Source organism: Leptodactylus fuscus, chromosome 11 (assembly GCF_031893055.1).
Source record: "Leptodactylus fuscus isolate aLepFus1 chromosome 11, aLepFus1.hap2, whole genome shotgun sequence".
Lineage (NCBI taxonomy): Eukaryota > Metazoa > Chordata > Amphibia > Anura > Leptodactylidae > Leptodactylus > Leptodactylus fuscus.
The window spans coordinates 50445176-50588319 of NC_134275.1; the positions used below are offsets into that span (position 1 = coordinate 50445176).

Below are 143144 nucleotides of genomic sequence, written 5' to 3' on the forward strand. Positions count from 1 at the left end.
TCCAAAAGTTCCTACAGCAGTTTTAAAAAAATAAAATAAATGAAATGGAAGCTCTTCATCCTCTCTGTGTTAGATTCATCACGTGACTGTCGGTCTCACAGTTCATCCAGCGTTGACATGTTCTGTCTGCTGGGAGTTTACGTCACTGGTGGGGTATCAGGAGTTGTCTCCATATGTGCTGTACATACTTGTTTTATGACTTTCCAAGCTGCTTTTATGGGAAAACACTCGAACATGATTTGTTCCCCAGCGAAACTTTTGGAAAAATGCTTTTGAAAAGAGAATCTGTGTCGTTGCTAAACATTAGTCATGGAAATGTCTGCTGCAGGTTTGCCTAGTGATGCAATGCAGAAAAGTGAGGATTATAGGAGTTCAGTCTGCAGGGAGAGGCGAACAGTGGAAGTCATTGTCACTAGTCATGGAGAGTTTCCGTTCCTCTGTTGACTTCACTTATAACCACTCCAGGAAAGAAATAAATCCAATACTTTCCTCCAAGTATTAAAATAAAAGTTGCATAGAAGTTCAAATACATTCTGCAAGAGCAGAGAGCCCCTTTACAAAGCTTGGAGTAGTCGGTTATCTGCATGTGTAGCAGGTTATGACTTCCATTACATGTTCCATTGGTATAGACAACTGCTATAATATTTGGTGCAGAAAACCTGCAATGAACACCACAATACTATAGAAAATTCAACCAATCGGTAAGTATCTTGCTTTTATGTAAAAATACATATCCACTAGGCCAGAGCGGTGTAGTTGGGATGTTCTGCACCTGCATTCTGCTAATGTCACCTTGAATGTATAATCCTGAGAAGTTCAGGGTAAGGTCCATTCCAGTCCATTCTTGCTGACCATCTGCTTTCTTCAGCGCTTCCTCAAACTACCCACCATTGTTCTTCAACATCTGAAGATATACTTGAGTCTTCTAGTGAACCCCTAATGGTAAAAAAAAAATAAATCTATATACATCATTAGTTATATACTTCTAGTGAGATCACGCTGGCCAGTATAGGGATTAAGAAGTCCATCTTCTTACAACCTTGCTCTTTCATGTAGATACTTGGACCAAGGAGTTGGTCCCAAATGCATATTGCCATCTCCATAGGGTGGGGCAGCACATCAAACACAATTAAGGGTTAAATGGGTTTCTGAGGCTTATTAATTGTTGATCTATCCTTTACAATAGGTTGTCAGGAGTTGGGCACCTAGGACCAGGAACCCCATCGATTAGCTGCTCAAAGCATTGGGGTGCCATGGTGCCTTCATTACTTACCTAACCTAGGACTCTACATTGTATAGGAGAAGACTGAACGGTCAGCAGGCCATGTGACTGATGAACGTTACGTCACATAGCCTGTGAGATGGATCTTCAAGCAGCTGATCCATGGAGATCCCAAGTGTTGCACCCTCACTGATCATCAACTGATGGCCTATCCTACCGATCGGTGCTATATAAATGATATATCTGCAGGTGAATCACTTCATAGGATACATTTTTGTTCATATAGAAGTTTAATAAATACTGTATCTTAAAAAAACAACTAACTTCATTTCCACTAGCATTATGGCGGTTTCCACAGATTAGATCACCAGTTCTATCTTTGTACAGAGCAGCAGTCATGTCCGTCATTCACAGTTTTCATTGTTGGTCTCCAGTTGAGAGACTTCCCGCGGGCTCAGTAGATAGGTGTCGATAAAAGTGAAGATCTCATCGGAGGTCGTAGGTTCCACATATCGTTCTCGGTCAACACCAAACTTGTCGATGAGAACCATATTGAAGTATGATCTGGAGATACGCAGGGCCTGTCTGCGGGGAGAAGGTGAAGCAGTTTCAGAAATGAGAAGACGTTCATTCATAGCTCTCCTTTTCATGGAGTGCTTTACACTTTTCTCATGATCTAAAAGCTCGAGAGATGATTTTAGGGATACAATGATCACTTACTTACTTTGGGGTTTGGTATGTGATGAACCCGAGGGTTCTGACCCAGGAATGTATGGTTAGAACCAACACCCGGCCCCCAATTTGCTCCACCATCTCACGCGCTCTTGTGGTTACTGGTAATAGGGGGGCTGGCTGGATCCATCAATATAAATCATTATTATAAGGGGGCAAATGCTAATTCTGATCACATGACCAAGTGTTGAACAGCTTTTAACCCCTTGGTTTGTCGCATAAAAAACTCCAGAGGGAGTAAGTGATCATAGACTTCCTGAGGAACCCCTATAGGGCGCTCATACACATTAGATATGTATTGGCCCAACTTGTAAATTGCAATGATTTCCATCAGTCAAGTAATATTAGAACGGTGGTCAAAATTGGATTTTGGTGCTACCAACTCCCCCTGAAATCCCCGGTTGTTTAATCTGTTCGCTCAAAAACAGACTTCTGCCAACATGTGTGCAACGTGGCACACAGGACCTGTGAGGTGCTGAGCATCCCCTTCCATGGATTGTTTCTCTATTACAATAGAAAGCCAATGCCATGGCAAAGGACCACATTATGGGGGCTCATAAATAGATGGATCGCACGGAGAAGTCTTGAATGACAATCTATATATTATATATTTTCCAGCAATCACATGATCGTATGGAGTTACCTTAATTGTTCGATGAGTTCTGTAGACAGCTCCTGGGCTCGGACACGTCCAATCTCTTTAGGCATTTCTCCCACTAACTCTACCACTATGACGTGACGCTGCTCCAAGCCACAGTAGGCGCTCTATGAAGGAAGGTGTGTGAGATTTCAGAACAGATAATGTCCCAGCATTGGCCACGTCTCTGCAGCCAACCTTAGAGAAGTCGTTATGAGCTAATCAATAAAATTTACTGATTCTATTTTTTTTATTCTAAATTTACATTCTATTAGATTTCTATCCCGATAGAAAAACTCATTACAAACTAGGAAACTAGGCTGCTCTAGATCAGTTTTACATTCAGTGGTCGGTATCATGTTTTTTATAAACTGTTTTTAATGAATTTATATATGTCTATATCATATAACACATATATACACACACACCAAGATCCATCCCTACCGGCCTGCAGTTAACTGCAATATGACTATCTGATCCTGCAGCAGTCTCAGGTGTGTAGGAAAATCAAGAGGATTAAAGCAGACAAGGCCGGAGGACCTGATGGAATAAGCGCAAGAGTTCTTAAAATGTGCGGTGACCAGCTGGGTGGTATCATTACACATATGTACAATATGAGTCTAAAGCTGGGAGTGGTACCTCAACTGTGGAAGACCTGTAGCACTGACATCCCACCTGATGAAGGTCCTAGAGAGACTGGTCCTGACACATCTACGCCCCCTAGGGAGCTCCGCTCTGGACCCCCTCCAGTTTGCCTATCGGCCGGGCATTGGGGTAGATGACCCCATCATCCACCTTCACAGAGCTCTCTCTCACCTGGAGAAACCTGGAAACACTGTGAGAATAATGTTCTGTGATTTCTCCAGTGCGTTCAATATCATTCAGCCAGGACTACTGAGGGAGAAGCTGAACCTTGGTGGTGTGGACCATCACCTGTCCAACTGGATCCTAGACTACCTGACAAACCGCCCTCAGTATGTGAGAGCCCAGGACTGTGTGTGTGACACTGTGATCTGTAGTACGGGGGCTCCACAAGGTACAGTTCTTGCCCCATTTCCCTTCACACTGTACACTGCTGACTTTAGACACAACTCATCTAGCTGTTACTTACAGAAGTACTCCGATGACTCTGCTATAGTAGGCCTTATCACTGATGGCAACGATAGGGAATACAGACTTAAACCGGGATTTTGTTGAATGGTGCCAGCGGAACTAGCTTAGGATTAATGCTGGGAAGACCAAGGAGATGGTGGTGGACTTTAGTAAACGGAGAAGTGCTCCGACCACGGTGGAGATTCAAGGGACATGCATTGATATAGTCAGGATCTATAAGTATCTGGGCGTGCTCCTCAATAATAAACTAGACTGGGCTGATCACCTGGAGGCGCTGCACAGAAAGGGCCACAGCAGGCTCTACCTGCTCAGGAGGCTGAGGGCCTTCGGAGTCCAAGGGACACTTCTTAGGGACTTTTTCAACTCTGTGGTTGCTTCAGGGATCTTTTTCGGTGTGGCCTGCTGGGGGAGCAGTATATCAACCAGGGACAGAAATAGACTTGACAGGCTGATCAGAAGAGCCTGCTCTGACATGGGGAGCCCCATGGACCCAGTACAGGTGGTGGGTGACAGAAGGATACTGTCTGTGGTGACCTCCATGCAGGAGAACAACTCCCACCCCATGTATGAGACCTTGATGGAACTTGGCAGCACTGTAAGTGACCGTCTCCACCCCAAGTGTGAGAAGGAGCTATCGCAAGTCTTTCCTTCCAACCGCGACCAGGCTGTATAATCTACATCAGTCCAAGCGAAGACACTCCGCACAGAGAACTAATGATTATGACTATGAAGTCTTCCTTCTTTCTTCTTCTGTTCCTTAGCTGCTATGGACTCCTAGTATATCTTTTCTTCTCAGCATGTGTGTAACCTAAGGATATCCCTATATACAGAAAAATATATAGCCAGGCCTATGCATATCATTATATTCAGAAGATGCCAAAACGTGTAACTTGTACATATATAGTTATATACCCAGGTTATACCAGCATGGTCCATATCACTATATACAAGATGTATAACTTATACCAGCCGTACATATATAATTATATACCCAGGTTATACCAGCCTGGTCCATAGCACTATGTACAAGAATATAATTATATATATATATATATATATATATATATATATATATATATATATATATATTTTATCTTATACCAGCTGTACATATATATATTATATACAGTATTTACCCAGGTTATACCAGCATGGTCCATATCACTATATACAGGAAGATGTATAATTTATACCAGCTGTACATATATATATTATATACAGTATATACCCAGGTTATACCAGCATGATCCATATCACTATATACAAGTTGTATAACTTATACCAGCTGTACTTGAATGCTATATTTTTCAGTGTAATAACAAAAACCTGTGTAAATATATTTCCCTCCTCCAGAAATAAGTGAACCTCTAACATTCAGACGTGAGATTTCTAAAACCTCGGTGGAGAACATTTATGTACATTGAGATTTCCAAGCACAATATTATGGGTAAGCTAATAAGAAAATCTCTAAACTAAACAGGTAGCTATTAAGAAATCAATCCAGATGATAGAGACATGTAAATGTAGACAATCCTCCGTGAAATCCCCAGTTAATAGCCAATGTCTGACCACTGTGGGAAATGCTCATCTGCATCATCCATCACCTATCCCAGAGCCGCGGCCATCAGGTCAGACTCACCGCATGACATCTCCGTCATTGTTTGCTCGGCTGACACTTATGTTTGTATATCCCATGTAAAGGGCTATTCCCACAATAAAGAGACATTGCAGTCTATTGTATATATAAAATATATGCTAAATATAACCTAAAGTGACAGGAAGGGCCTGTGAACTAAAGTGATCCTAAATCTTAATCTGGGACATAAGTGTATGGAAATATCTTATTGCAGTTAATAGTGGTTTTCTACCACTGCCACCTCTTTATTGTAGTGATTGCCATCGAAAACGGTGTTGAGTCCTCTACCGATCAGACATTCTTAGGATTAGTCTTCAATAAGTGTTTGGTAGGGGTCCGACACATGGGGCCACCACCGATCAGCTGGTTAGAGGTCGAAGTGTTCGGGTTGGTGCTGTAGCCTCTCCATTTAAATTCAAGCATAGCCCTGTACATAAGCCTAGAGGCAGTGCTGGGTATTACAGCTCCACCCAATCGAATGGGACTGAACTGCTGCAGTACCACTTGACCGATTTAATCGGCATCATCAGCACAGGGAAGAGAACACAGAACTTGTGAGAGCTGTAGCTCTTTAAACTGCTGATCATTGTGGTCCTGGGTGTAGGACCCCACCGATCACATAGTGATGACTTATCTTAGGACACATCATAGAAGAATGAGAAGGGGTTAAAGGGATATCCTATTTATAATATATTTATTTTTTGCTAAATCTATTTTGTTAGTTTGTGTTGACTTAGTTACACATTAGAATTGTATGTGAATACTACAGAAAATATCAGGTCTGGCTAGTCAGCACCCACAATGCAACGCCTTGTTTTAGAACAGGGGTCAGCAATCTCCAGCTCTCCAGCTGCTGTAAAACTACAACTCCCATCATGCTCCATTCACTTCCATGGGAGTTCCAAGAATAGCAGAGCAAGTATGCATGCTGGGAGTTGTAGTTTTACAACAGCTGGAGGGCCGGAGGTTGCCTACCCCTGTTTTAGACAGTATTGGTAAATCTGCCCTCCCTGTGCAGAAACAAATACCTGCCACATATTGTCCTCCTGGTTTTAGCCTACACGTCAGTAAATATTTTAGGTAGCCTGTGTAGGAGCACGTACCTGCAGAGCGCTGCTCTGAAGTCTGTAGTACCGGTCGGAGGAGCTAGGGCTGGAAATAATCAGTAGTCTCTGCTTCTCAAAAAACTGGTCTAGGAAGCCGCCCGCAGAATTCACATTGACGTTGATCTTCATGGCTTAAAATAAAACATTCAAGAAGAAATAGCAGAGTTATGTGATATCACCTATGGAGTACAGGGATTACAGATTTATTCCCAAAAATATTCTTAATTACTGGCTTCTTCTTTATACATAGGAGAGTCCAGGGTGGAAAATCCAGTCTGTATGCCAGACCGATATCCAGGCCCAAACCCAGAGTACCTACACCATGGTGATCTATGATACTGGGAGTCCCAGTCTGTTTGTGGCTTCTCTGTCCTGTCCATAGTGGCAGGGACTCCTAGTGTCACAGATCATCATGATGCAGGGACTCCAGATCTCCCGAATGGATTTGGGCTGGGAAATCTGGACGGGATCTTTCAGCCCGATTTTGCTCTGCCTGCATGAGGCTTTAGAGATCTGCAGTGTCCTAGTGTAGACCTGCTGCTCCATAAATAGGAGTAGATTACTCACGTGTACACATGGCTTGGGATCCAGTCCACTGCTGACTGAACTGGCAGACCCGGAGAGCTGGTCCCTGGCGCTCATAGCCCCCCTCGCAGTGATATTCACAGTTCGCTCCATAGTTATTTCCATCAGAGCTACAAGTCATGTAGCCGTGAAGTGGGGGAGACAGAATGGGGCATCGTCTCACTACAAGGCAAACATAAAAGCCGTGAGCGACTACCATGACAGAGTCACCCTGCCAAAGCCTGGAGCTCACAATAGTCTATTTCTTACCCACTACTTTAACTATAAATTTGCAGCTTGCTCGGTTGTTCGCTCTATCGTACGCAGTATATTGGATAATGTGCTCCCCTTCACGGAACTCAGACCCCGGTTCAGGACCTCTCCGAAACACTCTGGAAATATAAGAGTTGAGTTAGATTAACGATAGAGATGCTTTATTTTAATCCAGTCTATACCTCAGGATTAAGACTGGCCCCTGCTAGATCGTCCTATAGGTCAAAGTAATGGGTCCCTTCATATTTAGTAGTGGACAACCCTCACACATCAGCATTTGCTTCTAGGCTTTGGTTTTACATTTATGGTTGTTTCACACACTAAATAGGATTATAAGGGGTGAGGCGGCTGCAGCTACTAATGGGCCCTGAACCCCAAGAGGGCCACATTAAAAATATCATAACTCTAAATGGCACCAGGTAGGCTGGAACCCATAACAGGAACTTTAAGTTATGCCTGTAATTACAGTTGAAGATAACACCTCTATAGATAACACCACTGACCCATCATTACATGCTCTGCTGATAATAGATGATGTCACAACTTATCTTCTCCCCCTCCCTGCACGGAGCATGTCTAGAAAACTCTCCCTCAGACCTCAGGCAGTCGGCTCCAGAGTATTGTCGCCTATGGCCTTGAGACTGCTGTAAAGCAGATCACTAAATGCTCTAAATAGAGTAGAAAGGAAGCTCAACCAAGATGGCCGCCGCCATATTCATGTGCAGAAAATAGAATTATAAAATCTACAATGAGAATACATAAAAACAGATTAGAAAAAGTGATCTAGCTCACTATCTGGTTTTAATAAAGGGAATGTATTACTAATTTATTCATCTATGTCAGGATGCCTGTCCTCTCACCCCAGTCACGAAGGACGTCACCCTCTCACCTTGATATGGCACCGTCGGCCGTATCCTTCACCTGCGGGCTGCCCCAGTATACCACAGCGGTCAGTTTTTCTGGTTCAGCAACTTTCACTCTTGAGGTCGGGCACTGAATCTTGGGTGGATCAATATCTGATAGAAAACAAGATGTCTATACAGTTCTCGCTACATCTAATACATACTAAGCAGCCACTAATATTATACCACTGAAAAGTTGTCATGTCTTTATTTACTTATGGTAAGATTACTGTACATTACTTCACGGTACTTGCACCTGAGGTCTGGCGCATGCGCGCTGAAGCCAATGTAGAAGACAGCACACCTACTTTCATTAAAAGTGGCTTGGCTCTTCAGTGCAGTTGCCCCTCTATGGCCACTATTGCCACCCACAGATCTCCACCAATACTGTTCACAGAGGGGTCACCTCTTACAGGTCGCTACTACTTGTTAAAGCATAAATTCCATCAGTTCATCTGAAAATTTACCTACACAAAATGGTTCTCCCCCACTCCAGTGCCCATCTTCCATGCAGACACGATTGCGATCGCCCTCGATCTGATATCCTATGGAGCAGGTATAGTCACAACGGGAACCCTCGTGTATCCCAGCCGTGCACTGGTATGATCCGTTGGGTATTGCTGGCAAAACATGGCATAGGATCCCTGAAAATACAAAAGTGACGCCATTACTAGGGTTCTCTGCAAGAAAGGGAAATTAGTCTTAGCTAAAATAATCCGGATAATAAAAATAGAACTAAATTTTATAAATATAATACTGTATTAGTTACACGTCTTCCACCACTATGGCCAGCTTACCACAAAATCACTTACGCCTGCAGTGAGCATATCCCGACCAGCGGCGATTCTGTAAACAACGCACAGAGCTCTGACCGATCAGCCGAAATCCCTGATCACATGACAAAGTGCATCTTGTTCCAAGCGTGCTGCGATAGCCACCGCCCCGGGGTGAATAGCACGTAGCCTCGCCATCTTGGATCTTCATGTCAGAACACCAGCGGGGAACTTGAAAAAGAAATAGGTGATGATAAAATACACAAAACGGTAAAATCCCCTTATTTGCTTCCTGATGATCCAGACGCTCCAATTTTAAGGAATTGATTTTTTTTCAGAGAATTTGAAATTGTGCAAGAAATGAAGACGAGCGACCAAATGACTAAGAAATCTGCCCTGGGGAGGCCGCCAGCTTCTCAGTCCTACCTCACTAGGTCTATACCATGGTACGTGTCACAGTCTGCTATCAAAGCGATACCTCAGGAAAGGTTTCCTACTGAGCACAGTGTGAAGAGAGCCGAACAATACTGGGCACTCAATACACCAAACATAAATCACAATCCCCATTCTGCACCTTGCTTGCCACATTGTGTGCACATGGGCAGATGTTACCCGACATACGTATTAGAACTCATCCATCTATAGTAAGTTATAGTAGAGTATAAGCCGAATTTTTCAGCACAGTTTTTGTGCTGAAAAAGCCCCTCTCGGCTTATACTCGAGTCAAGCAAGAAAAAAAAATAAATTTTTTTTTTGGGAAGGGGGGGGGGGGTGTCTATGACCGGCCGCAAATAGTAATGTATAGAATCTCCCATAAAATAGTGGGGGAAAAAAAGAAGCTTTAAAAAAATAAAGTAAATAAAAGTTGTAAATCCCTCCTTTCCCTAGAATACATATAAAAGTAGAAAATGACTGTGAAACACATACACATTAGGTATCCCTGTGTCTACTGAATATAGGGTATCTGCAGTGCTCTTGTTCCGTCAGGAAGGGGTTAATAGGAGCTCTGCAGATACCCTATATTCAGCCAGACTGAATTCCAAGTGGGGGAAGAAAAAACAGTCCTCAGGCTCAGGGAAGGGGCAGACAGACAACCAAAACACCCCCTCCCCTTCCCCTTTCCCAGCACCTACTGCACCCAAAAACTCAGACCATTTTAATTTTTGAAATTTTCCAGTAGCTGCTGCTCCCCCCCCCCCCCTCGACTTATACTCGAGTCAATAAGTTTTCCCAATTTTTTGTAGTAAAATTAGGGGCCTAGGGGCTTATACTCGAGTATATACGGTAATTCTACGTTTATTAGGATCTCCATTGTGGTACATGGGCGGAGGCGTCTTTATAAATGAGTTGTTCCCTCCACCATTTGAGGTCTTTGACGTACCAGTCTTGATCCATCTGCCCCACTGTATACAGATCCTCCAGTACTTCTTACGCTCCAGCGCTGCCTCTGACAGCCACTAGGGGGCACTAGTCATGCTTCTCATGATCCCCAGAATAATTTTGAGCACTTATAAAGGAGTTATAAATTATATGCAATGACAATTTAGGAGTTACACTTAAAAAGGGACGTATACTGAAAACACATACACTAAAGTGCAATATCTCTACATCCCAAAGCAGTGGCACATCTGTTATCAACTCTGTAATCCCCTCCGTGATAATCTATACAAGAGCAGGCGGCGCTCTATCGGGGTCACCTTGGAGGCCATTTATTACTTTAGGGCTTATTGTTTTAGACTTACAATAACACCATGATCAATATATACTAAAAAACCATAAAATACAAGTAACTCCCCAGTGCAGAGAGATCTGTAACATCTCACCGGCCTCTTCCCTTCCGAGCTGTTTTCCTGTGTATTTAGCTTTTCCGTAAATAGTACATGGGTGGTTACATGGTGCACAGAGACGATACCGTAGATATTTTTGGAGCCATCTAGTTGAGGACACTTAGCTAAATCAACAAGTATCGCGACCAACCAACACCACAGACACCCACATAGAGCAGCTGTGCGGACTGACGGTGTAATGTGCGAGTACTGTAGCCACCTCAGTACTTGCCCTATACACCACTATACATTGCAAAGTGCTTGTACTTATCACAGCTCAACCCAGTGGCATAACTAGGAATGGTGGGGCCCCGTGGCGAACCTTTGACATGCCCCCCCCCCCCCCCCCCCAACGACTGACGCCGAAGACCCCGCCCCCTCAACATTCCTGTGCGCACTATTATGCTCCATAGTGGCCCCATCACCCAGTATTATGCCCCATAGTGGCCCCGTCACCCAGTATTATGCCTCATAGTGGCCCCGTCACCCAGTATTATGCCCCATAGTGGCCCCGTCACCCAGTATTATGCCCCATCACCCAGTATTATGCCCCATAGTGGTCCCTGCACCCAGTATTATGCCCCATTGTGGCTCCATCACCCAGTATTATGCCCCATTGTGGCTCCATCACCCAGTATTATGCCCCATCACCCAGTATTATCCCCCATAGTGGCCCCATCACCCAGTATTATCCCCATCACCCAGTATTATGCTCCATTGTGGACACCCATTAACAATTATTATACTCTGGGGTCTTTTCAGACCCCAGAGTATAATAATCGGAGACCGAGAGGGGGATACAAACATAAACACTGTTACTTACCTATCCCTGCACTACCCACTGTCGGCTATCTTCAATGACGTCAGGGATGTCATGTGACCGGGGGCCTGCGTCGCGACGCATAAGGATGCAGGCCCCGGCCATGTGACGTCTGAGACGTCACACAAGTAGGCTCTGAAGCCTTCGCGGAGCGTGAAGAGGTAAGTAACAGGGTTTGTTATGTTTGCTTACTTCTCCCGGGCCTCTGATCATTATACTCGGGGGTCTGCAAAGACCCCTGAGTATAATAATGATGTTTGCGGGGCCCGCGGTGTCACTTACCAATCCCGGCCCCTGCCAAGATCGGTAAGTAAGTAGAGCCTGATACCAGCTGGAGTAAGTCCAGACGGTAACGGCCTATTAAAGAAAAACAAAAATGCAGCGGTAGCGGCTGTGGCCGAGCCCCCTAATGTCCCGGCCAGTGGCAGCTGCCTCCCCAGTAGTTACACCACTGGCTCAACCCATTCACTTGAATGGGACTGAGCTGTGATTACACTATGTGACCGATGAACGTGATGTCACATGGCCTGTGCTGCTTCAAACAGGTGAACAGGGGTCACCCGAGTCCCTAGCCATCTGCAGTTGATGAACAAAACTAAGGAAATGGTGGTCAGCCTATTCATGTAAGTTGTATAGTCAGCCTCGGGCTTGTTTCACATTATATTACAGGTATGACAAATCCATTGTCTACATAACTGATGGATCCCATTAACTCCTTGCTGGGAGAACAGTGTTGGGATCCCTGCGTAAGGGTTTCTAGGGACTCTTCCGCTGTCTTCTAATCCCTGCACATATTTCTTATATTCCGGAAAAAAACAAAACTTTAGAAATTCTCTCTGGCAAGCGTTTTATAAGTACAAAATATAATTTCCAGCACTTCTAACATTGCATAGAAAAAGAAATCCATAGCATGACTCATAAAAGTAAATACAAATCCCCTTCATCCTTAAATAGTATCCACCAGAACCTAAATAATGATGGAGTGCCATGTGCGAGAGGAGAGCAATCACTTCCAGATGGCGGACATGTCTCAGGATCCTCTAAACACAGGCTGTCTTACGTAAGAAGAGAAACTCACAGGAAGACACGAGGATTGAAACAAGCTGTGTAATAAGACAGAACATATGTCAGTGCAGCCCTATATCTATACACATGTAGCACACATACCATGTGACGTGACTAGATAGCGGTGACCTTACTCTATAGAACAGATATAATGGGGGAGAATTTATTAACCCATCTACACCAGTTTTTTGGGGTGCAAATGTGGAAGACACTGGCACAAAGCCCATTCTTGTGCCAAAATATTCTTTCTGCGCTCTGCCCATCCTTCATTTTGAAATTGGGCAGAGCGGGGCAGGGACACCTCAGCACACCAAACTTAATATACTGTATATACTCGAGTATAAGCTGACCCCCCTAATTTTACCACAAAAAAAACTGGGAAAACTTATTGACTCGAGTATAAGCCGAGGGAGGGAAATGCAGCAGCTACTGGAAAATTTCAAAAATTAAAATCTTCAGAGTTTTTGGGTGCAGTAGTTGTTGGGGAAGGGGAGGTGGTGTTTTGGTTGTTTTGGTTTTTGCTTGACTCGAGTATAAGCCGAGGGGGGCTTTTTCAGCACAAAAACTGTGCTTAAAAATTTGGCTTATACTCGAGTATATACGGTAGTTCCTATAAAAAAAGAAGAGGAAGGGGAAGGGAGGGAGAAGGAAGGGAGAAAGGAGGAAGAGGAAGGGAGAAGGAAGAGGAAGGGAGGGAGGAGGAAGAGGAAGAGGAAGAGGAAGGGAGGAAGGAAGGAAGGAGGAAGATGAAGAGGAAGAGGAAGGGAGGGGGAAGAGGAAGAGGAAGGGAGGGAAGAAAGAGGAAGAGGAAGGGAGGGAAGAAAGAGGAAGAGGAAGGGAGGGAAGAAAGAGGAAGAGGAAGGGAGGGAAGAAAGAGGAAGAGGAAGGGAGGGAAGAAAGAGGAAGAGGAAGGGAGGGAAGAAAGAGGAAGAGGAAGGGAGGGAAGAAAGAGGAAGAGGAAGGGAGGGAAGAAAGAGGAAGAGGAAGGGAGGGAAGAAAGAGGAAGAGGAAGGGAGGGAAGAAAGAGGAAGAGGAAGGGAGGGAAGAAAGAGGAAGAGGAAGGGAGGGAAGAAAGAGGAAGAGGAAGGGAGGGAAGAAAGAGGAAGAGGAAGGGAGGGAAGAAAGAGGAAGAGGAAGGGAGGGAAGAAAGAGGAAGAGGAAGGGAGGGAAGAAAGAGGAAGAGGAAGGGAGGGAGGAAAGAGGAAGAGGAAGGGAGGGAGGAGGAAGAGGAAGGGAGGGAAGAAAGAGGAAGAGGAAGGGAGGGAAGAAAGAGGAAGAGGAAGGGAGGGAAGAAAGAGGAAGAGGAAGGGAGGGAAGAAAGAGGAAGAGGAAGGGAGGGAAGAAAGAGGAAGAGGAAGGGAGGGAAGAAAGAGGAAGAGGAAGGGAGGGAAGAAAGAGGAAGAGGAAGGGAGGGAAGAAAGAGGAAGAGGAAGGGAGGGAAGAAAGAGGAAGAGGAAGGGAGGGAAGAAAGAGGAAGAGGAAGGGAGGGGAGGAAGAGGAAGGGAGGGGAGGAAGGGAGGGGAGGAAGAGGAAGGGAGGGAAGAAAGAGGAAGAGGAAGGGAGGGAAGAAAGAGGAAGAGGAAGGGAGGGAGGAGGAAGAGGAAGGAAGGGAGGAGGAAGAGGAAGGGAGGAGGAGGGATAATGAAGTGTAAATGTCCCCATTGAGGAGGGGGGTGTATAACCTTAGGAGAGGACATTTCCTGCACTACTTTCAGTTTGGAAACAGCAGACACTCAGTGGGTCCCATTATAGACAATGGGGCGTGCTGGTCTCTGTGTTGTAGCCGTCAGGCGCTCTACATGTTCCATACCAATGGAGAGTCTCACGCTAGTGTGACCCTACCATAGCCTTAGTCAGTGGCAACAAGAAAGGGAAAAGAAGCCGCAACCCCTGTAATGTGCAGAAGAAATAACTAGTAACCTGCAGTACTGAACATTGCTGCCTATCTGGAGGAGGAGATGTCATACATCTGCCTAAGGTCTCTCAGGGAAAGCACGAACCTTCTGCTTCAAGACCATACTCCATAAATAAGGAATGAATACTTTCACGCCAGCGCTCAGAGTTTCTGTTCAGCCTAATTAAACCCCGAGGGCCATAAGCAAGGATGGGGAGATCCACAAATATTTAGGAGAGTCAACAAGCTGAGTAACTACACAAACATCTTCCAAGAATCCTCCCAAGATGGGGGGCTTGTTTATCACCGTGAGTCATAATGAAGACCAGCGGCTCCAAACATGATTCAGCTCACTATATATGAGAGTGTGGACCGCAACCCGTCTTGTTTCGGATATAATTGGCTTTATTACATTATCTATCAGGATTATAATACTTGTTGATCCCCCTTCATCCGAATAAAAGGAAAAAAGAGCAAACACCATTTCCTTCTCCTCTCCCTAAATCCCTCCCAAACAATCCTTATCCGAATCTCAGTGTATGAGGTCAGATACTGTGCCGAGTCTATAGTATGTGATACGTCTTCTAAGTGCCTATGTAATGTAGCGGCTGAGCCTGGGTATCCAATCCTTTCACATGTCATTCTGTCCCCGAATCTTGGTCTTACCTCTGTAATCTGGTTGCGGTCTAGATGGCTGCTGCTCAACATAAACTTCATTATTGTAGCTTTCATCTGATGGATATCCTGAGCCTATAGGGAGAAATACAAGTGACGGTTTATTCATTATATTACAACCACATTTGACTGTGTTCACATTAGAGTTTACAGGTCACTGCTTTTGAGGCAATAGAAATCTTCTAATATTTGTATAACTTGCATCAAATATTCTGTTATTCCTTTACATTAAAGCTCAAAAATGTAAATGATAGTTGTGTCAAGAACAGACTTTGCACTCTCACGAGTAAAGATTTCTTCCCCAGTCTTACCGTCATGTCCCAGTTTTCTAAAGATGGTTGTATATATAAGAAATGACATTGTCATTGCTTATCTGGAGTGAACCGTGGCTGGTTGGTCGGATGATTAACAAGTGTCCCAAACACAGGAACAACCACGAACCTTCCAATGAGCGATGAAATACCCCTGGAATATGATCAGATAACGTGCGGAAAAAAGGAATGACAGACACTTTGTGGGTCAGGGGACAATCGTACACATCAGGGAGAGTGTGTGCCTACATAGGCAGTACGGAGACTTACAAGTCATTCCTGCTCCGCTAGGGATTCTGGTTAAAAAATATGCAAATCTATTCTCCAGGATGTAATTAGGAGAACAGTGCACTCTGTACGCCACCCTATAGAGGGCAGCATCCTTAACATCATGAACGACTCCGTTATAAAGTCTTTTTAATCATAATGTGGATTTAATTGCCAAATCAGTATTTCTGTCCCAAAAGGAACAGATTCCCAGCTATGGACAGCGCTGTTTCGGCCTATTGGGCCATCCTCAGCATAGCGTAGGGATACTGATTTGGCAGAGTGAGAGACTATAGACCAGGGTCAGGGGATAATCATACACATTAGGGAGAGTGTGTGCCTACATAGGCAGCACGGAGACTTACAAGTCATTCCTGCTCCGCTAGGGATTCTATAGTCTCTCACTCAGTATTTATCACCTTGATAAACTGAAGGCCCGTCACATATTTGAGTGAAGACGTTGGACATATCCATTGACATGCGCCTGACTTATTTGGGGGGAGAATCGCCTGTGATCAGACAGATGAAGGATATTCTGACCTAGAGAGTTCAGTGTCCCAGTGAGGCTTTATAGGGACTCCACAAAGGAAATAACTATATTTTATTTCATTACAGTAATAGGCAGCAGGAGAGCGGTGCGGGGTTGGAGAAAGACATTCCAGTCCTGTGAAATCACATTGCCATTGATTTTTCTCTTTTCCAGAGGAGATCTTTCACTGTGTATTGTATGGCTTCATTTACAGCTCCAGGATCTCCAGTAGCCGCCAGTTGTGCCTCCTCTGTGAAATATGGCTCATCGCTTAAAGGGAATGTATCACCAGGATATTAAAATCCAATTTAAAAACAGATGCTAGAAAAATAACGTTTTGTAATGTATTTCCCAGCTCTAATTCTATTCTTATTTCTGCCATCTTGTTACTCTCATTGGGGTTGTTCCTAGCTCTCCTTGGCCAGTGAGGGGAGCAATGCCTAGTCATTTGATTGACACTTCTGCTTCAGAAATGAAGTGCAGGGCAGAAGAAGACCACAAAAAGGTGCCAAAGAAGGCACAAGTAGCTTAACCCTGAGGCGCACCAGGACATACAGTTATGTCCTGGTGCACATGAAAAAAAACATGATGGCCGCTCAGAAACAAAGCGACCGCACTAGCTGCCGGGTCTGTGCTGTTTCACACAGCAGGGACCCGGCAGCATTGCCTGTGATCAGAGATATGAACACGGCATCTGAGTGGTTACTTTCTGTTTCCTTCTCGGTAAAGGGAAGGGCCCCTTGCGGTGCATTTGTGGGAGCCGTCCCATTACCATGGCAGCCTAGAGCCTTCTTAAAGACGCCCTTTCACTGATTTGGGCACAGGCAGTTTTATATACTGCTGGAAAGCTGACAGTGCGCTGAATTCAGCGCGCACGGGGGGCATTAGGGGTCAGTTGGTCAAGGTCTTCAGTGTCGGTCGGGGGGGGGGGCATGTCAAAAGTTCGCCAGGGGCCCCGCCATTCCTAGTTACGCCACTGATCGTACCTACCTGCAGAATAAAGCTAACATAGCATTTTTACCGCAGAGTGTAAGCTGTAAAAACGGCAGTACTGCATTTTTTTCTCAAATCCACCTCATTCTGATTCCCCCCCTCCCCGGTACCTTGTACTGTACAAAATAATAGATGGCACCAATTTGAAGCGCACCTTGTCACGCAAAACTCAAGCCCGCATGTGTCTACGTGGACAGAAAATTAAAAAAAAAAAAAAAAAAAAAAAAGTTATGGCTTTTGAAATGTAAGGAGTAAAAAACAAAAATTAAAAAAGTCTGCGTCTCCTAAGGGTTAATAAACTGATTTGTATCATCACTTAGGACTGAAGCATTATCCATGACTAAGCAGTATTTCTGTATAACTTCAGCAGATGGCTATGCGGTGTGCTCAGAACTTGTACGGGGGAAACCAAAGCCCGGTTATATTCATAGGGTACAGGATCGAGGAGGAAGACTTCCAGGGAAAATCAGATTACAGTGCACCGAGTAGGCAGAACATACACTTTGTGGTTTGAGCCCGTCTCTTCTGCAAAACCCCAGGACATTTGGAAAACATTACAAGTGGAATGAAGTCACCGTCCACTGCACATCCTCCCCCGCCTAACATGGCGTCCACAACACAAAGGAACAATCACACATAGACTAAGTAGGGGCCGATGTGCTAGGACCACCATATCATACGCTTGTTTGGATGACGCTTATAATGGCGGAGGACTTGCCAGATTGATGATTAAGCCCATGCAGGCCTTGTCATGAATCAGGCGCATTTTTCCCAAACTGATTGCCTTGACAGAATTCTATGCCAGCCTAATTACATCATGGAAGACAGATTTGCATATTCTTCCCATAGTCCCTTGCAAAGTGGAGTGCTAACGGCTTAATAAGTCTCCACACACCTATATGGTGGTCTCTCCCTAAGTAGTGACAATATTCCCTCAGCTCATAATGGTGTAAATGAATTGGGTGCAAATGATGGGCTCGCCCGGGCACCAACCACTTCATATGACAAAGGCAGGATAAAAAGAACACAGATGGCAATTTTTAACAAAATAGTATTGTAGATTCTAAGCGAACCTGCCCCATTGTATAATGGATGTAGATGACCCTTCATACATCACCATAGTCAATGGTAAACCAGATAAGAATACTCACAATGTACAGATGTATTTTAGAAGGAGCGCACTCTTGTAGAGCTCCCAGCAGCACAGAGTATTTCAAGAGAGGAGTGCAGCATGGAAGTAGCAGGATCTACCAGCAGCACAGAGTATTTCTGGAGAAAAACATGTCACTCTTATGACCATGTGCATTTGCCTGATTCACAGTAATCCAGCACAGATGGGACATGGATGAGCCTGGGCTGCAAAAAAAAGTTTCCCCCTGGGGCTTGAAATTCCATCTAGGGGTCCATGATAATACACAAGTGTGTGTATGGGGCCATAGGGGTGAATGGGTTTATATGTGCTAGCTGCACACATGCCCTGGTGGTGTACACAGGGCCTGAGTGTTACATGGCCTCCAGCTGTTCATTGTCATAAATTAGTAAGACAAAAAAAGGGCAAGAGAAAAGTAAAAAAATAAAGAAAATTTGTGCAATTAATTAAAACAAACAAACAAAAACCTCCCTATAAACCACTACAGAATATGTTGGCGTTACAAAAGGAAGATGAATGATTAAATTAAATATAGATTTTTTTTTTTAAGTCAATGGGAGTCTTATTTTTACATGTGTATTTTGCAAAAATACACGCGTGTTTACTCCGTGTGAAGGCTCCCTTACAGCTACAACCCTCCACATGGCCATGAAGCCGTCCTCAGGTCAGTCATAGTCTCATGTTATTGGAATGGAGAAGAAGCTACTAGTGGGAAATAACACAATAAAACCTGCCCTGGGCCCCAGCACTACAGGACACACAGCTGAACTATCCCAATGACTAAGCAGCCGAAACACAATGCTGTAACCCTTTCCTGGCCAGGTCTATGGATTAGCCTGACTTCAGTTCTGCTGTGGATCTACTGAGAAAAAATGCACCAAATAGCGAAAACCTTACACAAAGATGTAAGGTCAATCTAAATGTCCCCAGCAACTTACTATAGTCTGTCCTATGACCAAAGAATACATCCTAGAGAAAGTGGGCGCAGGACTACAAGCACCAGCCAAATACATTAATACAAGACCGTAAATATGTAACAAGTGTAAAGCTGCGGAGCTCACTAAAGGGTTAATTTTACTCCTTATTACATTGCTGGCTGTGGAATCGAATGGCGATGTCTGACACGTGTGACCTAGTCGTGCATAGAGGGCAGCATAACAGAGGCACTGTCTCCCTGTTTAAATCTTGGGACCATGGGAAAGTGGAGTCCCTTGCAAAGTGGAGTGTTAAAGGCTTAATAAGTCTCCACACACCTATATGGTGGTCTCTCCCCAAGGAGTGACAATATCTCCCACATCTTGGGAGACAGATTTGCATATTCTTCCCTAGTCCTGCATGTACAAGGAGCCTTAGAGCCACGCCCCCGGTGAGTCACGTGACCATTCATTCACATCACTCCGAAGATGTAGATGAAAAGACGTGCAGAGTTGGGTTTTGTTGTCACTTTATAAGTCAGAATTTTAGGTATGTCAATAATACATTGTAATTATATTGCAATAAAAAGCAATGCCAAAAAAAATTGTACTGAAAAAAAAAAAAAAAATTAAAACTATATTCCCTGACCGGGAATCGAACCCGGGCCGCGGCGGTGAGAGCGCCGAATCCTAACCACTAGACCACCAGGGAAAGCTGAGAACAGCTGTGGATTCAGTCCATGCTGAGCAATGTGACTATCAGCTGGCCTAGAGATGTTAAAGAGGCTCTATCAGCAAATTCATGATGATAGAGCCCCACATATGCGTGAATAGCCTTTAAAAAGGCTATTCAGGCACCGTAAATGTTATATTAATCTACCCCCCAGTTTTAAAATAATAATCTAAAAAAGAATGTGATCTACTTACGCATCGTGCACGCTGGGCGGGCATTCAGGGTGCGCTGTCTTCTTCATCCACGCCTCTTCTTCCTTCGATGTCCTCGGGTCCCATCCTCCTCCGGCGCTCGTGAACTGGCACTGATAAAAAAAAATGGCCTGGGCGCCTGCGCAGTAGCCGTAGTAGAAGCCGCCTGAATGCCCGCCCATCGTGCAGGATGCGTAAGTAGTTAGCATTCTATTTTAGGGTTTTATTTTGAAACTGGGGGGTCATTTAATATAACATTTACGGTGCCTGAATAGCCTTTTTAAAGGCTATTCACGCATATGTGGGGCTCTAGCAGCATGATTTTGCTGATAGAGCCCCTTTAAAGAAATTTTCTAGCCCCTAATTTGAGTTTTCGTACTGATGACCTGTCCACATTATGTGATCTCTCGGGGTCTGACACCAGGTTGTAGCAGAAGATGCCGCTGCTAGAGTTGAACTTTTTTTCACAAAAACACTTGGACCACTGTATAAGCAATGCTACCTCTGATGCCACCCCTGTTACCTCTTGCGTCTCCCCCTCTATCTAATAGATTGTAAGCCCTTGCATGCAGGTCCCTCCTATTGTGTTGTAATGTCTCACTTGATATGTACTTGAACCCTATTATTAAAGGGATTCTCTCATTAAAATGCAATGTTTTCAGGGTACTATGTCAGAATAGCCTTAAGAAAGACTATTCTTCTCCTACCTTTAGATGTCTTCTCCACGTCGCCGTTCCGCTGAAATACCGATTTTTGTCGGTATGCAAATAAGTTCTTTCGCAGCATTGGGAGAGGTCTCTCCCAATGCTGCGAGAGACCTCTCTCCAGCGCCGCCTCCATCTTCTTCAGCAACGGCATCTTCCGGGGGTTGGCTTCAAACTTCTAGACCTTGGACAGCCGACTGCGCATGCCTGCTGGCCACAAGAAAATGACCGCTTACAATACTGTGTAACCGGCCATTTTCTTGTTGCAGTCGGCTTTGCCCTAGGCCCGAAGACCCAGAAGTTTGAAGCCAGTGCTGGAAGAAAACATGAACAGAGGGTGTTCCTGAAGAAGATGGAGGCGGCGCTGGAGAGTTCTCTCGCAGCATTGGGGACGTTCCTCAGTGTTGTTTGAGCGTTGAGGACCGCCCCCAGTGCTGTTTGAGCGCTGAGGACCACCCCCATTGCTGCAAGAGAACTCATTTGCATATCAACGTAAAACAGGATTTCTACAGAACGGTGATATCTAAAGGTAGGAGAAGAATAGTCTTTCTTAAGGCTATTCCTACGTGGTACGCAGAAAAGAATTGCATTTTAATGATAGAATCCCTATAACAATAATAATAATAATTGATAATAAAGATACTGGCAAGTATTGTGCCCTTTGTTGCACCCAGTGGAAACTTTCTTCCGGCTTACTGGAGTGAGATCCCAAACTGGAGAAGAAGTTTTCCGCCTAGACTTGTAATATCCAGATTACAGACATTTCCAGTGTGAAGTAGGAATGGAAAAGCGAAAAGGAACCCGCTGGAATGAAGTGCGAAAACAACCAACAGGTTCAATGTCGTAAACATACAATTCTTTACAAAAGGTTACATTGGCTCATACCTTCATAATAGAGAGAGGCGACCGCCTTGAGGAGGGCGAGCAGCGGCAGCAGTAGCAGTAGTGGTGCGGACACTTCCATCGCAGGTACGGTATTATAAATGGAGCCAGTCAGCGAAATCTACGGAGGAAATGGATTTTACAGCTGAATCAAATCAAAGAACAATTTGTTCCTTTCACGCAAAGGGAAATGTTTCCTACAGTGTAGAAATGGAATTACAGCAGAATAAAGAATGTGATCCCGACCTGTGACATCGTGGTCTGGTGCGGATTAGACTCCTTGTAATAGATTTGTGTGCGGCATGTGACTTCTGAGGCTGGCTAGTATTTCATAAAACGTATAAAAATCCTAATCTGACAGATGTCTTCCGGTTTTATGTAGTATTAAAGGGAAAGTATGCCCAATTCTCTTTTTTATTTATTAAAAGCTGTAGGAGCTGGGTTCACACTAACGTTGGTGTCCGACCTGAGGAGGCCGCCTCAGGTTCCAATCCAAAAACAGGTAGCCGTGACTGAAAGCTGGTGCAGTACACCGGCATCCAGCCGCGCACTCCGCTCCGGATTAGGCCCAATGAATGGGCCTAGCCCAGAGGAGGGAGTGTCTTCAGGCCGAATTATGAGGCAACTCGGCCTGAAGAATGAGCATCTCTCTTCTTTTTTCAGGAAAAAACTCCTGAGCGGCTCCCATTGATTTCATTGGGAGCCATCTTTGTGGTCAGGATTTTGAGGCGAATACGGCCTCAAAATCCTGACCAAAAAACTCAGTATGAACTTACCCTTAAAGAGGTTGTCCAAGTCAGGAAAGGTGAGAAAAGTAAAATTATCCTCACCTGTTCCCAATGCTCCGGTGTCCTCCCAGCGCGGTCCGATCCTGCTGCTCCGTTGTCTTCTTGAAGTGAAACTACTTGCAGGTTGTGACATCCCAGATCCCTTCCACTGAATGCGCTAATTGGCCTCAATGGCAACGTGACCCCCAGAAAACAACAATGGGACAGGAGGAGCGGCCAACATCGGTAGGCAACAGAGCATTGGGAAAGGCATCATGTACTGTCAGTAGTGATGTAATCATGTGTGAGTGGTGTTATCTACAGACGTGTTATCTTCTCTTGTCATTCTATCTTTAATGTAAATGAAATAACTATTGCAAAGAAAACCCTTATAGAATTCTAATGTCAGTCTACTATTAGTGGCCAAAGTGAAAACTATACAGTATATAGTATGCTTTTTAAAAATACATAGTAACATGGAAAATTAAATCAATCAATCAATCTATCTATCTATCTCCTATCTATCTATCTATCTATCTATCTATCTATCTATCTATCTATCTATATCCTATCTATCTATATCCTATCTATCTATCTATCTATCTATCTCCTATCTATCTATCTATCTATCTATCTATCTATCTATCTATCTATCAATCAATCAATCATCTATCTATCTATCTATCTCCTATCTATCTATCTATCTATCTATCTATCTATCTATCTATCTCATATCTATCTATCTATCTATCTATCTATCTATCATCTATCTATCTATCATTTATCTATCTATCTATCTATCTATCTATCTATCTATCTCATATCTATCTATCTCATATCTATCTATCTATCTATCTATCTCATATCTATCTATCTATCTATCTATCTATCTATCTATCATCTATCTATCTATCTATCTATCTATCTATCATTTATCTATCTATCTATCTATCTATCTATCTATCTATCTATCTCATATCTATCTATCTATCTATCTATCTATCTATCATCTATCTATCTATCATTTATCTATCTATCTATCTATCTATCTATCTATCTATCTATCTATCTATCTATCATCTATCTATCTATCTATCCATCATCTATCTATCTATCTATCTATCTATCTATCTATCTATCTCCTATCTATCTATCTATCTATCTATCTATCTATCTATCTCCTATCTATCTATCTATCTATCTATCTCCTGTCTATCTATCTATCTATCTATCTATCTATCTATCTATCTATCTATCATATACTGTATAAAACACTCACTTTTTGTTCTTATTTCCTCTATCTTATGTGATCCTCGTATTAGCGTCTATATCCAAGTATGACAATATTTAGCTCACTCCATGGTCCTAGGGAATTATTTCTATTTTTAATGTAGATGATTGGCTTAAAAAAAACCTTCCGGCTTCCTGGTCAAATATGTATCTGCTGGCTAAGATGCCATTGTGTGCATGAATCCACTCCAAGTCTGGCACTCTGTTTTCCTGTTTCATTATTTGATGTCTCATTTTATTTGCTCTGTTATTCAAAAAATCCCAAGAATCCCAAAAAAATATTTTCCTAAGGAACAACTTAACAAAGACTCAAATGTGATGGTAAAAGACGACGCAGCACAGATTGTATAACCATCACCCTGGTAGAGCAAAGTTACCTAAGCCAAAAATGTCTTACATGCCTAGAGACCCCCAACCCCAGAAGGATCGGGCATTTTGAGATATAATGTGACGCCGGCAGTGTCTCTGCTCTGCTCAATCCTATGGAAGAGTCTGGAGGAGGAGCCAAAAAGGTCAGCAGCTATTAAAGCTTTATTAGTCCTCCTAGTTTGCAGTGATTTTTGCATAAAATATTTTTGTAATTTTTTTTTTTTTTTAACAAAAATAACAAAAAATTTTGATCAAATACCAAAGGTAATGCATGTTGGCCCCTTGGCTGAATTATGCCCTTTTTATGATGGGGGAACAACTAGGAACAAAACTTTTCTGCCTCACAAAATTGGTATAAGAAATTGTCCCATTTCAGTCCATTACTGGGAACTGGATATCAGGTGCAGATATTTCAGGTCTGCCACATGCAAAAAATCTCCTAAAGTAGTTTTTTTAAAATAAAAATATGCAAATGAAGCTCAAGTGCAATGGGGGCGTGCCAGAACTTCCAAGGACTCTGTAGTCATGCTTGACAACCCGAGGCTCTGGCCTGCCCCCACTGCACTTGAACCTCATTTGCAAGGGCTTACTGGCTAAATGATCAATGGTATAAGGTCTAATTCACACATGCTCCATATAGGACTGAAACTGTGTGCGGAGAATCCCTTTAAGATATCAGCACTCTTGCATTCTTTTTACTCTTATCACTTTGATCACGCATGGGTTTTGAGAAGACAATCCCCCCAAAAATTAGAAAAAGATCCCAAACCATTCATTTCTTGTAAGAATAAAATCCCCCATCCCCTTCTGTTCCAAATCTTAAGAGACTTTAAAATCCATAAAACTTGTGTTCAGATTTTCTATAAACATCATATGTTTTTTTTCTTACCAGTCGCTCTTGAGCCTGTGTCACCTTTATTCCTTCCCCCGGAGGCTCCTGAGTATCGGAGCGCTGATCCCACAGCCCAGATGTGCAGACGTCTGAAATCTGCCAGACGGTCTCTGGTTGTATAGAGTCATAGTGGAGGCGAGGAAAAGTTGGAGGGTGGAGAGAAAAAAAATGCACGCCTGCCAAACAGCAGCTTGGCCGTGTTATTTGGTGATAGAAAAAACATTTCATTGAAGAAAACGCGGAGTGGACTATAAAGCTCTCTTAAAGGGATCCTATCACTCATTTTTTCTAAGTATCACATCGGTACTTAAGAAAGGGTATTCGTCTCCTACCTTTCATCGTCTTCTCCGCGCCGCCGTTCGCCTACAATCCCGGTTCTTATCAGAATGCTAATGAGCTCTCTCGCAGCATTGGGGGCAGGCCCCAGCGCTCAGACAGCACTGGGGGCGGCCCCAATGCTGCAAGAGAACTCTCTCCAGCGCCGCCTCCTCTATTTCAGCAGCATCATCTTCCTCCTATTCTTATGGCGGTGACTTGTAACTTCTAAGGCCTCGGGCCTTGGGCGGAGCAGTCTGCGCATGCCCACAGGCCACGAGAAAATGGTCGCTTCCAATAAAGTGCCAGTGGCCATTTTCGACAAGAACCGGGATTGTAGGCGAACGGCGGCGTTGAGAAGACGACGAACAGTAGGAGACGAATAGCCTTTCGTAAGGCTAGTCCGACATGGTACTTAGAAAAAATCATGTCTGATAGGATCCCTTTAAAGTGTCATTGCCTGTTTATTCCAAAAAGTGCAGAGTGCAAAAAAACTACATTTAGAACTCAAAATCTGGCTCCATGCACACCGCTGCGCGCAGAGAGCCTCTTAGGGCACACATTGAGTACAGCTCCATACTAAGTTTACTGCCTTAACCTATAGAATAAAGTAAAAAGTTTACAAAAGTGGAAGCGACTCTGGAGCACAGGAAGATGCAATTTTTGACTTTGTAGCAATTTGTTTTTAGGTTTTCTTAAAGCTGTACGTCTGCTTCCTTACAGGAGTTCAGGTGGTCTTAGCAGTCCCTTAAGGAAGGGGAATTAGCTCAAATGGTAGAGCGCTCGCTTAGCATGTGAGAGGTAGCGGGATCGATGCCCGCATTCTCCAGATATTTTTTCACATTTCTTTTGAAAACCTATAATAATAAATGGGGGGTAAATATGACAACCAGGACAGCAGGAAAACTGTGAGCGCAACTCTGGATATGAGAACTCAAGATCAGGTAACTAAATGTCTGCACGGTTACTCAGAATACATGGCTTTGGGCTACAGCCTGTTAATAATTCTGCTGTCTGTTGGGAGTTTCTGTGCACTAGAATTGTAATCTATGTGAACCAGAGGCTGATATAGCTTTCAGTTACAACTCACACCCAGTGGTGTAACGATCGCAGTCACATCTGGTGCAACCGTGACTTGGTTTGGAGTAGGGACCTGCAACAAGCTGGAAATGGCGGGAGTCCAAGACCAGCGTAATTCTAGTTGGGGAAAATCTGGTTCCCTGACTGCTATATGTATTGTTAGTGGCGTAACTAGGAATGGCGGGGCCCCATGGCGAACTTTTGACATGGGGCCCCCTCCAAGAGGGGTACCTGGGCGTGCAGGCTGTTTGTGAATAAGAGGGTGACGTGTGGTACAGGGTGTGTATAAGCAAGAGGGTAAATGGGGGTGCAAGCTGTGTGCGAGCAAGAGGGTGATCTGGAGGGGGAACCCCCCATTCCACTAAACTCTTGCTCACCCACAGTCTGCACCCCCATTCCCCCTTCTTTCTCACACACAGCCTACACCACCCATTCCCTCCTCTTGCTCACATAGGGCAGAATGGGAAGTGCAGAATGTGAGTAGGAGGGGTACATAGGTGTGCAGGCTGTATGTGAGAAAGGAAGGAATGGGGGTGCAGACTTTCTCACACACAGCCTGCACCCCCATGTACCCCTCTTCCTCACAGCCTATAACCCATTCTCCCCATTGTACACTGACCTGTACAATCCGGGTAGCTCCGCCCACAAAAGACACTGAGTCTATGTTAGTAGATTAAAGGACCTTTGTTGACATCATGATGACATCATGTGTCAGGTCCTTCAATCTACTAGTATAGATGCCGGCACAGTGCCTGGGGACAGCGGGCAGGAGATAGAAGTTTCTCCTGCCCGCTGTCACTATGCAAGTGCCGGGAGACAGCAGGGGCCCGGACAGCAGGCGGCCCCTGCTTGGGTGCAGTAGTAAAGGCAGCAATTGCTGACTTTACTACTGTTAAAAGATGGACTGTGGAGGAGGCAGCTCCTCTCCATCTTCAGGCAGCCCCCTGCGCTGCAGTAAATAGGGCCCGTTACGTGCTGGAGTTACTCCAGCAGGTAATGGACTATTTAAAAAAATAAGAAATCTGCAGCAGTAGCAGCTGTAACTGGGCCCCCTAGTGTCCCGGGCCCTGTGACAGATCCCTCCGCTGCTACCACGGTAGTTACGCCCCTGGGTATTGTTATGTTCTCCTTTTCAATAGATGCCAACCCAGAGAAGGTGACTAAAAATAACAAATACTTATACTCACCTCTCCTGGACTCATCCTCTCCAGGGCTCTTCCGGCTGGTAAACGCGCCCCAGACATCACTACTGGTAGGGCCAAGTGGGCCCCTGGGCGACAGAGTGTCAGTGGGCCCCTTTGCCAATGCAGCTGCTCCTATTCAAATAATAGGAATGGTGCTGAACTTCCACCACTATGCAGTGGATGGCGCTGTGCCTCTCCTAGTACTTACGCACTCCCTGTCCACTGCTGTAGCTTCCAGGGCCCAGAGGCTGCCAGAATAGGTGGCCATTCACATCATCAATTTAGTTGATCAGTGTTGTGGAGACAAGAAATTGATGTGAATAATGGCTAAAAAAAAGATGGAAACTGATGAGAAGCCGTTTACACAGAGTCCATGTCAGATACAAACAGGTCAGTTACTGTACGACAGAAAAGTAGAAAAGTACGACAAACCAGAGTTTTTTTTTCCCCACAAAAGAACACACAGAAACTGATCTGTTTTAAGTTAGCATTGACGATGTAACGGTTTCCATCCTTTTTCAGATCTGCTAGATTCACATCTGCGTTTAGGTTCCCGTTTGGGGAGTTGCAGGGTGACCAATTCAAGGGATTTTTTCCTTCAGCAAAAAGTTATTGTCAGAAGTGGGATTTGAACCCACGCCTCCATTCGGAGACCAGAACACCCATGTCTAGGTAAGAGCTTCCTCTTGAGTCTGGCGCCTTAGACCGCTCGGCCATCCTGACATACATGTTAGGTCATACATGTCCACATCATTTGCCGGAGATTGCCGATCCATTATGATTGGTTAATTCTAGTGGTTCAACAGACCATGAATGAAGCAGCAGTGCACATGCTCAGTCTACCGATCCATTCAGAGTAAAGGAGCCTTCACACGGAGTATACATTCCGTAAAACTCGTTCAGAATGAGCGCGTAAAAAACAGCTCCCATTGATTTCTATGGGTGCCGGCATACGTGCGCTCCCCATTGAAATCAGTGGGAGGCTTTTTTCCTTATTGCTTTCAATGTGGTAAGCGTGTGAGTGCATCACTCACGTCTCCCCTCCCAGTACCCACCCACACTTTCCTAAGCCACAAGCCCCGCCTTCTCCCAGCATCTGTAACACTAGCCTAGGGAGGCGGGTGCCCGCACGGCGCTCTGAAGACATGTGAATGAGAGAGAAGAGGAGCAAAAAGAACAGGGAGCGGCAGTGGATCTGTGCAGGTAAGTTGAGCGATCGGGATCACATTTCTGTTCCCGATCTTTTTTAAGCAGGATTGGAACCCGATAGCGATTGTGAAATTTACTCGATCGCCGATCGGGATCCGATCTTTTCCAAGCCCAATCGTTCAACCCTATCACTGAGCTCTCTCCAACCCACACTCCTGACCCTGGGGCTGGGGGCTATAGTCACTTATTCATATTCCAGGGCCACCATATACACTTTATACCTTTCTACAGCCTGTAACAGGTCCTCACAGTCATATGACAGGTACAGCACACTGACATTGTGGATTCAGCAGGCACAATGACTTGTTATCTTCTTATCTCATCATGATTCTTCGTAAGACATCACAGATTAGTTCTCAGGGGGTGGCGCCAGATATATAGGAGAGTTGGGTCAGATACCCAGGGGCGAAAGGTCATGGAAGAGCAAGAACAGCAGAAAAGATTGGAGAGGTATGGCCATAGGAAGACATAACAGCCCAAGTGGACAGGTTTAGTTGTATACTTGTGTCTGTGGCCCAAGAGGCCATGTGTATGTAACAGTCAGCCCTGACTATTGGGGACCAGCCGTCACATGGGGTGCAGTGGCATAATGATGTCATTGTGCTCCAAGTGAATGCTGAGGCCCAATCACAGGCCCCAGCAGTGACGTCTGGGGCGTATTTACCTCAGTTGCTGGCATAAGAGGACTGAAGAGCATGCCAAAGACAGCCGGGCAGAGTGTGGATACCCAGGAGAGGTGAGTATAAGTGTTTGTTATTTTTAATCACTTCCCATTATTTTATTTTATTTTTAAACCCTTTTGCAGCTGGACCCCGATGTACAAGTTACTGTAAAACAGCCCTTATGTCTTATTTCAAGCAGTGCCATGTGTATCTCAGCAAATTATTCTTTAGCTGTTTTCTTAAAGTTGTACTGCTACTTCCTTCTGCACAAAAACTTCTAGGAAGGGGAATTAGCTCAAATGGTAGAGCGCTCGCTTAGCATGCGAGAGGTAGCGGGATCGATGCCCGCATTCTCCACATACTTTTTCATTATATAACTATAAAGTACTGATTCCTTTAAAAAACTTGTAATAATAAATTTAACCGCTGAAAATATTCTAAATGTTTGAAGAAATTGTAATATATAAAAAAACATTTTAATTATGAGGGTAAATATGTCCACCAGGACTCCAGCAGAACTGTGAATGCAGCTCTGGATGTTACTTCACCATTGTATTCATCTCACCTGCACCCAGAGGACCCTGATGAGTTGGGACATACCAAGGCAGCCCAGAACAGTGGGGTAGCACTCTAAGGGCCCCTTCACACGCCGTAAGCGCACCGCTCATTTAGACACGTATACACGTGTCTGAGTGTGGCGCTTCAAAACAGAGCCCATTGATTTCAATGGGAAGCGAGCGTTTATGCCGATATACACGCGCTTCCCATTGAAATCAATGGGCTCTGTTTTGAAGCGCCGTGCTCGAACACGTGTATACGTGTCTAAATGAGCGGCGCGCTTACGCCGTGTGAAGGGGCCCTAAATGTAGGACTGACCCACAGTTCAGCGTCCCATTGGCATGACAACCAGGAACCTATTGCAGGCGTCTGTTATATACGTCTATTGTGCTGATGTTTTGCATTGCATTAGTAATTATACATCTTGGGGCTAAAGACTCCCCCCCCCCTTCCCCCCGAGGGGCCTAATAAATGCAAGAAAAAAAGGGGAAAAAAAATAAAAATTCTAATCACCCCCCCTTCCCAGAACACATATAAAAGTTCTTAAATACTGTGACACACTTACATAAGGATCCGATCCACAAAAATATTTTTCCCGTATGGTGAAAGTTGTAGTGAGGAAAAAAATCAAAAGTGCTGAGCTATTGTTTTCTCATTGTTTTGCCTCTGATAAAAATCGATCAAAACAATAGACATTCCCCAAAATAGTAGAGCTAAAAAATACATCTGACACTGGGCATCTCTGCACACAGAAAGATCAAAAAGTTATGGGAATCAGAATGTGACCAATGTTTTTATGAAGATTTTACAGCAGCTGTCTCTGTGGCGCAATCGGTTAGCGCGTTCGGCTGTTAACCGAAAGGTTGGTGGTTCGAGCCCACCCAGGGACGGGGATGATTTTTATTTCTATTAATATTAAGATTGTCCCATAAGACGACATGTTTACGTCTTCTCTGTCACAGATATTACCACCACACTACAACCACAAGCTATGACAGTAATGTCACATTGTACAAATATTACACGTACTATTATTACCAATCTTTGTAGCTTGGAATATATATTATATAAAATGACACTTTTTGGTAAATCATAAATTATTGGCTGAAACTTTCACTCCTTAGCAAGTCATTCTTTAGATTGTCTCTTAAAGCTGTACTCCTGCTAATCTTTGTAAAAAACACACTTTAAGGAAGGGGAATTAGCTCAAATGGTAGAGCGCTCGCTTAGCATGCGAGAGGTAGCGGGATCGATGCCCGCATTCTCCACATACTTTTTCAGTGTTTAATAAAATAATTCCAATGTCATGAAAACTGATAATAATAAATAAAACCAATGAAAATATTCCAAAGATTTGAAGAAATAGTCATATTTAAAACAAAATTGTAAACATTGGGGTAAATATGACAACCAGGACAGCAGCAGAACTGTGAGCGCAGCTCTGGATGTTACTGAAGTATGTGACATGTGAGAACTCAAGATCAGGTAACTAAATGTGTGCACGGTTACTCAGAATACATCGCTTTGGGCTACAGACTGTAAATAATTCTGGTGTGCTTTGGGGGTTTCTCTGCAGTAGAATTGAAAGCAGAGACTGATATAGATTTCAGGTACAATTCGCACCCAGTGGTATAATGATCACAGTCACAGGGGGTGCAACCACGACCAGAGGGGTAGAGACCAGCAGCAAGCTGGAAATGGTGGGGCCCAAGATCAGCATGATTGTGGTGGGGGAAAACCTGGTTCCCCAACTGCTATACATGAACATGGACTGTATATCACATGACCATGGAGCATATATAACATGATTATGGACCGTATATCACATGAGCATGGACTGATTTCCAATAGATACCAGCCCAGAGGAGGTGACTAAAAATAACAAATACTTATACTCACCTCTCCTAGACTTCACATCCTCTCCGGGGCTCTTACAGCCGGTGAATGCTCCCCAGACATCACTACTGGTGGGGCCAACTACAGGGTCAAGTGGGCTCCTGGGCAACAGAGTGTCAGTGGGCTCCTGGGCAACAGAGTGTCAGGGGGCCCCTTTGCTGAAGCTGCTCCTATTCAAGTAATAGGAATGGTGCTGCACTTCCACCACTATGCAGTGTATGGCGCTGTGCCTCTCCTAGTACTTGGATAGGAGCAGCTGCTTGCGCTCCCTGTCCAGCGCCCAGTGGCTGCCAGAATAGATCACCATTTACATGATGATTTGACCATCAGTTTTGTGGAGACAAGAAACTAATGTGAATAACGGCTGAAAAAGGATGGAAACTGATGACCAAGCGTTTACATAGAGTCCATGATAAATAAAAACAGATCAGTTACTTTACAACAGAAAAGTGGGACAAACCATAATTTTTTGTCCCACATAAGAACGCCCAGAAACTGATCTGTTTGTTAGTTAACATTGACTATGTAAATGGTTGGCCAGCAGTATCCATCCTTTTCAGCCATTTTTTGCAAAGCTGACTCGATACGCTAGGTTCATATCTGCCTTTGGGTTTCCGCTTCTGGAGTTGCAGAGAGGCCACTCAAGAGGTTTTTCCTAAAGCAAAAGATTGATGTCAGAAGTGGGATTTGAACCCACGCCCCCATTTGGAGACCAGAACACCCACGTCTAGGTAAGAGCTTCCTCTTGAGTCTGGCGCCTTAGACCGCTCGGCCATCCTGACATAGATGTTAGGTCACACATGTCCACATCATCTGCTGGAGATTGTTGTGCATTATGATTGGCTAATTCTGGCAGTCAGATAGACCAGGGGTATCCAACCGCCAATCCGCGGACCAGTACTGGGCCGCGAGGCATGTTGCACCAGTCCGCGTACTAGTGGCGAGGAGTCAGCTGCTGTGGAGCCGGCGAGTGCTCGGGGTTGAGCAAGGACTCGCCAGACACTGACACTTGGTTGTTGCTAATCGGGATAAGGTGAGCAAAGTGCGGGGTTGAGCCGGGACCCGCTATATGCCCAGGATTCTAGTACTATGCAGAACATACAGCAGGTCTTGGCTCCACCCCGCACTTGCCTACCAAACTTTGGGCAACTACATTACACTGCTTAACCCCGCCCCCAGCCACACCCCTTCCAACCCCCACCGGGCCATAGAAAAATTGTCTTGCTGAAACTGGTCCCTGATGGAAAAAAGGTTGGGGACCACTGCCATAGACCATGAATGAAGCAGCAGTGCACATTCTCAGTCTACCGATCCATTCAGACAGGGACACCCATGATCAGTGGGGATCCTGATGGTCAGTCTCCCACCAATTAGCATGTAATCCTGTGGATAAGGGGATAACATTAAATCTTGGGAATCCCTTTTAGTAGGATCCAAGAAACACCTAATGGTTATGAGGTCAGTTCACACAGGTGCCCAACTTGTTACAAGGTATTATTTTACTGTGACTACATGCGGCACTTGTGTTCTCATCACATCACCATGGACTGTATATCACATGTCAGTTCTCAGGGGGTGGGGCCAGATACCAAGGGGCCAAGGGTCATGGAAGAGCAAGAGCAGCAGAAAAGACATAGCAGCCCATGCGGACAGTTTTAATTGCATACTTGTGTCTGTGTGGCCAAAGAAGCCATGTGTATGTAGCAGTCAGCCCTGACTACTGAAGCTTGTGATTGGGTCCAGGCGGTCACATGGGGCGTCCCAGCGTAATGATGTCATCATGCCCCACGTGAATGCTGAGGCCCAATCACAGGCCCCAGTAGTGACACCTAGGGCGCGTTTATCTCAGTTGCTGGCTGAAGAGGATGCCGAAGACAACTGGGCGGAGCGAGCATGCCCGGGAGAGGTGAGATAAGGTGAATATAAGTGTTTGTTATTTTTAATAACTTCCCATTTTTTTTTAAGCCTTTGTGTATCTGGACCCCGGTGTACAAGTCATTGTAAATCAGCGCTTATGTCTTATTCCAAGCAGTGCCATGTGTATCTCAGCAAATCATTCATAAGCTTGTCTCTTAAAGCCGTACTGCTACTTCCTTCTGCACAAAATCTTCTTCTAAGGAGGGGAATTAGCTCAAATGGTAGAGTGCTCGCCTACATGTGAGAGGTAGTGGAATCCGTGCCTGCGTTCTCCACATACGTTTTGCCAATCTACAAAAATGATTTCCTGTACGGTGAATGCTGTAGTGAGTGACAAAATCAAAAGTGCTGAGCTATTGTTTTTTTTTCACTGTTTTGTCTCTGATAAAAATTTGAACAAAAAGCGATCAAAGCAATAGACATTCCCCAAAATGGTAGAGCTAAAAAATACCGCAAAATACTCCGCAAAAAAACCCAAAACAACACCCTGGGCATCTCTGTACACAGAACTATGAAACCAAAGTTATGGGTGTTAACATGTGGTCACTTTTAAAAAAGTTTTTATGTCAGCTGTCTCTGTGGCGCAATCGGTTAGCGCGTTCGGCTGTTAACCGAAAGGTTGGTGGTTCGAGCCCACCCAGGGACGGGGATGATTTTTATTTCTATTAATATTAGGATTGTCCCATAAGACGATACGTTCACGTCTTCTCTGTCACAGATATTACCATCACAAGCTGTGACAGTAATGTCACATTGTACAAATATTACACGTGTACTATTACTACTAATCTCTGTCCTTATTATTATATGGATACGACCGGCCTACACAGAAGAGGATTAGCTTTGTAGCTTGGAATATACAGATTATATAAAATGACACTTTTTGTTAAATTATAAATTATTGGCTGCGACTTTCACTTCTTAGCAAGTCATTAGATTATCTCTTAAAACTGTACTCCTGCTAATCCTTGCAAAATCACTCTTTAAGGAAGGGGAATTAGCTCAAATGGTAGAGCGCTCGCTTAGCATGTGAGAGGTAGCGGGATCGATGCCCGCATTCTCCACATACTTTTTCAATGTGTAATAAAATAATTCCAATGTCATGAAAACCTAAAATAAGAAATAATTCCAATGAGAATATTCTAAAGGTTTGAAGAGATGGTCATATTTATAATAATATAGCTGGTACCCGCGACTTCGTCTGCGGTGATTGTAGAAGTGTGTAAATACAGTTGCAGGCAAGGTTTTAGTAGTGTGTAAAAGGTCTGGGATATGAAATGTAAGTTTATATGTTGTTCTAAGTTTCAGACTACGTGAGACTTTTTAATGTAACATTTTATTTCACCTGGTATATGTTGGTGGTAGAAACTGTACATAGTGTCTTTGGGACAGAGGTATTTTAAGTTAATATACTTCGATATACCACATTAGTGCCAGTGCTGTTGCAGGCTACATAGCATAGCTTGCAGCAGCCTGGACACAGTCAGCTGAGTGGGAGGCGTGGGAGACCCGGCAGCTGCTATAGCAACCTGATGCCGGCAGCCTAAGTCAGTGTAGGCGGCGGAGCTGACCATGAGGATGCGTACGCGCGGCGGGGGACAGACGGGAGGCGCGGACCAGGTAAGAGGAGGGGTCGGGAGAGCTACTGTGGAGGATGTTTGTGGGCACGAACCGGGGAGCTAACGGGGGTTACGCAGTGTGTGCCACAGTGTGCAAGGGGAGGGCTATGGCGGGTGTCCGGCTCCTGGGCACCTGCCATAGGCAATGCGCCGACATAACTACAGTGTGCAAGGGAAGGGCTATGGCGGGTGTCCGGCTCCCGGGCACCTGCCATAGCCAATGCGCCGACATAACTACAGTGTGCAAGGGAAGGGCTATGGCGGGTGTCCGTCTCCCGGGCACCTGCCGTAGCCAATGCGCCAACATAAGCCATACAACAGCGGCGTATTAAGCCATGGTGCAGAGGGTTTCAAAGAGAAGCGATGGCTGAAATTGCAATAGGAGGTGGCGTATATTGCGGGCGCGCGCCATACCAAACCCGGCGGTATGGGACCTGGTAGTACGGCGTATGTGGGCAAAGTGTGAAGTGAGGTGCAAGTTATTGTGAGGTGTTTTGCGGAGGATAAATAGATGGATAGGGCAGTGAGGGAGATGGGTGTTATTATTGTTATGGGGTGTAAGGTGTTGGTGGTGTGTGGAAAAAGTAGAGCGGAGTGTAGAGGCCAGAAGTCCTGGTAATGCAAGCATGCTAAGGGAACTTACCAGTGTCGGGTAGGTGGAGGGATCGTGCAGACGAAACAGCCGGGAGGTGTGAGTGGCGTCGGGGAGTGTTGCGGGCTGGAGCGAGTCTTTCGGGTGCTGCAGCCTAAGGTAGAGGCGCAAAATGGTGGCGTGCTGGAAACACGTTGTGTATATGGCTGAGATGCGCATGCTCCTGTGAAGACAGTGTAGTGGATGGATGGGCGGTGCCGCGGATCCTCACAGCGGTGGGTGTTGGCAAAGATGGCTGTGCCGGACAGTGAAAGAGATAGCCTCCTGCAGTATTGGTAAGGTGAGGGTGAAAGTCCTAAAGTGTGTATAAATGTGAGTGTGTGAGGTTAGGGGCGAGGCTATAGAGGGCAATATGAAGTTTTGTGGCTTGCTGTGGTCCAAAATGTGTGACATTGCATTGATTCTGCTGTGAGTTTGTGTTTTTGTGAGGGTCCTGTGCGAAACGTATGTGCGTTTTCGGGACGAAAAGTAGCCTATTGCGCAATCGGGTGTATTAACTATGTTTGTGGAAACTTTCAGCCATATCGGTGGAGCGGGTTTTGTGTGATTGAGGAACAAACATCCGAACATCCAAACACACAAACTTTCACATTTATAATATTAATAGGATTGTATTTGTGAGGGTAATGGGGGTGAATACAGCTCTGGATGTTACTGAAGTCTGTGACGTGAGAACTCAAGGTCAGGTAACTAATTGTCTGCACAGTTACTCAGAATACATCGCTTTGGGCTACAGTCTCTTAATAATTCTGCTGTGTCTTGGGAGTTTCTGTGTACTAAAATTAAAATCTATGTGAACCAGGGGCTGGTATAGCTTTCAGTTACAACTCGCACCCAGTGGCATAACAATCGCAGTCACATGTGGTGCATCTGCGACTTGGTTTGAAGGATTAGGCACCTACAGCAAGCTGGAAATGGCAGGAGTCCAAGACCAGCGTAACAGCGGTTGGAGAAAATCTGGATCCCTGACTACTATATGTGTTGGTACGTTCTCCTTTCCAATAGATGCCAACCCAGAGGAGGTGATTGAAAATAATGAATACTTATACTAATGAATACTAATACTAGCCCAACAGAAACCTTCCACCTGGAGTTCTGCAAATATCTGCTCCATGTCCATCGCAACACCTCCAACGTGGCCTGCAGGGCAGAGCTAGGCAGACTCCCCCTATGGCTCACCATACAGAAGAGGGCGCTAGCTTTCCAGGCACACATCCAGGGGAGCAAGCCTGACTCATACCACCACCAAGCATGGCTAAGCCACAGAGACCTGAGCAAACCCGACACCCCCCAACCAACCAAACAACAGCCAACCACCATATATGGGTGACCGCGTGGCCTAATGGATAAGGCGTCTGACTTCGGATCAGAAGATTGAGGGTTCAAGTCCCTTCGTGGTCGACTTCCAGTTTGATTTTTTTGAATAGATTTAGTTACCAAATCCAGCATTCAGGGTGTCCTGACATTTAATGTATTCTGGGATACCTACTTTTATAAGCATTGGTTAAATAAATTAAAAAATTAGATTTCTCAGCGTGTGGATCGTGGAACTCCTTTTATACCGCAATTACAAAATAAGCCAAAAAAAAATGTAATAGATTCTTAGATCATCATAAATTAGGCAGTACAATATATATCCATGTAAGACGACTTTTGCCACAACGCCCATCAGTCTACCAAAGATTTCAGGATTGCCCTGCCACTTCTTCACTGATGTAAGTCAATGGAATCATATTACAACCCCCGAGGGAGCTGCAACTGTGTCTTCTAGTTACAAAAAGATTGAGTAGTGGTGGGATTTTTTTGCGAATAGAACTTGCTGCACCCTCATGGTCACAGTTCTTTCTTTTACAATTATGAAGTAGTTACAGGGTGACCCACTCAAGGGGTTTCTCTTCCAGCAAAAGTTATTGTAAGAAGTGGGATTTGAACCCACGCCTCCATTCGGAGACCAGAACACCCATATCTAGGTAAGAGCTTCCCCTTGAGTCTGGCGCCTTAGACCGCTCGGCCATCCTGACATACATGTTATAGCTAATATGTCCACATCATCTGCTGGAGATTGTTGTGCATTATGATTGGCTAATTCTGGTGGTCCCATAGACTGTGAATGAAGCAGCAGTGCACATGCTCAGTCTACCGATCCAATGTCATGAAAACTGATAATAATAAATAAAACCATGGAAAATATTCTAAACTATTTATAACAATATTGTATTTATGGGGGTGACTACAGCTCTGGATATTATTGGAATATATGACAAGAATTAACTGAAGATCAGCCAACCAAATGGCTCCATAGTTACTCGCAATATGGAACGTTCTGGCGGATTTGTTGAATTTTTGATGGCGACTTATGATTTCTTAGCAAATCACTTTATTATAGGTCTTAAAGCTGTACTCCTCCTTCCTGCAGTGCCAAAAAAATGACTTCAGGCAAGGGGAATTAGCTCAAATGGTAGAGCGCTCGCTTAGCATGCGAGAGGTAGCGGGATCGATGCCCGCATTCTCCAGATGCTTTTTCACTATGTGACAATATAGTACTGATTTCTTTTAAAAACCTGTAATAATAAATGTATCCACTGAAAATATTCTAAATGTTTGACGAAATTGTAATATTTAAAATAACATTTTAATTATGAGGGTAAATATGGAAATCAGGTTTCCAGCAGAACTGTGAATGCAGCTCTGGATGTTACGTCACCATTTTATTCATCTCATCTGCACCCAGAGGACCCTGATGAGTTGGGACATACCAAGGCAGCCCAGAACAGCGGGGTAGCACTCTAAATATAGGAGTGACCCACAGTTTTATCCACAGAATTAGACATTCCCCTAAATGCTAGAACTAAAAGTACACCCGGCCCCGCAAAAAAAGACGCCCTATGCATCCCCGTACAAAGACATATTCAAAAAAATTGTCGGCATGTGGTCAATTTAAGAAAAAATGTTTTTGGAATTTTTTATTTTTTTTTGCATAATCTGTCTCTGTGGCGCAATCGGTTAGCGCGTTCGGCTGTTAACCGAAAGGTTGGTGGTTCGAGCCCACCCAGGGACGCGACCTATTTTTATTTCTATAAATATTAGGATTGTCCCATAAGACGGCATGTTCACATCTTCTTTGTCACAGCTATTACCACCCCATTATGACCAGACGTTATGACAGTAACGTGTGACATTATGCAAATATTACACATATTAGCTACCAATCTCTGTCCTTATTATATGGATACGACCGGCCTACACATAAGAGGATTAGCTTTGTATCTTGGAATATACAGATTATAAAAAAATTTCTCCTTTTGGTAAATTATAAATTATTGGCTGAGACTTTCACTTCTTAGCAAGTCATTAGATTGTCTCTTAAAGCTGTACTCCTGCTAATCCTTGCAAAAAACACTCTTTAAGGAGGGGGAATTAGCTCAAATGGTAGAGCGCTCGCTTAGCATGTGAGAGGTAGCGGGATCGATGCCCGCATTCTCCACATACTTTTTCAATGTCTAATAAAATAAATCCAATGTCAAGAAAATCTATAATAAGAAATAATTCCAATGAGAATATTCTAAAGGTTTGAAGAGATGGTCATTAATATTGTATTTGTGAGGGTAATGGGGGTGAACACAGCTCTGGATGTTACTGAAGTATGTGCTATGTGAGATCTCAAGGTCAGGTAACTAATTGTCTGCAAAGTTACTCAGAATACATCGCTTTGGGCTACAGTCTCTTAATAATTCTGCTGTGTCTTGGGAGTTTCTGTGTACTAGAATTAAAATCTATGTGAACCAGGGGCTGGTATAGCTTTCAGTTACAACTCGCACCCAGTGGCGTAACAATCGCAGTCATATGTGGTGCATCTGCAACTTGGTTTGGAGGATTAGGCACCTACAGCAAGCTGGAAATGGCAGGAGTCCAAGACCAGCGTAACAGCGGTTGGAGAAAATCTGGATCTCCATCTACTATATGTGTTGGTACGTTCTCCTTTCCAATAGATGCCAACCCAGAGGAGATGACTGAAAATAATGAATACTTATACTAATGAATACTAATACTAGCCCAACAGAAACCTTCCACCTGGAGTTCTGCAAATATCTGCTCCATGTCCATCGCAACACCTCCAACATGGCCGGCAGGGCAGAGCTAGGCAGACTCCCCCTATGGCTCACCATGCAGAAGAGGGCGCTAGCTTTCCAGGCACACATCCAGGGGAGCAAGCCTGACCCCTACCACCACCAAGCATGGCTAAGCCACAGAGACCTGAGCAAACCCGACACCCCCCAACCAACCAAACAACAGCCAAACACCATATATGGGTGACCGCGTGGCCTAATGGATAAGGCGTCTGACTTCGGATCAGAAGATTGAGGGTTCGAGTCCCTTCGTGGTCGACTTCCAGTTTGAAATTTTTGAATAGATTTAGTTACCAAATCAAGCACTCAGGGTGTCCTGACATTTAATGTATTCTGGGATACCTACTTTTATAAGTATTGGTTAAATAAATTAAAAAAATTAGATTTCCCAGCGTGTGGATCGTGGAACTGCTTTTATACCGCAATTACAAAATAAGCCAAAAAAAAGGTAATAGATTCTGAGATCATCATAAATTAGGCAGTACAATATATATCCATATAAGACGACTTTTGCCACAATGCCCATCAGTCTACCAAAGATTTCAGGATTGCCCTGCCACTTCTTCACTGATGTAAGTCAATGGATCATATTACAACCCCCGAGGGAGCTGCAACTGTGTCTTCTAGTTACAAAAAGATTGAGCAGTGGTGGGATTTTTTGCAAATAGAAGTTGCTGCACCCTCATGGTCACAGTTCCTTCTTTTACAATTATGAAGGGGTTACAGGGTGACCCACTCAAGGGATTTTTCTTCCACCAAAAAGTTATTGTCAGAAGTGGGATTTGAACCCACGCCTCCATTTGGAGACCAGAACACCCATGTCTAGGTAAGAGCTTCCTCTTGAGTCTGGCGCCTTAGACCGCTCGGCCATCCTGACATACATGTTATAGCTAATATGTCCACATCATCTGCTGGAGATTGTTGTGCATTATGATTGGCTAATTCTGGTGGTCCCATAGACTGTGAATGAAGCAGCAGTGCACATGCTCAGTCTACCAATCCAATGTCATGAAAACTGATAATAATAAATAAAACCATGGAAAATATTCTTAACTATTTATAACAATATTGTATTTATGGGGGTGACTACAGCTCTGGATATTATTGGAATATATGACAAGAATTAACTGAAGATCAGCCAACCAAATGGCTCCATAGTTACTCGCAATATGGAACGTTCTGGCGGATTTGTTGAATTTTTGATGGTGACTTTTGATTTCTTAGCAAATCACTTTATTATAGGTCTTAAAGCTGTACTCCTCCTTCCTGCAGTGCCAAAAAAAATTATTTCAGGCAAGGGGAATTAGCTCAAATGGTAGAGCGCTCGCTTAGCATGCGAGAGGTAGCGGGATCGATGCCCGCATTCTCCAAATACTTTTTCACTATGTAACAATATAGTACTGATTTCTTTTAAAAACCTGTAATAATAAATGTATCCACTGAAAATATTCTAAATGTTTGACGAAATTGTAATATGTAAAATAACATTTTAATTAGGAGGGTAAATATGGAAACCAGGTTTCCAGCAGAACTGTGAATGCAGCTCTGGATGTTACGTCACCATTTTATTCATCTCATCTGCACCCAGAGGACCCTGATGAGTTGGGACATACCAAGGCAGCCCAGACCAGCAGGGGAAGCACTCTAAATGTAGGAGTGACCCACAGTTTGGCATCCCCTTGGCCTGATAGCCAGTAACCTATTGTAGGCTCCCAGCCTTGTCTGTTATATACTTCTATTGTTCCGATATTTTGCATTATATTAGTGATCAGACCCCCAGAGAGGTCTAATAAATGCAACAAAAAAAAAGAAAGAAAAATTTGTCTGCGGCGCTCCCTCCCATGGACAGACCCGCTTCCCCTCCCCCCTTGTTCAATGTATGCAGGTGTGTTCCGGCACCCCCCAACCACTCTCACGCATGTGCCCAGGGTCCCCCTGCAGTACCATGTGTCCCTGGACCCCCTTCCGCGTGCCCCCCACTTACCCACCCCGACCCCCTGCTCCCCATCCCACAGACTCCCCTGCCGTGCAGCCCCCCATCCCGGGCGCCCCTGCCCCCACCTTTCCTTCAAAAAACCCCTCCCGCGGCATAGGTAGCAGAGCTGAAACACCCGGCGTACTCACAAAATGTTGCGCACACGATACTGTGTGCAATTGTAGACAGCGGCTGCATGGTCGCTACATGCTGGACTGTCTCCAGGCTGACCCGTGGTTGCCAACAGCGGCGCAGGCAACCCCTCCCCAGCAGAGGCAGAACTGTTCAGTCCTCCGGAGTGCGCAGACAGCCGGCACAGCGGAGGGATTTCTCGTGCGCCCACAGCACGCTTGCTCTGGACACTCCGGAGCTTGCAGTAGGCAGCATGTTCTCCAGCTTGTACAGCATCCTTAGCACCGCCCACACAATGCCGCGGGCCTATTGGAAAGCGGCTGAAGAACAATGGATGACGTAATCTGAGTTCCGTTAACCTTGCAGCACAACGAATTTGGGGCTAGCGGTCTCAATGTGGGGGCATTTACCGGGAAAATATGTAGCCTATGTTTCATTCCAAGTTCCAAGGTATGCATGTGCCAAATGTCGTTTTTGTGTGATTGAGGAACAAACATCCAAACACACAAACTTTCACATTTATAATATTAGTAGGATTAGTAGGATAGGATTGGCTGAGACTTTTACTTCTTACAAGTCATTCTTTAGATTGTCTCTTAAAGCTGTACTCCTACTAATTCTTGCAAAAACATTTCTTAAAGGGATTCTACCACTAAAACACTTTTTTTTCTAGTTACCACGTCGGAATAGCCTTTAAAAAGGCTATTCGTCTCTTACCTGTGGAAGTGCTCTCCGCCGCGCCGTTCGTTCAAAATACCGGTTTGTACCGGTATGCTAATTAGTTCTCTCGCAGCGATGGGGGCGTCCCCATTGCAGCTCGAAAACAGACCGCAGCGCCGCCTCTCTGGTCTTCGGTGTCCTCCCCTTGCCTCTTCAGCGTCTGTCGGACGCCTGCGCAGTATGCTCTCTGTTCAGCGAAGATTGCCGAACGTACTGCGCATGCGCAAAAGTGCGGTCCCAGCCATAGTGCGGGTAAAAAAGTGTTTTAGTGGTAGAATCTCTTTAAGAAAGGGGAATTAGCTCAAATGGTAGAGCGCTCGCTTAGCATGCGAGAGGTAGCGGGATCGATGCCCGCATTCTCCACATACTTTTTCAATGTTTAATAAAATAGTGTCAATGTCATGAAAACCGATAATAAGAAATAAAACCATGGAAAATATTCTAAAGGTTTGAAGAAATGGTCATATTCATAATAATATTGTATTTGTGAGGGTAATGGGGTGAATGCAGCTCTGGCTGTTACTGGAATATCTGACATATACATCATTAGTAAACCAGAAAAAAGCATCAACCCAGTTGTCTCTGTGGCGCAATCGGTTAGCGCGTTCGGCTGTTAACCGAAAGGTTGGTGGTTCGAGCCCACCCAGGGACGCTTGCATTTTGTGCTGGGAGATGAACAAGTTGATCACTTAAAACCATTTCTAGTATTTTAATTCTCATTGAAGTGAATACGAGGCAGAAAAATTCTGCCTGGTGCTGAATTTGCTGATTCTGCAATGAAATTTGGTCAAGCAGAAAAATTGTGCTTCAGGAATCTGAATTATTCTTAAATTCTGTAACGTGAACATACCCTAAGTAGGAAACAGTTTTAAAATCATTAATCAGAGAAATATTGCAAAAATGTGTATTTGGAAAACTAGATCTGTAAATTTTTGGATTGAGAAAACTCACAGAACAAATGTCAAACAGTTGTCAGGATGGCCGAGCGGTCTAAGGCGCCAGACTCAAGAGGAAACTCTTACCTAGATATGGGTGTTCTGGTCTCCGAATGGAGGCGTGGGTTCAAATCCCACTTCTGACAATATTTTTTTTTCTTTTTCCCCCTTCTCTTCTGTTTCTCAACTAAATGCTAAAATTAGATTTCTTTTTTTTTTTCTTAAGGCATTTAAGGGTATGACTGGTTGCCACATAACTTGGTATTTTTAGGCCTTGAAAATGTTGTCCCATGCAGAACGAAGGAGATGTAATAAACAAAACACCATCATGTTGGATAGTTTTCACACTGCCATTGAAGGCACTATCAGATGCCTTACCCATCAGTCTCAGAAGTTCAAGCCTTCCACTCAAACACTACAGAAACCATAATGGAACCCAATAGACCCCACCCGTCAGACTGGCCAGAACTACTAAGAGGTCAGAGCCTCTAATCCTAGATCAGGGGTGCTCACACTTTTTCAGCATGTGAGTTACTTATAAAATGACTTATAAAAGTCAAAAGATCTACTACCCACTTCTTGTGGGATGGGGCCTGGGCTGCAGCATTGTCAGATTGACATCGGATCCCGGAGAGGTAAGTAACATTGTTTATGTTCTCCTACCTCCCCTGGGGCTCTGATTATTATACTCAGGGGTCTGAAAAGACCCCCGAATATAATAATAGCGGTAGTGGGATCGTGGCCTGGCCCGGGCCTATTCACTACCGCCCGCCGCGGCCTATAGTACAAGGGGAAGCGGGGGTGGCAGTAAACAGGTACAGGGAGGTTGGTAAATAGGCCACTACCTGCTGGGAATACTCCTGCAGGTAGCGGCTTATTATAAAACAAACAAACATAAAATTCTCATACTTACCGACCTCGATGCTGCTGCTGCTCCCGCGGCCGCCTCCTTTTCTCCTGGTAGATGTCTGCATATCAGCGTAGGTGGCGTGACGACGCCGCCTACGCTGAAACGTAGATGTCTGAACCAGCGCAAGGAGACCGGCATCTCTCCTGCGCTGGTTCAAACAAAAAAAAGTTTTTAAAAAAATATATAAATAAAAAATGCCACGCAATCGACCCATACTTCCTTTGTGATCGACCGGTAGATCGCGATCGACGTATTGGGCACCACTGTCCTAGAGCATGGAGGTGTGCCTGATCTTAAATGACGGGCGTAGATTTGTGGTATGACTTAGGGATATATATTTATCTTTAGGGGTACATTTAGGAACATTGGAGTACATATAAAGCTGACACAGCGCTGAATTCAGTGCACCATCAGCCTTGCAGTGGTATAGAATAGGTCACATTGTAGAGGACATGAAAGCTCCACTTTAGGCTAAGGCTCCACGTTACAGCTTTTTTGTTGCAGATTTTGCTGTGGTTTATTGAGCCAAAGATAAGAATGGCTACAAAAAAATGGGAATTATATCGGAAGCGCTTATACTTGTACATTCTGCTTAATCCACACCTGGCTTTGGCTCCGCAACGTGGAACCTCAGCCTTAAAAGGGTTGCACAGGTAAAAATTTACTATTTTAAATAGGTAAAAAAAAATAGGTGTAAAAAAAATAAAAATAAAATCATACTCTCCTTTCTGCGATGCCTCCCAGCATGGTCCGGTCATGCCGGTCCATTGTTATCTTTCAGCAGAAGTCCCCGCTGCACATGAATGCCAAGGCTGATAAGGGGCCTCATTGAAGGGCGCATGATGTCACTTCCTGTGATGTTCCGGGGTCTCTTCCTGATGCCACGTGACCGCTGAAGCCAATCAACGACAGGGATCTAGGATGTCACAGCCGGCGAGGAGTTTTACTTTGAGAAGACAGTCCAGCAGACAGAATGGACCGCATTGGGAGGATACTGGAGCATTGGGGACTGGTGAGTATGATTTTTTTAAAAAAATTTGTAACCTCCTCCGGTCGATTTTAAAAAATATTGTTTTTGCCCTGGATTTGTATATATCTTTGAAACATTCATGAAGCCGGTCATAAATGCTCTAATCTTACAACCCAACATTGAGCAGAGCATTAGTTCTGTAACTGATCGATAAAATCTATTACAATTAGCCAAATCCTTGTTGTTGCATATCTTAAAGTATTAACAATAAAATATGAGAGCAATGTGTGGCGTGCACGACTGATCTTTTTGAAACCGTAAAGCTTCTCACAGCTTGTCAGGATGGCCGAGTGGTCTAAGGCGCCAGACTCAAGAGATTCTCTTCCCTAGACATGGGTGTTCTGGTCTCCGAATGGAGGCGTGGGTTCAAATCCCACTTCTGACAACTCATTTTCTCTCCTCCGATTTTCATGTAATTATTATATAAACAGTCAGGATCTTCCCCGTGCTGAGTCTTCATTATTTATTAGGTTTCCTTGTGTTATAATCTTTGTTAAACATATAATAGACGGCACGCTGGAATGCTCCGAGCAGAGAACAGGCTGCAAAATCACTCTCTATTTCTTCAAACACGTTTGATTGCATTTCAAGTCTCTTCACATTAATAATATGTTGAAATTTGTTTCCTAGCAATGAGACAAACATCAGAGACCACAGGGTTGTTAGTTTCAATGCAAAAACTGCAAAGCAGAAATATGGTAACAGTATGCCCGGATGAAGAGGTACAAAGCCCAAAGCGGGAAGTGAAACCTACAAACTCATCATATAAGGTAATCTTCTGAGCATGTCGTCCTATACACGGGTGCATTCACTGTACTAAGAAGAGTCAAGTAAATATCTGCAAGAAATGAATTAGTAAATATAATTTTACAGACATGAAATTACAGAATTATTCAGATAAAAGCTGTAAAATAAGCCGAACTGAATGTTTCCAGGCCATGTATGGCAGGGGTGAACCTAGCTTTTATGCCGCCTGAGGCGGACGACAGAAAGCCGAGGGGGCGGGGCGGACGGGGCGGCGTTAGCAGGCAGAGAACCTGCTCTCTGCATGAGCGTGAGGGGAGGCCGGTGGAGCAGCACTGCGTCCACAGGGCCTCCCCAATCCACCGCTCGCTTCCTGTGCTGGGCTGCCGAGACGGTGACACTAAGCCAGTCCAGGACTGGTCCAGGATTACTGGGCCATACACTAGTAAAAACCATGACCAGAATTTTTATTTGGCCAGATATTCCTACCAACTAGAGATGAGCGAACACTATTCGGAACAGCTGATCCGAATAGCACAGTCCCATAGAAATGAACAGAAGTGGCCGGCACGCTGACTTTGCTGGTCGCTTAACCCCCCGCGTGCTGGCTACATCCATTCATTTCTATGGGAGAATGCTATTCGAAACGGCTGTTTCGAATAGTGTTCGCTCATCTCTACTATCAACCCATATGTGGAAGATACTCGTCCTGATTTCCAGAGCTGTGGAATCGGACTCCTGCTCCGATTCACAAATGGTCAGTCAGAATCAGTAAAGATCCTCGAATTCATTAAAAACCCCGTAAGGCTAGCTTCACACCCACGCCTGATCTCTGCTTGGGATTCAGTTCCCAATTCTGGCATCTAAACATGGGGGGTCCATTACCCTGTCTTAATGGAGTGGTAGACTGAGCATGTGCACTGCTGCTTTATTCATGGTCTATGGGACTGCTAGAATTAACTAATTGTAACACGCAACAATCTCCAGCAGATGATGTGGACATGTGTGACTTAACATGTATGTCAGGATGGCCGAGCGGTCTAAGGCGCCAGACTCAAGAGGAAGCTCTTACCTAGACATGGGTGTTCTGGTCTCTGAATGGAGGCGTGGGTTCAAATCCCACTTCTGACAACAACTTTTTGCTGGAGGAAAAAACTCTTGAGTGGGTCACCCTGTAACCCCTTCATAATTGTAAAAGAAGGAACTGTGATCATGTGGGTGCAGCGACTTCTATTTGCAAAAAATCCCACCACTGCTCAATCTTTTTTGTAACTAGAAGACACAGTTGCAGCTCCCTCGGGGGTTGTAATATGATCCATTGACTTACATCAGTGAAGGAGTCGCAGGGCAATCCTGAAATCTTTGGTAGACTGATGGGCGTTGTGGCCAAAGTCGTCTTACTATATTGTACTGCCTAATTTATGATGATCTAAGAATCTATTACCTTTTTTTTGGCTTATTTTGTAATTGCGATATAAAAGGAGTTCCACGATCCACAGGCTGAGAAATCTAATTTTTTAATTTATTTAACCAACGTTTATAAAAGTAGGTATCCCAGAATACATTAAATGTCAGGACACCCTGAAAGCTTGATTTGGTAACAAAATGTTTTTGAAACTTTCTGTAATTAAAAAAGAAAACGACCACGAAGGGACTCGAACCCTCAATCTTCTGATCCGAAGTCAGACGCCTTATCCATTAGGCCACGCGGTCACCCATATACCCCTACCTAAAAGCCATGCCCAACAACAATGGCATCACATCAGTTCTACTTCAACTAACAAAAACAGATTTGAGGAGACGTGAAGATCTCAATGTATCTACTGACCTATTGGGACATTACTAAATTGATCATAACAATAGAGCTGGAAAAAATTTTTTAGTTTTTTTTTAACACAAAATGGGGCAAATCACATTAATAGCCGTAGAATAATGAAACATTACTGTGTCTCCTATGTAAAAAAAAAAATAAAAATTAACAGGAAAAATTTCTGTGACGTGTGAACTTGGCCCTAGGGGCAAACATTGCGAAGCATTATCCCTCCAGCCAGAGACTGTACTTGGAAACTAAGAACAGCTGGCAACTATGGAGAAGGATGTAGAGACAGAAACCAACTATGGTCAGAGCTGTGCAGTCAGGGTTTACAGCTTAGATAAGATTACTAAGAAAAATGTTTGCCGCAGCTGCCACCGAGGTCGACCAAACAAACAAACTGTACGTTTTACAGATACAGACCTATAGCTATCAAAGGACCAAAGTGTCTATCAAAGGACCAAAGTGGCTCTTTTAAAACAATCATTAAATTTATGCACAGGCCTTGTTCACACGTGTTTTTTTCTGTATGTGTTCCGTCTGTAATTTTTTGTAAAGCTTTGATTCCAACATAACCATAAGTGCGTAAAAATAAAAACAGTTTTTTATTAAAATCTATGGCCCAGATTTACTATTGTGGTTAGGACAATAAAATTGGCATAAATATGGTGCATCTAGTCTGGGCTACAATTTTTCAACATGCTAGAGATGTGGTTGTCGATTCTAGAAAAACAGGGATATGGCTTATGTATATGGGGGAAGGGGGGAAAGAAGGGGGAGGAAGGGGAGACCAACGACCAGAAGGAGAAGAGGGAGAGAACGCGGGATCCACCTATCAGGATATAGAGTGATGACTCCTGAAACACCACTCACATACTCATACCTCCCAACCGTCCCGATTTCCGCAAATACGGTGTCCTGATCCCGCGGTCCCGATTGGCGGGAGGTATGTCCTGATTTCAACTCATTGGCGTCCTGCCTTACCGCTGCGCTCCGGCTTCGACGTATGTAGGCGCAATGTGATGACGTCACATCGGGCCTACAACTATGTGAGTGGAGTGAGAGAGCGGTGGGGGAGCATTGGAAGGTGAGTATAAGTGTTTGTGTTAAACATTGAGGGGAATGTAATGTAGGCGGCCTATGAAACTTGGGGCATATGAGGGGGGGGGGGAGAACGGCACGACACTGGGGCAGATGAAGGGGGGAGAACGGCATGGCATGGCACTGGGGCAGATGAAGGGGGGTGACGGCATGACACTGGGGCAGATGAAGGGGTGAGACATGAATCTGGGGGCAGAGATGGAGGGACATGAATCTGGGGGCAGAGGTGGGGGGGACATGAAACTGGGGGCAGAGATGGAGGGGGGGACATGAAACTGGGGGCAGATAAAGGGGTTATATGAAACTGGGAGAGATGGAGGGGGGAATATAATTTACAGGTGACTGTAGGAAGATTATACTGTGTGGGGGCACATGAAAAATGAATGAGAATGGGCGGAATCAACATAAAAGTGGGCGGAGCTAAGTTTGCTGCGCACGCACGCTGCATATTTTGTCCCTCTTTCGGCTCTTCAAAAGTTGTGAGGTGTGACATACTGTCAAGCTTGGAGGGATCCGGAGAATCCTCCGCAACCAGGGCTTCCATTCTCTGAATGAGGAGACGCTCCTGTAAAAAACTCAAGCAAGGAAGGCGGTGTAGCACTTCGCCGATGCCTGGGGACGACAGCTCTGGCAGCCGTAAGAAAGTGCCGCAGAAGATCTTTCCTTATCTCAGAGATCCTACCAAGGATGACCGAGAGGAGAGCCTGGGATGTGGCTTAAATGTGTCATGATGCGGCAAAATAAGTGTAAAAAAAATTCTGGCTCAAAGAAAGTCAATTAAAGCTAAGACCCCATGTTGCAGAAAAGCAGCTTTTATTTTGTTGCGGGTCTTGCTGCAATTTTTTTGTTTTGTTTTAGCCAAAGGCAGGAGTGGATAAAGCGGAAGGAAGAAGTATAAGATCTTCCTAGATATTTCCTACTTCTGCCTTTCCACAACGTGGGCTGTACCCTAAAAGATGGTATAAACATAAACTAGATAATCTAAAGATACATCAGATTTATCATCCAACATCAGTCACTGTGATAAATCTGGTGTAGCATCAGACTGCCTGTTTAATTGTAAGCAAATTTTGGCAAATTTATCTATGGAAAATAGACGGTATACAAAAGTCATCTGTTCTGTCTACTCTCAAAATTATGTCACATAAGGACAAAAGAAAATATAAAAATTCAATCAATAAATAAATAAATTAAAAAAAAAGAAAAGAAAAATGAAACCGACCATGAAGGGACTCGAACCCTCAATCTTCTGATCCGAAGTCAGACGCCTTATCCATTAGGCCACACGGTCACATGACTAGCACACAGCTCTGCAGTCTTGCAGCTCTGCTGTCTAATTTAGCACACTGAGGGATTCCTAGTATTGTATATCACTATGATGCAACAAGTAGCAGACGCCTGATACGGAACTCCATCCAATGTATGAGGCACATTTTCCAGTCTGGGATCCTGCAGAAGGCCTAAGTATTACAATAATGATGAATTGGCAAAAGATTTTTGATCTTTACATGTTTGTCTTACTTCACTCGAGTACAAAGGTCCAAATTTCCACAAAAATTCACTTTTGTCAAAAAACATTAATTTTTTTCACCATTTTCTCATAAAATACATTTTACGTGCTACAGACAAGTGATTTTTTTAAAATCAGAATACACAGGAATGGATCCTGTACAGCAGTATACAAAGTCCTTATGGGCTTATCTAAGGGGTCATAGCCTCAAAAAGTGCAGTATGGGCCCATTGCAGCCTAGAGAGATCACAACATAGGCCCATCGCAGCCTAGAGGTCACAGCATGGGCCCATCGCAGCCTAGAGAGGTCACAGCATGGGCCAATCGCAGCCTAGAGAGGTCACAGCATGGGCCAATCGCAGCCTAGAGAGGTCACAGCATGGGCTCATCGCGGCCTAGAGAGATCACAGCATAGGTCCATCGCAGCCTAGAGTTCACAAGGTGGACCCATCACAGTCAAGAGAGGTCACAACACGAGCCAATTGCAGCCTAGAGAGATCATAGCATGGTCCCATCGCAGCCTAGAGGTCATAGCATGGCCCCAACGCAGCCTAGAGAGGTCACAGCATGGCCCCATCGCAGCCTAGAGAGGTCACAGCATAGGCCCATCGCAGCCTAGAGTCCACAACATGGGCCCATCGCAGCCAAGAGAGGTCACAACATGAGCCAATTGCAGCCTAGAGAGATCACAACATGGGCCCATCACAGCCTAGAGAGGTCATAGCATGGGCCCATCGCAGCCTAGAGAGGTCACAGCATAGGACCATCGCAGCCTAGAGTTCACAACATTGGCCCATCGCAGCCTAGAGAGGTCATAGCATGGGCCCATCGCAGCCTAGAGAGGTCACAGCATGGGCCCATCGCAGCCTAGAGTTCACAACATGGGCCCATCGCAGCCAAGAGAGGTCACAACATGAGCCAATTGCAGCCTAGAGAGGTCATAGCATGGGCCCATCGCAGCCTAGAGAGTTCACAGCATGGGCCCATCGCAGCCTAGAGAGGTCACAGCATGGGCCCATCGCAGTCAAGAGAGGTCACAGCATAGGCCCATCGCAGCCTAGAGAGGTCACAGCATAGGCCCATCGCGGAAAAGAGAGGTCACAGCATGGGCCCATCGCAGTCAAGAGAGGTCACAGCATGGGCCCATCGCAGCCTAGAGAGGTCACAGCATAGGCCCATCGCAGCCTAGAGTTCACAACATGGGCCCATCGCAACCTAGAGAGGTCACAGCATAGGCCCATCGCAGCCTAGAGAGGTCACAGCATGGGCCCATCGCAGCCTAGAGAGGTCACAGCATGGGCCCTTTGCAGCCTGTGGGCACTTTATTACAGTCCAATAAGAATACATTAAAGAGCTATGTACATGGGCCCTCAGGGTATGTTTATTCAAAAGATAGGGGCCAGGTTCTAGGCGCCCAAGGGCATATATTGAAAACTGTGGATGACAAGTCATTATAATGGTTTGGAGTACTTATACCGTATATATCAGACCCCCCCCCTTCCCACAAACACTGGTTGTGGGGCCTCCAAGTGAAGAAACCTACTGTACTATAGGAGATGAGGGTTGTCTGCTCAGGTAATCTACCATAAATTTGTTTAGTGCTAGAAGCCTCCAGGACGTCTCCTGTACCGGCAGAACAATATGGAGATCACTGATCAAAGTCAATCCCTGGTAGGAAAACCATTAACAACACAATGGAGGAAAGTCTGACTAATCTCATAGGAAATCTACATTTACACTTTGGAAATAGGACTGTAGGGCGTCCACCCAGACTAACTAAATAAACAACACCCAGTAGTGTCTAAAGTGGGCGACTGTGATCACCCTATACAAAGACATATATTACAGTGGTCATCCCATATAGATATATATTACTGTGATCACCCTATACAAAGATATACACACGTGGACAAAATTTTTGGTCCCCCTTGTTTAATGGAGAAAAACCCCACAATGGTCACAGAAATAACTGGAATCTGACAAAAGTAATAACAAAATTCTATGAAAATGAACAAAGGAAAGTCAGACTTTGCTTTTCGCTACAACAGAATTTAAAAAAAAATAAACCTCCTGACACGGCCTGGACAGAAATGATGGTTCTGGTAACTTAATATTTTGTTGCACAACCTTTTGAGGCAATCGCTGCGATCAGACGATTCCTGTAACTGTCAATGAGACTTCTGCCCCTCTCAGCAGGGACTTTGGCCCCCTCCTCATGAGCAAACTGCTCTAGTTGTCTCGGGTTTGAAGGGGCCTTTTCCAGATGGCATGTTTCAGCTTCTTCCAAAGATGCTCAATAGGATTTAGGCGCGGGCTTATAGAAGCCACTGCAGAATAGTCCAATATTTTCCTCTTAGCCATTCTTGTTTTTTTTTTTAGCTGTGTGTTTTGGGTCAATATCCCGTTACAAGACCCACAACCTGCGACTGAGACCAAGCTTTCTGACACTGGGCAGCACATTTCTCTCTAGAATCCCTTGATAGTGTTGAGATTTCATTGTACCCTGCACAGATTCAAGACACCCTGTGCCAGATGCAGCAAAGCAGACTCAGAACATAACAGAGCCCCTTCCATGTGTCACAGTAGGGACATAACAGAGCCCCCTCCATGTGTCACAGTAGGCACATAACAGAGCCCCCTCCATGTGTCACAGTAGGCACATAACAGAGCCCCCTCCATGTGTCACAGTAGGGACAGTGCTCTTTTCAAGATAGGCTTCATTCTACTGTCTGTGAACATGGAGCTGACGTGCCTTGCAAAAAAGTTAGATTTTTGTCTCATCTGTCCATAGGAGATTCTCCCAGAAGCATTGTGGCTTGTCAACATGTAGTTTGGCAAATTCCAGTTTGTCAGATACAAGTTATTTCTGTGACCATTGTGTGTTTTTCTTTCATTAAACGAGGGCGACCAACAATTTTGTCCACATGTGTACGGTATATCACTGTGGTCACCCTATAGACAGATATACATTACTTTGATCACCCTATATACAGACATATATTACTGTGATTACTCTATATACAGATGCATACCTCTCAACTGTCCCGAATTCTGCGGGACAGCCCTGGATTCCTAGTCGTGTCTCACAGTCCCAGTCAGCGGGAGGTATGTCCCGGATTCAACTCTGGACGCAGATGAATTGAATACAATAGTGAATGAAGCATGAGCAGACAACCCCTGCCTCATCACTGTGCTCTCCCTGCACTCCGGCCCCGGGAGCTGTAGGCGCGATATGATGATGTCACTCACATCATCCCTGCAGCTCCCAGAATTCTCCATGACTGGGACTGGAGACAGAGCTACAGGGGAGCGAAAACAGGTGAGTATCAGTGTTTTATATGTTAAACTTTGGGTGCAATTTGAGGGGGGAACATGAAACTAGGGGTAGATGAAGGGGCATTAAACTGAGGCAGTTGAAGGAGGGGGAAGACATTAAACTGAAGGCAACTTAAGGGGGGGACATTAAACGAGGGTCAGATGAGGGGGGACATTAAACAATGGGGCTCACTGGAGACACTATGCTGGGGGCAACTGGAAAGAGACATTAAACTGGGGGCAACATGTCCGCCTCTTGTTGCCCCCAGTTTAATGTCACCCCCCAGCTATCCCCATGGTTTAATGTCCCCCTCCAGCTGCCTCAGTTTAATGTCCCCCTATTTGCTCCCAGTGTAAACTGGGGCACGAGCAGAGGGACTTCATACTGTGGGGCAATTGGAGGGGGGACATTATAATGTGGGGCATATCATGTTAGGGTGAGTGTAGGATAGGGGCATTATACTGTGTGGGATCACAAAAAAAAAAAAATGGATGAGAATGGGCGGAGTCAATATGGAAGTGGGTGGAGTTAAATTTGCTGCACTTTTTGTACCTCTTTCTGTTCTTTGAAAGTTGGGAGGTATGCAGACATACACTACTGTGGTCAACCTATACATAGACATACACTACTGTGGTCAACCTATACATAGACATACATTACTGTGGTCACCCTATACATAGATATACACTCACCGGCCACTTTATTAGGTACACCATGCTAGTAATGGGTTGGACCCCCTTTTGCCTTCAGAACTGCCTCAATTCTTCGTGGCATAGATTCAACAAGGTGCTGGAAGCATTACTCAGAGATTTTGGTCCATATTGACATGATGGCATCACACAGTTGCCGCAGATTTGTCGGCTGCACATCCATGATGCGAATCTCCCGTTCCACCACATCCCAAAGATGCTCTATTGGATTGAGATCTGGTGACTGTGGAGGCCATTGGAGTACAGTGAACTCATTGTCATGTTCAAGAAACCAGTCTGAGATGATTCCAGCTTTATGACATGGCGCATTATCCTGCTGAAAGTAGCCATCAGATGTTGGGTACATTGTGGTCATAAAGGGATGGACATGGTCAGCAACAATACTCAGGTAGGCTTTGGCGTTGCAACAATGCTCAATTGGTACCAAGGGGCCCAAAGAGTGCCAAGAAAATATTCCCCACACCATGACACCACCACCACCAGCCTGAACCGTTGATACAAGGCAGGATGGATCCATGCCTTCATGTTGTTGACGCCAAATTCTGACCCTACCATCCGAATGTCGCAGCAGAAATCGAGACTCATCAGACCAGGCAACGTTTTTCCAATCTTCAATTGTCCAATTTCGATGAGCTTGTGCAAATTGTAGCCTCAGTTTCCTGTTCTTAGCTGAAAGGAGTGGCACCCGGTGTGGTCTTCTGCTGCTGTAGCCCATATGCCTCAAAGTTCGACGTACTGTGCGTTCAGAGATGCTCTTCCGGCTACCTTGGTTGTAACGGGTGGCTATTTGAGTCACTGTTGCCTTTCTATCAGCTCGAACCAGTCTGGCTATTCTCCTCTGACCTCTGGCATCAACAACGCATTTCCGCCCACAGAACTGCCGCTCACTGGATGTTTTTTCTTTTTCGGACCATTCTCTGTAAACCCTAGAGATGGTTGTGCGTGAAAATCCCAGTAGATCAGCAGTTTCTGAAATACTCAGACCAGCCCTTCTGGCACCAACAACCATGCCACGTTCAAAGGCACTCAAATCACCTTTCTTCCCCATACTGATGCTCGGTTTGAACTGCAGGAGATTGTCTTGACCATGTCTACATGCCTAAATGCACTGAGTTGCCGCCATGTGATTGGCTGATTAGAAATTAAGTGTTAACGAGCAGTTGGACAGGTGTACCTAATAAAGTGGCCGGTGAGTGTACATTACTGTGGTCACCCTATACATAGATATACATTACTGTGGGCAACCTATATATAGACATACGTTACTTTGATCACCCTATACACAGACGTGGCTATCTGAGCTACTCTCCACGTCACTTCTAGCAACTCATGACTTCTACAGCTCATGGATGAACAGATCACTTATTCTCCGGGGCAATGCAAGTGTCTAGTATAAAGAAATCTGAACAACCAGACGTAGCATCCATAAAAATTTTGCTCACAGGAGGCAAATAAAAAAATATAAAAACACAGCTGAGTCTTTGTTCAGATTTGCGTCAGAGTCTATGGAAGAGACTCTGTTGCAGATTCTGCCAAAAATTGGCTGAGAAAAAAGTCCCGCTGGACACCATTATAGTCTACAGTATAGTGTCCACAGATAACCTAATACAGGGAAAAAAGGCAGCAAAGACACTTGTGTATTTCACTGCTTTTCTGCTGCATTTGTTAATTTGTGCCTACCCCCATATATGCTGAGTTTTCGGAATAGGTGGACTAAGCCAACATTCACACGACTGTGGGTGAAATATGCCTTGTACAGTGCAGGTTATGCAGGGAGCCATAAAATAGACAAAAACATGCCCAATATTTTGACAGTCCATTATGTTATTTGAATACCCCCCATTCATGAAATTAACGTGGCCATTTGACAGCCATAGAAAAGACATAAATGACATCTGTTGCAGCCGACTTTCAATGTCGTGTGACTATAGGGTAACGCTGTGTAGTCTAACTGCGCTAACTTTTAATCTAGGGTCCCACATAGCGAATGGTTATGACCCGGCCGATCCCATTATAGTCAGTGGGGTCTAGTGGCCATCCCTATTTTAGCACTCTCTTTGTCCATTGTTCTGCTCTCTTAATGGATCAGAACAATGGACACTGTGGCACAGATGTGAACATGGCGGAATAAATCCCCTCACCGAGTACAATGCACGTTTTTTTTACGGACCGCTAACAGCCTGGGAACCATCACCCACCTACCCCAGGAGTTATGGAAGCTTGGCAAGAGAGCAGCACCATGTATACCTGGATGGTCTCTGACTTCCTTGGGGCAGTAGAACACTGTGGTGAGGAGGAGGAGGACGGCTTGTGATGAAGGACATTTGGGGCATTTTTTGTGGTTAAAAGGACAATAGTGCTGATGCAAGATACCGAACTATCAGCTGTGAGCAGGAGATCTCACCACCTACCAAAGGAACTGCCACATGTTATCATGATATGTCCCCCACCTCTGCAAAAATTTCTGCTTGTTATATCCACATGCTGTGACCCCCCTCCTCGTGTCCTACAACCAAGTCGGCTGTATTATTATAATTATAATTATTATTATTAACATCAATCTGCACAGAGAACTAAATGATCCTGCAGTGTGTCTGTGTTTCTTTCTTTTTTAGTTGCTATGATTCCTAGGATTTCTCTATCTGCCATGAGCTTCTATGTGTCTCTCTCTTGTTATATACTACTGTACCATCTATGAAACTGTATCACTGAAATTTCCCCATTGTGGGACTATTAAAGGAATATCTTATCTTATCCTATTTTTGTCTGTTTTCAAGTCTACGACGGATCCGCGAAAACGTATACTAAAGCGGCCGTAAAAAATGGAGTGTATCACCCGTTTTTTATCCATAGTCTGAATATAGTCTAAGATAAGCGGCGTCTGGCACCGGCTTATCTCCTCTCACTTTAATGCTAAAACATCTGGTCCAGGAGCCTCATAGACTTCACAGGGTGACTGTATACACATCCCCCATACATATGGCTCAGTGTCTTCCACATGAAGGAGTTGCCCTTTATAAACTACACCCCTAGGGCTATCCTCCAAGTGACTCGCCTCCTTATCTTCGGCAATCTCCGGAAATATCACAGCTCCTTGGTGTGACAAATGAATGACTTGAACCTCTCGTCTGTAATATTGTCCCAGTAACTTTCTCGGGTTCCCGGTGTCACTTGTGCCCGGTATTACAAGTAACACGCCCGGCTCTGCCTCCTATCAGCCGCCGGGAGGGGCCGAGCGCCTTCGGGAGTTTCCGTCGCCCTTTCGGCAGTTTCCGGCATCCAGGTCGTAGTTGGCAGAAGTTCGGTGCAGCCATGGCGTCCCCGTCCCGTCGGCTGCAGACAAAGCCCGTTATTACTTGTCTGAAGAGCGTCCTCCTCATCTACACCTTCATCTTCTGGGTAAGGAGTGGGATGTGCAGGACGGGGCTTGTAGTTGGGTCGCTTCTTTGTCTCTCCTGCATTGTTACATTGTATCCCTGCAGTCGGGGGCATATGGCTTGTACACTTCTGGCTTTGGGGTGTTGTTGCTTCTACTTTGTCTTCTTTTGTCCCAGGATGTTCTGGGATTCCAAGACATTCTTCTCTTTGTAGTTCTTCCTTCTTTTGGTATTTCATGTCTGTGCTGAAGTTTCCAGATAATTCAGCACTTTTCAGCCCTTATTTTATAAAATACTTTTTCTGTATGTTTTTTCCATTGTCCGTAGATGTTTTTGGACTCTGCGCTGTATCTCTAGGTGTTACCTACTGACACAGGGTAATGGCTTCATCTATCAGACTGTACCCGCTAACTTCAGGACAGATTTGTCAGTGTTGGTGTCCCCGAGGTTCATTCTGATCGACCTGTCCCACCATTGTTCTTCGTGTTCCCAATAGGACCCCAAATACCATCACACTAGGTGGCTACAAAGCCATGGCTCCGTGCTTGTACAAAATACTGGGATGTTGGTTAGTACTGTCCCATATGTAAGAGCGGATAGCGGGCAGATCCTATTACATCAATGGGATCACTTGGGACCAATAGTTGTCCTTCATCACATGGATCCGTATTAATGTTTAGCCCGGTCTTAGAATGGAAGAACAGACTGAAAAAAAACCCCAGTTGTGATCCCAGCCTAAAGCTCTATCCACACAGTCGTGCTGATTCGTGTCAGTACTAGCGTGCTCTGCGTTTTCTTTCATGGACCAGTTGACTTTCAATGGCTGAGTCAGGTCTGTGGAAACAAAGACAAAGCCAGAACTTTACTTTATAATGGATCACGAACGGCATTCGGCTATAAGGCTCGGTAATAGGAATAGGGTCGTAAGCCAGATTTGGGTAAACTGTTGTGGTAATTGATGCCAGTGTGTGCCACGAGCCTTAGGGCTTGGTGGCCAATTGTGTGTGTGTGTGTGTGTGTGTATATATATATATATATATATATGTGGTGTGACAACAACATCAGGTGGCTTAGCGTTAAAGGGGCTATCCACAGACTAAATGTTACCTGTTTCTGGTCCGGTTCTAATTCAGGGTCCTGTGATCAGAACCAACACCTGCAATCCAAGTCAGTGAGGACTGGCCAAGTATATCCATAGTATATGGGCAAGGAGGCACATCGACTTTGTGCCGATTCCGATTGTGTGACCAAGAGTCGGATCCAACCCAGAAACTCAACAAAACCCACCTAGTAATAGGTCGCCCTTGAATGTTTGCATATTGATCTCGATAAAGACTTATTCAGAAGTAAAATAAGTTTTACGTCCATTGTAAAACTAATTACAGAAGATGAGACCCGTCCGAGAGTCAGACAGAAGTGGTGCAGGTTGTGATTGTCTCTCAATCCTTCATCCAGGCGGCATATAGTTGTATGAATGGGCCCTAAGTATGGCTGCCGTTGTCTACAATGATTCCTACACAAAGAACTTTTTTCTCCGCCGGTTTCAGTATAGAAACAGTGGACACCCATTGGACTCCATTATGGCCTATAGGGTCTACCGGTGCACTGTTTTAGTGCTCTGGTTATCCCCGTCCCAAACAATGGAGAGCCGTGTGCGGATGTGAACCTAGCCTGTAAGGGGTGTGTGTGGGGTTTTGTTTTGGTTTTTTTCCTTGTTTGTCATTTCTTATCTGTTTTTAAGAAAAAATAGGTGTGCCAAGAATGCTGCAAGACCGACCCTGTAGGTGTTATAAACACAACTGCTATACTGCTTGTTCTGTGATCGGTTCAGGTAAATATGTCGCCCCATCCTGCTGTCTGTTTACAGGGCACCATTATGTGAAAGTGCACAACACCTTAAGTTTGCTGAAGCTAAAATCGGACAGGAAAAAGGATTTAAAGGGGATGTGTCACCAAGTATAAAATATTAAACGCAATATTGCATTTGATTCTCGCCGTTCCCCTGCTCGGTTTGGTGTTGTTCTTATCGAAATCCGTCCATCCATTCAAGAGATATGACCCCTGGAATGTTATATCTCTGATCCTCCAAGTGGGCGGGAACCTTATGGTTTTTTTTTATCAGAAAATAAAAGGTTCCCGCCCGCATGGAGAATCAGAGCTAACACACATCGGATCTTCCGAGGGTCGTATCTTGTGAATGGGTGGGCGGATTTTAAAAAGAAAAACACCAAATTGTTCAGGGGATTGATAAAAATCAAATAATACACATTATTTATAGAGATGAGCGAACAGCGTTCGATCAAGTACATGTTCGATCGGATGTTTGAGATTCCAGTCGAACACCAGGTGGCAAACTCACTAAAAATTCGATTCCCCTCCCACCTTCCCCATGCTTCCCCTGCTGTCCCAGTTGCATTCCAGGGTGTTGGCATCATTTCCTGGGGTGTCATAGTGAACTTGGTGACCCTCCTGAGTCAAACACTGGTTTCCCCATTAACGAGTATTTTTTCCTCATAGACTATAATGGGGTTCGATATTCGATCAAACAGTTGAGTATTGAGCGGCTACTCGAATCGAATTGTGAACTTCGAACATTTCACTGTTCGCTCATCTCTAGATATTTAACATTTTCTGTGTGGTGACAGGTTCTTTTAAAGGGAACCTGACATGTTGATTTGGAACACTAAACCAACCACAGGTCCTTATGGACGGGGGTTTAGTGTCCCAAATCGACCTGTTGTAAATCCATCCCTGGCTGCATTAAAAAACAAAAAACAAACCTTTGTACTTTCCTAGAGACAAATCTTATCGGACTCTTCTCTGGTGCTCCCTGTGTCTGTGCAGTTCTTCATTGAGGCTTGGAACATACAGCCAGGTGTCACTGTGTGTGCACCTGATGTCCGGTCATGTGCACTGAAACTAAGGTAGTCCTCTAGCTTTACCGAAAAACTGTGCTGGTGTGGGGAGTACAGCCGCAGGGGGACCGTAAAGCTAGTGTTATTATTAGTGCAGGTGATGGCTTTACCCCAGGGTTATTTGGGACACTAAAACCCCGTCCATAAGGATATGTGAGTGGTTTAGGCCGAGTTCACGTGGGGTTTTTGATCCGGAACCTGAGGCGGGTTTCGGTCCAAAATACCAGTAGCTGCGACTGGGTGCCAGTGCACTGCAGAAACTCTGCAGCAACTTATATAAGACCACAAACTGTCCTAAAGACGTTAGAATCTCTTGTGGAATCGGGATAGACAGAATATTGTTGGATTCGGTAGCCATTCCAGGTTGACTCCACATGGTCTAGTTAGAATAAGTTCTATAGACGTTAGTGTAAAACAACCCCCAAAAATAGTCTACAGTAACTAATGTAACATATGTATAGTAAGGAAGGTGCAAATTGAAGTTTAATAATGAGGTAAATGCTAAAAGGAGCAGCAAAGTGTTACATACCGGAGAGACCTGACATCCCCACAAGACATTCACATGGCCGTGTGGCATCACCCAGCGGAGAGTCTGACTTGCAGAATAGAATAGAATGTAAGAGAACCATAAAGCAAAACTAAAGAAATACAAAAGGGGGCAAATGTATTTTCTATAGCGCTTTATATAGAAATTTGAAATGTGGAAAATTTAGTCTGATCCAACATAAAAGGGTTGTGATTAGAGATGAGCGAGTAGTATTCGATCGAATACTGCGGTATTAGAAATATTTGTACTCGCTCGAATACTATCGCTATTTGCAGTAAATATTTGATTCAGAACCACCGTTGATTGGCCGAATGCTATACAGTGTATAGCATTCTGCAAATCAACGCTGGTTCTGCAGCAGGCTCGTCCTTGCTAGTCGGGAGAGCTGGCAGCTTGCTGTTACGAGGGAGGTTACTTTTTCTCATAGGAATGCATTGGACAGCGTTGATTGGCCAGTGTACAGCATTCGGCCAATCAACGCTGGTTCTGCCGGAAGCTCGTCTGTGAGGAGGCGGAGTCTAAGATCGGTCCACACAGTCTTTCTAAAGGCTATTCCGACGTGGTACCTAGAAAAAATATTGTGTGAATGATAGGATCCCTTTAAGCCAAATTGTCACGTCCTGCCCATATCGGGAATATAGGACAAATGGCTGGAGGCAACTGATCTGTGAACTAAAGTAGTATTAGGCCTTATTCGCATGTTCCTTTTTTGACAGAAAAAAATGGTTCTTTAAAAAAAAAAGAAGCCAAACCTGATGAAGTTCAACCATTTCTGATCGTCCATTAAAAATGGATGCAAAACAGATGACACGGACCAGATGAAATAATAAAGGACCGAGTAATCTCTATTTAGTGGCCTTTATGTCCTTCATTCTCCACAAATCTATATTCTAAAAAAACCAAAAACCTGTTATTTAATATCAAATGGATATTCTAATTGGTTGTTTTTCATGAAATTCTAGATATTTTTAGAACATTCTCAAACTTTATCAGATACAGATGTCTGAAATCCAGCTCATCCTACACTTATGACTACTAGGACCCATCATGGAGTCACAGTTTCCGCTCATACATAGTCTGCAGTTTATTATGTTCAGATTTTGGGGGGTTTATACTTTATTAAAATGTTTTGTTTTTTTTATTGTTTCTTTTACGCACAGTAGTTATCTATGAACCAAGTAAAGTCTTGTAGCTTCAGCAAAAGCCATGCAGTAATGTGTTTTTTTTTTTTCTTCACAAAGAGTTAACCCTCTTCTACAGATAATATCTGCCCTGTAGGCAGCGGTTATGTGATGGAGGGCTTGTGTGTGACAGCTTTCTATGAGTGTGCAGGGCCCCTTATGAGACCTGTACATGTCTTACCCTGATAAGACTTGTCCCTCACACATGGTGGAAGTATGTGGTGGACATCTGTGCGTCCTTGTGGAAAGAGTGAACAGTATTGTACAAGAATATAACTACTATAATACTGCTCCTGTGTACAAGAATATAACTACTATAATACAACCTCCTATGTACAATATAACTACTATAATACTGCTCCTATGTACAAGAATATAACTACTATAATACTCCCTCCTATGTACAAGAATATAACTACTATAATACTGCCTCGTATGTACAATATAACTATTACGGTATATAACTTCATTTCAGGACATTCATATTTCTTGAATAATATGCAGATATTTGCTGGAATTGTTCAGTGATTCTTTCAGTATTTACAGTCCTATGAAAAAGTTTGGGCACCCCTATTAATCTTAATCATTTTTAGTTCTAAATATTTTGGTGTTTGCAACAGCCATTTCAGTTTGATATATCTAATAACTGATGGACACAGTAATATTTCAGGATTGAAATGAGGTTTATTGTACTAACAGAAAATGCGCAATATGCATTAAACCAAAATTTGACCGGTGCAAAAATATGGGCACCTCAACAGAAAGGTGACATTAATATTTAGTAGATCCTCCTTTTGCAAAGATAACAGCCTCTAGTCGCTTCCTGTAGCTTTTAATCAGTTCCTGGATCCTGGATGAAGGTATTTTGGACCATTTCTTTCTACAAAACAATTCAAGTTCAGTTAAGTTTGATGGTCGCCGAACATGGACAGCCCGCTCTCAAATGATCTGAAAACAAAGATTGTTCAATATAGTTGTTCAGGGGAAGGATACAAAACGTTGTCTCAGAGATTTAACCTGTCAGTTTCCACTGTGAGGAACATAGTAAGGAAATGGAAGACCACAGGGACAGTTCTTGTTAAGCCCAGAAGTGGCAGGCCAAGAAAAATATCAGAAAGGCAGAGAAGAAGAATGGTGAGAACAGTCAAGGACAATCCACAGACCACCTCCAAAGAGCTGCAGCATCATCTTGCTGCAGATGGTGTCACTGTGCATCGGTCAACTATACAGCGCACTTTGCACAAGAAGAAGCTGTCAGGGAGAGTGATGAGAAAGAAGCCGTTTCTGCATGTACGCCACAAATAGAGTTGCCTGAGGTATGCAAAAGCACATTTGGACAAGGCAGCTTCATTTTGGAAACAAAAATTGAGTTGTTTGGTTATAAAAAAAGGCGTTATGCATGGCGTCCAAAAAGAAACAGCATTCCAAGAAAAACACATGCTACCCACTGTAAAATTTGGTGGAGGTTCCATCATGCTTTGGGGCTGTGTGGCCAATGCCGGCATCGGGAATCTTGTTAAAGTTGAGAGTCGCATGGATTCCACTCAGTATCAGCAGATTCTTGAGAATAATGTTCAAGAATCAGTGACGAAGTTGAAGTTACGCCGGGGATGGATATTTCAGCAAGACAATGATCCAAAACACCGCTCCAAATCCTCAGGCATTCATGCAGAGGAACAATTACAATGTTCTGGAATGGCCATCCCAGTCCACAGACCTGAATATCATTGAACATCTGTGGGATGATTTGAAGCGGGCTGTCCATGCTCGGCGACCATCAAACTGAACTGAACGCGAATTGTTTGTCCAAAATACCTTTATCCAGGATCCAGGAACTGATTAAAAGCTACAGGAAGCGACTAGAGGCTGTTATCTTTGCAAAAGGAGGATCTACTAAATATTAATGTCACTTTTCTGTTGAGGTGCCCATACTTTTGCACCGGTCAAATTTTGGTTTAATGCATATTGCACATTTTCTGTTAGTACAATAAACCTCATTTCAATCCTGAAATATTACTGTGTCCATCAGTTATTAGATATATCAAACTGAAATGGCTGTTGCAAACACCAAAATATTTAGAACTAAAAATGATTAAGATTAATAGGGGTGCCCAAACTTTTTCATAGGACTGTAAGTATAACTGGTGGATACCTGTTTGGTCCGGTCCCTCTTTCTTCCTTATATATGTGTGCGGTGTTATTTCTTGGGTACATCTGTTCAGTTCATAAACAATTCTTTAGACCTTTGGTGACAGAACATGAATAGTTACTGAGTCATTTCTCAAACATTCCTATAGAATAGTGAACACCTTAGTGTGTCTGGTCATGTCCATGTCTTTGAAGGTGGACTTGTTTAGTGACTTTATGAGCTGTCATGAAACAGCTCTTGGGATCTCTGACACATCAGGGTTATGGGTTTTTCGTCCTTTTTTGTCTTGCGTTTATTTTCTTTTTGTGGTGTTATTTTTCAATAGGAAATCGGAGTGAAATTGAATTAATTTTTACAACTTTTTATAAAGCATTTGCTGACTGTAGTGCAGGCAGGCCAGCCGCCACCACTTTCCCACCCAATTTTTGCAATATTGAGTAAGCTGTGCAAAACGTGTTGCAAATCTCTGCCTTTTTGAATATTTTACACCTGAATTCTGGAGTGCAAGCTTTGATAAATTCACCCCCACCCCCTTCCAATTTGGATTTTGGTCAGCAGGTCATTGTCCAAATTGTGCTCCAGTGTTTACGCTCCGAGAGCCACACTACTCCTGTAATGTAGTGGTGAGTTTAGGTACTGCATTGCTGTCCCATTGAAGTCTATGTAAACCATACTGTGAACGGTACAGCTGATCTGTGGGGGTGCTGGGTATAGGATGGCCATCAATACTAGAAACTGGATAATCCTTTCAACGAAGATGGAACCTTAAATGATTATGTATGACTGCCATGTGTGGCCTTGCCAGTAGTATATTTGCTGATCACATTTTTCCCAGATTTTTTGTGGATGTAAATTTTGAATTTTTTTTTTTTAATAAAAAAAAGTTTTTGTTTTTTTTTAAATTTGTGTAGTCTTTGCTGACATTTTAATTGGGAAATATTGTAAAAAAGTTATATAATCATCAGGTGTGACTATTGCCCCATATGTAGCGTAGCTGACAGTACAGCACATGTGTTTGCTGGGCAGAGATGGCGGCGTGTGTGCAGTTTATAGCTGAACTTTCTCTTGTATAAACTCTGACTTCCCCGTGAATGCTTTGAGTGGCTCCGCTCCAGCTCCGTAAATAGCCGGCTATTCCAGGTCAATGCTAAAACCAGTGTTGCTGCAGGCAAAATGGAAAACTTTTTTTTGTTTTTTCTTGCTAATTTTCATTTTTTACCTTTGCTTGTGTTAACCCCTGTACTCTGGATTAACCGTGCGACCTGTAGCAGTGACTGACAGACAAGATCCATAATTCTAGACCTATGTTACCATGTAGTTTACTTAAACCGTATTCAGACTATGCGTCACACAGGCTTGCATGCTGTGCAGCACTAGACACGGTCTGAGTATCAGTATGTGCAGCACCCTGACAGGAGCCGCATGTGACGACACTTGGCGCTACAGTGCTGTGTCAATTACACCAGACAACACGTCCAGCGTGCCATGACAGACATACCATAAGTTGCTGTCCCCTGGTAACAGTAAAGGGGTCTTCTGGCCCCAAACTGATTATTTTTTTAAAATCATATCCACAGGATAGATCATTATTATGTGATCTTTGGGGGTCTGACACCGGACCCTGCACAGATCAGCTGTTGCAGCAGGCTCCGGGGACCAGATGGTGTTAGTGGATGGGCAGTGTGTGCAGCGCAGCTCCTACTAAAGTCATTACTATTACTGCAACAGGATCAGCGCTGCCTGTCCGTGAGCAACTTCCAGCACCCGGAGACTGCTAGAACAGCTGATCTGTTTGGGGTCCAGGTGTCTGGTCCCCACAGATCACATATGGGTAAGTCTTCGGTATGAAAATTTGAGTTGGTGCTGAAAAATTCCTTTAAAATGTCGATGTTGCAGCCCCTACAAATTTAGGAATATGAAGGTTAGATCTAAGTGAACCCCATTAACACGTTTGGTAATGTCTCTTCTCTTTCTTTGTGCTTGGCCTTGTTTTGGAGCTGCGGGGTAAGTTTTGTTATATGTGTCATGTTTATCTCTGTGTTTTACGTGCTGTGTGATGCCAAGCTATACATGGTAATAACATGTCATTGTAGGAGTGAGGGGGCTCAGCCTAATTTGTTACCTAAGATGTCATTGTCCTTAAAGGGGTCATCCTCATGAAGATAGGCCATCAGTGTTAGATTGCTAACTGATGTTGGACCCTTGTAGATCAGCTCTTTCCTGCTTCATTTATGTGATTTGCTGCTCAGCCCCTGATATTTTAGTAGTGGCGGGTATAACTAGTGGAGCAGTGTCCCGTTCATGCCTATGCAGCCCCCATTCCCCAAAACGCGGTGAGTGAGTTGTGCCTAGCATGAAACAATGGTAGGAGATGCCGGCTGTTCTGTAAGGGTTCCTAGTAAGGCCCCTGCAGATCATTTTAGTACATTGGGAATTGTTTGATGTTGGTTTACAAATATTTACAGACATGTGTAAGTTTCATTATTTAGATGAGGAAGCAGCAGACTCCCCAAACTGGTTTGTCAGTCATGTATAGGGTAGAGCAAGCCCTGCACTGGGGGGTTTATTTTGCCTTTACGTGCCTTGTCCCAGACAAATAACAAGAACCCAGTCTAAAGCGAGGGCTACATGGCGACTTTAGCTGCTGCCAAAGATCCCCCTCCCCCCTCCATGTCATCCTGCAACTCCTGCACCAAAGTAAGTGAATGGAGTCGCATTGTGACCCCGGGGTACTGTGACTTCTAATTGCAAAAAAAGATTGAGTGCTACTGGATTTTTTTGCTACTAGAATTCAGTTGCAGTACCCTTGGGGGTTGTAATGTGACCCCATTCACTTAAATTGGTGGAGAAGTTGCAGGATGGCAGGGTGATCTTTGGTCATGGGACATGAATTTGCTCTAGCCTGAGGCTGCCTTTACTCCGTGTGTCATGGCTGCACAGGTTGGCAGGGCGCAAATGTAGTCTCCACATACAGCAGTAACCGCAGTACAGGTGCTGTCTGGCAATCACTGACCGCTCGTGATCGCCATTAATTGCCGGACTGCGCCTGTACTCGCTGTTACTAGAAATTACCGGAGTGTTCCAGCAATTACAACATTGCAGATTCAGTCTCATGCACTGAGTTCGGGCCCCGCCAGGAGAAATGAGGCAGCAGATAAGTGCAATATAATCAGCTGGTGGATTTACTTGTTCAGTCTTGAAACCAGTAAGTGTCACATTGACCAGTACGTCACATTATCTGTGCCTGGATAGTGATGGGGGCAGAGTACACTGGGAAAGGACGTGGCGGTCATTAATGTTCACACAACTGATAGTCCAATATCCTAGGGGGAGGGGGAAGTGATCAGACCAGGTTAAGTAGTCAAGTACAAGGATTGTGTTTTCTAGTGTAATATAGCCATTACTCATCCAATAAATGTGTTCGTGACCCATCAACGTCGCTTCACTCCCTGCCGGCCTTTTAGCAATGGCGCAATTCCTGCAAGTCCTTCACCCGTGTAACCAGTTCATGCTTGGCTCTATCTTTTTATAGGAATTTGCAGTTGAAGCGCCCTCACGGTCACCATACAATTCTATTCACTTACATTGGTGAAGGAGTTGCAGAAGAACACTGTGATCTTTATACAATACAAGTCATAGCCTTCATGGCTACGTTTGCTGTCCTAGTCCGTCACGGGATAAGACCAAAGGACTGAAAAATTAATAGAAGGATAAATGCAGCTGGAGCAGTCTCTGTCTGCAGTCGTGGGTTCGAATCCAGCCAGAGACAACATTTGCAAGAAGTTTGTCTGTTCTCTTGATGTCTTATGTGCATTTGCTCCAGTTTCCGCTCACACTCCATAAACTTACTATTAGAGAATAGAGATGACACTGTTCGGATCAGCCGATCTGAACAGCACGCTCCCATAGAAATGAATGGAAGCAGACTTTGCCAGTGGCCGGCCACTTAACCCCCCACGTGCCAGCCGCTTCCATTCATTTCTATGGGAGCGTGCTGTTCGGATCGGCTGATCCGAACAGTGTTCGCTCATCTCTATTAGAGAATACAGATGTGAGCCCTGTATGGGACTGACCATGTATATAGCGCTGCAGAATATGACGGCGCTATATAAGCAAGCAAAATATAATGTTCAAGATAAGATTGTAACTTTCTTCTGTCTTGTGCACAACTCTCATATTGTCGGTGTCTGTTTCATAGACGGGGACGTTCTCGCTGGTTTTTTGGTTGATCTTTTCTCCATCTGACTGTCGCCCCTTTCATCTTCAGATAACCGGTGTTATACTACTGACGGTGGGCGTCTGGGGGAAGGTCGGCCTGGATGTGTACTTTTCACTACTTAACGAAAATGCCACCAATGTTCCCTTCGTCCTCATTGGCACTGGAGCGGTCATCATCTTACTGGGCACTTTCGGATGCTTTGCCACGTGCCGGGCGAGCACATGGATGCTGAAATTGGTAAGATAAAGATTGAGCCTACGGGGGTCGTGTTGAATCTCGATGTAGTTTATCGACCTACAGGAATTTTTTTACGTTTCTGTTTTCAGTCCTCAACACAAAAATTATTAAAAAAAAAAAAAATCACATACACACATTATATGGGGGTGTCAAAGTGGCAACATCTAAAAAAGACAACTTGCTGCTCAAAGAATATAAAAAATATAAAAGTTATGGATTTGGATATAAGTCACGGGGGCGGTCATCCAAACTAGTCTCCATCCTTAAAGGGTTACACTATGGCGGTGTGACTGATCAGTGGATGTCTTCTGACTAACCGTTCTGTGGTCGTCTTATTTTTCAGTACGCCATGTTCCTGTCCCTCATCTTTCTGATTGAACTGGTTGCCGCCATTGTAGGTCTGGTCTTCAGACACGAGGTGAGATATTCGATAATGGCCAGATTTCTCAGGGCCGCTTTACTGATGCCTGCCATGTCCTGACTCTCCTCTGACAGTCGTCAGATTTTAAGATGCCCGGGGGGTTTTGTTTTTTTTTTTAAACTAATTTTAATGTTAAACGTATTAATAGGATTTTGTAAAATTTTCTATGTTCCTTATTAGAGATGAGCGAACGGTGAAATATTCGAGATTCGATATTCGTTTCGAGGGGAGCCTCAATATTCGACTACTCGATCGAATATCGAATCCCATTATAGTCTATGGGAAAAAATGCTCGTTTCAGGTGAAACCACTATTTGACTTAAGGAGAGTCACCAAGTCCACGAGTAGCAGGAGGAGAGTGTTTAGGAGGAGCGCTGCGCAGTTATAGTCTATGGGGTCCGTGCGCTTTAACTGCACCGCGCTTGCAGTTGTGCTGATAAAAAAGTAAGCTCCCTCGTAACCGCAAGCTGCCAGCTCTCACAACTAGCAAAGACGAGCCTGCAGCAAATCAACGCTGGTTCTGCAGCAGGCTCGTCCTTGCTAGTCGGGAGAGCTGGCAGCTTGCTGTTACGAGGGAGCTGACTCTCTTTCTCATAGGAATGAATTGACCAGCGTTGATTGGCCAGTGTACAGAATTCAGCCAATCAACGCTGGTCCTGCCGGAGGCTTGTCTGTGAGGAGGCGGAGTCTAAAATTGGACCACAATGGAGACTGCTGTGGCCAGATCTTAGACTCCACCTCCTCACAGACGAGCCTCTGGCAGAACCAGCGTTGATTGGCTGAATGCTGTACACTGGCCAATCAACACTGGTCAATTCATTCCTATGAGAAAAAGTCAGCTGCCTCGTAACAGCAAGCTGCCAGCTCTCCCGACTAGCAAGGACGAGCCTGCGGCAGAACCAGCGTTGATTTGCAGAATGCTATACACTGTATAGCATTCGGCCAATCAACGCTGGTTCTGAATCGGATCTTTACTGCGAATAGCTAGTAGTATTCGATCGAGTACGAATATTTCGAATACCATAGTATTCGATCGAATACCTACTCGATCGAATACAACTCGCTCATAAAAAAAAAAAAAGTACCACATCCTGCAGTTTGCACCCTGACCACTAAGCCTAATCATACTATGACACTTGCCAATTCTGTAAAATCAGGAAAGCTTTTCACATCCATGTAATGGCGTCTCCAGTGGCAATGCTCCCCATGTATACGTTTGATGTGAACAAAGCCTTATGGGATGTAGCTGTGTTGTACGCTACTCTCATGTCTGCTTTGTAGCAGCTAGAAATGAGCAAATCCCTGTACCATTACATATATTGTACACACAGTAGTGTAATATATATGGCCGCCAGTACTAGCCAGGCTGGGAATGCTGAGACGTGGTAGGGGGGATTACATACGTAGTTGTGGATTTATTCTGACATTCTCGTCCTGTATCTCTTCATCTCCTCTCAGATTAAGGACAGCTTTGAACAAGGTTACATGCAAGCCCTGAACCAGTATAATGCTACCGGAGACGCCCGAAGCCAGGCCGTGGACACTATCCAGAGGACGGTGAGGAAATGGAGAGTTGGTGATTTTATTGTCACAGGTTTATCATTTCTGAGGCCAAAGCTCCACACACGGTTATTACTCACAACATTGTCAATAGCAATTGTTGCACAACTTCCATTGTGACTTTTTGCCATGTTGTGCTAAAAATAGAAAGGTTCATGTCCATGAGACTCTGTAATGTTGGTTAGGCCTCAGTCACTAATATAACAGTCCAATGTTATTGAGTTTCTGCAGAGTTTCCCCAAGAAATGCTCATGCAGCTGTTGCTCTACATAAAGAAGACTATGTATACCTGTAGTGTGTGTATGTATATATGTGTGTGTATGTGTATATATATATATATATATATATATATATATATATATATATATATATATAATTATATTCCTGTATGTCAAGTTCCTAGTGCCATGCAGAACTTGAGCAGCAGTGACACCTAGTGGCAGAGTAAGGTAATATCGTGTAAAATAATGTGTATTTTGCCACTTCATTAGAGGGAACCTATCAGGTCGATTTGGGACACTTAAACATCCAGAGCTTCTTATAGACAAGGGGTTTAGTGTCTCAAGTCATCCTGTTTTAAATCTGTCCATGTCTGTATGAAACAAATATATAATGCACCATTATACTTTGGCGCTCCTGGTGAAGCCAAGAACCTATACCCCAGCTTCACTACACAAGTGCTTGTAATAAGGGGCATGTGCCCTGAAACTGAGGTGTACTCCTGGCTTCGGTAAAGAACTGTGCCGGCACGGAGAGTACAGCCGCAGGGGGAGTGTGAAGCTCTTTTATTTATATTGAGGGCACAAATGGCTGTATAACAGGGCAACTTGAGACACTAAACCCTGATCCATAAGGACCTGTGGGTGGTTTAGTGTCTCAAATTGACCTGACGGGTTCCCTATAATAAAGGGTTGCTAAGAATGAAAATGCAAATTGTTCTGCAATGGAACGACTCTTCATTCTCCTCTAGATCACTGTAATAGATGACAATTATTTCTCGTGGCACTGACTGGACACTGTGCGTCATGTTTGCATCAATCCCAGATACAGAACTGTACAGGCATTTTAGTTGGGTGTGGACAAAATGCAGGACAGTAAGAATGCTTCCAGAAATAGAAGGGTTAATCATTTATTTAAAAACTGTCTACAAGTGTACCCAGAAGTAGTGATGGGAGACAGACAGTGTTTGGTAGAACTCAGCAGCGAGTTTGTTCCCGCTGCCATATTGGAGAACTAAGCCCAGATCTTCTGTGGATGTTGGTTGCTCCAATCCATCTGTGTCTTCATGTCATCCCAGACGGACTGGATGATGCTGAGATCAGGGCTATATCTGTGGGGGCCGTATCATCACTTCTAGGACTCCGCCAAAGGGCAAAGGTCACGCCAAATATTGATGGGATTTACATTTCTCTTCATTCACTTTATGTGCAGTGTTTTCTTTGTGCCTGCCATAGATGTTTTGCACACACTTATGTTACGTGTTTCGATGTCTTGCTCGCTCTGTGCTGATTTTTCTGACGTGTCTTCTGTATTATGCAGCTGGAGTGCTGTGGGGTGAAGTCGTACACGGACTGGGGGCAGAGCCCCTACTACAAGACCAATGGAATCCCACAAAGCTGTTGTAAGGTGCCAGGAAACTGTACACAAGAGGTCATGAAGGACTTGGTGAAAGCCAAGAGTGTCGTCTTCCCAGATGTAAGTCGGTGAGGAGTGTGACATGTTATTGGCCTAGATAGGAGGCAGTGAAGGAAAATTCTTCAATCCAAACTTCTATAGAAAGGTGTTTTCTCACCTTTGACCTTTCTCGCCCTGCATCAGGATACGTAATAAATGTTTATACGCAGTGGAGATTGAGTGTTGCGCTCTCTGCTGCTCCATTCACCTTCTGTGGGAGTGACTGAGACAGCAGGGGGCAGCACTGGACGGTTTCTGTTGTGCATGCACGGCCACCGCTCCACTCAAACCCCTTGTCACTGAGGAGACCCCAAGCAAATCAGGCCCCGTCCCCAAATGCACTTGCAGGATGACTTGTTTTATTGGTTTATGGTCACAAAGATAATAATCTGTACAAGATCCTTTTGCAACACTTGTGAAGAGAAGCCATTCTGTATAGTATGTAGTGTAGGGGCCCATCTGTGCCTCATGGGGCAGCATCAGAGCTCCCTCAGCATTGGTGTAGAAGGGACACCTCGTATTTGTATGTCCTGCTGCTCTTTCTGAGGTCGGTTGCAGGGCGGTCAGACAATACTATATCGTTCCTTTATCTGGTTACATTTCAGTATCAGAATTAATATTCAGCATTTCTAATCGTATTATCGTTCTTCTCCCTTCAGGGCTGCATCTCCAAAGTGACCTCCGTGATGGAGTCCCGCATGGGCATTGTAGCTGGAATTTCATTTGGGATAGCTTGTTTCCAGGTGAGTGTAAATGTGTTCACTGCAACATGTCCTACTTGTCCGTTTAAAAAAAACCCAGTTTCGCCGCGGAGAAGCAGAAGATGCTCACAGGCGGACACTTTGTAAATCCATTCAAGTGAATGGGTTTCAAAACTGACCGCCGGGTTTCCGTCCCGTGTCCAGTTTCTCAGGGCAGAAGATGGAAAACCGCCGGATTGCCTAAAGCAGAGACCGGACGCAGGCGTGGACTTGTATATTCCATAGCGGATTCTGCGTAAAAATAACAGCTTGTAAAAATTCTGCCCTGTGATCATACCCCAATCTAAGGCCCTGTTTCCATGGCAGTCTATGGCACTTTTGTGGGGTTTTTTTGCATATTCTGCCCCATAATCTGCATCAGATTCTGCCCTGAAATGGAGCAAGACGCTGAAAAAAAAATCAGTATCCTGCCGCGGATTCTCCCCATTGATTAAACCCAGATGAATGACCTAATTAATAGCACAAAGTTGAGACGGAAAGCTCCGCATCAGCATTGCACCATGGGAGGAGACAATGACTAGGAATCCATGGAGGACGTCTGCCTCAAACTCCTCTTCATTTTCTGACCTCTAACAGACCCTAAAGGTTTATTTTTCTCTTAGAGGCCAATGTCCAGGTTAGGATTAGGCCATTTCAGACACTAAACCTCTGATTTACAGGGATCTGTGGATGATTTAGTGTCCAATATAGACCTGTCCATTTTTTGTTTATAAAGTGAACTAGCCTCTGCCTGTAACTTCATCCGCATCTTGTTGGCGTCGATGATCTGCCTATATTCAGAAAACTGCTGCAGTCGATGGTTTGCCTGCTCCGGCGTTTTGGCAATTGTTAAGCTGTCCTGTCGCTGAACTCATTTCTCGCGCTGTGCCTGTGATTGTTCCAGCAGCTTGCTGGGACACCATATAATGAGCGTTTTGTTGGCGTCGGTGATCCTCATCAGCTCCGCTTGAGGAGAACTCTGTGACTTCTGGCATCTTCATAGCTGTCATTGTTTTAGAATTTTGCAACAAATTAGATTTTCTTTTTCCCGGAATGTTTAATATTAGCAAACTGTCAATTTGGATTAAAAGTGTTTTCCCATCTAGTGTGTCAGCACTGCCTGGAGCAGATCAGATAATATGCAGATGCATGTACACAAACCACTGAGGGTTAGCGTGTGTTTACACAGAGAGATAACAGCCCTGGCTTTATCAGAAGCTGAGATAAGAGCAGTGTAATATAGTATGTGACCATAAATTCATAACAGTCGTGAAGCCATTTCATTTACCGGGATAAAAAGTAGCCCATGTGTTACTGCAGGTTACAGACTATCTATGGGCCAAATTTCATTCAAATCTGTTCAGTCGTTTTTGCGTGATTGAGGACCAAACATCCAAACACACAAACTTTAGTAGGGTTTCCCTTTATGATGCCCATATGGTCTTATAGGACATATGGGTCGGTATGGATGGGTCAAACCTTCTAACGAATTACAATCACTAAATATTCATTGCCGCAGAGGAGCTGTACCCTTCTCCATTTTCTCCATTTGTGCTTTTTGAGGTTTTGACCTCCGACTCTGACCCTGCGCCCTTTGTTTTCCAGCTTGTGGGCATGTTCCTGGCCTGCTGTTTGTCTCGATATATTACAAACAACCAGTATGAGATGGTGTAAACTTATCGATTCCTGGATTTATATGATAAGGTATGATGGTAAGAATCAGAGGGGAAGGGGAGTAGCAGACGCTACAATGGATTGGTGCATTCTCTTGGTGGTGGTGGGGAGATGATGTTGGATCCAAAGTTTAATTTTATTTTTTTACCTTTCATTTCAGGGAATTTTCTATATTTTGCATGACTCTACACAAACAAGTGTGGCCCGTAACCGAACATTAATTTTTTTTTTTTTTAAAATTTTACCTCTTTTTGAGCCTCGTAAATATTTGTATTAAGTCAACTCAAAATATTTTACGTGAAAAATGTTATTACTTTAAAGGGATTCTACCACTAAATAGCTATTTTTTCTGCTTTAGACGTCGGAATAGCCTTAGGAAAGGCTATTCGTCTCTTACCTTTAGATGTGGTCTCCGCGGCGCCGTTCCTTAGAAATCCGGTTTTTTACCAGTATGCTAATGAGTTCTCTTGCAGCAATGGGGGCGGGCCCCAGCGCTCAAACGGCGAGAACTCTCTCCAGCGACGCCTCCTTCTTCAGCTGCATCCTCCCCTTCTCTCGTCGTCTTCCTTCTGTGTCATCTCCGACACCTGCACAGTGGGCTCTGCCAGCGAGACACCAGTAGAGCCGACTGTGCATGCTGGCCGGCGGCCATATTTTCGAGGCCACAATTGTGCACACGTGCAGTACGCTCCTCAAAGTCTTCGCCAAACAGAGCATACTGCGCATGCTCAGTAAGGTCTGTACAACCCTCCGACGCTGTACAGACCTTACTGAGCATGCGCAGTATGCTCTGACTTCGAGGAGCGTACTGCACGTGTGCACAATTGCGGCCTCGAAAATATGGCCGCCGGCCGGCATGCGCAGTCTACTTTACTAGTGTCTCACTGGCAGAGCTGACTGCGCATGTGTCGAAGCTGACGGAGAAGGAAGACGACAGAGTAGGGGAGGATGCAGTTGAAGAAGGAGGCATCGCTGGAGAGAGTTCTCGGGCAGCAGTGGGGATGCCCCCATCGCCGTTTGAGCATACCGGTAAAAAACGGGATTTCTAAGGAACAGCGTCGCGGAGACCACGTCTAAAGGTAAGAGACGAATAGCCTTTCTAAAGGCTATTCCTACGCCTAAAGCAGAAAAAATACATATTTAGTGGTAGAATCCCTTTAAAGTAAAGAGGCCTAAAGTTCTTCATAGGAAATCTGTCTCCATTTTGTCATTTTAAAAAAAATATTCCGTCTTGACTAAAATCGAAACCGTGGAATGATGAATATGGTAAAGATCTGCGGTGAAGAAAAAGCCTCTGATAAGTGAAAGAAATTTCTGTCAGCGGGAGACGGCCATGTTTTTACAAGAAAAAACACATCATGGCACATTGATGGTCAGATGGGCCAAACTATGATGTGGCCGGCTTTAGACCACCAGTGTTGTAGAAAGGTAGAAGCGATTATTTATTGTCTCACGTGGGACACCGTACTGGGAACACTAACACAAAATGAGCTACATAACAAACACTAAGGCTCCGTTCCCACGGAGTAACGCGCCGCACATTCAGATACGTATCAGAGTGTGAGCGCTCAAAACGGATCCCATTCACTTCAATGGGTGCCGGCTTACGGGCGCTACACATTGAAATCAATGGGTTAAAAAGCCTTCCATTGATTTCAATGGGTTAAAAAGCCTTCCATTGATTTCAATGTGTAGCGCCCGTAAGCCGGCACACATTGAAGTCAATGGGATCTGTTTTGAGCGCTCACACTCTGACTCGTGTATACGTGTCTGAATGCGCGGCGCGTTACTCCGTGGGAACGGAGCCTAACACAATTCAGGGCCCATGTATTCTTCCGTTATCCTTTATTGATCATTTATCCCCTTTACATTCCTGTAGGATGAACCTTTGACTTGTTTTGGTGTTTGCCTTACTTTAGGCCACACGTTGCGAAATTATTATTTTTTTGCTAATTTTCTGAGCCAAAGTCAGAAGTCAGTTTAACAGAAGGGAGTTGTTCTTCTATATTCTGATAGAAAGTTGTTCTTCTATATTTTCCATTCCTTTTGTAGTCCCTCTCGGCTTGGCTTCGTCCTCATTGCATTGAAATTTGAAAATAAAAAACAAACAAAAAAACCCTGCATCTTTTCTGCAAAGTACGGCCACACGTGGCAAAATGCAGTGAGAAAAAAAGTCATAGCAGTGATACTTTTGTTTTTTCATGGCCTTTCATTTTTGACTCCCCCTATAGAAATCTATATGTATTTCCACAAAGGCCAAAAAAACACCGGGAATCGGGTAACACCCAATGGTGCAAGAGCTCATTGAAAAGGGAAAGTGACTTTTTGTTTAAATCACAACTTTTATATTACACACGTTTTTAAAGAATTTTTGGTGATTTTTTTTCATTTCCAAGTCATCTCTCTATTTAAAAAAAAATAAAATCCTAAAAATCTTGCATTTTCAACTTTTTGCCAAGAAGCCTATATGGCTTCATTGCAAAAGTTGGACCATAGACACAATGGTCTGGGGCAGACCCCACGAACTTGTAGGAGAGTGTGACCTCTGCGCAAGGAGTCGATAAGACTTTAAACCTCTTATTGGGACTGGTGGATTCTGTGTCTCACCTGCGTATACAGGTAGTCCTCGACTTACGACGTTGATCCGTTCCTATGCGTCGTCGTAAACTGGTTTTCGATGCAAGTCGGAAACATACGTAACTGTACCATGTACAGTACAGTCTTCCCCGCTGCACACTAAATCATGTACTGTACAGGGAGAGCTGGCAGCTTGCTGTTACGAGGGAGTTGACTTTTTCTCATAAGAATGCATTGACCAGTGTTGATTGGCCAGTGTACAGCATTCGGCCAATCAAAGCTGGGAGTCTGTGAGGAGGCGGAGTCTAAGATGGGACCACAATGGAGACTGCTGTGATCCAATCTTAGACTCCGCCTCCTCACAGACTCCCAGCGTTGATTGGCCGAATGCTGTACACTGGCCAATCAACGCTGGTCAATGCATTCCTATGAGAAAACGTAAGCTCCCTTGTAACAGCAAGCTACCAGCTCTCCCGACTAGCAAGGACGAGCCTGCTGCAGAACCAGCGTTGATTTGCCGAATGCTATAGCATTCGGCAAATCAACGCTAGTTCTGAATCAGATCTTTACTGCGAATAGCGATAGTATTCAAACGAGTACTCGATTGAATACTACTCGCTCATCTCTAGTCACAACCCGAGGACTACATGTACACGATCAGTTTGATGTAAGTGAGGTGACTGCTGCAAATAGATCACCTACAAAAAACTGCATATTATTTGACTTGGCGGTCAGATTTAGAACTGCAGGGCTTTCAAAACTATAGATGACAGCATATTTTTAAAAAATTTTGAAAAGTATTTGCAATATAAAACTTAATTAAAAAAAAAAAAAAGTCATTTTCTGGCGACACATTTCCTATAAGACCATTTTCCCTTACAATAAAAAACTAAAGCTACTCCACATGCGCCTATACTGGGGTGACAGATTTGGTTTTTTTTTAATGGAAAACTGGATGTCGGGGAAATCTATCAGTGATAGTGAGGTTGGGCCTTAATGCTATTGTATTATGTCTTTGCTCTTTGTAGGATCACATTCCTCCTTCTCTATAACACTAGCACATATAGTTTTTGTTCTTTTTTTTAAAAGTAGAAACCTAATTTTTGCAGTTAATAAATCCTGAGAAGATTCCTGCTTCTGAATGAGCCTTGTACCCCTGTCTTTTATTACCATAAGTTATTTTTCTTTATTCTCCGCCTCTGGCGACTATGAAAGCCAAGTGAGGTTTTGGGATTTCTTTCTTCTCCTTTATTAAATTTTCTTTCCTTTTTACGATTTACTGACATTATGTATCTTGTACTTTTATAACTGTTGTTATACTGAAAGGGAATACGCCGTGTTTACCCCGACGTGTGGTTATCTGGCACGTCACAATGTTATCAGTATTATATGCTGCTGTAATGTGAGATCATATTGTATGTGGGATAAGGTTGCAGAAGTTTGTCTTTCATGTACAATAAAGTTGTCTTTTCTCCTCAAATGGTGTTTTGTTTGTTTTTGTTTTTATCTTAGTATAAACCCCATGATCTTAGTATAGTTTTTATCTTAGTATAATCCCTATGATCTTAGTATAACCAACCCCCCCCCCCCCGGCCTCCACACTTGCTGGTGTATATGGGGCCTAACCCCACGTAATGATTGTATACCTACCACCAGATATCACACAGCACAATATAATAGCAAACACATTGCTCATGTGACAACTACATTGTTGTATAGTTATATATAGCTGCCACCATATTGGAATAAACTATGCCCCATTTACAAATACAGCAGCAGGCGTAGACCTTCACCATGTCTGATCCTTCCATCCCTCAGCGTCATCTGTCAGGGGAGATTCAGAAGTGTGATAAAAGTTTTGGTCTTTGTAGCTCATGTGTATAACCAGCAGGAGGCAGCAGAGTGTCACTGACAGGGCTCTCGCAGGGCACTTTGCTGCAGGTTGTGACCGCGATGTCTGTTACACCTGCCCGGCTATTACAGGGATCTTTGCATGTTTTTTTTTTTTTCACCCAGGATGGATAGGGTTTCCTTTTATCTTCACTATTCTTATTTGTATCATTATTTGCATGGTTTTTCGTTTAATAAAGTGTCGGAGCACTAATAGGATTTACAATTGTCATTGACTTCTTTCTTCCTTTTTTACACAGAATCATATAGGTCTCCAATCTTGTGCCTTTACCTCAGTACGCCTCTAATTTTATGGAGATTACGGAGCTTTTTTTTTTTCTTTCAGTGATTTGCAACGTGAGGCCTTAATCTAAAGCTTAGTTCACGCCTCAATGTCTGTCTGAAATCGGTGGTGAGAAGTCCTGTAGCGTTTTTTCTTCTGCAATGAAAGTTCATTCACTTTGGTGAGACTATGAAACGCTGCGTGTCCACAACACGTGGCCTCAGCCCATCTCCGATTAACAGTGGGGGCTCAGACAGATGAGAGACCAACAAATGATATGTCAAAAGCAAAGGGATCAACACTGTCTGATTTATTTTTTAGGTGATTTTAAAGACTTTTGTGTCCAAAAGCTGTTCACTGACTACTAAGCCTAACAATAGACAGGCACTTAACAATTCTGTAGTGGATTTCTTTGCAGCAATCACATCATTTTCATCACAGACAGGACTGCAATAGAAGACGACCTATCATTACATCACTAGTGACAATAGATGATGTCACGGCTTATCCCCTCCCCTTCCCTGCACTGAGCATGTCTAGAAAACTCTCCCATAGACCTTAGTGAGTCGGCTCCAGACTATTGCTGCCGATGGCCAGGACTAGGCTGTAAAGCAGATCACTAAATGCTGTTAACCGATCCGAGAAGCTCAGGCAAGATGGCCGCCCCCATAATAACATATAGACTAATAGAATAAAAAAATCTGCATTCAAAAAATAAACGTGACTTTGTGTTAGTACTTACTTTTTATTTTGTTTAATGTTCCCTCTCATTATCTATATAAAAAGAAAGAATCGCTCTTCTATCATCACTCTGTCTACCAAGCCTAATACTGTAATAGACTGACCATTCTAAATCCTATTAACAGACAAGGAGCAGTCTGGATACAGCGGACACTGTCTACTACACACTATGATGAATTGTACCTGGTCTGGGTAGACCCTGCAGCCCCACAACATGACACATTGCTTTTATAGTACAGCCTCAGCTTGTATACTGTCTGGATTTAATGTTTTACATAGGGTCTAGGTTTGTAGCAATTAAAAAAAATATATATATTTTGAAGGTTTTATCATCTTAAAGGGATTGTACAGGGAGTTACATTTCTTCTCAGGTGGTTTCTTCATGTTAGACCCAAGTGGTTCTGACTTACATGATCACAGAATGCTCCTGCCCCCAGGTTGTCCCAAATTGACCTGACAGGTTCCCATACGTATACCCGGCTGTTGTCTTAACTCCAATATAGCTGAATGGAGAGACCAAGCAGAAACGACCGGCCCTCCCTTCTGACCCCATTCTCAAGATACATACTGTATAAGGCTCTTTTAGGTTGGGTCATAGAGGGGTTCACACACCAACAATGTAGGTGCCAACCAGGTCATACCGGGTTCACAGTTCAGGCATAAAGGAATGGCACAGATCCATTGTATCATTTATTTAGCGTCATTTGTCTAATTACTATATTATCTATTACCACTCGTCAGTAGTTGTCAGGTTTTATCTGCATTATTTATTCCTGCCATATTTGGCCATAAATCACTAACCTCCCAGGTATCACAATGACACATTAGACTGCTGGATACACAGGTAAGAATAGGGGTGACAAAATGATCGGACATGCTGAAATCCAACTGCACAATCCATATTTTCTGGACAACTACCACCAGGGGCGCCCTCCTATACATGACATGGCAAGTCCAACCAAACTTGGCGGTTTTGGTTAATGTGTATGACCAGCTTAAGGCTCACATGTTGTACACAACCCTAGTTTTGGTCCAGGTGCTCTCCATTATTACAGATCCTTTCTATGGCCCCATACAGACATCCGCAGCTTTTACAGATCTGTGTGGTTGAAGGATCAGAACAACGAACAGGTAACGGTAATCTGAACGTGGCCTTACACAGATTGGATAAATATTTCTTGGTGACCCAGGTAAGTCCAGCGTTGTGTGCCTGATGGCGACTTGTGTGTCTGTGTGTCCTAGTGCGTGAGGTCACCAGTAATAAATTATTAGGAATGTACTGACATGTAATAAATATTATAGGACATGTCCGATAATAAAGCACAATGTCCAGGCCAAGCTGAAGTCATTACCCAGCAGTAAATGTGCTACAAGACCTCGCTGTGACCCCGTCAGTGCCTAGACCGGGGGTCAGCAACCCTCTGCACTCCAGCTGTGACACTACAACTCCCAGCATGGACATCTCCCATAAATGTGAATGCAGAATGCTGGGAGTTGTAGTCTCACAACAGCTGGAGTACTGAAGGTTGTTGACCCCTGGTATAACCCTTTATTTACTGCGGTCCCATGTGAAGAAATGAATCCATGTGAGAAGGCAGAGCCACGTTAACTATAGGGCAAACGTTGTATCCGCACTGAACCCTATGGCAGCTGAGGTGGGGTGGCGGGGGGATTAGGGAGACCTCTGCCAAACCCAGATTGATCAGGACTGTCCTACATTTTGTATGGCAGGAAGGTGTGATGAGCCGCAGAACATCTCCACATCCAGAACTTACCTAAGGTTTCATGGGAACTGGGATGGGCGAGTACAAGGCCCTATGGAACGAAACGCAGGTTTATCAGTCCTTCCAGGTAATCCAGACTGTCTCCACTTAGCAAATGGGCAAAAACTGAAACAGAACAAAAAAGATTTATTAAAACTAGAAAAGGAAAAGCGGAGAACTTTCCATCTCTCAGTTTTCTTCAGAGGCTCTTGCGGAAACCAAATTGTTTGTTATGCAAAATCAATGATGGGAGTCAACAATAGGAACAAACCCCACAATGTGCCCAAACGTCTGTGCATTAGAGATGTGTTAGGGAGCCTGCACACGGAGTTTACGCTCGCTTATTCTGACATGTAAACTCGTTCAGAGTGAGTGGCGTAAAAAACAGATCCCATTGACTTCAATGGGTGCCGTCATACGCTTGCTCCGCATTGAAATCAATGGAAGGCTTTTTTAAAAAAAATAATTTTTTTTTTATACCTATTGCATTGCTTTCAATGTGATACGCGCGTATGCTGGTACCCATTCAAGTCAATGGGAACCCATTGACTTCAAACAATGCCCCGAATTTTCATTAATGGAGGATAGAGAAATGAAGCTATTACATGGGTGTGGGCAAGGTTTGTGACCCAAAACCTTTCAATAGCAATGTTACCTGAGTGCAGAGGGAACTGGTGTACAGCACGGACACATTTTGTGGACATTGTTTATCGTTTTTACTGCTATCTGAATGGTAAGAGCCAAAAAATGTTATGAAACTATATAAAAAAAATTCTTTTCTGGCTCGAAAAGAAAAATGAACTTTGCAAACAGATGAAATACAGGAGTTTCGTTCTGTGTATACAGCTCTTATGTAGGCATAAACATCTCCATGGTAACAGACAACAAACACTGTGTAGTCTGTTACCACTGTGTTTAGGGGATTAACTGAGCTAGCCAGATCCCTGCAACCCGCCACAGAATCAGGGAGAAAGCTGCATGTTCTTGTACCGAAACAATGCAAAAATGGGAGTTCCTGCAGCACAGGACTGACCCTGACGTCAGGACATACGGACCGAGCTTCCCAGGTTTTGTGATAACAGATTTTACATCAAAGAACAGGGAACTTCAAGTTATGGCGCTGCCCTTATACAAAATATCGATGGAACGCCCAAGTGTGAATAAGTCCTAGGTTTGGTTTGCAGGAGCGGTTGCCAACCTTCTGCACTGACAGATAACAACATCCTGTTTTTAACCATTGCTCTGCCCACAGACAGTGTGACTCAGGCCTTGGGAGCCTCCTGTGGCAGTGAAGGGGTGCAGAGGAGATGAGGGTGTGTAATTCGGCCCTCCTGGCCAATAGCAGAGGATCAGCTAAGGAGCTAAGCTGCAGCAGGGTGACTTACTCCATAAATAGAGCGGCAGCAGCTGGAGGAGGGGGCAGTGCTTGCTTGGTTGCAGGTGCCAAGTTTTTAAGAAAGGACTTTGTCTTTGTGCTGCAGCTGCTGGAACCCAGACAGAGAGGAAGGATGATCATCTAATGGTAATCCACAGCAGCGCCATTGTGAGGGAGGGGTGTATTGTGTGAGGCAGGGGATGCACAGATGACAGTGACTTAGTATGACCCGGGGACTGGTAATCTCTGCCATCCTCTGGCGGCTACTTGGTCAGAACTTGTCCAATCATAGATCAGGGATTGTAGCGAGGGTTGCAAAGTTGTATTTTCTTATGGCTTTATAATGTATAGAATCTGTAAGAACCAAATGAGAAAACTTCTCTCTCTCTCAAGCAAGTTCTATTGTTTCACAAGGCTCTAGTAGACTGGTGGGGTGTCCAGTTATCCCGGCATGCTGGGAGTTGTAGTTTGCTTTTAGAAACCCAGTAGGTGTAAATGGCTTTGGCTCTAGAGGTTTAAAGTTATGGACTGGATTTATGTGGACTTAACTGAATGAAACCTAATGCAAAGCTTGTGCAGCGTACACATCACTTATATGTATGTTCTATGTGCTGTAATACCAGGAGTGGGGTGGAGGGCTTTGCTTTCCTTCCTCTCTTCTCACTTTTTTTGTCTTTCATCTCTTCCTCTCTGCAGGTTCCTCTCCCGCTCTTGGTACAGACACTAACTAGAATGCTGACATGTCAAACTGGTCTAAACCTGTGCTCGCCCCTCCCCTTCCCACTAGACTACAATGTGTATTAGGCATATGCCATGACTACTGGGGGGCTGCCTTGTTTTTGGGGGTTTTTTTCTTGCCCAGGGCTCCTCTGCTTCAGGCCTAATCTTATTTATGTGACCAGACATCTGTGAAATACTAACCGGTCTGTCTGGGGCTTTTTATGGTCTTCTGTGTGATGGCTGTTCTATCTGTTTGGTCTTTGCAGATCTTTCTCCAGTTCTTAAAGCCGCCGTGTGATGGCTGTGCAAAAAGTCTCAGGACTTCCCTTTGTGTGAATAAGGCCAAGGTTGGGGGGGGGGGGGGTAGTTGCGACTGGCAGAGGGGTGGCTGCGACTGGCAGGGAGTAGTTGCGACTGGGGGGGAGGGGGTGTAGCTGCGACTGGATGCCGCTGCAGTGCACCACCATGCAGTCGTCGCTCCACTCTGGATTAGGCCCAAATGAATGGGCCTAGTCAGGAGGAAGAAGTGTCGTCAGGCGGATGTTGCGAGGCGAATCGGCCTGATAGAATGAGCATGTCGCTTCTTTTTCCGGGAGGCAGAACAAACTGCTCCTGGAATAAAGAACTAACCGGATCCCATTGATTTCAATGGGAGCCGTCTTTTTGGTCAGGATTTTGAGGTGGATACGGCCTCAAAGTCCTGACCAAAAAAACCCCGTGTGAACTTGCCCTAAACGGGCTTGGCGCACAATACATAGAATGGGGCTTATGAGATTTTGGTGGGGTAGATGTACAATGCTTCATGACTATATTGGAGGCTTCTTACCTCTGATCTATTCTGTGTTGCTGTCGTCTCCGATGACTTAGATCCTGACTGATTTTATGTATGGGCAGGATCCAATGTAACACTTCCTGATGGCAGTAACGTACATGACATGTAATATAGAAATATTCCCAGACCGCAGAAGGGCGCTCTGTATTACTAACCAGGATTACCCTGTAATGGGCTGTGCCAAATACCAAAGCTGGGGATGACAAAAAGTCTCGGCCTTGTTTTGGATAGACTATACCTTGTGGGTAAGACTTTGGGTTTTCTGGCGTCTCCACTAACCCTGATACTTGATGATGTTTCTGCAGGTCATGGTGCTTATTGTGCAATGCATTCACCACATCAAGGAACGGCTCAGTCCTTTGCGGTTAACTAAGAAATCTCTTACAAGCAATGAAAGAAAAAAAAATATTAAACGGATCTGTTTTTAATGTCCATAAAATGTACCCATACATGTATAACACAAATCTCCTGGAGCCAAAATCTGCATCCCTGCCCCCCCCGCCACCTACCACGTCTTATCTGTTATACTGGCGTTGTCTTGTATGGTAGTGATGGCTACATCTGCTTCCCTATGGCTATGTCCAAGGACTTGTATGTATGGAGTCTGCCAAGCTGGCGACATGGACAACAGGACCTGTATTTGGTTCTATCTCTTAAACACTTAGTACATGCTGTACGTCACATAACTAGTTGTCTTTGCATAATTTGCAACAATTCTGATGCAGTTTTATTAGTAATTCATTCTTGCTTTGCTTAACACGGGCACAATAGTATGTAAGATGTAAACGATGCATTGCAAAGCACCAGGTGACCATGTCTGGGCCATGTATTCTACAGAGCGGTAGGCTAAACCTTCATTCAGCAGTCGGCCATCTTGTCTTATTGGGATAAAGCAGCTACCAGACTCTTCTGCCAGACAACAAGTTGGGTTTCGGCTGCCTGATCCTTTTATCTGCCCCAACATCTGCTGCCTGGAGAGCCCCATATACATTAGATTAGCGACTCGCAACGGGGGTGCCATGGAAACCCTCAGAGTGCTGCGTCACTCCAGAGGGGACGATGGCTGCATGTCTATCCGCCTCTATTATAAACCAGGTATATTTGACTAGAATGGTGGAGCAGGAAGCGTTCAGATTCCTGCCCCGCCATATTGGCATCTAGTGCTGTCTGTAGCACAGACCTGCTGTAGAAAAGGAGGGGTGGGTAAGTGTTGTTTGGTTCTTACTTGTATACTACAATATGGGGGGCCACTAAGGAAGCATGGTGACGGTAAAAGGTGACTTGTCCTCTGTGCTGGGTAGAAAATAAAGATGTAGGTTTGAGACTGTTCATACAGTCCAGTTTTGGTGAGTGAAACCTTCAACTATAAACTCAAAACTACATGAAAAACCGCATCAGAACTGCTGTCTTATCTCTTGGCCAAAAAATACTTGGTATGGGTTCCCTGAGGAGAAAAATTACTTTCTCCAGGGGTGTTTTGAGTCTGAAAAATGAGGAAGATGCAATAGAGCAAGGGTCCGCGGACCAGTACTGGGCCGTGGGGCATGATGCATTGGTCTGCGTAAAGGCGGCGAGGAGCCAGCAGCTGCTGTGGAGCCGGCGAGAGCCCGGGGTTGAGCCTCCACAACACTGACGCTTGGTTGTTGCTCATCGGGATAAGGTGAGCAAAGTGTGGGGTTGAGCTGAGACCCTCTGTATGTTCAGGATTCTAGTACTATGCAGGACATGCAGCGGGTCTTGGCTCCATCCTGCACTTGCCTATCAAACTTTGGGCAACTACATTACACGTCACTTGTCCCTATGACGTGTAATGTAGCTGTAGTGAAGTTAATAGCAGCATTAGGAGTGATATCTGTCATCAGTAGCCATCTTCATAACCTGCAGTTTCCGTCAGTTTGCACTTTCGCTTGTGTTTTCATATGTACATGATTCTAATCTACGTCCCCATCCACACCCCTTCTCGCCCCCACCGAGCCGTAGAAAAATTGTCTTGCTGAAACTAGTCCCTGGTGGAAAAAAGGTTGGGGACCACTGCATTAGAGGGTCAGACAAGCTTATTGAAATGGTTCAGCTAATGTATAAGGCGGCTTAAGGGTGAATTCACATGCGGCATATTCATTTGTAGAAACTTTTATTTGCATGTGGCTGTCTGAAAATACCATTCAGAAGGGTAGGATGGCTGCAATTTGCCATGTGTGACCATAACGGCAGCGTATAGCAGGTCTGGGGTATCCCAGTTGTCACCAGCAAGATAGATAGATATATATCTTATTTTATTTTATATATTTTTTTTATTTTTTTTTTTGAAGCTCCTGGCCATATATAGCTAAACCTTCAGAGATTTCTCATTGGCTCAGACGTCGTGTCCATGTTACAGTAACACTTCAATAGTAGAATCTGTAACTAACAAAACTTTTTGTTCTTGCAGTCAGGAAAGCGGAAGTCTTGTCAGTAGGAATCTATTGTCTAGAAGTTTGTGCTTTCTCTTGCTGAACGTGCACTTGGACTGTGAGAATAAGACGTTTGACAAGTTATTTTTCAGTCGAGTAGCTAAGAGTCACACATTGGGTTTACACTGCTCTCTTACTGAATAACTGCAGGTGATTTTGGTGTAAGGTGCAGGTTTCTACTCTGCCAGTTGCAAACAGGTGAAAAGCTTGTGGCTGAGGTCACATCTGCATCAAATGTCCTGCAAGTCCAAATTTATCATCTGGTGGTTAAAAAGAATGGACACCGTTATAATGAATGTGGTCCTTCAGCCGTCACACTTCTGACCCCTGTTAATGGCGGGTTTCTATTGTGTGAAGTGACTGGTACCACTATATGTGGAGAAGACTCTGCTCTAGAGATTGTGCCATATTGTATGTGTATGTCTGCCATATGTGTGAGATGTTGCAACGCTACAATACTCAGAATCTAGCAGGATAAAGTACCCTTCTGTTGAGTGCCCAGTGGCATGGCAGAGCTAACGGGCACAAAAGAATTGGCCAAATAATATCAATTCTGTTTAACCAAGACAAATTTGTCTTCTTTTTAAAGGGATCCTATCATTAGATTTTTTTTTTTTTTTTTTTTTTTTTTTTTTTTTTTTTCTAACGCTTAGGAATGGCATTAAAGACTATTCTTCTCCTACCTTTAGATGTCTTCTCTGCGCCGCTGTTTGGTAGATATTCCGTTTTCCATCTTTATGAAAATGAGTTCTCTCACAGCACTGGGGGCGGGCCCCAGCACTCAAACAGCACTGGGGGTGTCCCCAATGCTGCGAGAGAACTCTCCAGCGCTGCCTTCATCTTCAGCAACGTCCTCTTCACGCGTCTTCTTCTGGCGTAGGCTTCAGACTTCAAGGCCTCAGGCAAAGCCTACTGTGCATGCCCGCCGGCCACAGGAAAATGGCCACTTACACAGTATTTTAAGCGGCCATTTTCTGGTGGCAGGCATGTGCAGTCGGCTTTGCCCGAGGCCTAGAAGTCTGGAGCCTGTGCTGGAAGAAGACACGTGAAGAGGATGTTGCTGAAGATGTAGGTGGTGCTGGAGAGTTCTCTTGCACCATTGGGGACACCCTCAGTGCAGTGAGAGAACTCATTTGCATAAAGATGGAAAACGGAATATCTACCGAACTGCGGCGCAGAGAAGCCATCTAAAGGTAGGGGAATAACCTTTGTTAAGGCTATTCCTTCTTATTAGAGGGAAAAAAAGGGATTCTAATGATAGGATCCCTTTAAAGGTCCGGTTAAGGGGTTAAAAATTGCTACATCAATACCTAAATCTGCTGTCAGTATGGTCTCAGATCTGAATTGATTTTTTTTTTTTTTTTTTCAGAATACAACGCCATGGAAGTGTCAGAGTACAGTCCTCAGCGCCATTCCCTCCTGGATGCCATCCACCGTTTCAACACTGCCACAACCATCATGGATGAGACCATCATGGTTCCCAGCATGTTGCAGGACATCACCCCAGCCAAAGAAGAACAGGAAGAACCCACCAAATCCAAAGATCTACTTGGCAAAAACAATCTCTATGATTCCTATCTCCTTCTCAAGTCTCTAAGTAACGATATGAAATGGGGGGTGCAACACGAAAATGGAAAGAAAGAAGGTCCCTGCCCTGACAAAGAAGCCCCCGGGGAAGAGACTGGAGACCTTGTGGACCAATTTCAGCATCACTTGAGAGGGCTCCTGTCTGTCCTAACAAAGCTGACCAAAAAAGCCAACCTCCTAACCAATTGTTACAAGAAGGAGGTGGAAACTGGGAACTCTAATGCCAGGCCATTTTCTAGCAACCATTACTATTGAGAATGAAACTGCATTTGCTGTTTGTACCGGGTTATTATGGACTCTAGAATAGTCTAGGAGATTGCATTTTTGCATTGCCTTTGCACCTTTAGACTAATCCGAGCCTGCAGTTACTGACAGCCTAAAGTCTATCCCTAATATCTGCTCCAGCTGTGACATATGAATGTGGAAACCAGACACAGACAATAAGGGCATTACAGCGGGTTTCTGGTAAACCTGTCACCTTGCTCCTATCTTTCCACTTACTTCTGCAGTTAAGCAACTTTTTAGATTCTCCCCCCCTCCCCACATTGTGTCCTGACTGCCTTCTGCTTCCCCTCTCCCTCTAAAACTACATCAGGCAAAAGTTATTTTGCCTATTAACTGTGGCTGATGTCTGAATTGTATTTTGCTATTGAAAGATTTGAAGAAATGTTGCTTGTTAATGTGCAATTATTATTTTTTTTTTTTAAAGATTTGTGTCTACGCCTTGTTGAAATATCTTGTTCATCTCTTGTTCTACAGAGACTACAAGTTGGGTCTTGCTGAGTGATGCAAGGGCTGACTGTACTGCAAAGTGAGTTTGCCAAGCGGTGCGTGGGGTCAGCAGAGGGACAAAGGGTCATAGCAGTATAAAATCTTTGTGGTCATTGTGGGGGTGCACTAGATGCAACCATGTTTATTTGGAAGTCTACATTTTGGGTCTAAATCTTGCAATACTTGGTAGCAAGTCAAACATGAGCTCAACAAGCTGGCACTGGTTGGAGGTAAATTTGTCATCGGATGGATAAGGCTATCCCTGAGCTGACACATCCTAATGGGTAAGTCTGATCAGCGGATGGTGAGGATGCAAGTCTTTTGTATTATCACTGCAGAATAGCATGGCTACTAGCAACCAAGAGGATTGGAATAAGAGTGCAGCTAAGGGCTCGTTCATATCTGCGCCTGGCACTCTGTACTGCAGGTTTCCGTTTCCTGCATAAAACAGAGCAGGAGACAGAAACCTGCAGGAGTCTTTCTCGCCCATTCATTTGAATGGGTGATAAAGCTGTCCAACCGTGAGCGGCGGTGAGTGTTTTATGCTCTCCGCCGCAAAACCGGGTTTTATAATCCGGACACAGTCGGACATGCAGTACTCTGGTAGTATGTCCGGATTTTTAAAAAACTGTTTCGCGGGGGAGAGCATAAAACGCTCACGGCCGGACTCGGTCTGTGGTTTCCGTCTTCTGGCATGCAGAAAAAGGAAACCACAGAACGGAGACCCGGAACGCAGGTGTGAACCTAGCGTAAGGCCAGGTTCACCTGTTAAGGGTGCATGCACACAATGTAACGCGGCACTGATTCCTGCACAATGACTCGTGTAAGGATCAGTGCTGCAAAACAGAATCCCATTGGGTTCTGTTTAATAACACATTGAAATCAACGGGTTAAAAAGCCTCCCATTGAGTTATTGTGCAAGAATCAGTGCCGGGTTACGTTTTATGCATGCACCCTAAATCTGTCTAAAATTGCCAGATGTAAAGTCTGGTAACTTCAGCTAAAGATCGTAGATCTGGTGCGCTTATTTATAGTAGCCGGGGTCCCTCTGGCTTATGTTGAGTCTCTTATACAACAGTCTCTCCATTCTTTTGGACATCCAATGGACCATAAGGGGAGTGTAAACTAATGCTGCTTGTCAGGATTTGGTATTCGGGCCTGGCATCTTATGGCTTTGACAGATTGCTGGCTGAAGTCTGGGCTTTTGTATCTTCAGAGGTACTACAGGTGCCAGGAGAGTCACCAGGACAGCAGGCACTTGGGGCATTAAATGAGTAGCTTAGAAACTCTTGCAGAAGGTTTGGGTTTGAGGAGAACTGGGCCCGCTTCTGTGTGCCACAGGATTTATGGGGGTGGAGGGGTATGGGCAGTAGATAAATGAGGGTGCAGTTTGGCTCGGGAAATGGTTAGATTGCTAAAGGAATCTGTAGAGAAACCAAAAACGAATCATTCAGATTAGTGGGAGTTTGTTTGTCTCGCACGTCACACCACTGCATGAACTTCACTGTCAATATTTTCAGAGTTAAAATCTAGGTCGGCTCTTTCTCCCCACTTTCACAGATTCTGCCATACCCGGCAATGTGTGAGATCTGTGAAACTGTGCACCATAGGTGCAAACCTGCTGTGACAAATGGATGGTTTTCATCATTAGCTGTGTAACTGAAACTAAAGATGCAGGGGTTAGCTTGGGGTGAAGATGGCAAAGCTAAGGCGTGCACCATGAATGTTTGGGGGAGACTAAGGAAAGTCACAGTAACGGGCAATGTTTCTGAATGTAAGAAGTCTTGTAAGCAAAAAGAATCTCCAAAGTATCTGAAGGGCACACGTGTAACCTTACTGACCACAACCAGGGAAGAAGAATGGTGACCTCACTCACTGTGTGAGGGGAAGTTCACATGGCGATTTTTGGTTCAGAACCTGAGGCGGAGACCAGCTCAGGTTCTGGACCAAAATCAGGTAGCCGCAACGGAAAGCCAATGCACTGCACCGGGATCCAGCCGTGCCCTCCGCTCTGGATTCGGCCCAATGAATGGGCCTAGTCCGGAGCGATTTCAGTCTGAATCACCAGGTGACTCGCCCTGAAGAATGAGCATGTTACTACTTTTCCGGCTCCCAGAAAAAACTCTTGAGCAGCTCATTGATTTCATTTGGAGCCGTCTTTTTGGTCGGGATTTTGAGGTGGATACGGCCTTAAAATCCTGACCAAAAAAAACTGTGTGAACTTACCCTTACTCCTCAAGAAGACTCATCGCATCTGTGGATGATTTTTTTTTTTTTTTTGTTTGGGTTTTTCAAAGTGATATCTTTGTGCAAGTTCTTAGAGCTTGTTCCTTATCTTAACTGGCTGGGTGGGTTATCTCACGGTCCCATCATGTTCGTAAAGTGTTTGAAACATGTTCACATGGAAAAGCTACTCTAATAAACAAGTTGTAGGAGGGTGTTACAGAACATGTAGCTGAGGGGGGCGGGGGCGAAATCGGACAAAACTAAGGATCTGGTTGTACTGTATGATTTAACCCTTCCTGACACAGGCTTTTTTTTTTTTTTAATTTTCATTTGACTCTTTCCCCCCCCCCCAAAAAAAAAAAAAACAAAAAAAAAAAAGCTTACAAACTCCATAAGTTTTGGGTCATATAAGGACAAACTGTTCTTTACAATGGTAAAACTTAATATGCCGTAAAATGTACTGGGGAGCTGGAAAATTCATTTGTGTGACTTTATTACAGGCTTCGTTTTTATGGTATCTACTGCCAAAATGATGTCACCTGTATTCTATGGGTTGGTGCAATTCCTGGTAACCTCTGCGGACTCTCAGCTTCCATTATAGCGATCTGGGGGCACAAGAAAGTGTTTTCATAGCTATAATTGACATGCTGCAAGCTCCAAAACTGCAGTGGTTTTCAGAATCTCAGATTGTCTGCTGCAAATATTTTTCCGCAAAGTGAGGATGGGATTTGATAGAATCCATCTACTTTGACTGTATAACACTGCGATGTTTCAGCTGCAGGAAAACCACTTTTTTTCATCTCTATACAGTGGCGTAACTACTGCCGTAGCAGTGGAGGCAGCTGCCACAGGGCCTGGGACATTAGGGGGCCGGCGACAGCCGCTATAGCTGCGTTTTTTTCCTTAATAGGCCGTTACCAGCTGGAGTTATTCTAGGGGGGGGGGGGGGGGGGGTATTTGCATAATGAGCGGAGGCCAGAGAGAGGTAAGAAACATAAAAAACAGTTACTTACCTCTCCACGATCCGGGCAGGCTTTAGGCCTAGTCGTCTGGCGTCACATGAATCTGGCCTGCGTCCCGGGTCATGTGACATCTGACATCATTGAAGAAGGCCAGCAGTGGAGGATTGCAGCGGAGACAGGGCACAGGTAAGTAACAGTGGTTTTTTAATGTTTTCATTCCCCCTGGGTCTCCCATTATTATACTCTGGGGTCTGAAAAGACCTCAGAGTATAATTATTGTTTATGGGTGTCCACAGTGGGGTATAATATTGTGTGCAGGGGCCACTATGGGATATAATATTGTGTGCAGGGGCCACTATGGGATATAATACTGTGTGCAGGGGCCACTAGGGGCATAATAGAGTGTGCAGAAATGCGGAGGAGGGGGTTGGTCGTCTGTGGCGGTCGGGGAGCCTATGTCAAAAGTTCACCGTAGGGCCCCACTATTCCTAGTTACGCCACTGTCTCTATAGCTAGGTGCTACAGGCCAACCTTCATTTTGTTTGGGTCTGGGGCCTGCTCTGCAATAAGATGGGTCGTCCCTGCTAAGGACGAGAAGAACTGATACCTCCATGCCGATGTGAGCCTTATGAGGCCCCCTGCCCTACAGGGCTGAATGAAGGTTGGACAATGTGACTGAGCCTTGGAAGACAGTACAGTTACATAAAGTTCTCATTCCAGTAATGATCTGGTAATTTCTGAGCTTTCTCCATTATGACGGCCAGAGATCTAGTCCACAAGTCTGGGGTTAGTCCAGGAAATACAGTAACATAACATGGAGCAGGTTTTCTGGTCTGAACAGTTGTGAATAAGTCCTAGTTTTCTTGTAGCGTGCCAAGGTGCAGAACTCCCTTTAAAGCTAACGCCACCCCTAGCAAAAACAAAAAAACCTGGAACCGTCTATAGACAAGATATAGAACCAGATACATTTGGTGAAATCTGCGGTGATACATAAGACTAACAGACAAAATTAAGATGAACTTTTTTTTCCTTATAAAGGCCAGTGTGGTGGTTTTATGGATTTTGTGCACACGATATTTTCCTGTTTTTTTTTGTTTTTTTTTCTCCCTATAATGAAATCTAAAGAAATTGCCGAAGAGAAAACTGCCAATCCCAAGGCAGATTATGGGGATAACGTCCATCTTTAAGGAGAGCCCACCTATTAGGTGTGTGGAGACTGATACAGCTATAGTCGCTCCAATGCAAGGGATCATGGGAGGAATATGCAAATCTGTCACCCAAGTTGTAAATAGGGAGACAGAGCCTCTGTTATGCTGCCCTCTATCGGAAGCACCATGAACATCATGCCAGACTTTCCCAGAAGCCTTTACTGCATAATGTGGGTTTTATACCAAGTCAGTTTCTCAGCTATGGCCGGCCGTTTCGGTCTGGTTGGACCTCGTCAGCGCAGCCTAGAGAGAACTGAATTGGTAGAAGTGAGAGGCTGAGAGACCAGATTATGTGGATAATGTTCCTCCTTAAGGAGAGACCACCTATCAGGGGTGTGCATCCCAAGGCATGCTGTGGTTTGACACAAAAGCCATGAAATCTAAACAGAAAAGAGAAGTTCTTTGTACAGGACTTCTTATATTTTACTATTACCTAAGGTGGAGTTTATTCAAGTGTCCCTTAAAACTCACCGGATGAAAGAATTCCAAAAAAAACAACCCCCCCACCCACAAAACTGACATACAACAGACTCCACTATAGTCACTGGGGTCACTCCAAGCTCCGTTTGTGTCCATCATACAGCGGCCATTTTTTCCATTTTTGTCTCCCTGCATCTGACGGCAACTTTTTTTTTTTTTTATAGTTAACTGTTAAAAACTCCCCAAATGCTCTGGAATGAAAACTTTTGTGCCTCCCCTTCCCCCTAACATGTCCTTTGTCTTACAAATCCTGATGCAGGACCCAGAGCGAGATTCTGGGGTGTAGAGGTAGATACTGTGCAGGCGAGGTGCCCTGTGACTGTAGCAGAGGCAGGCCCGCTTAGTCTTGTGGGAACCCTCTGAGCGCTGCACATGGAACACCCTGAGTTGTTGTTGTGAAGTTCTGGTGCGGAGGAAGTTGTGTGAGTGTAGAGGCTGGAGCGACGCCTAGCAACAACTGTATCTCCGCAGCTATGGTGACACTCTATCTGCTCAGGAAGCCAATAAAAAGTGCCCTTTCCTGGTTGGGAACATCTGGTTGGTTGGCAAAGATTTAACCTTTTGTTATCAGCCGTCCCCACTGGTTCTCGGTGGAGGGTTTACATTCAGCTTTATCGTTTCCTTAACTCCTTCTATGCCGTACAGATGGTGGACAATGTTCTTTGCACTTTCTGTAAAGTTTAGGGCTCTTTTCCCCCCTATAGAGGAGGACTATGTATACGCCTGTTGCTTTCTTTCCTCTGTGTGAGGTTTACCACAGCAGCCATAGTTCATTCTAGAGAAATTCAATTTCTACAATGTGATTTACATCTGCATTTTCCAATAAAGATTGCACATGACCATGTGTTAACTAGCTTCCATGAATGAACAGCAATGGGCGGTGCACTGGGGACGCGTGGCCGTCGTCCGCATGCCCGACGTAGTTCCACAGCCCCTTTCATTTAATGAATAGGAGCCGCAAAATCGGACAGGGACCTATTCCATATTTTGTGGCCCGCCCATATAAATCAATGGGGTAGGGTGCTATCTGGGAAAAACCTGGATAGCTCACTGATCAGTCATACGGTCATCTGCAAGGGGGCTAAGGGCCCGTTCACACGGGCACAGAGGGGGCGGATTATGGCGCGTAATCCACGTCATAATCTGCCCCCTCACAATGGTGGTCTATGGAGACCGCCTTTCTTCAGGCGCATTCCGCGGCTGTCCGCCTGGTGACAGCAACCTCTGGAGTCGGCCCATTCATTTGAGCCGACTCCGGAGGGGGAAGCCGCGACCACGACAGTCGTGGCAGGCGGGTTTTGACCCGAGAGGTTTTGACCCCAGTTTACTGTCTCTGCCATCTTGATGGCTGTGTGTACAGAGCTCAGTGCAGCTATGGAAGCTATGTCATGGTGTGTCTTACCCCTGGTCTGGTGCTCTCGAGATCTGCGAAGTGCTACAGACTGTGGGAGCTGCTGGGTCCTCGGTCAGTGACATCAAAGTTACTGAAAAAAAATGCAAAAATAAAATGGCATAAAAATGAAGCTAGACAAAAAATTATTTGAATAACCAGAATGGAAAAAACATTATGGCTGTCAGAGCCGTATGTACCTGAAAATATATAATCGGTGAACCAGGTACAATGTCTCGGTCATGAATTGGTTAAGGGTAGCGTACTTTATACCAGCCAGAGGATAGTTCTGCCAAACTTATTTTATCAGACTTTGTGATACGAGTAGACTTTGAGCTCTGCCAAAACTGTGCGCCCTTCTCCTCACTCCACCAGTAATGGGGTTTTCTGGAGACTTTGTTTACTGTCCACCGGGTCCTATATGTATTGTATGTAGGGCTCCAGGCGAATTCTGACGCAGGTCATGTGATCTGAGCCAGCACCTGGCACTTCTCCCTCCTGAGCTCAGTGGTATTATGTATATATAGGAGCTGGCCGACTCCATCATTGTAATGGTAAAGCCAGCTCCCATATACACACAATACCAATGAACATGAGCAAGAAGATGCCGGGTGTTCTGGTTCTGATCACATGACAGTGTCAGAACCTGCCCAGAAGCCAAGGGGGCAGGAAAACACCTCAAATAAAAGCGATAAAATGTGTCAAAAACTGAAGTAAATAGATTTGGATACGCATGCACAGGGACCCATACACCCAGCATTGGCCAAGGAAATATTTCCAGGTGTGTTTATGGGGCCATAGAAATGAATGGGTCCGTATATTATCCACAATTGGATAAAACTGGTAAATCCCATATGGCAGCAAGCTACAGTCGTACGCATGGGACCTAATAAGCAAATGTATCACCAGACAAAGTTTAACTCCAAAAATCTACTATTTTACAATGTGTGAAAGATGGCAGAAAGACGTCTCCCAATAGATGGAGCGCCGCCTGCTGGTGACACCGTGACTCGGCTTCCATCAGTGAATTAGGGCTCATGGGAAGAATATGCAAGTCTGTCTCCCATGACGATAATATAGGGAGACAGTGCCTCAGTCATGCAGCCCACTAGGGGGCGCTCCCTTTAACATCATGCTTGACCTTCCCAGAGGCCTTTGCCACAATGATGTGGGATTTTACCAAATCCTCGGCTGAGAGACTGACTTGGTAAAATTCCACATCATTGCAGCAAAGGCCTCTGGGAAGGTCGGGCATGATGTTAAAGGGAGCGCCCCCTAGTGGGCTGCATGACTGAGGCACTGTCTCCCTATATTATCATCATGGGAGACAGATTTGCATATTCTTACCATGAGCCCTCACAGTGGAGCACAAATGGCTTAATAAGTCTCCACACACCTACATGGTGGTCTCTCCCTAAGGAGTGACAATATCCCCTTAACCTGAATGAGGGCTGCAATAGTGTCAAATTCACAAAGTAGAAGAAGCAAGCAAAGTAATGTAGACATGGGTGCTCAGAAGGCGTCGCCGTATTCTCCCCTTGTCGGAGATTTTGTCTTGTATTGTGGCGGTGTCCTTGAGACGGTGGACGCAATGTGCCGTCCCACAGCGAAAGGTTCTCATGGGAAATACAAAAGAGATGTTTAAATAGAAACTGAGCTTGGCCTTTCTGCTTATAGAGGAAACAACATGCTATGGAATGAGAGGCGCGATATGGTGCTGCCACCTGCTGGTACAATCAGGTGATATGTTACAGTTTGGGGAATGAGCTCTTAAAGGGGCAGGATATCTATATGGTTTGATTCTTTCATGCTCCTACCAGAAAGATTGATTGGTACCTTTAAGGGGTTGTCGGGGACCTGAAGATAGTTGATACGTTGGACAGTAGTGGTATCCTAGACAGCCCCTTTAAGGAAGATCCTGGCAAACCCCCTTTATAAAGACCTAGAAGAAAACCTGCTATTAGAGGCTGTATAGAAGAGACTGAGCATAGTCACGGCACCCGCAATGTGTTTTAATATTATTAGCATTTTTAGAAATAAAGGCTATTCCACAAAGTGACCGATTCCCATTCTGAATGTTTTTGGGGCATTTCATGTCCAGCATCTCATATTACTACTATCTCAGGAAGGAAGCGTGGTTCGTCTGTCACACGATATCCGGGCCACGGTCACACTGTCACTTATTTGCAGTCCAAATAGAGACCTCTGCTTTCACTTTCTGTAAGTAGAAAGTGTGTATGGCCATGTTCACTCTACCGCAAGTAACTTCCATTATATTGATAACAATTGTGACACAGGATCGCAGATCACATACACCCTGGGCACCTGCAGACCAAGTTTTCTTGCTTGTTTTTAATATATACTTTAAAAGAGGTATAAAATAGCGGACCCATATATAGAGCGAGATACTAGAGAATCTTAAACTTCAGTAAGTAAAGATAAAAATCATTAAAGGGGTTACCCACTTTCTAATATTGATGGGCTAGCTCCAATGGGGGAAGGGGGGGGATGCAGTACCTAAAGCCGTCACCGCTCTAGTTTGTATGGAGAGTGAGCAGGGTGACATTACTGGGAGCCGCGCTGTCCAAGAGCGAACAGTCGGCATAGGCGTCGGACCCCCTGCAGACCAAATATTGATGGCCCATCCTAAAGGTAGGCCATCAATGTAAAGGTAAGTTCACACAGAGTTTTTTGGTCAGGATTTTGAGGCCGTATCTGCCTCAAAATCCTGATCAAAAAGACGGCTCCCATTGAAATCAATGGGAGCCGGTCAGGTGCTCAATCTTCAGGCCATTTTGCCTCGCGATTCGCCCTGAAGACACTCCTCTCTCCCGACTAGGCCCATTCATTGCACCTAATCCGGAGCAGAGTGCTTTTTTTATTTTGTAACAAAGGACAGCCAACAGAAAACTCCTGAGATAACAACCATAGGCTGAGGCCGCCCGGGTGACATCCACAACAGACCCACTCGCAGCAAAAAAAAGCTGAAACCATTTGGGTTTTTTTTTGCTGCGGGTCTTGCTTATATGGCTTGGCCATTTTTCATACTTAGCAAAGGTTAAGGGCTAGTTCACACGGGGTAAGAGGGGGCGGATTTTGATGCCAAATCCACCTCAAAATCCGCCCCCTAACACTAGAGGTCGATGTAGACCGCTAACGTTCTTTTTTTCCGTGAGCGGTTTACTCCCACTCACAGAAAAAAGAAGCAAGCTGCCCTTTCTTCAGACTTTCCCGATCTGTGCCCCACATTAAGAGCTATCAGTGCCGGTACCATAGCTCTTTACAGTCAGAAGGGCGTTGCTGACAGTCAGTCAGGTACGTCCTTCTTCCCAGCAGCGCTTATCGCGCTGTACAGTGTGAGCGGGGAGGAACGCCCCCTGCCTTCCTTATAATACTCGTCTATGGACGAGCACTGTGAGCAGAGGGAGGGGGTGTTCCTCCCCGCTCACACTGTACAGCGCGATAGGCGCCGCTGTGGAGAAGGACGTACCTGACTGACTGTCAGCAACGCCCTTCTGACTGTAAACAGCGACGGTACCGGGACCGACAGCTCTTCACCCGGGGAACAGATTGGGAAAGATGTCCGACTTTTCAAGCGGACAGAAAAAACCTACATGTCGGGTTTTGCTGTCCGCTTGAAAAGTTGGACATCTTTGGGAACGGACAGTTAAGGACACCCACAGACAGTAAAAGAACGCACCCAATCTCCATTTAAATCAATGCAAAATGTCACGGACACAGATAGTGTCTGCACAAGATTTTGAACGGACATTAGCAGCGGACACTAGACATCGGACACCAACGGTAGTGTGGACGCTCCTTAACCCCTTGGGACTACAATACCTGAGACCCCAGCCTTGCCGTGATTTGACATCCATTCTTTTAGGAGAAAATGTCACTGCAGATTTTGGCGACCAGAGGCTGAGATGGGTCCGGCAGTAAGGAAAAGAGCACATCCATTCCCTCCACTCCAAAAAACAAAATTAAACTGCAGTTTTTCCCCCCGGAAGATGCTGTGTGTGAGGCCACATTCACATGGCCGTTGGTGAAAATGGATGTGAAAAATTTCCATTTGTCACAGCCTTTTGCACTTGAGGGGTTGCCTGTTTTTACAGATCCCTTATACACTGACTAGCACTAGTACCGTGTGTGCCACTTGCACTGCACGCTTATCAGTGGTGACTAGGTGGCGTTCCTGCACTGCAGATAAATTTCTGTCCTTCGATCGGTCAACATTTCAAACAGGAAGGGGAATTAGCTCAAATGGTAGAGCGCTCGCTTAGCATGCGAGAGGTAGCGGGATCGATGCCCGCATTCTCCAGTTGTTTTCCTTTCCTCACTGCTCATCATTTTGCGCTATTATTTTAGTTAGTACGTTTCAATGTTTTCGAATCTGTGAATACTGTGAGCTTCAGTAGGCCTGCGAAAATTAGAAAAGGGTGATCCACTTTTTACTATCGATGACCTATTCTTAGGATCGGCTGCCAAGATTTGATACGCAGGGTCCCAAGTGTTGAATGAGGACAACATGAAAAGGTTATAAGGAATTATAATGGTGGGTTTAGGTACCACAGCACTATCCCAAACCAGTGTATATGTAGGGCAGAGCTGCAGCACCTAAACCAGGTACAGCTGATCTGTGGGGGGTCCCAGGTGTCGGACCCCCACGGAACTATTAAGTGGATAACAATATTGTTAGGTTTGTTATGGGCCTCAAAGACTATCAATATCACACTGTACACTCCATTATCTAAAGAAACATCACTGCATAAGTATAGAGATGAGCGAACACTATTAGAAACTGCCCTTTCAAATAGCACGTTCCCATAGGAGTGAATGGAAGCGGCCGTTCATTCCTATGGGTGCGTGCTATTCGAAACGGCAGTAAGTATATGAAATTCCAAAAAGGTCTCTTAAAGTTAAGAAATTGTGGGACATATTTTCAAAAATATCCAACAATGAAGAAAAAAAAACACACCTTCGTCCCTGGGTGGGCTTGAACCACCAACCTTTCGGTTAACAGCCGAACGCGCTAACCGATTGCGCCACAGAGACCTGGCTGTTAGGTACAAACCTCAGGTGCTTAGTGATATATCTAATATACTCATGATACCCCTAAAAATACCCCTAAGGGCTCGTTCACATCTGCGGCCCAGTCTCCGTACTTAGGTTTCCGTTTCATGCCTAAAACAGAGGCAGGATACGGAAACCTGCAGGAGACTTTCTCACCCATTCATTTGAATGGGTGAGAAAGCTGTCCGGCCGTGCGCGGCGGTGAGCGTTTTGCGCTCTCCGCCGCGAAACCGGGTTTTATAATCCGGACACAGAGTCGGACATGCAGTACTCTGTGTCCGGATAAAAAAATCCGGTTTCGCAGCGGAGAGCGCAAAACGCTCACCGCCGCGCACGGCCGGACCCGGTCTATGGTTTCCGTCTTCTGCCATGCAGAAGACGGAAACCATAGAACGGAGACCCCAAACGCAGGTGTGAACCCAGCGTTACAATCAAATAGATTATTTTCATATTTCATAGATATTACTTACTTGACCACAAGGGGCAGTGTTGCAGTAATTCCAAAATTGCTTGTAAGTCCAGAAAAGTTATTTATATTATTATTATTTATATAGCACCATTAATTCCATGGTGCTTTACATTTGGGGGTTACATACAATACACAAAATATACAGGTAGATATAATACTAACAGTGACCGACTGGCACAGTGGGGTAGAGGGCCCTGCCCGCGAGGGCTTACAATCTATGAGGGAAGGGGGATAGAGATAGAAGGAGAGGGGGAGACAGTTCAGGTGGTGGTGCGGTGATAGTGTTATTGGAGGTTGTAGGCCTTCCTGAATAGGTGAGTCTTCAGCGCCTTCTTGAAGCCTGTGATTGTGGGGCTCAGTCTTATGTGTCTTGGTAAGGAGATCCAGAGTATGGGGGAGGCACGGGACAAATCTTGGAGGCAGTTGTGTGAGGAGCGGATGAGAGCAGAGCAGAGTAGGAGGTCATTGGAGGATCTGAGGTTATGTGTGGGCAGGTAGCGGGAGATGAGGTTGGAAATATATGGAGTAGAGATGAGCGAGTATTATTCGATCTAGTAGGTATTCGATCGAATACTACGGTATTCAAAATATTCGTACTCGATCGAACACTACTAGCTATTCACAGTAAATATTCGATTCAGAACCAGCACTGATTTGCCGAATGCTATACAGTGTACAGCATTCGGCCAATCAACGCTGGTTCTGCCGCAGGCTAGTCCTTGCTAGTCAGGAGAGCTGGCAGCTTGCTGTTATGAGGGAGATTACTTTTTCTCATAGGAATGAATTGACCAGCGTTGATTGACCAGTGTACAGCATTCGGCCAATCAACGCTGGTTCTGCCAAAGGCTTGTCTGTGAGGAGGCGGAGTCTAAGATCGGACCACAGCAGTCTCCATTGTGGTCCAATCTTAGACTCCGCCTCCTCACAGACGAGCCTTCGGCAGAACCTGCGTTGATTGGCAGAATGCTGTACACTGGCCAATCAACGCTGGTCAATGCATTCCTATGACAAAAAAGTCAGCTCCCTCATAGCAGCAAGCTGCCAGCTCTCCCGACTAGCAAGGACGGGCCTGCTGCAGAACCATCGTTGATTTGTCGCAGGCTCGTCTTTGCTAGTCGGGAGAGCTGGCAGCTTGCGGATATGAGGGAGCTTACTTTTTATCAGCGCAACTGCAAGGGCTGTGCAGTTAAAGCGCACAGACCCATAGACTATAATGGGGTCCATGCACTTTAACTGCACAGCGCTCCTCCTAAACACTCTCCTCCTGCTACTCGTGGACTTGGTGACTCTCCTTTAGTTGAATAGTGGTTTCCCCTGAAACGAGCAATTTTTCCCATAGACTATAATAGGATTCAATATTTGATCGAGTAGTCGAATATTGAGGCTCTACTCGAAACGAATATCGAATCTCGAATATTTCACTACTCACTCATCTCTAATATGGAGGGGACAGGTTGTGGATGGCTTTGTATGTTAACGTTAGTAGCTTGAACTCAATTTGCTGGGCTATGGGTGGCCGGTGGAGGGAATGGCTTTTGGTATAAGTTTTCTTCTGCTGCTCTACTGAAATCAATTAAGAAGCAGAACCAGATTTCAGCACTGAGCTTTGACACTTTTATGATTAAAGGAGATCTTTCACCACCTTCCCTAGGCTGGGTCTAAAATAACTGGAGAATGCGGGCATCGATCCCGCTACCTCTCGCATGCTAAGCGAGCGCTCTACCATTTGAGCTAATTCCCCTCTGTGTAACAACTGCTCCCGAGATTGGGATTCAGGGGAGTAAGGAGGGTGTTGTATCTGCTGGACAACTTATTTTGCGCAGACTATATATAGCTGACCTGTGTATGTGTATATATATATATATATATATATATATATATATATATATATATATGACATTTTATTTTTCACATCCATTTAATGAATGCAAAAAAACAGACAAAAATGAAAGCAATCTGATGTCCATCTATTTACATAAGGATCAATAGAAATAAGTACATTAATTAATTATCATTTTCTATCCGTTACTTTTGTGTCCAGCCCCAAAAAAGTGGACAGAAATGGATCTTTTTTTTTTTTTTTTTTTTTTTTTTCATACAGTGATCTCTATGTAAATGGATGGCCATTTCTTTGGGTCCGGTTTTTGTATCCATGGCCGTAATTTCCTAATTAGGAAGCAGTTTTTGGACCTTGAAGCGTTTTTTGGAGCGGTTTTTAGCTTCAGAAAACGCCAGGTGGTTTTACCTTCCCAGACAGTGAATGGACCGTAAAAAAAAAACGCATCAAGGTCTTTGGCAAGTAGATGCTATGCAGTTTCCGCTTCCCATTCACTTCTATTGACTTCCTGAGGTGGAATCCGCCACAAGAAAGGTCACGTCGCTTCTTTTTTCCACTAGCGGCAAAAAAAATGCTAGCAGAAAAACGGTCGCTAGCGGTCTCCATAGATCACCATTGTGAGGGGGCGGATTATGACGTGGATTCCCCCTCTGTGCCCATGTGAACATGATCTGAATGGAGCCCAACTCTGACCTTTAAAGGTGACCTTTCATGTCCTCCTGCACATGCGGTTTTATATACCAATAGCTGTGGGGGCTAAAGAAAAAAAAAATGAACTGCACCAGAATCGGTAGAGCAGCGTCTATTAATACAAAGAGTTGGAATTGGGGGAGGTGATGAAAGATCCCTTTACAGAGCCCCCACAGTTTCCAAGCAATCGGTTCTGTTAGTTTCAGCACCAAATGTTCAACTTAGACACTCTACTGTCAGGTGAGTGGTCCTGAGCTGGAGCAGGGACCAACCTCCTGACCATAGATGCCTAATTAGCATATTGGGGTAACATAAATTATGGTTTGGAAACCGTGGGGGCTAAAGAAAAAACAGTTCAGGTGCAAGAGAAGCTGTGGAGTGGCAACTATTAAAGAATACAAAGAAATGGGACTGGGGGAGGGGGTGAAAGGTCCAAAATTCTGCTGTATGAGCCCCACATATGCATGAATATCCTTTAAAAAGGCTATTCAGGCACCGATAATCTAATTTTAAACCCCCTGCCCGTTTTAAAATCAAACTATAAAAACATATACGTCATAGCTTTGCATACACGGGGGGGCGGTGATGCCCGATTCGACGTCATCTTCGGTCCCGCCTTCATCTTCTTTTTCTTCCAGCGACATCCTCCTGTCCTGGCACTTCTACACCTTCATCTTCTGGACGTTCGTATGCAAAGTTATGATTTACATATATGTTTTTATAGTTTTATTTTAAAACGGGCAGGGTGTTTAAAATTAGATTAGTGGTGCCTGAATAGCCTTTTTAAAGCCTAGTTACGCAAATGTGGGGCTCATACAGCAAAATTTTGCTGATAGAGCCCCTTTAAAGAGCGCAGTTATATGTGGATATTGGTACCAGTCAGAAATTCAGTCTTTTCGAAAGATGGCCCCCACCCACTGCCCCACCCCCTGTCCTGAGACCATTCTAGGCAAACCTTATCTCATGAGGGGAATTAGCTCAAATGGTAGAGCGCTCGCTTAGCATGCGAGAGGTAGCGGGATCGATGCCCGCATTCTCCAGTTACTTTTTGACCCCACCTAAATTTACCTTTCTTATATTATTGCTGTACATTACAACGTACTTCACCATTTAACATTTATCTTCTATTTTTAGTTCCATAGAAAATCATTTCCAACTTACCCTTTATAATATGTCCTTTCAAAAATCCATTTTCAGAAATAACCTGAATCAGGCAAAGGGTCATGTACAGTTGTCTAAGGAAAAAGAATGTAAAGATTATTCTGTTATATGACAGTCTGATCAGTCTGTTATCTATAATCATCAAATTAATCCACAGAAATAGATTAGTGCAAAGAAACAATCTGGCAATTTTGACATCCAATCAATCGACCAATGAGAGAAAAGTATTCAAGGTTTATATTCGCACATCCTGGTTCGGTTTACTGGTTTACTCATTTAACTATACGTTACAATGTTTGTGGATTTGTTGCACACACAAGGCATCCGTGATTCTCAGGGCCCCTTAGGCTAGGTTGGTTTGATCGCTAACCACTGGACATTGACATCTGCCCATCAGAATCAGGGAGCGCACATGGAGTCTGTGGTCTATAGAGAACCTTTCACCCTAACCAGCTCCAACACTTTGCCCTCAATAGGAACCTCTTCATTGATTTTGGCACCGTGTGTGATACGGCTTATTCAGGTGCCGGTGAATAATGGACGTCTTTCAAAGACCACTTTAAAACCCATGAATGTCTATAGGTCTATTCACATGGCCCTATTCATGACCCTCAAAACAAATAAAGATAAAGCATGTCAGTTTTTTTGATGGCCATGAAACACAGACTGTCAAAAAAATGGACATATGAATAGACCCATAGACACTCATTACAGAATTTAAAGTTAGGGCTGCCATTGCTTTCACTTAAAGACGACCTTTCACCACTTGGGGCGCAGGTGGTTTTATATACCGCTAGAAAGCTGACAGTGCACTGAATTCAGTGTGCCCCCCTCCCCTCCTGATACTGCTCATCCATAGACGAGCACTGGTGGGAGGGGGAACCTTTTTCCCTGCACTTAGGGTGCATTCACACGAAGTAACGCTCCACTCATTCTGACACGTAAACACGTGTCAGAGTGAGCGCTGTAAAACAGAATCCCATTGACTTCAATGGGTGCCGATCTTACGCGCGCTACACATTGAAATCAATGGGAGGCTTTTAAACCCATTGATTTCAATGTGTAGTGTGCGTAAGAACAGCACCCATTGAAGTCAATGAGATTCTGTTCTACAGCGGTCACTCTGACACGTGTTTACGTGTCAGAATGAGCAGAGCGTTACTCCGTGTGAATGAACCCTTACAGTACAGCGCTATAGGTGCTACTGTGAGGGAGGGCGTTCCTTAATGACTGTTAGGAACGCCCTTCTGACGGTGAAGAGCTACGGTACCGGCACCGATATCTCTTCCCCCAGGGCACAGAACATTAAAGCCGATAGTGCGCTGAATTCAGCACACTGTCGGCTTTCTAGCGGTATATAAAACTGCATGTGCCCCAAGTGGTGAAAGGTCATCTTTAACAGGAGTCTGTTACCAGCACCCACAGAATACCAATCGAGCCCCATAGATTCAGATGACCCTAACCTAATTGTGATTTCCCCTTATAAATTGGTTCCTCAGTTGCCAAGACATAGCCATTTTAGTCAGTATGTAAATCAGTTCTTTGGAGCAATGACCTTGTTGCCAATTTTTCAAAAGAGATAAGTGGCACCGCCCTCATTGCTCCGAAGAGCTCATCTGCATATTGACTAAAATGTGACATCAGCAACGGAGGCACCGATTCACAAGGGGAAAACAACGTTGGATTCAGGTGACCCTAACCTATGCATCTGGGGGAAAGGGGGGCTGGGTTGATATGCTGGATCCTGGTGACAGACTCCCTTTAAGGGCCAATGCACACGGAGGTAACGCGCGAACATTTTAGCATTATACATGTGTATAGAATACACGTGTAAAAATAACACTCCCATTGACTTCAATGAAATTTTTTACACTTGTACAATGCTAAAATGCGTTAACGTCGTGTGCACAGGCCCTAAGAATAGAAAAGAGAAAGTTGTGTGCTAGTTTGATTTCCATTTAGAAAAACACCTTTCAGGCCAGCAAAAATGAAGCAATAATTGCAAAAATAAATAGATGCAGGCTTTTCAAAGCCACAAGGCCACATGGAAAAAGGTAGCTTTTTTTTTTCTCGCCCGCTTTGCAGATATCTCTCTCTTGCACCAGTTTCAATATGGTTATTCTAAAAGCGCATCTTTATAGCAACCAGGCAATATCAACAGGTGCGGAACTAAGAGTTGGTTTACAAAGTGGGCGAGAAAAAAAAAGCTACCTCTTTCCCTGACCGGGAATCGAACCCGGGCCGCGGCGGTGAGAGCGCCGAATCCTAACCACTAGACCACCAGGGAGGGGTTGTCCTTGATGGGCGCAGAGGTGAAGAAAACGCTGCTGTGGAGAAGGACGTTCCTGACTGACAGGAACGCCCTTCTGACTGTAAAGAGCTACAGTACCTGGACCGATAGCACTTTACCCGGGGCACAGATTGGGAAAGCCGAATTCATCACACTGTTGGCTTTCCAGCAGTATATAGAACTGCCTGTGCCCAAACCATGAAAGGTCCTCTTTAAATGCTGTGTTTTCACCCTGTGTCTGCACAACAGCCAAAATGCTGATCGAAGCAAGGCACTGAAAAACAAAAGGGTAAGTTCACACGGAGTTTTTTGGTCAGGGTTTTGAGGCCGTATTTGCCTCAAAATCCTCACCAAAAATACGGCTCCCATTGAAATCAATGGGAGCCGCTCAGGTCTTTTTTCCAGGAGCCGTTTCTTCCAGCTCCCGGGAAAAAAGAAGCGAGGTGCTCATTCTTCAGGCCGAGTCGCCTCGCGATTCAGCCTGAAGAAACTCCCCTCCTCTGGACTAGGCCCATTCATTGGGCCTAATCTAGAGCGGAGTGCGCGGCTGGATGTCGGTGCAGTGCACCAGCTTTCAGCCGCGGCTACTCGGTTTTTGCCTCCGCCTCAGGTTCCGATCCAAAAAACCCCGTGTTAACTTACCCTTAGCGTCCCACTCGATCTTACTGCGAATTGGGCGGCCGAGGCATCCTGTTATCCAGGATCTAATCAGCTGTGAAAAGCCAAGGTGGAATTATAAAGCCGCAGAGTGATGTACAATGAGGAAAAAGTCCGCCATGATTCCTCTTCTGTAGAAGATACATTTCCAACATCAATCAGGTTTCCCTTCTTTGAGTCCACTTGGGGATCCAAAAAACGGAAAGCCAATCTGCTTAAAAAGCGGTTACCTGCAGACCCCATAGACTATAATGGGGTCCACCCAAAGTCGGCAAAGAAAAATCCGACTTGCAAGACATTTCCCACATATTTTAAGCGGAACGGGGGACGGAGCCCCTGAATGGTCACCCAACGCAGGTGTGAACGCGGCCTGACGGACGACAAGAGCTGCACTAGAGCTGCGGTCACACCTGCGTTAGCGGAGCATTCGCGGACTCCGTCGCCCATATACGCGGAGACAAATGTCCTGAAAGTTGGATTTTCCCTCTCTCTTCCAATCTCAGGCAGAAACCTGGCGGACTCCATTATAATCTATGGGGTCCGCGAGTCGACACTTTTTAAGAAGATAAGATTTCCGTTTTTTTTGGATCCCCCAATGCTAATGTAAAGCTAGCGTACCACAAGAAGGTCACGGCCATTGGGGCACCATCACCAGCCGCCATCTTTAAAGGCAAATAACCATGGAAACCAAGTAACTATGGTCTATAATAACAATACCTATATATATATATATATATATATATATATATATATATATATATATATATATATGTATAGCTTTAATCAAATAACCATCAGGTCCTTATATACACAAAATGGCGCCAAACGTGAGTCCCTATGACCTATAGTGGGACTAGTCAGTCGTCCTATGAGAACATTCACCTCATAAACCACTTCATATAGCTAACCACGAAGAAAATGAAGTCATTTTACCACAAAATGAACAAAATAAGAGTAAAATCCCTGTCAGAGCCGACCTGTCCGCGCAGCATCCTGGTGAGCCGGAGCTCCGGGCGGTGACGTGACTCTCCCGCTGTTCTCCTCAGGTATCAGCCAGGCGGGAGGTCACCTATACATATATATACTGCACTCTGTAATAAGTGTGTGAGGTAATAAACAACTAGGAAAGAGTGGAGAGAAGTAGGCTGGGATAGATTAATTACATTACTATTAATTAATAGTCTGATAAAGGAAAGTCATTGTGAGGCAGATAAAAACATTTGGTTCCACTGGGGCTCGAACCCAGGACCTTCTGCGTGTAAAGCAGACGTGATAACCGCTACACTATGGAACCGCCTGCTGCACAGGCACCTCCCTTCAGTACATGAATGGAATCTTCCACCCTGTATGTCGTCACAGCAGTGGTAACCGTACTCGTTATGTTATAAGGGGGGTGGGGGTTAGCTAACTCCTAAGAGGTGGGATATGCTGGGAGTTGTAGTTTGCAGAGTAGTCAGTATTTCTATGCTGCGTGACTGTGGTGTCAGTAAGGCACATTTATGGGCACTGTTTCATTTTACAGGCAGAGTCTTCATTGAATACCTAGCATAGCGCCATACACATTGCAGTGGCTGTACTTGGTACTGCAGCTTAGCCCCATTCACTTGAATAGGACTGAGCTGCTGCTGTACCACGTGACTGGTGACTGTGATGTTACTGACACTGCAGACTAAGATCAACAATAAGTCCCAGGAAACCCCCTTAAAGGGCGCGCCGTGGTTATCATTGTTATAGGAGCGAGATGTCTGCTATAGGCTGTGCTGACATGGTGGAATTTGTCGCAGATTTCACCCCCGAATCTGGAGCAGATTCTTCCCAGAATCCGCTTATCATTGTTTTCAATGGGAGGCAGAGATCGCAGCAGGACGCAGAAAAAAGAAGCATCCTGCTCCATCTTGCCGCAGAATCCCTCCTGATTAGGCCGATTCATCCAGGAATAAACAAGAACAGGATGCTGCGATGAAAGGCTAATGCACTGCATAGACATCCCGTCACAGCTAGACCGCGGCGAAAATGTCCGGAGGCGGAAAATGATGAGGAATTCCTCTTCATTTTCGCCGTGTGAACATACCCTTATGGGGGCCCTTTGGCTGTTACTGTATTGGGAAGTCATACGACTGTCCCCACCATAAAGAATAATAGGTGGCACTATTATACTGTAGTATACTGTTATATGGCGGTCACTATTATGGCGGCACTAATATAAGACACTGTTAAATGGCGGTCACTATTATGGCGGCACTATTACAGTATACTGTCACTATTATGGTGGCACTATTATACTGTAGTATACTGTTATGTGGCGGTCACTATTATGGTGGTACTATTATAGTATACTGTTATATGGTGGTCACTATTATAGTGGTACTATTATAGTATACTGTTATATGGCGGTCACTATTATGGTGGCACTGTTATAATGTAGTATACTGTTATGTGGCGGTCACTATTATGGTGGTACTATTATAGTATACTGTTATATGGTGGTCACTATTATAGTGGTACTATTATAGTATACTGTTATATGGCGGTCACTATTATGGTGGCACTATTATACTGTAGTATACTGTTATATGGCGGTCACTATTATGGCGGCACTAATATAAGACACTGTTAAATGGCGGTCACTATTATGGCGGCACTATTACAGTATACTGTCACTATTATGGTGGCACTATTATACTGTAGTATACTGTTATGTGGCGGTCACTATTATGGTGGTACTATTATAGTATACTGTTATATGGCGGTCACTATTATAGTGGTACTATTATAGTATACTGTTATATGGCGGTCACTATTATGGTGGCACTGTTATAATGTAGTATACTGTTATGTGGCGGTCACTATTATGGTGGTACTATTATAGTATACTGTTATATGGTGGTCACTATTATAGTGGTACTATTATAGTATACTGTTATATGGCGGTCACTATTATGGTGGCACTATTATACTGTAGTATACTGTTATATGGCGGTCACTATTATGGCGGCACTAATATAAGACACTGTTAAATGGCGGTCACTATTATGGCGGCACTATTACAGTATACTGTCACTATTATGGTGGCACTATTATACTGTAGTATACTGTTATGTGGCGGTCACTATTATGGTGGTACTATTATAGTATACTGTTATATGGCGGTCACTATTATAGTGGTACTATTATAGTATACTGTTATATGGCGGTCACTATTATGGTGGCACTGTTATAATGTAGTATACTGTTATGTGGCGGTCACTATTATGGTGGTACTATTATAGTATACTGTTATATGGTGGTCACTATTATAGTGGTACTATTATAGTATACTGTTATATGGCGGTCACTATTATGGTGGCACTATTATACTGTAGTATACTGTTATATGGCGGTCACTATTATGGCGGCACTAATATAAGACACTGTTAAATGGCGGTCACTATTATGGCGGCACTATTACAGTATACTGTCACTATTATGGTGGCACTATTATACTGTAGTATACTGTTATGTGGCGGTCACTATTATGGTGGTACTATTATAGTATACTGTTATATGGCGGTCACTATTATAGTGGTACTATTATAGTATACTGTTATATGGCGGTCACTATTATGGTGGCACTGTTATAATGTAGTATACTGTTATGTGGCGGTCACTATTATGGTGGTACTATTATAGTATACTGTTATATGGTGGTCACTATTATAGTGGTACTATTATAGTATACTGTTATATGGCGGTCACTATTATGGTGGCACTATTATACTGTAGTATACTGTTATATGGCGGTCACTATTATGGCGGCACTAATATAAGACACTGTTAAATGGCGGTCACTATTATGGCGGCACTATTACAGTATACTGTCACTATTATGGTGGCACTATTATACTGTAGTATACTGTTATGTGGCGGTCACTATTATGGTGGTACTATTATAGTATACTGTTATATGGCGGTCACTATTATAGTGGTACTATTATAGTATACTGTTATATGGCGGTCACTATTATGGTGGCACTATTATACTGTAGTATACTGTTATGTGGCGGTCACTATTATGGTGGCACTATTATACTGTAGTATACTGTTATGTGGCAGTCACTACTATGGTGGCACTATTATACTGTAGTATACTGTTATGTGGCAGTCACTACTATGGTGGCACTATTATACTGTAGTATACTGTTATGTGGCAGTCACTACTATGGTGGCACTATTATACTGTAGTATACTGTTATGTGGCAGTCACTACTATGGTGGCACTATTATACTATACTGTTATGTGGTGGCACTATTATGGTGACACTAATATAGTATACTATTAAATGGCAGTCACTATTATGGCGGTAACTATTATAGTATACTGTTATGTGGTAGCACTATTACAGTTTAGTGTTATGTGACTGTCATTATTATGCGGGAACTATTATAGTATACTGTTATGTGGTGGTCACTATTATGGTGGTACTATTACAGTATACTGCTATATGGCGGTCACTATTATGGTGGCACTATTATACTATACTGCTATATGGCGGTCACTATTATAGTATACTGTTATGTGGTAGCACTATTACAGTTTAGTGTTATGTGACTGTCATTATTATGGTGGTACTATTATAGTATACTGTTATGTGGTGGTCACTATTATGGTGGTACTATTACAGTATACTGCTATATGGCGGTCACTATTATGGTGGCACTATTATACTTTACTGCTATATGGCGGTCACTATTATGGTGGTACTATTATAGTATACTGTTATATGGCGGTCACTATTATGGTGGTACTATCATAGTATACTGTTATATGGTGGTCACTATTATGATGGTACTATTATAGTATACTGTTATATGGCGGTCACTATTATGGTGGCACTATTATAGTATACTGTTATATGGTGGTCACTATTATGGTAGCACTATTACACTATACTGCTATAAAGCAGTCACTATTATTTGGAGCACTGCAACTGCATTATGCATTATTATAGCTCTGTTCATTCCATTCTTTCTGGTTATAGAATTCAAGAATAGAATGCAAGTGTTACAGTGAAGACTGACACACGTGCAGCGCAGTGACAGGGGGATGTTATGGTTTCACATCCACAGTCTTACTGTCCTCTTCTCACCAGTCTTTATTTACATAGAGGATAAAATAATCCCTGTCATAACACTGGTGCCAAATCCTATGTTTTCCCCAAAATGGTTCCTCACATGGTTCTAAGCCGCCGCCCCCTCCATGCAGAGATTAGGGGGGAGGGGCTCAGCGCTTTTTGATAGAAATGAGACCTTTGCACCTGGTAAGACTGTGAGGAATGTGAAATATCTCAGCGATCGCAGGGGTTAACTGTGTAAGTCTGAAGCATCAGGGCTGGGGCGTCCTCATGTGACATTAACCACAGTGAACCATCCAGGAAAATAATACACGTCACAGCTGATGCAGAACCTCTTTGAGGAGACGGAGCTTCATGTGATTGGCATGAAATTCTTCTGTCCTCTCTAAAGAGGTTGTGCAGCAGCTGAGGTGTGTTTATAAAGCTTTAGAAATTAAATTTAGGCTGGTCCCCCCTGCAATCCCAGCAAGCGAATCCCATCCACACTTTGCGGAAAAATACACATAACGTATATGTTGCGATTTCCAAAACCGTCGCAATTTTGCAAATCGCAAGATGTCAGTTATTCCTACGGAAACACTGGCAAAAAGCTGAAAAGTGCTGCGGGAAAAACTGTGATGGGCAGGGAACGTGTGCATCACTGCGCCAATTGTAACGCTGCAGTTCCCCAGAAGCACCACTATACAGTGGATGGAGCTGCTGAGCTGCTTATATTACTTGTTGGAGAAGGATCGGTGACCTCTGTGAGTGACATCACCACATTGGCCTCAGCGGTCATGTGGGGTGCAGGGCTTCAGGGAAACCAGGCGCGGTGCGTGACCGAACAGACTGTGGCAGTGGACATTAGAGCGTCAGGGATAGGGGAGTATGTTTTTATGTTACACCGGCCCCAGCCCCTCCAGAGTTTGTCCAATTTCTAAGGATTATGGTTGCCGATAAAGACTAAAAACGCCAGATTAGGACTGTGGATGCCGAAAAGGACTAAGGACCCCAGATTAGGACTATGGATGCCAGATTAGGACTATGGATGCTGGTAAGGACTAAGGACCCCAGATTAGGACTATGGATGCCAGATTAGGATTATGGATGCCAATAAAGACTAAGGACGCCAGATTAGGACTGTGGAAACCAGATTAGAACTATGGATGCTGGTAAGGACTAAAAACGCCAGATTAGGATTATGGATGCCAATAAAGACTAAGGATGCCAGATTAGGATTGTGGAAACCAGATTAGGACTATGGATGCCAATAAGGACTAAAAACACCAGATTAGGACTATGGATGCTGGTAAAGACTATCGACAGCAAAATAGGACTATGGATTAGGAATATGGATGTCAGATTACGACTATGGATGCTGAAAAGGACTATGGACGCCAGTTTAGGACAATAGATGGCGGATTAGACTATGGATACTGATAAGGACTATGGATGCCAGATTCGGACTATGGATGCCAGATTCGGACTATGGATGCTGGATTAGGACTATGGATGCCAATAAAGACTATGAACACCAGATTAGGACTGTGGATGGGAGATTAGGATATGGGTACTGGATTAGGACTATGGACATCGGATTAACACTACGGATGCCGATAAGGATTTTGGACCAGGGATTTCCCTGTATACAAAATATTCTGATCTGTTCCTCCTGATCTCGTGTGTCCATTACGCAGCCGTCCATATTGTCCAGGTCTCTGAGTAACAGGCAGAGGAGTAACCTGGAGTTCCTGAGCCCAATGCACATTATATAGCAGGGCCCCGTACCATGTGCTGTCTATAACATTGATGTCTCCTGATATTGTAGAGAGGACTTTGGGCCCCCTGCGGCTCCAGGGCCCGGTAGTGATTGTTACCTCTGCACCCCCTATAGCTACGCCCCTGTGTATAAGGACGACACAAGGGCACTAAATAGAGCCGTAAATACAGAAAGAGGCCAAAGATCAATTGAGACCTAAGATCTTATCGCAGGTAGAGAAGGAGCAGCTTGGAGGGGGGCAGATACTTATAAGCCGCAGCCACGTTCGCAGTCTCAATACAAATAATCCTGTAAGTGCCAGCGCTCATCGGAAAGTAGGTTACGTCAATACCGGAGCTCGCCTGCCATCACAGGGCAGGAGCTGTCCAGGGAGGGCGCACATTTAGGGACTAGGGTGTCTGTCCTCGCGCTTTGGCATATTTTGCAGCCACTCAGCCATTGTAAGGGTGAAGGAGTTTGGAGGCGGCTATTCTGGCAGGCGAGGGGGGCGAGCGCTGGAGACGTCTGTATTTTTCATGGATAAGGCGAGCGGGGTTGACATGAGGTTGCTGTTCCGTGATGTCATTGCTGGAGGAGGGATCACAATGGCAGGATTGTCTATATTCAGCCTCAGGGACAGATGAGGAGTAGCTGGCTGGCACTGGGAGTCTCCCGGCCGCGTGCACAACAGAGCTGGGATCAGTCATCGACTACCTGCAAGGCAACGGCACTGTAATGGCAGAAAGCAGTGACGGGGGTTGTCAGCAATGGTGGGGGAACAGAAATTCACGGTACAGTAAATGGTACCAGGTGACGGGTTATCAGATGGTCATACAAAAACAGAGAAAACTCACTTAGGAGGTGTTGACACTTTCGCCCATGTCCGCCCTGTGTCATTCCGCAGGGTTTGCGTCTTCAGCCCCGGCGAAACTGGACAGGGCACGGCTTCCCAGTGGTCAGCTTTAAAACCCACTAGACCCTAGGCCCATGCATTTGGGCCTACTCTGGAGCGGGAAGTCGCGACTGTCGGAAGCCACGGCAGGCGCAATTTGGTCCTATTGTGACGCGGTTTCCCGCGTCAAAATCGGAACCAAAATACGCGGTCCCTAGCCCCGTGTGAATGAGGCCTTATTTGTATAAAACATTCTTGAAAAATCTGCTGCTATGGTTATATCTGTGTTGGCCCCTCAGTAGCAGATTCTGTCACCAAAATGGCGTACACCATGACAGTACTCAACAGACCCCGCTACAACTCAATGGAGTCCATCAGGAACTGATGAATGGGACTGAGCTAAAGTGGGGCTGAACCAGACACCACTGGATCACCACCGAATAGGTCGAATATTTAACTCGGCTTTCCAAGAATTAAAGGGATTTTCTCGGACTATAATACTGGCTCCACTTCCTCATGTCCATTGGTCACATGATCATATTATAACTCAGTTCCATTCCAATAATTGAGGCTGAACTGAAATACCAAGCACAGCCACTATACACAAATGCCGCTGTGCTTCAAGATACCAACACCTTTTTCAGTCAGATGATAAAGCAGTAGCTCAGTCCCATTCAAGTGAATGGGGCTGAGCCGCAATATCAAGCCAGGTCCTACGATATGAGTGTGCTTTGTGTTCAGTGAAGGGGTCACAGTACACACCCAAATGCTGCAGCCTCTTCAACCAGCTTATCTGTGGGGGTCCCGGGTGTCAGATCCCCCAATTACGTATTAATGACCAATATAAGGATGGATGATTAATAAATATGTTCCAGCGAATCAATAGGACCCCGTCTATGGAGACCACAGGCAGCACACGTCTGTGAAATGTGACATCTGAACAGGGCCATATACATTATATTGCAGTACTAGGCCGGATTATTACACTGTCTGGGGGGATCAGACGCCAGATGAGAAGAATATCAGGTGCTAATCTGAGAATATCACATGCGCTATATGAGTCACTTAGATATCGTCTGCTATCAGGATGACGGTTATTAAAGGGCCGCACACTGCAAGGGTTTATTCACACGTCACTAGCACAGTTATAAATGTTACACTGGTGGGGGTCTCACTGGTGTAGGTGTCACTGGAGGGGGTCTCACTGGTGTGGGTGTCACTGGAGGGGGTCTCACTGGAGGGGGTCTCACTGACGTAGGTGTCACTGGAGGGGGTCTCACTGGAGTGGGTGTCACTGGAGGGGGTCTCACTGACGTGGGTGTCACTGGAGGGGGTCTCACTGGTGTGGGTGTCACTGGAGGGGGTCTCACTGGCATGGTTGTCACTGGAGGGGTCTCACTGACGTGGGTGTCACTGGAGGGGGTCTCACTGGTGTAGATGTCACTGGCGGGGGTCTCACTGGTGTGGGTGTCACTGGAGGGGGTCTCACTGGCGTGGGTGTCACTGGTGGGGGGCTCACTGCTGGGACCCCTCACTAATCACTAGGTATTCAGGGAGACAGCTAACCTTGACTGTCACTACATTCACCTCCTCGCTGCAGTTGTGTGCCAGTGGAGGGGGGTTGGGACAAGGATCCCCTCTTAGTATTTAGTGGGGGTAAAATAAATAACCCTTTAATCTCCAGCCTGCAGCTTGTGCATTAGAAATTTGTATAATGGGGCATTATGTTTGATACTTACCCTCACCCCATTATTCTTGGGGTAGGTAACACATAGGGATTAGAGCCCTGGAGGGTACAACTGGTCATAACATAGGAAAGCGTGGTGACTCCTCACTATTCTATAAAGGAAGGAAGTGGCATCTGTGGAGAGCGCCGTATCAATGTCCATCATCACCATCATTATCATCAATATTCCATTGCATAGGTGATGATTACGGAAGACGTCGCCTCTTGTTCGCTTCTCCGTTCTGTCGGGCGGGGCTTCTGGTTAATCCGAGTAGATTTTCATCCTGTTTCTGAAAACCGAGCAGCACGCGAACCAATATGAAGCAGATCCCCACAGGGGGCTACCCCTCCTACACACGTCGGAGAGGAGGGGGCGCAGGAGGACGGCGCTTTCATCTGCAGGCACATCGAGCTCATAGGAGATCATAGCTGATATATATACGCAAGGTTATAACTAGGGTTCATAGGGCCCTCTCGCAAAACCAGGCATGGGGCCCCAACCTTATGGGTAGTAACTGTCCTTTAACAATGTGGTCGGCGGTGCCACTACCAGTACTTAAGGAGTAACCATAGGATGGAAAGTCTTGTCATACATGAGATCTCCTGCACAAAGGAGAACCCGCATAGTAGGGCTAGATAGCAGAAACCTGACACCATTTGCACCTTGGCGGACCATCCTAAGCCTCCGAGCCCACCAGAAGCTGATGGTGGTCACACCCAAGTATACACAGTAGTGAAGGCACCCGGTCTACTATAGAAGTCTTTAGCAAGTGTATTGGCTCTTTTAAGCTGAGGCCACATGTTGCAGAAACGCAGGGTTTGGGGGTTTTTTTGCAGATTTTGTTGCATTTTTTGAGCCAAAGCCAAGAATGACTACAAAAGGAATGGGAAATATATCAGAGATTCTTATATTTCTCCCTTGTGCTCAATCCACTCCTGGCTTTGGCTCAGAAAAACGCAACAAAACCTTCGACAAAAAAAGCTGCGTTTCCGCAGTGCTGTTAGTTTTGGTGCCTGATATACTATTTAGACTCTGTACTGTCAGGAGGGCGGTGTCAGGCAGGAGCAGGCAAGGGGGGTGATTCTGAGCTCTGACACTGGCTGCCTTGGATTGGACTCTGAGTCACACCCCCTGCCTGACACCGCCCACCTGATAGTACAGAATCTAAATAGCACATCAGGCATCAAAACTAACTGCACTTTTTGCTCAGTAGTGGTGGAGGTTAGAAAAGTCTAACTGCGCTGGAATGAGTTGAGAGCTGCCTGTTAATAGATGCCAAGAACATGATTTGGAGGAGGTTGTGAAAGGTCCTCTTTAATTTTATGATTCCCAACAACCCCTTTAAATGAATGGGACAATGCTGGAATACTCAGAAAAGCTGCTATGAAAAAGACAACTCCCAGCATGTGAACAAAGAAGAGGAGGTGGCGTTTGCACTAGGACGAAGGCCCCCCTTTAAACCAGCTAATCAACAGGGTCTTCAACAGTTGGACCTTCACTGATCTAATATTTATGGCCTATTTTAAGGGTAGCCTATCAATCCCTTTAAAGAGGACCTTTCACCATATCTGGGCACAGGCAGTGTTATATACTGCCAGAAAGCTGACAGTACGCTGTTGGCTTTCCCGATCCGTGCCCGGTGTAAAGCGCTATCGGTCCCGGTACCGTAGCGCTTTACAGTCAGAAGGGCGTTTCTGACCATTAGCCAGGAACGTCCTTCTGCCTCGCCGCACCAATCGCGCTGTGCTGTGGAGCGGGGAGGAACGCCCCCTCCCTCTCCTGATAATACTCGTCTACGGACAAGCTGTGTGAGCAGAGGGAGGGGGCGTTCCTCCCGGCTCCACAGCACAGCGCGATTGGCGCCGCGAGGCAGAAGGACGTTCCTGGCTAATGGTCAGAAACGCCCTTCTGACCATAGAAGAGCTACGGTACCGGGCCGTAAGCTCTTCACACCGGGCACAGATCGGGAAAGCCGACAGTGCGCTGAATTCAGCGCACTGTCAGCTTTCTGGCAGTATATAGAACTGCCTGTGCCCAAAAGTGGTGAAAGGTCCTCTTTAAGTGGAGGTGCCCTGTAAATGATGGCTGATCTCCAGCACCATTATTCAACCAAATTATGGGGAACCACGCTTCCTAGGAGTGACAGGATCCCCTTAATCGGCCCCTATGAAAGGACTTTAAAGGGGTTGTCCCATCACAAGGATCCTATCTATACTGCTTGTTAATGTGAATCTAAGACTTTTCCTAAATACATTGCTTCAGCAAAACTGCTTTGTTTGTCCACTATCTTACTTTATTAATTTTTTTTTTTTTGACACATCCCTTGACTTATCTGGTCATAAGTCAAGTGATGTATCTGCTGCTCTGAGGGGGGAGGGAGGAGGGGCTAAGTGCATGGGAGCGAGCCTGGAGAGGGGGGGGGGTGTAGTTTACCCTTTGGGGGGAAGGGGCCGCCAATACAGACCCGGCATCCGCTGTAATAGAGAGAGGCGGCTGTCGAGTCTGTATTCGCATTGTGAAGGCTAGACTGGTCTATGAGCGTGCACGCAGGGCCAGCGGCATCTCGCCGCTTGGCTGTGCATATATGACCCCGCCCACCAATGACGCAACAAAGCAGGAAGACAGAAGATTTTACAGCAACGAAGACTGGTGAGTATGCGATGTGGGAATACCGCTTTAAACCTCCCTATACCATATAGGTCAGCCTATCCCTGACCTTATTATTAATCGGGTCTTCTGTGGCTTTAGACAATCGCTGTAAATGCAACTCCCCCATACACAAATAGGCTTAAAGGGGTCCTCTACTATGGACAGAAAAGTCCCTTGAAAACAAGGAAGATCACAAATTCCCTCCCAGTTGTACCTGCAGCAATCAGTTTTAGTTTGTGGGGTAATGTAGTAGTAATAAGAGGATGTTCACATTCATTTCCGTTCCACCTCAAAATCAGCTCCAGATTCCACTAGAAATCTGCCCCCGTCCAATCTCAATGGGAGACAGTAGCTCCATCTTTAGGTCAATTCCATTGAAGTGAATGGGAGGCAGAAAAATACGGCCTGATTGGTGTAGAATTTGCAAATTCAAATGGAAAAATTCCGCTGTGTGAGTAAACCCTTAGGCTGTCGTCACATGGAGGAATTTGCCGCAGATTTTGCCCCCAAATCCAGAGCAGATTCCTCCCAGAATAAAGAATCATCCTGCTCGATCTTGCTGTGGATTCCACGACTGATTCAGCCACGGAGTCCACGGCTCGAGACTCCCTCCTGATTAGGCCCATTCATCTGGGTCTAATCAGTACCAGGTTGCGACGTCGTGGCTAGACCGCTGTGAAAAATTAAGGAATTCCTCTTCATTTTCTGCCGTGTGAACAAAGCCTTAGGGCAGTGGCGTAACTAGGAATGGGGGGGCCCCGTGGCAAACTTTTGACATGGCCCCCCCCCCCTTCCTGACAAACACCGAAGACCTTGACTGGCCGACCTCCCCCCCCCCCATGCCGCATTCCTGTGCGCTCTATTATGTCCCTCAGTGGCCCCTGCACACAGTATTACATCCCATTGTGGCCCCTGCACACGGGATTATGCCCCATAATGAACCCCCACGAACAATTATTATACTCTGGGGTATTTTCAGACCCCAGAGGATAATAATCGGAGACCGAGGGGAGATACAGACATAAAAAAAAGTTACCTGTCTCTGGCTCCGCTGCAGTCTTTGGTGGTGTTGGCCTTCTTTAATAACGCACGGATGTCACATGACATTTCATGCCCTCCCTCCATCTGCCCCCAGTTTCATGCACCCCTCATCTCTACCCCCATTTTCATGTCCTCCCTCCATCTGCCCCCAGTTTCATGCACCCCTCATCTCTACCCCCATTTTCATGTCCTCCACTCCATCTCTGCCCTTAGGTTACTGTTGCTCCTCAATTGCTCCACACCACACATACATACACACTCACACTCTCCATTCTGCATCTCACATCCCCCTCCCCTTCAGTACAATACAATACAATACACAGAGCGCCCCCTGACTACTATTAGACAGTCATTAGTAACAGCAATTGCAGGCAAGTCTGAATACAATGTGTAGAGTACTGATCCATCTACTGACACTGACCTCCCCCTCCTCCTAATACACAGATATCAGGATACTGTCCCCTCCTCCAGACCACACATACATACACACTCACGCACAGACACACACTCTCCATTCTGCATCTCACATTACCCCTCCCCCTCAGTATCTAGCACCACATCTCTCCTTCTCATCATCTCTTGTAGGACTGCACGGGCTATAAAGTCACGCCCACCTAGTCATGTGACGGCTGACGTCACACAAGGTCCTTTAGCTACGGGTCCTACAAGCTTTCCCCCGATCTTATCGCAGTTACAACAGTTTGTCTGTGATAAGAGTGGGGTTAGCAGCCAGGGGTAGCTGTCGCCGGGCCCCTAATGTCCCGGGCCCTGTGGCAGCTGCCTCTGCTGCTATAGCGGTAGTTACGCCACTGCCTTAAGGTAAGTTCACATGGAGTATTTTGGTCAGGATTTTGAGGCCATATCCGCCTCAAAATCCTGACCAAAAAGACGGCTCCCATTGAAATCAATGGGAACCGGTCAGTTCTTTTTTCTGGGAGCTGTTTTTTTCCAGCTCCCGGAGAAAGAAGCGAGGTGCTCGTTCTTCAGGCTGTTTCGCCTTGTGATTCGGCCTGAAGACACTCCCTCCTCCGGACTAGGCCCATTCATTGGGCCTAATCCGGAGCAGGGTGTGCGACTGGATGACGGTGTAGTGCACCGGCTTTCAGGCACAGCTACCTCCACCTCAGGTTCCAGACCAAAAAACTCCGTCTGAACTTACCCTATGGGTTCTATTTCCCTGTAGCGCCACCGCAGGAGAAGTAAAGCATTACACAGTGCCCATTGCTTGCACAGTGCCCAGTGCATCATTTCTATGGGAGCGTGCTATTCGAAACGGCTGTTTCGAATAGTGTTGGCTCATCTCTAGTTATCTGTATAATACAGGACAGGGCAGGTCCTCCAGAGTGGGAGACGCTCTTTATAACCTCAGACTTCCCTCTATTAACTTAGAATTCTAAACTGGACAATCCCTCTAAGACCTTGCAGATTGTGCAGGGTCAGGCTCAGAGGCCTTCTATAGTAGGGGGGGGGGGGGGGCTAATAATAGTACATAAGCATTGACAAGTAGGGCTCACGGCTCAGTGAGTGGCCCTGCTCCTGGATGTATGTGCGGCTCGGAAGTGTGTAACGCGGTGCGGTCCTTCCTGCTATTCTCCCCATTGTACATTGTCCCCGAGTCCCATGCGTCTGTCTTCCCTGACTGCTTCTTCTGTTCCTTTCCATTACAGGCATAATAGTGACTCATACAGGAAGCGGCCTGAATTTTCAGAAGCCAGCCTGGAATCGGGGACATACAGCAGATGGCTAATTGTGCTCCTTCCATTTATTACCGTCCAGTCAGGAGCCGCGCTTCCATGAGCAGGGGCCTCTCGTAACGGCACGGGCTCGGCGGACGTGCAGCCATGTTATTGTATGGGTGTCGTGCACCCTGCCGAGGCTCTAATGACACGGGCTTCAGGCTATACGGTGACACTTACTAGACAACTGGGAGCGCCAGATCGTACCGATATACACGTGTGGTCGTAACGATCAGACAGCAAATCCGACAGACAGCGACGTGAAGAATTCCCATAGAAGATCAATGGACATGAAAATCACCAACTCATTAGCACAGATGGAGCCGCTCATTAACCCTTGCAGAGGCAAAATAATGTCGTGAAGCAACAACATCACAGCCGATCTCTGGAGACAAAAAAAAAATGATTTAGTGTTGGATCATCTGAAGACGACACCGTCTATCGAATCTGATCGCTGCGCTTATTACTATTATTGGTTCTCACTGCGAGTAATCGTGTTTCACAAATTGTACGAGAATACAGTATAACAGAAGAAAACCTACATTTTAGTTAAAGGGGTCTTATATACAGATGACCTGTCCTTAGGATAGGTCATCCATATGTTATTGGCGGGGGTCCTATACCGCTATATAAAGAGGCCGGGCATGCACAAGTGCCGCAGCCTCTTGCCTGTGTTGATGATGTCACGTTCATCGATCACATGGTACAGCAGCAGCTCAGTCCCATTCAAGTGAATGGGACTGAGCTGCAATACCAAGCATAGCCTCTACACCATATATGGCGCTGTGCTTGGTATTCAGTAAAGAGAATGCAGTATTCACCCCTGAAAAATGCAGCCTCCTCAACCAGCTGATCAGTGGGGGACCAGGGTATCTGACCTCCATTGATCACATATCTAAGGATAGGTCATCCCTATATCAGTCTCAGGAAAATCCTTAATTTTTTTCCTGTGTAAGGGTGCATGCACACTACGTAACGCCGGGCGTGTATGAGAGCCGTACACGCCGGCATTACAGCAGACTGCTGAACACTTCCCATTCACTTCAATGGGAGCGCTCGTAACAGCGGCGTTTACGAGCGCTCCCATTGAAGTGAATGGGAAGTGTTCGGCAGCCCTGCTGTAACGCCGGCGTGTACGGCTCTCATACACGCCCGGCGTTACGTAGTGTGAATGCACCCTAAGGGCTCGTTCACACGGGGCAAGAGGGGGCGGATTTTGGCGTTGAATCCACAGCATTTCCGTAGGAATAAATGTGATTTACAAACATGCTACGGTTTTTTTAAATCGCCTCCATCTTTTTTTTTTTTCACTGAAAATGCATTAGATTTAGATGGGTTTTTAGTCCACCACAGAAGTCAATGGGTTAAATTTAAAGGACGAGTTCTGTTTGGGCACGGTTCACATGGGCGTGTTTCTTCCAGGTTTTTATCACCTGTATTTGTGCAATATTACAAAAACACAGAAAAACAAACAAACCCATGATTAACCCTTTAAGAAACAAAGGAACAAATATGCATGAAAAACAGGCAACGCCGACACAATACAGAACAAAAACTGTCCGACTTGTATAACACGTTCACATTTGATCCATAGATTCATATGCATAAAGAAGCCTAATAGGACTTCCCCTCCCCCCCTATCCAGACATGCAACCCCATGCAATTTTTGTTTGCTTCGCAAGTCAACCAGTAGGTGGCAGAATGGAGCTAGAATCCGATTTTTTTTTTTGTCTATTCTTAGTCTGGTTTCCAGTGAGCTGCGCTGACACCAAACCCTTTTCCCGTTGTCAACAGCCGCTGTTACCTGTATTTAAAGGTGTATCTATAACGTCACCTTACACGTCACAATCTTTTATCACTGTAGCATGCTGCACTGTTGTATCCTACAAAAAGAATAAAAATTAAAAAAAATTTTACCCATTTTTCGTGGTCATCATCCGGATATACAGAAGCGTCTTCAGTCGTGCGGCAGAGCAAACCCTGTCGGAGATAGATTGAGAAACCAATGCAGAAATCCACCAATATGTCATTACTACAGCAGTAAAGTGAGATGTGCCGGGTACGGCCTCACCTGACCTCTCGTGATAGCGATGAATATATAGAAGGCTTATAGTACAGGGGGTAACGCTGAATATTACCGGTCTATATTTGCTTTTCTGGAAAGTGACGGAGAAGATAGAAATGGACTTTTATGTGTTGTTTGTTTGTGGTTTGTCTTCAAAGTAATGAACAGCATAGAAAACATGACGGGGAACACGAGAGACGGAAAACAAGAGATAAAAGCTGTCATGTCAGCGCCAAGAATGGCTGCAGAGGAAGAGGGAGACTATAAGGGCAAAGTGATCGATAGATAGATAGGAGATAGATAGATAGATAGATAGATAGATAGATAGATAGATAGATAATTGATAGATAGATAGAAGATGGATAGATAGATAGATAGATGATAGATAGATAGATAGATAGATAGATAGATAGATAGATAGATAGATAGAATGGAGATAGATAGATAGATAGATAGGAGATAGATAGATAGATAGATAGGAGATAGATAGATAGATAGGAGATGATAGATAGATAGATAGATAGATAGATAGATAGGAGATAGATAGATAGGAGATAGACAGATAGATAGATAGGACATAGATAGATAGATAGGAGATAGATAGATAGATAGATAGATAGATAGATAGATAGGAGATGATAGATAGATAGATAGATAGATAGATAGGAGATGATAGATAGATAGATAGATAGATAGGAGATAGATAGATAGATAGATAGGAAATGATAGATAGATAGATAGATAGATAGGAGATAGATAGATGATAGATAGATAGATAGATAGATAGATAGATAGATAGATAGATAGATAGATAGATAGGAGATAGATAGATAGATAGATAGATAGATAGGAGATAGATAGATAGATAGATACGAGATAGATAGATAGGAGATAGATAGATAAATAGATAGATAGGATAGATAAGAGATAGATAGATAGATACATAGATAGGAGATAGATAGAAGAGAGATAGATAGATAGGAGATAGATAGATAGATAGATAGGAGATAGATAGAACGATAAGTAGATAGTCGGACATTCGCACTCCCCATTCCCCTCTATTACTTTCAAGCCTTTGCTCGCTGTTCACTAATGCTGATCGCTCATGGTTACACCATTATACCGTATCGCTGTGTTATGTCACTGCTGAGCGATCTCCGTCACTGCTTGTTCTAGAATGTTCTAGAGAAGAGTCAGTGCAGGATTCCCTACAGGCGCTCTCTGTTGGGCCTATAGGCCGGGCTGTATGGTTCAGCCTACGAGTGCTTGACATTTACTGTCACATGGGGTGGGAATACTCATTATAATGGAAGTTTTCTTCTGACACCTTATGGGAGACCAGTTCAGAAATTCGTTTGATGTGGAGAGTCCGAGAATCAGACCTGTGTTAGGTCAGAACCCATCCCAAATGCCAGAGGTGTGAACTGTAATGGCAGCCTTAAAGGGGTTGCCTTGTAATGGGCACTTATCCACAGGACAGAGGATTAGTGTCCGTTCGCTGAGTCCCTCAGTGATCAGGAGGATGGGGGGGGGATTGAAAGTCCCCCTAAGGCTGCCTTGAGAGCAGACCTCCATGCTTATGTGACCGGAGCTCCATACACACAAGGAGGCCTAAGGAGAAATTTCGATGTCCCGTCCTCCTAATCACTGGACACTTATCCCCTGTCCTGTGGATGCAGAATAAGCGTTCATAATAGGACAACCCCTTTAAGTAGTAGGAACACAAGGGACGTGTTGGGTAAGCGGGCACTAGCTGCCTTTGCTTGGTATTTGACATAACAATGGGGCTCCCAGCTGCTGCGGTGCAGGGCGCTCCTGGTACACCTGTCATACACCAGTCTTTATAAAGGCCCTGACTAACCTTATAATAATAATAGTAGGTCGGGTACCATCATGGAAATCTACACCAGTCAGGAGCGCGTACAATTCCTGTAGAGATCACACCCGAAAACTGGCACCATATTATCACCAATCCAGAAAACGGGTGTAGATGGGTCGATAAATTCTCTCCCAGTATACAGCCTGTATATCCTACAGTATATAGCACCCTCTTTCCTACAGAACTCCTACCATTTCCATCTGATGTGCACTCTGCCCCCTTAGATCAGTCGCACAGGACTGCAGGAAGCTGAGATTCGGGGAGCCGTTTGACATGGTCTTCACATTTGTGACTGCTGATCCTCTTGCCCTTTTCTGACCCTGCATAGCGAAGAGAAAGAAAATCCCTGGAGACAACGGTGTCCCCTTCAGCATCTCTGCGGTCGCTGCAAACAGCCCTCCATAGCTCAGCTTCCTGAATCCTGGTTATTTGCAGTCACATCTGTAATTTTAGCCTCTACGTGGAGGTTTTGTATTGAGACATTAATCCCGGCTCTGCTACATATCTGTATTCTGAGGCCGCTGTACGTTCAGGATCTGGGACACGTAGCGCTCTGTAGGTGGAGGTGACTGATGCGGCTGCCGCGTGTTATTAGGACAGCTTTATGATGGAGATGAACCATCTAGCATTTATGTTACACAGAGGCGAGGACGCATGACACATATTAGCATGTAAAGCGCCTCTTAACCCTTCACCAACAAAGATGGCGCCTCATGTCCTAAGATTCTAGACATCAATGGGGGGTGTATGACCATACACTTCTATGGGAGATCAGTGATGTGTTGTTAGCGGGGGCATAACCATTGGTGTCTTGTCTTTGGGATATCAATGGTATTTCTTTACCTCTCACCCTCAGATATAAATGAAGGGCAGCCATACACTACTACCTGCAATGGGCAGAGGTTATGATCAGGAACAGCACTCGGCGCAAACCCAGGCAGACACAGGGCCCACAGTACCTGGGGGGGCCAATCAATTTCTGCAATGAGCGCTTCCATCAATATAGATAGAGAGCTTATTGCCATGTTAACAAAGCTGAGTGGTCACTTACTGCTCTTAGCTGCTCGGACCCAAACCCCTTCCCTGCTCCAGTGCTGACAGGGACAAATGTGATGACAACTATTTAGAGGCTGGGGTACAAGGAGCTAAGAGCGAAATCTGCAGTGACCACTCGCTTCCCAGGGGCTGCAAGTGACAGGTACAAGGGGGCATTGTACTGTATGCAGGCACAATATGGGAGTCAGGGTGTTATTATACTATATAGAGGGATAATATGGGAGCCATTATCCTGTATGGGGGTATAATATGGGAGCCATTATACTATATGGGAGTATAATATGAGAGCCATTATACTGTATGGGAGTATAATATGAGAGCCATTATACTGTATTGAGGGATAATATGGGAGCCATTATACTATATGGAGGGATAATATGGGAGCCATTATACTATATGGGGGTATAATATGGGAGCCATTATACTGTATTGAGGGATAATATGGGAGCCATTATACTATAGGGAGGGATAATATGGGAGCCATTATACTATATGGAGGGATAATATGGGAGCCATTATACTATATGGGGGTATAATATGGGAGCCATTATACTGTATTGAGGGATAATATGGGAGCCATTATACTATAGGGAGGGATAATATGGGAGCCATTATACTATATGGAGGGATAATATGGGATCCATTATACTGTATGGGGGTATAATATGGGAGTCATTATACTATATAGAGGGATAATATGGGAGCCATTATACTATATAGGAGTATAATATGAGAGCCATTATACTGTATGGGGGTATAATATGGGAGCCATTATACTATATGGAGGGATAATATGGGAGCCATTATACTGTATGGGGGTATAATATGGGAGTCATTATACTATATAGAGGGATAATATGGGAGCCATTATACTATATAGGAGCATAATATGAGAGCCATTATACTGTATTGAGGATAATATGGGAGTTGTTATATTGTATGGAGGGATAATATGGGAGCGATTATACTGTATGGAGGCATAATATGGGAGTCAGGGTGTCATTATACTATATGAAGGGATAATATGGGAGACATACACTGTATAGGGGCATAATATGGGAGTTATTATATTATATGGAGAGATAATATAAGAGTATTTATATTGTATGGAGGTGTAACATGGGAGCCATTATACTATATGGGGGTATAATATGGGAGCCATTATACTGTATGGAGGGATAATATGGGAGCGATTATACTGTATGGGGGTATAATATGGGAGTCATTATACTATATAGAGGGATAATATGGGAGCCATTATACTATATAGGAGTATAATATGAGAGCCATTATACTGTATGGGGGTATAATATGGGAGCCATTATACTATATGGAGGGATAATATGGGAGCCATTATACTGTATGGGGGTATAATATGGGAGGCATTATACTATATAGAGGGATAATATGGGAGCCATTATACTATATAGGAGTATAATATGAGAGTAATTATACTGTATTGAGGGATAATATGGGAGTTGTTATATTGTATGGAGGGATAATATGGGAGCGATTATACTGTATGGAGGCATAATATGGGAGTCAGGGTGTCATTATACTATATGAAGGGATAATATGGGAGACATACACTGTATAGGGGCATAATATGGGAGTTATTATATTATATGGAGAGATAATATAAGAGTATTTATATTGTATGGAGGTGTAACATGGGAGCCATTATACTATATGGGGGTATAATATGGGAGCCATTATACTGTATGGAGGGATAATATGGGAGCGATTATACTGTATGGAGGCATAATATGGGAGTCAGGGTGTCATTATACTATATGAAGGGATAATATGGGAGACATACACTGTATAGGGGCATAATATGGGAGTTATTATATTATATGGAGAGATAATATAAGAGTATTTATATTGTATGGAGGTGTAACATGGGAGCCATTATACTATATGGGGGTATAATATGGGAGCCATTATACTGTATGGAGAGATAATATGGGAGCCATTATACTGTATGGAGGGATAATATGGGAGCCATTATACTGTATGGAGGGATAATATGGGAGCCATTATACTGTATGGAGGGATAATATGGGAGCCATTATACTATATGAGGGTATAATATGGCAGCCATTATACTGTATGAAGGGATAATATGGGAGCCAGTTTCAGGCGTCTTTTGCGGTGGCAGTTTTTAGTATTGTGCTGGAAAGGGCCCCACTGAGGCACCCAAGGGCCCACACAAACCTGGAGCCGTCCCTACATACTATAAAGTGTCCAAAATTACGGTAAGAGAGCTGCCTAAGAGTAAGTTCAGACAGAGTTTTTTTGGTCAGGATTTTGAGGCCGTATCCGCCTCAAAATCCTGACCAAAAAGACGTCTTCCATTGAAATCAATGGGAGCCACTCAGGTCTTTTTTCAGGGAGCCGTTTCTTCCGACTCCTGGAAAAAAGAAGCAACATGCTCATTCTTCAGGCCATTTCACCTCCCGATTCGGCCTGAAGATGCTCTCTCCTCCAGACTAGGCCGAATTCATTGGGCCTAATCCGGAGCAGAGCGCGCGGCTGGATGCTGATGCAGTGCACCGGCTTTCAGTCGCGGCTACCCAGCTTTTGGTCCAGAACCTGAGGTGGCCTCAGCCTCAGATTCCGGACCAAAAAACTCCGTCTGAACTTATCCTAAAAGTACTGAGGTTCTCCTGCACAGCTCAAAGACCGCACCTGGGATCCTCCATCTGATAACCAGAGCAGGGGATCTATAGAGTACAATAGTCCATAGTATATGATACTTCTCTTCAAATGGGGTTATAAGTGTCGAGGGTCTCACAGACTTACAACCTAATCTTGTTCAGATATCTTTAAGAAGTCCATAGAGGGTCACTTGGCTGAGATATGGGACACTGTATGATGAGACGCCACTCCGATCAGCCCCAGTGCTGCTAATCTCGGGTGGTCACGGGGTCAGTCGTTTTCTTTAGTTATTTGGATGGGGAGGATTAAGGGTGTGAGGGGAAGTCGGTGACAGTCTTGCAGCTGGTAACTGTTTGCACTGGGGCCCCTTCCTTCACTGTACAAGGTCCTACAAGGATGAAAACACAGATAGACACACATACACAGACACATCCCGTAACACCCAATATGCACATATAGAAGCATTCACAGACATAGGATTATTCATGATATCGTTTACTCATAAAGCACCAACATATACGACAGAGCTGTCCATTGTATGACGAAGAAGTGTGAGCAATACATACATATTACATGGGGAGGAGCAGGGGTGTAACTGGAATTCATAAGGCCCTGTAGCAAAATGAGACAGCCCCCACCTAATGACAAGAAGCTGGATTGGCAGCCATACTTCTAGGTATGAATAATACCAGAGAACCCACATAGTAGTGACAGAGAGCAGGAAGCTGACAATGTCCTATAGAAAGGTGCCCTTTATCCCTTTCCTTCTCTGTCTGGCCCAGACCACCATGATGACTTGTTCACAACATGCCTGCACACACGATTATTCCGCTCACCCCCATCCTGTCGGTGCCCTCCACATAGTAATCACTCCCCATTTTGTGCCTTGACTATATGCTGATGTCTAACTATTTCTGCTAATAAAAGGGTAATGTTCTTCTTTCTGACAGTGGAAGGCTGTGTATCCTAAATCTTCTCACTCTAGTGCACCAGAGGGCAGGGGGAATAAATTGACTATGGACAGACTGATGTCCATGAAGGAGATCAAAGGATCTTATCTAGTCCTGGTGTGGTGAAGACAACCTGTGGGCCCTCCTGGATTCTGGGCCTAGAGGCAGCTGCGATCCTTATAGTTATAGTGAATAGACCTGTCCAAAAAGACTTGAAATCCGAGGGGAAGGGGTAACATTAAACACTAGAAAAATGTGCACGCACACACTGTGATATAATCACACATGGGCACCTACTCTGAGACTGGAAAATCGGTTTAAAAAAACCACTAGTGGTTTTTGCAAAAAAATGGGTCACTTTTGTTACCACCGAAAAAATTTTGGCTTTTACACTTGGGTTTCTTCTCACTTCCTTCAGGGTTTACCATTGTGACCTTGGAGTGATCTTAACAAGGAACTCACTCCTAAGGAGAAGAGCAACAGTCCTAAACTTTCTCCATTTGTAGCCATAGATTCACGTACACCCCAGTCCTTATCAATGCTTTTGTACCCTTTTGACCATCATACATCTCATCATCCATATAAGATGATGTCTAAGATCTCCTGCGTGTTGTTTGCTTAGATGTCTGGTTCGCACTAACACATTGACGTGACGAGAACAATTTTGTCAGTAACCAGGCATTGTGTGCCTTTATTTAATAGGCAAAGCACCTTTGAGGCCTACACTTCAGTCTCAAATCCGTACCCGAAATATCATGTGCCAATTCGCTCTTGGAGAAGTTATTGAGACAGAGGTTCACTTACTTTTTCTCACTGCACTGTATATGTGGACTCAATAGACACATTAAAATAAATATACCGTACAACTGTTTTGTGTTATTAGCTTCTTTCGATTGGACTTATCATTGTGACGCGATAGGTTCACACTAGCGTTTGGGTCCCCGTCGTTGGGGTCTGCATAGGGAGGCAGATACTGGTCAGAATTCCTCCTCAAAAATCAGCTCTGAATTCAGGAGTGTGAACATATCCATAGCCAAAAGGTTCACTTACTTTTGCTAAGAAGCCACATAGACATAGGCACATAGACACGCACATATTTAGGTAATATACCCACACAGCGTGCAAAGACGTGCGCACGCACAGAGTCGTGTATGGGTGTATCAGATATAATTAAGGGTAATACCCATCGGCTTGGCTGTACAGGTAATGTCAATGCCCCTGTGTGTTACTAGGGCAGGATCTATGGTAATTGGCCCCGGCAGCTGTCACCGGGATCCTCCCAGCCTGTCACCTGTCACCGCCGACTGTTCACAGAGCGCACCCTATACAGGCTCTCTGTTTACATAGCCGGGTCTATGGGTGATGTGCGCTCGCCAGGACCCTCCCTCCTCTTCACCTGTCACAATACTCTCTTCATACAGCTCGCCCTTCACAGGGTCTCTGTTTACTTGGCCGGTTCCATGAGAAGAGGCCGGCGTGTGCTTTCTGCATCATGAATGAAACATTTCAGGAACTTGTAAATGGGGAGGGGGGTGAGGAACACGGTCTTTGTCACTGCCGGCTCCACGGACTCCTGGGGGACACAGACCCGTGTACTGTACAGATGTTTTCTGCACATCCCAGAGATGGCCGTCCTGCTCAACCCTTTGGCTACGGCGACATCTAGACTTTACAACAGCGATTTATCGCTAGAGATAAATCGCTGTGAGATAATCATTTGCGGTTTTGCAGCGATTATCAGCGATTTATCGCTGCAGCAATTCTGGGTGCAGCACCGCGGAGGGTGTAGGGGTGCACGGGCACCTCAGTAATGACACAGCAGGCTCATCGCATGTCCGCATGGAACTTCCTGTGTCATGGCAGTCACAGGAAGTGTTGTCACGATCACGCTATAAAGTCTCTTGGGGCAGTCTTGTAGCAAAATTTTGTTAGCAAATGCCAACACATAGAAATTTTTTTCAGGAAAGCATTGCCGTAACTTGCTTCCATAGATCTCATTCCTCCCTTGTATTTGGCAGGGTCCAGCCCATGTGGCTCCCGTAACGGTGGTTCCCAAGTCTACTCACCTGCACAGACCACCTGCTGATCCGATCCATTGCTTATATTTTTAGGCTGGTGCTAGAGCTTGGTGTGGTGCCATCTGTGTGCCATCCGTGCTTCTCTTACCCCTTTCATTCAATGAATAGGAACCACGGAAGCACGGCCACAAAATTGGACAGGAATAGGACCTGTCCTGAGTTTTGCAGCCTGGACTGTCGGCCCGCACATGGCACGGTGTAATTCATGATGGGTCCAGTGTAGTATTTGGGAAAAACAGAGATAAGACAATGAATTACGCCACGGTCGTCTGCAAGGGGCTTTAGTCATATCTTAGACCTGCCTTACAGTGCCAGCCACATTGCCTCTCCTTACTATAACCCAAATAGTATCCTCTTAAAGGAATTGTCCAGGATAAACTGTTTAAATCACACAAACATACAAAACCCCCCATACTCACCTGTCCCTGTTGCTCCAACGCGGAAGACCCGGCCGCACGTTACTGCAGAGGTCAATCAAGGGGCCTAAGGAAGGGGCAGACATAACGCCACAGCTCGCCAGGACTTCCAGGACCGGACGGCGCAGAGAGGTCACCTATCCTGACCTGATTTAAAAAAAAAAAAAAAAAAAAAAGAAGTATTTATTCTGGACAACTTCTTATGCCATCTGCACCCCCCTCCCCATACAGATCTAGCCACAATGCTGCCCCACAATGTCCCCCTTATGTCTACTGTCACTGTGCCCCAGTATCACAACACAATTTACCTACCTAGTGATATCTCCTAAATCCAGTTGCTGTGCCAGCTGGGGCCGATGACAGAGTGATGACATCATCACAGTTGGCTGAGCAGCCAGACCGGACAGACAAGGGAGGCTGACGGCTGCTCATGCTAGCTGTCAACGGAGCATAAAGCCATCACCTCCCCTCTCCGCAGCAGTTGGGGCTCGCAGTTCAGCACAAATGATACTGGACAGAGAAATGTCTATTCAGGTTGTAGCCACCACTCGCCCCTATAGAGGGCCCCAGTATATGCCCTAGGGGCCCCAGTATCTGCCCAGCCGTGCACCCTGCTTACACCGGCCCTGCTCCCGCTTATACGGATGTCACAACAATAAGACAGACTGCTGTTACTTTACTGGGACTCAAAGAATAGTAAAGAACAGATAGCAAAAGGAACAGAAACATTCACTAAGAAATCCCCGAGCCCGCACTTGGCTCTGACCACTGCTTTGGTAGCCTCTGGTACCATTATATGCCTCCAACCATTGTCAGAGTGGCCCGTCAGAGGGTCCTCTAGTGGGCCCAGACACAATAGTAGTCCAACAGAAGACACCCAAATGTGAAGGGTACTATGGTCTCCTCTCTGTAGGAGGCTGGAGAGGGGCCCCAGAATCAATTTATATGAGGGGCCTAAGGAGCCTTAGTCTGACCCTGCCACCAGTTTGTCTACTGTATACAGATAATAATAGATTCACACCCGGGTCACCCACCAGTCCTGACCTCTGCCAGATTTAGGCTGCTGCTTCATGAAGAGGTTTTAGTTTACTTTTACATGATCCTAAATCTCTGCCAAACATGGATCACCAACAGTCCCGAAAATGAAGGCTTTGGCCTCTTAATAATTTGTGTGCCTGGTGAAAAACCTCTCCATTGTCTGACCTGTATTGCAGTAAATGTGTTGGGCTGTGGACCCCTGGCCGAGCCCACCTGGGTCCATGTCCTTTGTAAAAAGTGGTGAGAATGGGGCAGAACCAACAATGTAGTGCAGCTTTGGTGCCAAGAAAGGTAGTGTCCTAAAGATGTGCCACATCTACACCCATATATGCCAGTAAACCGGTGCAGGTGGGTTAGTCAATTCCCCGAATGATCATCTTTAGAAATCGTGGCGGCCTAAAATAATAAAAGGACCATTACTCACCCCGCTGATCCTGTGCTGCAGCAATGATGTGTATAGGTATATCTGTGGTCAATAACTGGTCTCTGCCAGCTTTAGGATGAAACATACCTGAGCTGAGTATATCGGGGGGTCAATTTCAATGGGCATAGACTTGTTAAGTCCAAGGGTGGGGTTTGCAGAGAGCCCTCTGTGACTCTGTATCCTGAGGGCCCCTATACACCTGGGGGGCAATGGGCCCTCAGTGTCAGGTAAGTAGCTGTAGCAGGAGAGGTGGACCGACGGGCCATGTGACTAGTGTGTGATGGAACAGGGGTGCCAACAAGCTACTCTGCTTCAGGGTATTTAAAGGTCCAAAATGCCTCCCAAGCCAAAAAACCTATCTGTGTCAATGAAGACATAAGTATCTATTTATGGATCTGCAAAGCAGCCTGCAAGTGCACTGGGGGCGGGGCCTGATTTTACCAGATTTGCCCACAGACAACTATGATACAAACAGAGGCTAAAAAATGTCAATCAGCGCTAAAGGGCCCCAATTCCATAGGAGACCTGGAGCATATGGAACTGTCTGGAAAAATTCTGGCAAATTAGACTCCACCCCTAATGCATTTGCAGTCTGATTTGTATATTCGTAAAAAAATTATTACTTTTGCACTGCTTCATTTGGGGTCACAAAGGTAAGTTTCAGCTCCTATTAAAGGCCTCTACATGGCACAATTATCAATTTGGACTTGACTGACTCCCTTTAAGGGGGTTGTCTGAGACCTAAGGGTAATAAATAATGATAACCTATACATATGATAGGTCATCAGTATCAGCCCCATGGGGGGGGGGGCAGGGTTGGGGGTCCGACACCGAGATCCTGCACTGATCAGCTGACATCCCCATGCACTGTGCATTTACTTTACCATTACTTACCATTTACTGCGGCTTCTGTCTGTGCACCTTGTATGCAGGTTCCAAATTAGCTGATCGGTGCAGGGTCCGGATGGTGAACACCCACTGATCAGATATAGATAATCCATCTATAGATAAGACATCATTATGGATTAACCTTGGGTCTTGGGCAATCCCTTTATAGACAGGGATAGGGAAGCTAAACGGATCTTTGCCCCAAGTGATAGAAAACCTAGTTGCCCCGGTGAGTAAGGGTCTCAGGGGTCTATCAGTGAAGCTATGGGTACAGATCTAAGGAGCGGGAGCCCTGGCAGAGTGGGGGCTTCTCCCAACATAAGTGGTCTGATGATCCTGACAGCCATGGTGCCCAGGTACATGGAGTGTGTGTGGGGGTGTCAGGACCCTTCTCTGGATAGGGCCCCTGTTTTGTTAGGACCCCCCCAGGGTAATGCCTCCTTCTACCCTCTGTGCCCTCAGCAGGGGTAACAATGTGACATTCAGGGATGCCTGCGCACTCTCCATGTAGTCGGAGCAGTAAACAATGTGGCAGAGCGCAGAGCCCGGGCAGTGGCAGCGCAGGGCGCTATCCGGCGCTAGCAGGGGGTGTGATGTCCTGTGGGCCGATCTCCAGCCCTGGGTCCCCGGCTCTGGGTGTGGTCTGGGGGCGGGCTGCTGGATAAAGGTGTCGGAGCTGGGTTCCGGGAAGCGGTTATACGGGGGTAAGATACGGGGCTCGTCTTGGTGGGTCGGTGCTGGGGATTGGGGTGCAGCGGCTGCAGATCGGCCGCTGGGGGGCGCTGTGAGCGCTCCGGCGCTGCAGTTGTTGTAGAACTAGAAGTCTCAGCAGTGCCCGGCCATCGGGACGCGATCCTGGATCCACGACAGCTGCAGCCGAGCCGGGTCCTGGCGGTGAATGTGATGTCTGTGTCTGCCCGGGGGTAGGGGCACTGCAGGGTAAGGGCACCGGGGCTCACAGGCTCTGCGGGGGGGGGGGCAGGTGTGTATATTGGGGTGAGCCTATAACTGATTGCAGATTTAGGGTACAGCCTGGAGACAGGTGGGTGACTATAAGCTCAGCAGGCCATGATGCCCCTTTATTGCACCTATAGTGATTTGATAGGACCGACCCTTGGCGCCTGCACTGATAGTTGTTGCGTTATTTCTCACCATTATTTCTTGTTTCAGTGTTTCCTTAGGTTACCGGCTCTTATTATTGCTGTTTTATTATATCAGGACAGGTGGCGGAGGATTTCCTATTTGCGACAATGCAAGAGTCACATCTGGGGTGTAGCTAGGGGGCTATTGGGGTATCTGCCTTGTGCGCTGAGTGCCAGCAATCCTCTTTGCTTTGGCAAGGGTCTCTATATGCAGGATATGTCCCCCATTGCGTGTTCTTCGTTGTTGCCATGTCTTCCATCTACTATAATTCCAAGAGATCATCTTTGATCATTTGGGATCCCCGATCCCCTTTCATCAGTCACATAGTACAGCAGAATCTCAGTCCCATTCAAGTGAATGCGGCTGACACTCGGTTCACAATAGCATCGCCTGTCTGTTGTTCTGGTCCATTGAAGGATCTGAACAACAAACAGGTGGACCACTAATATGGCGGTTACATATAGAGCCCGACAGACCCCATTAAATATGATGAGGTCCATCAAGTGTCCATTGTTTTAAAAATGATAGTGGCGGACAAGAAAGCTGTGAGTGCTGGACTTTGTCGTCCGTTGATTTCAGGTGGACATTGCCGCAGAATCTCCTAGGGAGACTTTGGCGCAAATGTGAACGTATCCTGAGCTGTTATACCAAGAACAGCGACTACGCAGTGTACAACGCAGGGTTTGGTATTCTGTGAAGAGGCTGCAGTGCTCATACAAATTAATGATGTGATCGCAACTCAGTCCCATTGAAGTAAATGATCTGAGCTTCCAACCGAGCCCTGTCTGTATACAGTATACAGTGTTATGCTTGGTAAGTAGTGAAGAGGCCGCAGCACAAACCTGAAAACTGCAGCCTCTGCAAACAGCTGATCGGCGGGAGTCCCAGGTGTCAGACCCCCAACCATTTTCGGTTGATGATAAGGTAATCAATGAATTAGCCAGTAAACCCCCTTTGCAAAGGTTAACCATGATTATGATATTGATGATCTTTCTTTAGGATGGGTCATTAATATTAGATCAGTGGGGGTCCAACAACCAGAACCCCAATGATCAGCTGTTTAAATAGGCCACAACATTTTAGCAAGTGGTATTGTCCTGGCTGCTTATCTAATACAGCACCGCACCATACATTGTATAGTGGCAGTGTTTGGTAATGCAACTAAGCTCCATTCACTTGAATGAGACTGAGCTACAAACATAACTGTGAAGCCACTGATGCCATAAACAGCTGACTAGTAGGGAGGAAGGAAAGCTGAGCTGTGTGATATATAGGGTTATATAACAGAAGGAGAGAAGCTGAGCTGTGTGATTTATAGGGTTATATAATAGAAGGAGAGAAGCTGAGCTCTGTGATATATAGGGGTATATGATAGAGGAGAGAAGCTGAGCTCTGTGATATATAGGGTTATATGATAGAGGAGAGAAGCTGAGCTCTGTGATATATAGGGTTATATGATAGAGGAGAGAAGCTGAGCTCTGTGATATATAGGGGTATATGATAGAGGAGAGAAGCTGAGCTCTGTGATATATAGGGTTATATGATAGAGGCGAGAAGCTGAGCTCTGTGATATATAGGGGTATATGATAGAGGAGAGAAGCTGAGCTCTGTGATATATAGGGGTATATGATAGAGGAGAGAAGCTGAGCTCTCTGATATATAGGGTTATATGATAGAGGAGAGAAGCTGAGCTCTGTGATATATAGGGGTATATGATAGAGGAGAGAAGCTGAGCTCTGTGATATATAGGGTTATATGATAGAGGAGAGAAGCTGAGCTCTGTGATATATAGGGTTATATGATAGAGGAGAGAAGCTGAGCTCTGTGATATATAGGGTTATATGATAGAGGAGAGAAGCTGAGCTCTGTGATATATAGGGGTATATGATAGAGGAGAGAAGCTGAGCTCTGTGATATATAGGGTTATATACTAGAAGGAGAGAAGCTGAGCTCTGTGATATATAGGGTATATGATAGAGGAGAGAATCTGAGCTCTGTGATATATAGGGTTATATGATACAGGAGAGAAGCTGAGCTGTGTGATATATAGGGGTATATGATAGAGGAGAGAAGCTGAGCTTTGCGATATAATAGAAGGAGAGAAGCTGAGCTCTGATATATGGGGTTATATGATAGAGGAGAGAAGCTGAGCTCTGTGATATATAGGGTTATATGATAGAGGAGAGAAGCTGAGCTGTATGATATATAGGGGTTATATGATAGAGGAGAGAAGCTGAGCTCTGTGATTTATAGGGTTATATGATAGAGGAGAGAAGCTGAGTTGTGTGATATATAAGGTTATATGATGGACGAGAGAAACTGAGCTGTGTGATATATAGGGTTATCTGATAGAAGGAGAGAAGCTGACCTCTGTGATATATAGGTTATATGATAGAGGAGAGAAGCTGAGCTGTGTGATATATAGGGTTATAGGATAGGAGAGAAGCTGAGCTCTGTGATATATAGGGTTGTATGATAGGAGAGAAGCTGAGCTCTGTGATATAGAGGGTTATATGATAGAGGAGAGAAGCTGAGCTCTATGATATATAGGGTTATACACTCACCGGCCACTTTATTAGGTACACCTGTCCAACTGCTCGTTAACACTTAATTTCTAATCAGCCAATCACATGGCGGCAACTCAGTGCATTTAGGCATGTAGACATGGTCAAGACAATCTCCTGCAGTTCAAACCGAGCATCAGTATGGGGAAGAAAGGTGATTTGAGTGCCTTTGAACGTGGCATGGTTGTTGGTGCCAGAAGGGCTGGTCTGAGTATTTCAGAAACTGCTGATCTACTGGGATTTTCACGCACAACCATCTCTAGGGTTTACAGAGAATGGTCCGAAAAAGAAAAAACATCCAGTGAGCGGCAGTTCTGTGGGCGGAAATGCGTTGTTGATGCCAGAGGTCAGAGGAGAATGGCCAGACTGGTTCGAGCTGATAGAAAGGCAACAGTGACTCAAATAGCCACCCGTTACAACCAAGGTAGCCAGAAGAGCATCTCTGAACGCACAGTACGTCGAACTTTGAGGCAGATGGGCTACAGAAGCAGAAGACCACACCGGGTGCCACTCCTTTCAGCTAAGAACAGGAAACTGAGGCTACAATTTGCACAAGCTCATCGAAATTGGACAATTGAAGATTGGAAAAACGTTGCCTGGTCTGATGAGTCTCGATTTCTGCTGCGACATTCGGATGGTAGGGTCAGGATTTGGCGTCAACAACATGAAAGCATGGATCCATCCTGCCTTGTATCAACTGTTCAGGCTGGTGGTGGTGGTGTCATGGTGTGGGGAATATTTTCTTGACACTCTTTGGGCCCCTTGGTACCAATTGAGCATCGTTGCAACGCCAAAGCCTACCTGAGTATTGTTGCTGACCATGTCCATCCCTTTATGACCACAATGTACCCAACATCTGATGGCTACTTTCAGCAGGATAATGCGCCATGTCATAAAGCTGGAATCATCTCAGACTGGTTTCTTGAACATGACAATGAGTTCACTGTACTCCAATGGCCTCCACAGTCACCCGATCTCAATCCAATAGAGCATCTTTGGGATGTGGTGGAACGGGAGATTCGCATCATGGATGTGCAGCCGACAAATCTGCGGCAACTGTGTGATGCCATCATGTCAATATGGACCAAAATCTCTGAGGAATGCTTCCAGCACCTTGTTGAATCTATGCCACGAAGAAATGAGGCAGTTCTGAAGGCAAAAGGGGGTCCAACCCGTTACTAGCATGGTGTACCTAATAAAGTGGCCGGGGAGTGTATGATAGAGGAGAGAAGCTGAAATCTGTGATATATAGGGGTATATGATAGAAGGAGAGAAGCTGAGCTCTGTGATATATAAGGTTATATGATAGACAAGATAAGCTGAGCTGTGTGATTTATAGGGTTATATGATAGAGGAGAGAAGCTGAGCTCTGTGATATATGTGGTTATATGATAGAGGAGAGAAGCTGAGCTCTGTGATATATAGGGTTATATGATAGACGAGAGAGGCTGATCTGTGTGATATATAGGGTTATATGATAGAGGAGAGAAGCTGAGCTCTGTGATATATGGGGTTATATGATAGCGGAGAGAAGCTGAGCTCTGTGATATATGGGGTTATATGATAGAGGAGAGAAGCTGAGCTCTGTGATATATAGGATTATATGATAGACGAGAG

At 44.8% G+C, this 143144-nt stretch overlaps 3 protein-coding genes and 27 non-coding genes across 30 annotated transcripts; 18 read left to right on the forward strand and 12 right to left on the reverse strand.

Annotated features, from left to right (window-relative positions):
• Positions 1–1555: 1555 nt before the first annotated feature.
• On the reverse strand, positions 1556–25249 carry SRPX2 (sushi repeat containing protein X-linked 2). Its single transcript, XM_075260832.1, has 11 exons — positions 25228–25249; positions 21916–22033; positions 15230–15313; positions 8998–9189; positions 8653–8829; positions 8173–8299; positions 7281–7402; positions 7014–7193; positions 6444–6577; positions 2598–2719; positions 1556–1807 (listed from the first exon to the last, which is right to left on the reverse strand). Exons 2-11 carry the CDS (start codon positions 21992–21994, stop codon positions 1627–1629), a joined length of 1398 nt encoding a protein of 465 aa, XP_075116933.1. The 5' UTR covers positions 21995–22033; positions 25228–25249; the 3' UTR covers positions 1556–1626.
• Positions 20043–20114, reverse strand: TRNAE-CUC (transfer RNA glutamic acid (anticodon CUC)). Its single transcript has one exon. It is a non-coding gene; the product is annotated as a tRNA-Glu (tRNA).
• A 3173-nt stretch (positions 25250–28422) lies between the features above and the next one.
• On the reverse strand, positions 28423–28532 carry TRNAL-CAA (transfer RNA leucine (anticodon CAA)). Its single transcript has 2 exons — positions 28495–28532; positions 28423–28468 (listed from the first exon to the last, which is right to left on the reverse strand). It is a non-coding gene; the product is annotated as a tRNA-Leu (tRNA).
• Positions 28533–29964: 1432 nt separating this feature from the next.
• Positions 29965–30037, forward strand: TRNAA-AGC (transfer RNA alanine (anticodon AGC)). The gene has a single exon. It is a non-coding gene; the product is annotated as a tRNA-Ala (tRNA).
• Positions 30038–31054: 1017 nt separating this feature from the next.
• On the forward strand, positions 31055–31128 carry TRNAN-GUU (transfer RNA asparagine (anticodon GUU)). The gene has a single exon. It is a non-coding gene; the product is annotated as a tRNA-Asn (tRNA).
• A 305-nt stretch (positions 31129–31433) lies between these two features.
• TRNAA-AGC (transfer RNA alanine (anticodon AGC)) lies at positions 31434–31506 on the forward strand. The gene has a single exon. It is a non-coding gene; the product is annotated as a tRNA-Ala (tRNA).
• A 1300-nt stretch (positions 31507–32806) lies between these two features.
• Positions 32807–32916, reverse strand: TRNAL-CAA (transfer RNA leucine (anticodon CAA)). The gene is made up of 2 exons: positions 32879–32916; positions 32807–32852 (listed from the first exon to the last, which is right to left on the reverse strand). It is a non-coding gene; the product is annotated as a tRNA-Leu (tRNA).
• A 1707-nt stretch (positions 32917–34623) lies between these two features.
• TRNAN-GUU (transfer RNA asparagine (anticodon GUU)) lies at positions 34624–34697 on the forward strand. The gene has a single exon. It is a non-coding gene; the product is annotated as a tRNA-Asn (tRNA).
• A 2953-nt stretch (positions 34698–37650) lies between these two features.
• TRNAR-UCG (transfer RNA arginine (anticodon UCG)) lies at positions 37651–37723 on the forward strand. Its single transcript has one exon. It is a non-coding gene; the product is annotated as a tRNA-Arg (tRNA).
• A 510-nt stretch (positions 37724–38233) lies between these two features.
• Positions 38234–38343, reverse strand: TRNAL-CAA (transfer RNA leucine (anticodon CAA)). Its single transcript has 2 exons — positions 38306–38343; positions 38234–38279 (listed from the first exon to the last, which is right to left on the reverse strand). It is a non-coding gene; the product is annotated as a tRNA-Leu (tRNA).
• A 419-nt stretch (positions 38344–38762) lies between these two features.
• Positions 38763–38835, forward strand: TRNAA-AGC (transfer RNA alanine (anticodon AGC)). The gene has a single exon. It is a non-coding gene; the product is annotated as a tRNA-Ala (tRNA).
• A 471-nt stretch (positions 38836–39306) lies between these two features.
• TRNAN-GUU (transfer RNA asparagine (anticodon GUU)) lies at positions 39307–39380 on the forward strand. The gene has a single exon. It is a non-coding gene; the product is annotated as a tRNA-Asn (tRNA).
• Positions 39381–40634: 1254 nt separating this feature from the next.
• Positions 40635–40707, forward strand: TRNAR-UCG (transfer RNA arginine (anticodon UCG)). Its single transcript has one exon. It is a non-coding gene; the product is annotated as a tRNA-Arg (tRNA).
• A 509-nt stretch (positions 40708–41216) lies between these two features.
• On the reverse strand, positions 41217–41326 carry TRNAL-CAA (transfer RNA leucine (anticodon CAA)). The gene is made up of 2 exons: positions 41289–41326; positions 41217–41262 (listed from the first exon to the last, which is right to left on the reverse strand). It is a non-coding gene; the product is annotated as a tRNA-Leu (tRNA).
• Positions 41327–41746: 420 nt separating this feature from the next.
• TRNAA-AGC (transfer RNA alanine (anticodon AGC)) lies at positions 41747–41819 on the forward strand. The gene has a single exon. It is a non-coding gene; the product is annotated as a tRNA-Ala (tRNA).
• Positions 41820–43566: 1747 nt separating this feature from the next.
• On the forward strand, positions 43567–43639 carry TRNAA-AGC (transfer RNA alanine (anticodon AGC)). The gene has a single exon. It is a non-coding gene; the product is annotated as a tRNA-Ala (tRNA).
• Positions 43640–43854: 215 nt separating this feature from the next.
• TRNAN-GUU (transfer RNA asparagine (anticodon GUU)) lies at positions 43855–43928 on the forward strand. Its single transcript has one exon. It is a non-coding gene; the product is annotated as a tRNA-Asn (tRNA).
• A 319-nt stretch (positions 43929–44247) lies between these two features.
• On the forward strand, positions 44248–44357 carry TRNAL-CAA (transfer RNA leucine (anticodon CAA)). Its single transcript has 2 exons — positions 44248–44285; positions 44312–44357. It is a non-coding gene; the product is annotated as a tRNA-Leu (tRNA).
• Positions 44358–46427: 2070 nt separating this feature from the next.
• On the forward strand, positions 46428–46536 carry TRNAL-CAA (transfer RNA leucine (anticodon CAA)). The gene is made up of 2 exons: positions 46428–46465; positions 46491–46536. It is a non-coding gene; the product is annotated as a tRNA-Leu (tRNA).
• Positions 46537–47916: 1380 nt separating this feature from the next.
• On the forward strand, positions 47917–48026 carry TRNAL-CAA (transfer RNA leucine (anticodon CAA)). Its single transcript has 2 exons — positions 47917–47954; positions 47981–48026. It is a non-coding gene; the product is annotated as a tRNA-Leu (tRNA).
• A 509-nt stretch (positions 48027–48535) lies between these two features.
• On the reverse strand, positions 48536–48608 carry TRNAR-UCG (transfer RNA arginine (anticodon UCG)). The gene has a single exon. It is a non-coding gene; the product is annotated as a tRNA-Arg (tRNA).
• A 2419-nt stretch (positions 48609–51027) lies between these two features.
• Positions 51028–51100, reverse strand: TRNAR-UCG (transfer RNA arginine (anticodon UCG)). The gene has a single exon. It is a non-coding gene; the product is annotated as a tRNA-Arg (tRNA).
• A 7529-nt stretch (positions 51101–58629) lies between these two features.
• TSPAN6 (tetraspanin 6) lies at positions 58630–76313 on the forward strand. The gene is made up of 8 exons (XM_075260533.1): positions 58630–58744; positions 69782–69970; positions 70314–70388; positions 71850–71948; positions 73491–73646; positions 74285–74368; positions 75971–76069; positions 76200–76313. The coding sequence occupies exons 1-7, from the start codon at positions 58658–58660 to the stop codon at positions 76037–76039; spliced, it is 759 nt and encodes a 252-aa protein (XP_075116634.1). The 5' UTR covers positions 58630–58657; the 3' UTR covers positions 76040–76069; positions 76200–76313.
• An 8380-nt stretch (positions 76314–84693) lies between these two features.
• On the forward strand, positions 84694–91378 carry LOC142185106 (mid1-interacting protein 1-B-like). The gene is made up of 2 exons (XM_075260360.1): positions 84694–84815; positions 90040–91378. The coding sequence occupies exon 2, from the start codon at positions 90051–90053 to the stop codon at positions 90510–90512; it is 462 nt and encodes a 153-aa protein (XP_075116461.1). The 5' UTR covers positions 84694–84815; positions 90040–90050; the 3' UTR covers positions 90513–91378.
• Positions 91379–101542: 10164 nt separating this feature from the next.
• Positions 101543–101615, forward strand: TRNAA-AGC (transfer RNA alanine (anticodon AGC)). The gene has a single exon. It is a non-coding gene; the product is annotated as a tRNA-Ala (tRNA).
• Positions 101616–102275: 660 nt separating this feature from the next.
• On the reverse strand, positions 102276–102349 carry TRNAN-GUU (transfer RNA asparagine (anticodon GUU)). The gene has a single exon. It is a non-coding gene; the product is annotated as a tRNA-Asn (tRNA).
• Positions 102350–104504: 2155 nt separating this feature from the next.
• On the reverse strand, positions 104505–104577 carry TRNAA-AGC (transfer RNA alanine (anticodon AGC)). Its single transcript has one exon. It is a non-coding gene; the product is annotated as a tRNA-Ala (tRNA).
• A 1753-nt stretch (positions 104578–106330) lies between these two features.
• TRNAA-AGC (transfer RNA alanine (anticodon AGC)) lies at positions 106331–106403 on the forward strand. The gene has a single exon. It is a non-coding gene; the product is annotated as a tRNA-Ala (tRNA).
• A 2336-nt stretch (positions 106404–108739) lies between these two features.
• TRNAE-CUC (transfer RNA glutamic acid (anticodon CUC)) lies at positions 108740–108811 on the reverse strand. The gene has a single exon. It is a non-coding gene; the product is annotated as a tRNA-Glu (tRNA).
• A 1881-nt stretch (positions 108812–110692) lies between these two features.
• Positions 110693–110765, reverse strand: TRNAV-UAC (transfer RNA valine (anticodon UAC)). Its single transcript has one exon. It is a non-coding gene; the product is annotated as a tRNA-Val (tRNA).
• Between the last annotated feature and the right edge of the window lie 32379 nt (positions 110766–143144).

What these genes read in the sequence shown, in the direction of transcription:
- SRPX2 (XM_075260832.1), bottom strand. Translation starts at nt 21,994, where the DNA reads ATGGAAGTGTCCGCACCACTACTGCTACTGCTGCCGCTGCTCGCCCTC. An exon ending in ACCGCAACCAGATTACAGAG is followed by an intron (nt 9,190 to 15,229) that starts GTAAGACCAAGA and finishes TTCTTTTTCAAG; the next exon opens with TTCCCCGCTGGTGTTCTGAC. An exon ending in ATTTATAGTTAAAGTAGTGG is followed by an intron (nt 7,194 to 7,280) that starts GTAAGAAATAGA and finishes TTTGCCTTGTAG; the next exon opens with TGAGACGATGCCCCATTCTG.
- TSPAN6 (XM_075260533.1), top strand. Translation starts at nt 58,658, where the DNA reads ATGGCGTCCCCGTCCCGTCGGCTGCAGACAAAGCCCGTTATTACTTGT. An exon ending in TCTACACCTTCATCTTCTGG is followed by an intron (nt 58,745 to 69,781) that starts GTAAGGAGTGGG and finishes TTTCATCTTCAG; the next exon opens with ATAACCGGTGTTATACTACT. An exon ending in TTGGGATAGCTTGTTTCCAG is followed by an intron (nt 74,369 to 75,970) that starts GTGAGTGTAAAT and finishes TTTGTTTTCCAG; the next exon opens with CTTGTGGGCATGTTCCTGGC.
- LOC142185106 (XM_075260360.1), top strand. Translation starts at nt 90,051, where the DNA reads ATGGAAGTGTCAGAGTACAGTCCTCAGCGCCATTCCCTCCTGGATGCC.